The sequence below is a fragment of the Lithobates pipiens genome, unplaced genomic scaffold (genome assembly GCF_037356315.1).
Source record: "Lithobates pipiens isolate NorthernLeopardFrog02 unplaced genomic scaffold, aLitPip1_a1.2 Scaffold_13, whole genome shotgun sequence".
Classification (NCBI taxonomy): domain Eukaryota; kingdom Metazoa; phylum Chordata; class Amphibia; order Anura; family Ranidae; genus Lithobates; species Lithobates pipiens.
Genome location: NW_027507718.1, coordinates 551,211,963 through 551,356,141, shown reverse-complemented (window position 1 = coordinate 551,356,141; position 144,179 = coordinate 551,211,963).

Genomic DNA, 144,179 nt, shown 5'->3' with positions numbered 1-144,179 from the left:
AAGAGGGCTTGGTCATCCACTCTACCAAGTCTTCGTCATGTTGAGTCTCAACATGTCCAGCTGCCGAAAAGAAGGACAAGCGTATCCCATGGCCACGTGCTGATGATGATGATGCACCGTGTCCACGACCAGCACTGTTGTCTCTAGACACAGAGCCTGCTTGCCCTCTTTTATCGGCTCGCGCCTGTCTGCCTCTCCTTGCTGGCCTTCCAGACATGGTAATGGCCTGAAGGGAGATGGGAAAACCAGCAATTGGGTAGTGTATATTGTGCTGGAGGCACACACAACATCCACTAACTCCTGCAGATGGCAGATGGCTCAATTAGAGAAGAGCTATGTAGGTGGATATAACGGTGTATACTGTGATCAGGGCACGCAGACAGCACACACAATCTCCTACAACTGACTGCAAGCTCTATTTAAAAAGAGCAAGATAGTTAGCTACATAGGTGGATATAGCAGTGTATACTGGGTTCAGGGCACGCAGACAGCACGCACAATCTCCTACAACTGACTGCAAGCTCTATTTAAAAAAAGCAAGACAGTTAGCTATATAGGTGGATATAGCGGTGTATACTGGGTTCAGGGAACGCAGACAGCACGCACAATCTCCTACAACTGACTGCAAGCTCTATTTAAAAAGAGCAAGATAGTTAGCTATATTGGTGGATATAGCGGTGTATACTGGGTTCAGGGCACGCAGACAGCACGCACAATCTCCTACAACTGACTGCAAGCTCTATTTAAAAAGAGCAAGATAGTTAGCTATATAGGTGGATATAGTGGTATATACTGGGTTCAGGGAACGCAGACAGCACGCACAATCTCCTACAACTGACTGCAAGCTCTATTTAAAAAGAGCAAGATAGTTAGCTATATAGGTGGATATAGCGGTGTATACTGGGTTCAGGGCACGCAGACAGCACGCACAATCTCCTACCACTGACTGCAAGCTCTATTTAAAAAGAGCAAGATAGTTAGCTATATAGGTGAATATAGCAGTGTATACTGTGATCAGGGTACGCAGACAACAACCACTACAGAAGAGCAAGAACGTAAAATCGGCCGATAACGATCGGTGTATACTGTGTTGAAGGTACACAGAACACCCACTAACTCCTACAGACGCCAACACACTACACAAGGCCACCGCGCTGGCGGCCTTATATAGTGTGGGGCATGTACTACACAGCCTGAGCTATGATTGGCCATAGGCATCCTGCCTGTGGCCAATCATGGCTCTCTTCGCTGCCGGCACTGTGATTGGCCAAGCATGCGGGGTCACAGTGCATGCTTGGCCAATCATGAGCCAGCAATGCACTGCGATGGCGCAGTACATTGTGGGCCGTGAGCGCCACACGAATTTGGCGCGAACGGCCCATAACGTTCGGAATTCGCCGAACGGGCGAACAGCCGATATTCGAGGCGAATGTATGTTCGACTCGAACACGAAGCTCATCCCTATTTGTAACATAACATTACTTCGCAAATAATAATAATGATTATTATTACTATTGATTTTTTTGAACAGTACATTTAATCTTTAATTATAATATAATTTTTTTCTTAATATTTGACATGCTAATACCAATTAAATGATTTTGTAATCTTGCATCTATTTTTTATATGTAATATATACTGAATATCCAGCAAAATAAACTATTAAACTTTATACATTTTATTCCTCGGCATTGCTGATGCTGGAAAGCAGTTCTTTAGTAAAGTATTATTAGACATCTTCTTCAGGGAACAGCCGGAGTTTGTTCTATTGGATGAAAGTTTGGAGTCACATTTAGAATGGTGTGACAATATCTCACACATGGCAGCAGATTGTAGAGAATAGTAAAGCCGGTGACATCATTCTTCATTATTAGAGCGATTGTAAACCTTCTGTGTGCCGTTCTCCCAGGACTACTGACACCAGAGCTGAGCGCCCCCTAGAGACACCACATGACCGGCACATGATTACAGTGGTGGGACCGCTCCATTCACAATAGAACAAAAGTCACCAAAGAATAACAAACCTGAGATTTTATTGGATGAAAGTTTCTGCCGGATTCCCCCAGGAAACAGACGCTGAATTTACTGATCGCCATCTGCTTTCCAATACAGACTGTCATCATACAAGTCTTACTATGTCTCTTCACTTTAACTATTCATTCACCTACCTAGTTTAGGTGAATAGTAATAAAACGCAAAGAAAAAATGTAAATAGTAATAAGATAAATTAATTAAATTATAATGAAATTACAGTAAATACATTAAAGTATAATTAAATTAGTATTAATTAAATAGAAAATAAAATTTTAGTAATAACAACATTATTTTATTTGTATTTTTTAATAACTAGCACTATACAAATAATTCATACATTGTACAGTGCTGTTTAGTATTGCAGCTCTCGTTTGTTATTATTTAGAAATTCCAATTATTGATGCTTTTGGACATGATGCCCCTGTAAAATGCAATATATAATACAGGTCAACATTTTTATTTTACGGTTAATTCATCAACAACATGAGCGGCTTTCTGTGTAATAAATTGTGCATGGACTAAGCTAAATGACATGTCAGTAAAAATCCTGTACACTATGCTGTCAGAAAAAAAATAAGAAACACAAGCAAAAAAAATTATGAGTGCTTATGAACATTATGTGGTGTTCGCAGGCAAAATCGAAAGCCGCTGAACACCCTTAAAGTCTATCGGACACTAACGTGAAAAATCAAAAGTGTATATTTTAAAGTCTTATATGCAAGTTATCGTCATAAAAAGGGCTTGGGGACCTGGGTCTTGCCCCAGGGGACATGTATCAATGCAAAAGAAAGTTTTCAAAATGGAAATTTTTCGGGAGCAGTGATTTTAATAACGCTTAAGGCCCCTTTCACACTGACGATCCGTTCAGGCCCGCCTGTCAGTTTTTCAGGCGGACCTGAACGGATGCTCCATAGAGCTCTATGGAGTGTCGGATTTCAGCGGTGACATGTCCGCTGACATCCGACCCGCTCCGATCCGAAAAAGTGTGACGGGGGAAAAAGCTATTTTTCCATCCGTCTGTGGATCTGATCGGGTGACGACGGGCACTGCGGTCCGTCGTCATCCGATCTTCCATAGGGGAGAGCGGCGCTGTGACAGGTCTGTCCCTGCGCAGTGTGCAGAGACGGACCTGTCATCTCCCTGCTCAGCGGGGATTGACGGAGTGATCCCCGCTGAGCAAACGGATATCCACGGGGCGGATCAGCACTGATCCGCCCCGTGTGAAAGGACCCTAAAGTGAAACAATAAAAGTGAAATATTCCTTTAAATTTCATACCTGGGGGGTGTCTATAGTATGCCTGTAAAGTGTTGCATTTTTCCCGTGTTTAGAGCATGCCCGCCATGTGTAGCCGGAGCTGATATGCGTGCCCGGTGAGTACCCAAGATTGCTCGTGACAGAGCGAGAACCGGGATCTGTGTGTGTAAACTCTCAGGGGAGAGAAGACAGATTATGTGTTCCTACTAAGTATGAACACCAATCTCTCTCCTCTCCTAGTCAGTCCCATCCCCCCTACAGTTAGAACGCATCTAAGGAACATGGTTAACCCCTTGATCGCCTCCTAGTGTTAACCACTTTTCTGCCAGTGACATTTACACAGTAATCAGTGGCTATTTTTAGCTCGCTGTATAAATGCCAATGGTCCCAAAATAGTGTCAAAAGTGTCCGAGAAGGTTAGGTTGAACAGTTGAGAAGTGGTTGCAGTATTAACATTGATTGGAATGTTAAAGTCACCTAGGATGATGGCAGGTACTTCAGAGGAGAGAAAGTAGGGTAGCCATGAAGAGAAGTCATCTAGAAAGCGTGACACTGGTCCAGGAGGCCGATAAATGACTGCGACCTTCAGACAAGCTGGAGAGAAAAGACAAATGCATTGCACTTCAAAAGAGCATGTGAATCTGTCCACCGCAATGTTGCAGTCCTGATAAAAATCACAGATCGCCACCATTACTAGTAAAAAAAAGAATTTGTAAAAAATTACATAAATCTATCCTCTATTTCATAAACGCTATAACTTTTGCGCAAACCAATCAATATATGCTTATTGCAATGTTTTTTTTTTTTTTTGATGCAGTGCCATATTGCAAAAAATGGCGTGGTCAGGAAGGGGACAAAACCTTCTGGGGCTGAGGTGGCTAATAAACCTGGAGAGTGTGAAATCTGGTGCCACTCTGCATAGAAACCAATCAGCTTCCAGTTTTTTTGTTAAAACTTAATTGAACAAGCTGAAGTTGGAATCTGATTGGCTGCCATGCACAGCTGCACCAGATTTTGCACTAAATCTCCCCCCATGTTGAGGGTCCTGTTCAAACTGGAGCCTAGTACAAATAATGGAATACTACACATGTAGATACAATGGGGTGTATTCTAGGAATAAATGACACCCCAATAGTGAGCACACATGGAGAATAATCTCGTGGGGACTTTTTTTGCAAGTAAATGGCACTTTAATGTTAATTTATACGTTTTAAAAGGAATGTTGGGGAACCTGTTTATATTGGGGGGTCTAGAGAATATTATTTAATACTGAACACACAGGAACTACATTGTTTGGAGGAATTGTATTTATTTTTTGTAGATTCTACAATGGATGTTGGGGGTCCTGTGTGAATTGGGACCTCGTTCAAATATTTTATTAATGCATATGTACATGCATTTTTTTCTTTCAAAGTGTTCCTTTCTAATGTTGATTTCTAGACATTCATAGTTTCATAGTTTCATAGTTAGTAAGGTTGAATAAAGACACCAGTCCATCCAGTTCAACCCAAGTGAGTATCTACAATAGACCCTATCCCTGTACATTGCACACTCACATTGGTCCCTACCCTCAAGGTGCCCACAATCCCAGGTCCCCATTCATATACTAGGGCCAATTTTTGGATAGAAGCCAATTAACCTACCTGCATGTCTTTGGATTGTAGGAGGAAACCAGAGTACCCGGAGGAAACCCACGCAGGCACAGGGAGAACATGCAAACTCCAGGCAGGTAGTGTCCTGGTTGGGATTTGAACCAGCGACCCTTCTTACTGCTAGGTGAGAGTGCTAACCACTACACCACTGTGCCACCCCCACATTAGAAGTAGCTCTCGTGTAAATAATTGAATATTGAGCACTGAGGTACTACAGTTCTTTGGATGATTTTTATATAAATAACTGATGCTGTAATGTTGATTTCTAGATTTTAGAATACATGTTGGGGGTCTTGTTAAAACTTTGGTCCTACTGCAGTTAATTTAATATTGTACACATAAACACAAGCATTTCATATAAATTCAATTTTAACGTTTCTAGATTTTGGTTCAATAGTTTTTATTCAAGAAATTTTCATAGTTTAACAACAACATAGGGTTACAGATTGATTGTTACATACTACAGAAAAAAAAGATAAAAAAAGAAAACAAAAGCGCAATTGACAATCTTGATGACAAAAGAGGACAATGCCAATTGTAGAGGCAAAAGTATATGCATATCCAGACCATATACAGTGTTAGTTCCTACCGTTGCTGAGTGAATGACCTTATTTGCTAACATTCTTAGCTCTCCCGCCCCATGGGCGCCCCAACTGGGAACTAGTTGCACCCAAGAGGCAAGAAGGCCTGATCTCCGGTCAGCCATAAGTCAGAAGGCCAAAGTGGGCAACATCTAGATATAGACTGCCTAGTAGTACCAGAAACGAGAGACATGCACTAATGCAGTAACCCAAAATAAAAACAAATATAAGTAATGGGGGAGGGGGAAGGAATAGGGATTCGGAGCAGTAAAAGGGCTCGGGGAGAAGGGGAGTCTGTCCTATGAGAGAGACCTTTTAGAAAATGCATGCATAGACTGCTCTTACAACAATTTGTGAGATTCGTAATCTACCCAAGGTTGCCAATCTTTCGAGAATGCTGCCCTTTTCCCTGAGTTAGATGCCAATGCTAGTTCATATGTGTAGTGAATAGACAGGGTTCGCAGAGCCTCCCTCAGATCCGGTGGCTCTGGCGATTTCCAAACTCTAAGAATAGTTAGTTTGGCTGTTAAAAACAAATGGGTTGTGAATTGCCTAAACGGTGGTGGAATGTCCTCAATGCCTACATTCAATAACACAAGGGAGGGAGCGTGTGGTAATGTCATGCCAGTTACCTGATGGAATATCTTAAGAGCCTCTGTCCAAAACCCAGCCAACTTACTACATTCCCATAAAACATGGATCAAAGTACCACTTTGGGAGCACTTTCTCCAACAGAGGGGGGAAACAGAGGGGCTAAACTTAGCAATACGATGTGGGGTTAGGTACCATCTACGTATGATTTTGTGCGAAAGTTCCCATAGGGAGGTACATTTTGTAGCTGAGTGTGTATATTGGATAGCTTTGCTCCATTGTGTAATGGAAATGGGGATACTTAAATCTCTTTCCCATGCTAGCATAGATTTGGTTTTTTGGAATACTGTTTTATCCTGTAAGCTATTGTAAAATAAAGAGATGCCGCCTCTACCCCTTTCATTAGTAGTTAGATATTTCTTAACTTTCCAATGTAGTTCATAAGGTGATATGGTGGTACTATTGAGGAGTGATTTGACTCGTGCATATGAGAGGAATTTCATGTGTGGTAATCCGTACTCCTCTTGCATAGCTACAAAAGACTTAATCGTACTGCTGCTGTATAAGTCACGTATCCACAGAATTCCTGAAATGAACCATCTATCCAAGGACAAATCTGGAATCAAAAGTGTTAGAACCCGGAGAGGGACAACTGAGGTTGGACTTCTATTGGTTTGTGCAACATTAAATATTTCCAAGCCTGTAGGGAGGCAACCACAGGGAGTGGGACATCCCTTGGGGCCTGTGACATATATGGGTAAGCCATAACGTAGTTAGAAAGATTTCCACCCGGTACAATTGTCTGCTCTACTTCACCCCACAGCGAGGAGGGATGGGCAACCATCCACTCCTTGATCTGTGCTAGGACAACCGACCTGTAGTAGTCTGCTATCACTGGTAGGCTCATACCTCCCGCTTTCCTAGACCTAGTCAAGTTACCGAATGCGCACCTTGCCCTTCTACCTTCCCAAATAAATTTCAATAATAGTGATTGTAGTCTCGCAAAGAAGGATTTGTTGACTGGGATTGGGACAGTGCGAAATATGTAAAGCAATTGCGGTAGGATTTGCATTTTAAATGCCGCCAAGCGACCCGACCATGAGAGAAAGTGCTTTTTTAAGGTTTGAGATCCTAACAGCAGTTTATTTTCTAGTGGTAGATAATTGGCTTTGAAGAGATGGTCAGGACAGGAAGTAAGTGTAATCCCTAGATAAGAGATCCCAGAGTCCTGCCATATAAAAGGATAAGTATTTTGTATATGGTGTTTCTCTTGTAGAGATGTGCCTAAGTCTAGGATATAGGATTTAGTGTCATTGACTTTGTAGTATGAGATCTTGCTATATTGAGTCAGAAGAGCTGTTGCATGGAGTAGGGAGTTCTTTGGGTGTATAAGCATAAGTATCACGTCATCAGCAAACAAACTGATAATGTGTTTACGGCCTTTTACATTAAATCCCTGTATATTGGGGTCTTGCCTGAATTTCACGGCCAGGGGTTCCATAAGCATATTAAAAATTAAAGGGGACATTGGGCATCCTTGTCGAGTGCCATTCGTAATGTTAAAGGGCTTTGATAATATTCCTGAGGTATATACTCTAGCTGAGGGCGAAGTGTAGAGTGCAAGTATAGATGTGAGGATGTGGCCCCCAAAGCCAAACTTCTCCAATACCTTGGCCAAGTAGACCCAGTGGACCCTATCGAACGCCCTCTCTGCATCCAGCGCCAGGAGCAGAGAAGGCGTTCGCTGTCTTTTTGCTAGACTGATGATGTCAATGACTCACCTGGTGGCATCTGAGTTCTGTCTGCCTTTTGTAAACCCTGATTGATCTGGATCTATTAATGTAAGCAAAATTGACATCAGTCGTAAAGCTAACATTTTGACATACAATTTCAAATCATTATTCAATAACGATATAGGCCTAAAGTTCTGAGGCACGTCAGGAGCTTTACCAGGCTTAGACAGAGTTACTATAATTGCCTCCAGAATTTCTGAAGGGAAGAGAGACGAGGCAGCGGAACCTTGGAAGACCTCAAGCAAATGGGGTCCCAGGATAGGCATAAATGCTTTGTAATATTCCCCGGTTAGCCCGTCGGGACCAGGGGATTTGTTATTCGGAAAAGATGTGATAGCTTTAAATATTTCGTCCACTGTAAAGGGCAGGTTTAGCTCATCCAACTGAGAAGGACTTAGTTTAGGTATGTTCACTGTCGCCAAAAAATTATCAATATCAACCCCAGAAGGCTGCGGGGTAGACACGTCATCGGCCAGGTTATATAAGGACGCATAATAATCGCTAAAGGAGTCTGCAATTTTCTGGGGATCCTGCTCTTTAGCGTTAGACGTTGGATCAATCAAATAGGGAATTTTGGATTTGAAGCGCTGTCCCCGTAGTCTACGGGCCAAGGCTTTACCCGCCCTGTTACCAGTAGAGTAGAAGGACAACTTCAGTCTTTTTTCCTTTTGTTCAAATTTTTGTAATAAGAAAAGTCTAAGATCATGACATAAGTTAGTAAGTTTAAAATGAAGGTCAGGGGACGGATGTGTTTTGTGTAAGCCCTCTAGGGCTTCGATATTTTTCAAAAGCTCGTCTAATCGCCGCTGCCTCTGCCTCTTCGCTCTAGCCCCTAATTGAATAAAAATGCCACGAATATATGCCTTGTGAGTGTTCTACACCATAGACCGTGTGACGTCAGGAGTGGCGTTGAGGCGAAAAAATTCGGAGAGGTGGCTTTCCAGTACGGACTTAGTGTGAGGATCTTGAATTATGTGGGCATTCGCTCTCCATAAATAAGTGGTGGATGCGAGGTTGTTATCTGCGACCTGGACCAGAACTGAAGCGTGATCTGACCATGATATCGCATTAATTTTGGTCTTGGAGATTTTTTGCAGAAGCCACCTGTCCGACAAAAACAAGTCAATTCTACTGTAGGAGCGATGCCTGTGAGAGTAGAAGGAGTAGTCCCTCTCACAGGCATGTCTACAACGCCAAACATCATACAATTCATTAGATCTCAAGAAATTAGCTAAAGATAACATTCTTTTGGAGGAAGTGGCAGTAGAATCCACATTTGGAATCGGGGTAATATTAAAGTCCCCACATAACAGCAATGCTCCTTCCTTCACTTTACGTACTTTCTTCATAAGATTATTTAGAAAATGTATCTGGCGAGCATTGGGAACATATACATTAACCAATGTGTAGCGATGATTATTGATGTCACAAATCAATATGAGAAACCGACCATTAGGATCTATGATTTGCTGATACAACTGGAAGGAAATTGAGTCCCTGATTGCAATCATGACCCCTCTCTTCTTCTCCTGTGCATTTGCATAATAATAGTGTTGAAATCCTTTGGATGTACATTTGGGAGGTGCGTCTTTGGGAAAGTGCATCTCTTATACATATAGAATGTCGCAATGCGACGACTGGGCTTCAGACCAAAGAGAGAACCTCTTAGCTGGATGATTGAGCCTGTGGGCATTAACTGATAAAATGGTGACTGGCATGATCTTCAGAAATGTTAAAGCTCAGAAGTAAGACTCGTGTGTACTCACTTATACCGGCGGCCGGAAGCCTTCTCAATGATGGGTAGAGACATGGAATATCCCAGTAGCAACGTTCTTCCGTTGATTCCTTAGCCAGGGAGAGGACAGGGTATAGAACAATGAGGTCTCTTGAAGGTAATAAGTGCATTGACAGCTCCTGAAACAAGAAAGGGAAGGGAAGGGAAAACAAAACCAACAGTGTTGAACAAATAGTTAAAAGGAGGGTCGTCATAACCCGTGTGCAGAGTGTATCCGCTCAAGATAATGGGGTAATTGGACCAGCAAGAGGCTCCTGTGTGTGGGGCCCACTAGGTAGGCTGCGCCTTGCAGCGTCCAGGCCGCTGGAAAAGAAATAGGTAGCTGCTGCCAGGTGTGCATTATTCATGAGGTAAATTCTTTGGAATGTCAGGCATAGGTGAGTTTAACGAATCCTCCAGAAGTATCTTCCATGACTTGAGGAGTTGAAGGCCTTTGGTAGGCGAGGAAATTATATAATTAGCCCCCTCCTTGTCCACAATCAGTTTAGTGGGGAACCCCCATTTGTAGCTAATGCGGTGGTTTCGCAATACTTTAGTGATGTTGTTTAAATTTTTGCGAAGTTGCAGGGTATGCTGCGAAAGATCCGCATAAAATTGGAGACCTGAAAAGTCTGTATTATGGTGTTCCCCCTTTCTCGTCATCTGCATTAAACGATCCTTTGTTTGATAAAAATGCATGCGAAGCAAAACGTCTCTGGGCACATGAGCTGGTATAAAGGTAGGCTTTGGGATGCGATGTATCCGATCAATAGATATCTCAATGGGTGTGAGATCTGGCATGAGAGTGGATAGCAGTTTTGTGACATAGGAACGCAGATCAGCTACAGCTATTGACTCAGGGATACCCCTCAGTTTAACATTGTTCCTTCTGGCCCTGTCTTCTAAGTCTGCTAATTTTGCTTTTACCCAGCCTTGCTCTTCTTCCACTGTATCATGTGCATCGATCAAATCATTGATCGTGGAGGCATATTCCCCCATTTTAGTCTCTATATGGTCCACCCTTTGTCCCATATCTTTTAGATCAGTGCCAAAACTTCTCATGCAGGCCATCATATCAGTATGTAAAGAGCTGCGCAAAGAAATGAGCATGTCTTTGAGGGTTGTATCAAGGACAGGTTGATTAGTGGTTGGAAAAGTCATAATGGAGTCAGGGAGTTCCCTGGTATCTTCCTGTGAATCAATGGGAGAGCTCACCTCCGCATGTTGCGCTGTTTCCACGTCTTCCCTTCTGCTCCTCGCCTTGGCCGGGCTTCCACTCGATGGGGTGGATGCCTGAGAGTCTGGGTGCCACCGTTCGGGGCTTAGTATCAGCCCTCCGCTGCACTCCGGAGATGCGGAGGGATGGCGCAGAGTGGAGGACGCGCCGGCGCCATCTTGGGCCTGCCGGCCTGGCGGCTGTGAAAAGTAAGCCGTCAGTTTTCTGGGCTTTTTGTCCGCTCGTTTCTGCCTGGACATGGTTGGTGGGTTTCCCCGACCTAGAACGCCACTCAGGGGATAGTTAATACCGCCTCTGAGCTCCACAAGCCACTCCGTTGTCCCGCTGTGTGCCAGAGCTCCCGAGCTACACGTCCATCTTGGCTGAGATCAAGCCACGCCCCCAAGTTTCTAGATTTTTAATGGATGTTGGGGGATGGTGTTTAAATTGAGGCCTGGAGCAAATAATAAAATATTGCAGATGAAGGAATAGACTTTTTTAAGGTTTTTTTTTCTGCGTAAATGACCCTCTAATGTTGATTTATAGATTTTACAAGGGCTGTTGGGGGTCCTGTTAAAATTTGCACTAGTGAACATAATTTAATTACTGCACATGGAGGGGCTAAAAAAGAATTGCAGCATTTTTTGTGCCTAATTTAAACACTAATTTTGATTTTTAGATTTTCAAATGAGTGTTAGAAGTCCTGTCCATATTAGGAACAATGTATATAGAAGCTGTCACCACAGGGCGGCACTGTGGACAGCGTGAACAGGCAATGCCACATCCTTTAATTTGATAACATATACTAGGGCTTTGAAAGAATGAGGAAAATGTTATACTTACCTAATGGTAATTTTCCTTTCCTGATGCAAACATGACAGCATATACAGGGCAGCACAGTGGTGTAGGGGTTAGCACTCTCACCTAGCAGTAAAAAGGGTCACTGGTGCAAATCCAACCATGTCTTTACCTGCCTGTAGTTTGTATGTTCTCCCTGTGCCTGCATGGGTTTCCTCTGGGTACTCTGGTTTCCTCCCACACTCCAATGACATGCTGGTAGGTTAATTGGCTTCTGTACAAAAAAAATGTTTTGTGGGGCTGGGATAAAGACTGCTGAAAGATGGGCTTAATGTTGTTGTGCCCACTCCATTATTGGTGTTACCTCGGTGAGTAGTGACCGACTTCACGTCCCACCCTGTCTTTTCACATAAGTGACTGCTGTCCTGTTGTCCATCTGGACGACCACGCTTGTCCCCTGAACCTGTGTGTGAAATTTTTTTCAGGGGGCACAGAGGGCTCCCTTCAATTCTATCACATTGGAGACCTCTCTCTGTCTGTGTTTCCACCTGCCTTGGGCTAAGAGCCCATTTTAGTATTCACCCATCCCAATGCTGAAGCATCTGTTGTTATCATATTTGTGGTGATTTGCCGGATCTCTCCACCATTCTAGGGATTTTCTCATCTCTGAAGTTAGTTAAATCCTCTGTTGGACTGATTGTTTTCACCATTGATTGAGGAAACCTTTCTGGAATATCCTCAACCTCCAATGAGCCCACCTGACCATTGGGATTGTCACAGATAATGTTCCTAGGAGTCTGAGGCAACGTAATGCCGATAGATAGGCCATCTTCGATATCTCTTCCAACTTTGCTAGGAGTGCTGCCATCTTCTCCCTGGGCAGCTCTATCATATTTCTGTGGGTGTCTAGGACTGCACCCAAAAACAATAGCCTTTGTGATGGCTCCAATTGGCTCTTCCGCCAATTGATAATCCACCCAAATTCCTATAATGTGTCTTTTAGTATTTGGCGTTCAACAGTATCTGTGGGCTTTCCACCATCAGCAGTATATCGTCTAAGTAGCAAAAGGCTTGTAGGCCTTGTTTGCATAGAATAACTATTATTGGTAGCAGAACTTTAGAGAAAGTTCTGGGCGAAGTAGACAGACCAAACGGTAGGCACACAAATTGGAAATGCTAGTTTGACACTGCGAACCACAGTTATTTGTGAAATTGCGCATGCACCGGGACGTGCAAATATGCATCTTTTAGGTCAAGGGGACAACATCCAGTTGCCCTTTGAGAGGGCTTGCGTTACTGAGTGCAATGACTCCATCTTGTAACTCTAGACCGAGACTAATTTGTTCAGGTCTCTTAGCTACAGGATGGGCCTTAAGTCGCCTGTCTTTTTCTGAACCAAGAAAAGTGGTGAATAGAAACCTTGCATTTACATCTGTATTGGTACTGGTTCTATTGCGCCCTTCTGTAGTAGCATTTGGATATATTCAAATATTATCTGAGCTCTCTGTTGACTCCATGGTAATCGCGTGGGAGAGAAGTGGGGGGTTTTGGGAAGGGATAGGAATTTCCAACGGTGTCCTGCTTGGACCACATCTATAACCCAGGGTTCTTTGACTCGCTCCATCAAAACATGAGCGTATCTGTGCAACCTGACACCTACTGCCCCTGTCTGGACTGGGAGACCGTGCTCCGAAGTCGATCCTGTCTTTGGCATTTGTGCCACTGTATTTTGAGGTGTTCTCCCACTTTTTTGTATACTCTTTAAGTATTCTAAAAGGTCTAAATTCTCTCACTTTATTTCGATACTGCTTCCTTCCCTGGAAGCATCTTTGATTTGGTTTCACATCTTGCGGAAGAATACCCAACTTGCTTCCAGTGACTTTTGAAATCACTGACTCCATTTTATTGCCAAACAAGGCAGCTCCATCAAATGGAATTTGGCACCAGTTTACCTTTGATGATATATTGACTTGAGCCACAGTGCTCTCTTCACCATTACCTGAGGACTGCATGGCCCTGGCTGAGCAGCGCATGGCATCAATTGCTGCTTCACCGTCAAAATCACCTGAAAGCTCGATGTTGGTTAATAATTTGATGAAAAGAAATTTGAACTGCGCTAACCTATAGTGAATTAATTCATTAATTAAACATAGGAAATTACCTTTTTATTAGGGTCAGACCACACTGAACGCAAGAGTGATTCGAAGAGTGACTATAGTGAATAAATTGATTAATTAAATGTGGGAAGTGGCCTTATTACTAGGGTCAGACCACGCTGACCACAAGAGTGACTCGAAGGCCCCACCACTCTAAAACACCCTTGATAGTGATCAAAAAATTAATAAATATACTGGTGTCTAATAAAAAAAAAAAATCCTGTGAAAAATCAAATCTCAGGTAACTGGAATCTACATCAGTTCCATGATAAACACAAATCAAATATTCAATGATTAACATGTACACCAAATAAATCCTGAGCAAAACAAATATACAAGTGATAAATATATAAGGATACCATACAAAGTATCCAGCAATTAAAAGTGTGCACCCATACGTGAATAGATGTAAAAAAAAAAGTCCATCCACAAATAGCTTCAAAAAAGTGGGCCATGTTTGATCAAGCACAACCTATGTGAAGATTTGCTCCTTACCAGAAATTTCACGTGACGTCACATGGTTGACGTCATCACGTGGGCGCCGTGTATTTATCTGGCACCTTGCTGGGAGAGAGCTAGCGATTGGCGCCGCTCGCTGGGGGGTTGACTCCCCCGGGGGACGACGCTGTGTCCCCCCCTACTTGAATTGCCAGCGTGACGTTGGCGGCATCGTGCGGCCGCGGTGAGGCACAAATAATTTCTGGCACAAGACTATTGGACACTATTAGTATGGCTACTGTTGCCTTTGATAGCCCTAGGCACCCAGATGGAATGAGCAGTATGTTCAACACATCCAGGTATTATTTCACAGCACACTCACCTAGTGGTTTTTGTTTTCAACACTCACTGTCGTGTTTCTGTTTCTGTTGTCGATTTAGTTCACATCTAATTTTTATTTATCCTTACACGATGGTGTTTACCACTGTTGGAGCATTCCCATTGCCCTCAACATGATTTCACTATCTTACATTCCTTAAACTGTGCAACACCTGTTCTAATCCAATTCACATTATATTTCAGTCATTTAGATATCTCAATTAATTAATTTACACTCATACATTCAATCATTCATCTTAGGGTGATGATCACTTTTGGTTCACATCAATGGCACATTGCCTCATCGCGACACCGCACGCTCTGTCTGCCTCAGCTCCCGTGTCAGCTGACACTCCTGGCTACTTCCGTTGCCCGTGATTGCGCCTCTCGCCATTCCCTGACCCGTAAGTATGGGTACTCGATTTGGATACACTGTCCCTTTTCCCCCATTTTTTCCTATTCATTATACAAACCTGACTAATTGTTGGCACACCATTTTTTGTCCCACAGATATTCATCATATATCAGCTCCTGATGAGTGGCAATGTATCCACGAAACGCGTAGAGCTTTAAATACTATAAATTATATCCAAACATGCAGTTTTACTAGACTCTGGAATGTTTTTACTTAATACTATTGATTTTTACTATGTGCAAAATGCCTATACATGAAGTCAATGCTTTTGATGTATGAACTGTGGGATTGATGTTTTTGATGTGTAATACTTTAATATATTTACTACTTATGATGGATTATGGATTATACATTGTGTATCCTTGTGCCCTATGCTATACATTTAATCTATAGTTAATAAATTTACACTATTTGATTTTTGTTGCTCTTCTGCTTGTTGCTTCAAAATCGCATGCTTCGTCAAAGTCCCAACCCTTTCTTTTTACCATACAAAGTATCCAGCAATTAAAAGTGTGCACCCATACGTGAATAGATGTAAAAAAAAAAAGTCCATCCACAAATAGCTTCAAAAAAGTGGGCCATGTTTGATCAAGCACAACCTATGTGAAGATTTGCTCCTTACCAGAAATTTCTGCCCCCCAATCCAGAGGGTCACAGAAAGCGTAAAATTAATATAGCAGCTTCTCCACAGCATGAAACATGGACTGGTGGCCTCCGAATTAACCCCAATCAATCGGAAACTCATAGGTAAGTATCGATGTATATAAAAGATAAGAAGGCTCCAGATGCAGTGCAAAACCTTAATTTTTAATTGTATTAAAATATATAAAAAACACACAGAGTAAGTCAGGCCTTAAGTTTGCTGCACCGGCTGGACGCACACAAAAACAAACCCGTCCTCCCTGGATCATACACAGACACAAGGTGACGTCAGTGCGTTGCTCCGCCGCTCCTCCCTACGCATTTCGTAATAGGTTACGTTGTCCAGGGCACGGGCAGCGCGCCACGTCACCTCCTTTTATACTATCACCATCTAGCCAAGCTTAGCTCTGGATCAGCAATCATCTCGGGAGTTGTCTCCCGGAATCTAATACTCGCGAGATTCACCGGGAATTGCTTGTCAAAAAAAACATCTAGGCGGCTAGTAGGGATGAGCCGAACACCCCCCTGTTCGGTTTGCACCAGAACCTGCGAACAGACCTAAACTTCGTGTGAACTTTAGAACCCTATTAAAGTCTATGGGACTCGAACGTTCACAATCTAAAGTGCTCATTTTAAAGGGTAATATGCAGGTTACTGTCCTAAAAAGTGTTTGGGGACCTGGGTCCTGCCCCAGGGGACATGGATCAATGCAAAAAGAAGTTTTAAAAACGGCCGTTTTTTCGGGAGCAGTGATTTTAATAATGATTAAAGGGAAACAATAAAAGTGTAATATTCCGGGGGCGTGGCTTGGCGCGCAGCGGAGATGGCAGCCTAGAGGGAGAGCTCCGTCGGAAAGCGGCCCCAGCCCGTCTGATTACAGCAGCAAACGGCGCAATAATGAGCAAGCAGAATAAGCACCAGCACCAGACCCGTCCCCGCCGCTCAGTGGCAGTCAATCCCGGCCGGGATATCTCTGACATTTTCAAGAACCAGGCCTCAGCTCTGCAGGCCTCGGAGGAGGGCAAGATGGCGCCGGTCCATGCGGACGAGGAATACAGCGAGGACTCACAATCGGCCACCGAGGACAACGGTAGGCACAGCTCCCGTTCCACGCATCCACTTACCTACGAGGATATGTCTGGTTTCGCAGCCGACATCAAGGCCTCATTCTCCGCAGCGATCACGGACTTAAAGACCAGCTTCCTGGTCATGCAGGAAAAAATGGCGGCTGCGGAGACGGCGGGGAAGATGAGAGACAGGTCAATACACAGACTTGACGAGGTTGTCACAGCTCACTCCCTACATTTTATAGAAATGAACAGACATTTAGAGGACCTGGACAACAGGGGGAGACGTAATAATATCAGGGTGCGCGGCATACCGGAGTCCGTTGCGCCGGACCAAATCACCTCAGTCTTACAGAGGGTATTCAATACTCTACTCGAGCGTCCGGAGGATTCTGCCATTGACTTTGTTAGAGCGCACAGGGCACTCAGAGCGAGAGGCCCTGATACCCTACCCCCACGCGACATCATCTGTTGCTTGCAGAGCTTCACACTTAAAGAGGATGTAATGGCCAAGGCTCGCAGGAACGACCAAATAGTGTTCAACGGGGAGAATATAAAACTTTTCCAAGACCTGTCCCAAATAACTTTGAAAAACCGAAGGGCTCTACGCCCTCTGCTTCATAAGCTAAGGGAGAAAGATCTACGATACTCTTGGCGCTTCCCCTTCGCCTTGCTGGTCACACATGGAGGTAAGCAACATATCCTACGAACGCCTGCAGAACTCCCGGAATTTTGCGCAGCTCTCCAGCTTGAACCGATCATTCTGCCCGACTGGTATCAGGAGTTCTCCATGCCATCTAAGGACAGAAGCCCACCTTTCTCACCACTCACCTCGCCGGAAAAACACCTCACCAAACGACAGAGGCAGGGACAAGGAGATTTCTCGCCAAGGGGAACTCCCCGAAGTCGCCCACACTCCTCCAGGAACCTGATGGAAGCATAAGATTTGTGATGCACTCATACCTACCTACTTCCTGGGAACATCAACTTTGCTCTTTTCCCACCTGACCACCATCTAGCCTTTGGGGATTCCATGTTCCGCCATCACCAAACACAGAGCATCTTTACATAACTGCTTACATATTGCAGAAGCGACTCCCTATGGGACCATGATCCGTTCGATTTGACCCTGATTCTTAGGTGTTTCTTAGGAAATACCGCACCAGTACTAAACAACTGCAACTTTGGGGTTGATAGGCGGTGGGACAACGGCTGGCTTTCTGAGTAATGCAGCCCTAGAGGGGCAATGGTGTCTGATGGGCCGTGAACAATGGGCAGGGATGCTTGCCTAGGGCAGAAACAGTTCCCTCAGCTCGTTCTCAAGCGGGTGGCGGGCGGGTATGGTACACTGGAAGGTTGAAAGTGCCTTAATTTATCGTTTATTGCCATTTGCTAGGCTTGCTTGTTCTATTTCTGTTTTTATTTCTGTTTTGGTTTTTGTTTACTGTTTTTTCTTTTTTATTAATCAGATACCAGTTTGCATTATATGTTTGCTGCTGTGACAGACCATTTAGCACCTACCATATGCCTTGTGGAGCCGCCCACGACGGCTCCTAACACCTACAGTTGAGTTACCGCTGTATTAGACGACGGTACGGTACCTTTAGATACATATCTTCTCAGTGCAGACACCGGGTTTATTGACCTGTGGTGACCTGCACGGTGAGGGTTGCTGTCTCCGGGGTGGGCCTTCCCGAACCCCACAATAGTGCTCCAGGCGGGTTACTTAGGGACCAGTCTCATGCACTAATCTTGACCCCCTTGGGACGGTTATTTAATCTTAAGGGGGTGTAACCTACAACTCCGTCTTCATCTCATTTCATCTTTTCTATTTTCTTCACTGCTTTCTTTCTCTCTACTTTGCCTTGCCACGATACACACGATAGTGCAAATATACTGTGTGCTACTGATTATTGTTTGCATTATAACTTTCTGCTATCTTGTCGAGATTGTTCCTGCAGGTGTCGGATCCCGCGCCTCCCTGGACCTGAACCATGGCATATTCTGATTTGGGACGTAACCCAACGGTAATCTCCCACAATGTCAAAGGGCTTAACATCCCCGAAAAAAGAACCACTTTACTAAGAGAACTTAAAAAAGGTAGGCCCAATTTTGTATTTTTACAGGAGACTCACTTTAAGACAGGACACACGCCAAGACTGACCGACTCCTACTTCGTGGACGCATACCATGCCACCAGTCCTGGGACCAAATCAAAAGGGGTCTCGATACTGGTGAGTAGGGATGCTGACTTTGAGGTCACGGATACGCTGGACGACCCAGAAGGGAGGTTCCTCTTCCTCAAGGGGACCTGCAGAGGGACTCCCCTGACTTTGGCAAACGTGTACTTCCCCAATTCGGCTCAACTCACTTTCTGCCGGAAACTGATTGATGAACTGAAGTGCTTCGGTTCGGGTAGACTGATTCTGGGTGGAGATTTTAACGTACCCCTCATACCGACTGAAGATACCTCCAATGGCAAAACCGCCATCCCTTACAGGGCTCTTAAGAGCATTAAGAAGCTCCTGCATTCCCTGAATCTGGTAGACTCATGGCGTCACCTGAATCCTGAAGGCAGGGACTATTCCTTTTTTTCCATTCCACATAACCGCCACTCACGAATAGACTATATCTTCGTTTCTCAGAGAGACTTGTCGCGGCTGAGCGCTGCCCACATTGGGATACAATCCATCTCTGACCACGCTCCAATATCTATGTCACTAGACTGGACAAATGCCCCAGCCAGACACAATACGTGGAGACTGAACTCGTCACTACTAACAGACCCCGCGCTACTACCGGACTTGGTTTCCTCTCTGACTGAGTTCTTCAAGCTAAATGACACACCTGGGATGAACCCCTTAGTGATCTGGGAAACTCACAAATGTCATATTAGGGGCGAGCTGATACGCATGGGATCTCGTAAAAAACGGGAGAGAGACAAAATGATTAATGACTTGACCGCAAAAATAAGATCCCTAGAATCGTTACATAAACGCTCCCTTACAGTAAACTCAGCAGAATCATTACTTGAGACACGGAAAGCTCTTAAACAGCTTCTAGACAACACCACCAGAAGGTTCTTATTCTTCAGAAGGAAAGTCTATTATGAACATGGGGACAAAACGGGTAAAGTTCTGGCGAGGGCCCTGAACACTCGAGTAACACACAATCACATCAGAGGTATCACTGGTAGGGATGGGAAGACAGATATCGAAACTGAGAAGATTGCCCAACACTTTAAAAAATACTATACAAACCTATACAACCTTCCGAACCTGCAGAGACCGCCAGATTTGGGGGAAGACAGGGCCCAAGCGATTCGGAATTACTTAGACGCAGCAAATCTCCCCAGACTTGACGAGGAAGACAGTAACCAGTTGGACAGACCCTTTGACGACTCCGAAATTAAGACAGCCATAAGAGAGTTAAAGACGGGCAAGAGTCCGGGGCCTGATGGGTTCAGCGCTATTTATTATAAGACATTCACAGAGATTTTACTCAACCCTTTTAGAAATGCAATGAACTCTTTGACAACCCAGAGACCGAACTCAAACGACTTCTTGTCCGCCTTTATTACTGTTCTTCCCAAGGAGGGGAAGGATCCACTTAACTGTTCCAGTTACAGGCCCATATCCCTCCTAAATACGGACGTGAAACTGGTAGCAAAGATCTTGGCTAACAGACTGAAACCCCTACTCCACGAACTGATTGGATCCGAACAGGCCGGATTCATGCCAGGCAGGGAGGCAAAAGACAATGTGACGAAGTCCCTAAACCTGATACATATGGCGCACCAGCGAAAGATCGAGGGCTTTCTCCTGTCAACCGACGCGGAGAAGGCCTTCGATCGAGTAGCTTGGGATTATATGTTCGAGGCGTGTAGGCGTGCTGGCTTGGACCCCGGCATGATGGCCTGGATCTCGGCACTGTATTGGAACCCTTCGGCTAGGCTTAAAGTGAATGGTTCACTCTCAGAGACAGTGCTTATCAAGAATGGCACAAGGCAGGGGTGTCCTTTGTCGCCCCAGCTTTTCATTATCGCTCTGGAGCCATTCATAAGACACACCATCATGAACCCATCGATCAGGGGATTTCAACTCAAAGAGAGAATTTTCAAAATCGCGGCTTACGCCGATGACTTATTGTTCTTTTTAACAGAACCCCACACTTCTATTCCCTCTCTTTTGAACGATTTTGCAAGATTTGGATATATCTCCAACTTCAAAATAAACTACTCTAAATCGATGGCCATGAATGTGTCTCTCCCCGAGGCCTGACTGTCGGTGGCCAGAGCCGGTACCCCCTTTAAATGGACAGCCTCAGCTATTAAATACTTGGGAATTTGGCTGACCCCCAGACTTACACTGACGTATGCGCAGAATTTCCCCCCCCCCTACTTAAAAGCGTTACACAGGACCTTCAGAGGTGGGGATCGGGCTACTTCTCATGGTTTGGCAGGGCAGCCATTTGTAAGATGGCTATACTGCCAAAGGTACTTTACTTGATCCGAACATTGCCCATCAAGATACCCATGAGCTTTTTGAAATCGTTACACTCCCTTCAAACAAGTTTTATCTGGTCGCGCAAACCCCCCAGATTGAAAAAGTCTCTTCTGACCAAGCCCAAAGAAAGGGGTGGCCTAGGTCTACCTGATTACAAACTTTATTATTATGCTGCGCATATTGCACGTATCATAGATTGGCATTGTCACTCCCAGGTTAAAGATTGGGTTTTGTTGGAAGAGGAAGCAAGTACGATCACTCTCCAGTTCTCTCCCTGGATCCCACGGCTTAGATATCCCAGATCTATGCTATCCCACCCCACTATAGGCACTACTCTTAATATTTTTCATGTACTTGCCAAACAACCCGAATTCTCCACCCCTCTGAGCCCTTTAACCCCTATCCGAGATAATCCGGACTTTACGCCGGGTTTACAGAACCCGTTACTCAGACTACAGAGACCGAAAAGACCGCTCTTAGCGTTAGACTGTTTCAATGGTAACCTGATGAAAGACTTCTCAGACCTCAAAGTAGACAATGATTTGCCATGACTACCACTCTGGACATACTTTCAACTTAGGAGCTACTGCAATGATGCCACACGTAGACCACACTTAACGAGAGCAGTGACAGACCTAGAATCAGTCTGCCTGAAAGGTGAACCCACCCAAAAAACCACTACGCTTGCATATGCATGGATGAGATCACTGGGTCCACGAGAGGATCACAGGCTCAGGGAGAAGTGGGCTCGGGCTCTAGGCACGCCGATTTCGGACGACCAATGGGACAGGGCCTGTATTTTATCACACAAATGCTCACTGAGCACGAAAATGCAAGAAACGTCCTACAAACTGTTGACCCATTGGTATGCCACTCCGGAGAGAATTCACAAATGGTTCCCGCACTCATCAGATAGATGTTGGTGGTGTGAACAAGAGGAGGGTACTCTAATCCACATTTGGTGGCAATGCGACCGGCTACAACAGTATTGGTCAGGGGTGAGGGAGCTGATTGGACGGATCACGGAGACCAGTCTAGGGTTGGATGCGGCATGTTGTTTGCTCCACATCACCAATACCTCCTTTAAGAAATACAAGAAGTCGCTCACCAGACATATGATAAATGCAGCCAATTCTCTAATCCCACTATATTGGAAATCCAAAACTACCCCTACCATAAGAGAATGGTTGCTTAAAATTGCGTTTATCTGTGAGATGGAAGATACGGCAGCCCAATCTGATGAGCGAGTGGATGGTTATCATAAGACCTGGTCTCCGTGGTTTGCCTTTAAATACTCCCAGTCCTTCGGGGACTACATGGGCCGAGACCTGACGGCCTGATGTGAGGTGGGGTCCTGACAATTAGTTCACTACTACCCTAATACCACACTAACATTGCTCCTGTTCGCTTACCGGAGCCTCGGGAACAAGGCGATTTTCTTCTTCCTTTCTTTCCTTTTCTCTTTACTCTCTATTTCTATCCTTGTATATCTCTATACTTGGTTTCTTCGATAAACTACTAGTTTCTCTCGATATGTCTTATAGCTGTACATTGAGAATGAAGGGTTCCTAAGGGAATCCGGGGTTGGATAATGAATTGCCCTTCTAGGTCCGGTTGGGCCCGCAATGGAGGGACTTGATGTTTTAGATGATACCCCAATAGCCGACTAAGAAATGTTGTTGACACAGTTTATATCTTGTTAAGCATTGTTGGTTTATGCAGTGTCTTTTGCATACCCTTGTAATATGTGTCTTTATTTGCCAATAAACCTTTCTTGAATGCAAAAAAAAAAAAAAAAAAAAAAAGTGTAATATTCCTTTAAATTTCGTAGCTGGGGGGTATCTATAGTATGCCTGTGAAGGGGCGCATGTTTCTGGTGCTTAGAACTGTCCCTGCACAAAGTGTCATTTGTGCAGGAAAAAAAGTCTTTTAAAATCACTTGCGGCTAAATTGTCGGGTCTCCGTAATACAGAGAACACTCAATGAGTGTTCTCTGTATTAGCCGACAATTCATTCATTCATTGATAAAAAAAAAAAAAAAAAGCGTGGGGGTTCCCCTAAATTCAATTACCAGGCCCTTCAGGTCTGACATGGATATTCAGGGGAACCCCGTGTCAAATAAAAAAAAAAAAATTGACGTGGGGTCCCCCTAAATATCCATACCAGACCCTTCAGGTCTGATATGGATATTAAGGGGAACCCCGCATCAAATTTAAAAAAAAAATTGACGTGGGGGTCCCCCTAAAAATCCATATCAGACCCTTTATCCGAGCACGCAACCTGGCAGGCCGCAGGAAAAGAGGGGGGGACGAGAGAGCGGCCCCCCCTCCCTCCTGAACTGTACCAGGCCACATACCCTCAACATTGGGAGGATGCTTTGGGGGTCTGTGACCCCTCAAAGCACCTTGTCCCCATGTTGATGAGGACAAGGGCCTCATCCTCACAACCCTGGCCGTTGGTTGTAAGGGTCTGCGGGCGGGGGGCTTATCAGAATCTGGAAGCCCCCTTTAACAAGGGGACCCCCAGATCCCGCCCCCCCTGTTTGAAATGGTAAGGGGGTACAAAAGTACCCCTACCATTTCACAAAGAAAGTGTCAAAATGGTTAAATAAGACAAACACACTTTTGAAAAATTCCTTTATTAAAAATGAAAAAAATTAAAAAAAGATTCCAGCGGTGCTAATCCACTCTTGCTATCCAGCGACGGATCTCCGGGGTCCAGCGATGGATGATCATATCCAGCGACGGGGGATCTCTCAGTCCAGCGCTGTCCATACATCCTTCTTCTGTCTCCACTCCGGAGACACTGCAGAGATCCCAGCGCTGACGTTTCTTATATTAGGAGGGCGGGGCCACCCGTCACCTGACCCCGCCCCTCTGACGCTAGAGAGGGAAGCCAGGGGTTCCCCAGTGACGTGTGGGTGACCCCGCCCCCTCTGATGTAACGCAGGTTTCCGTTACATCAGAGGGGGCGGGGTCACCCATACGTCACTGGGGAACCCCTGGCTCCCTTCACCAGCGTCAGAGGGGCGGGGTCAGGTGACGGGTGGCCCCGCCCTCCTAATATAAGAAACGTCAGCGCTGGGATCTCTGGACTCAGTGTCTCCGCAATGGAGACAGAAGAAGGATGTATGGACAGCGCTGGACTGAGAGATCCCCCGTCGCTGGATATGATCATCCATCGCTGGACCCCGGAGATCCGTCGCTGGATAGCAAGAGTGGATTAGCACCGCTGGAATCTTTTTTTAATTTTTTTTATTTTTAATAAAGGAATTTTTCAAAAGTGTGTTTGTCTTATTTAACCATTTTTACACGTTCTTTGTGAAATGGTAGGGGTACTTTTGTACCCCCTTACCATTTTAAACAGGGGGGGGCGGGATCTGGGGGTCCCCTTGTTAAAGGGGGCTTCTAGATTCTGATAAGCCCCCCGCCCGCAGACCCTTACAACCAACGGCCAGGGTTGTGAGGATGAGGCCCTTGTCCTCATCAACATGGGAACAAGGTGCTTTGAGGGGTCACAGACCCCCAAAGCATCCTCCCAATGTTGACGGTATGTGGCCTGGTACGGTTCAGGAGGGAGGGGGGGGCGCTCTCTCGTCCCCCCCATCTTTTCCTGCGGCCTGCCAGGTTTCGTGCTCGGATAAAGGGTCTGATATGGATTTTTAGGGGGACCCCCACGTCAATTTTTTTTTAAAATTTGATGCGGGGTTCCCCTTAATATCCATATCAGACCTGAAGTCCGCCGGACTGTCCGAACAAGCGGACCTGCCCACACACTGGACTTTTCCGGCAGACTAGGTCCGCCGGACTATCCGCCGTACTTTTGAAATGAACAGACTTGCCCACACACGGAGGAAAGTCCATTCATTTTGAATGCGGGTCCAGGTAGCCGGGACTAGCGAAGGAAGTCAATGTCACCTCCTTCGGCGGCGAGATTGACACATCGCTGGCCCCTTCACCTGGTATGGACTTAAAGGGTATGGACTTAAAGGGGAAGTCCTTTGCTGAAAAAACGGTGTGGGGGTCCCCCTAGGTCAATATCAGACCCTTATCCGAGCACGCGACCCGGCTGGTCAGGAAAGGGGTGGGGACGAGCGAGCACCCCCCCCTCCCGAGCCGTACCAGGCCGCATGCCCTCAACAAGGGGGGGAGCTTTGGGGAAGGGGGGCTGCGCACCCCCCCCAGCCCAAAGCACCTTGTCCCCATGTTGATGAGGACAAGGGCCTCTTCCCGACTACCCTGGCCGTTGGTTGTCGGGTCTGCAGGCAGGGGGCTTATCAGAATCCGGGAGCCCCCTTTAATAAGGGGGCCCCCGAATACTGGCCCCCAGCCTATGTGAATGAGTATGGGGTACAATGTACCCGAAACCAATTAACCTGTGAAAAAAATGTAAATAAAACACAACACACAAGGGTTAAAAATTATTTATTGCACAGCTCCGGGGGTCTTCTTCCGTCTTGGGGTGTCTTCTTGCCGGACTCCTCCTCCATCTTCTTCTCTTTTGCTAGCTCTTTTTTACTAGCGGAGGAGCCCAGCTTTCTTCTTCGTCCCGCCCGGGGGTCTTCTTACGACTTCGGAACATTGTACCTCATGCTCATTCACATAGGGTGAGGGGCCGGGATCCTGGGCCCCCTTATTAAAGGGGGCTCCCAGATTCCGATAAGCCCCCCTCCCACAGACCCCGACAACCAACAGCCAGGGTTGTCGGGAAGAGGCCCTTGTCCTCATCAACATGGGGACAAGGTGCTTTGGGCTGGGGAGGGCGCGAAACACCCCCCCATGTTGAGGGCATGCAGCCTGGCACGGCTCAGGAGGGGGGGGGGGCGCTCACTTGTCCCCACCCCTTTCCTGACCAGCCAGGTTGCGTGCTCGGATAAGGGTCTGATATGGACCTGGGGGGGACCCCATGCCGTTCTTTCGGCGTAGGGCTTCCCCTTTAAGTCCATACCAGGTGACGGCGCCAGCGACGTGTCAATCTTGCCACCGAAGGCGGCGACATTGGCTTCCTTCGTTAGTCCCGGCTACCTGGAGCCGTCCTCAAAATGAATGGACTTTTTTCCGTGCGGGAAAAGTCAGTTCATTTCAAAAGTACGGTGGACTAGCACACATACGGCCGTATTGTCCGCCGGACTGCGAGTCCGGCGGACAATTTTTGAGTCAAAATTACTTTTACTTTTGGGAAAAAAAGTCCACCGGAGCCCACACACGGGCGGGTTGTCCAGTGGACTCAAGTCCACTGAACTTTTCCGCCGGATAATTTGATTGTGTGTACGTGGCATAGCAGTTCCATAATAAAATCTATCTGAAGTAAAACTAAACCTGATCCCCTCTCCAAATATGTTCTCACCACCGCTAAGCCCAAATGGTGGGGAATAATAGTGTACAACGAAGTAACATTCGCAGTCACAAGCCAAAGGCCCCTCCTAGGAATGATGCCAGACAATAAGTTAATAATCTGGAAAGACGTGGGGCCCCCAGGCCCTATATACTCAGAACAGCAGTATACAGGTGGTGCAAACAAGACAGGGACTGTGTAGATTTGTTGTGTTAAGTAGAATCTGTTTGTAATTTTGAACTGGTACATTTTTAAAGAGTAGCTCCAGTCAAAAAATCTATTTTTAAGTTTTTTGGAAAACATAGGGAAGGGTTATCACCCCTGTATAATTTGTTTTGCCGTCCTTCTTTTTTCATCTCACTTCCTGTTGTCTCCTTACATTTGTAAGTAGGAGATGTTTGTAAGTTGGATGTTTGAAAGTAGGGGCCTGTCCTATATGCTCTGCAGAAATGGCAGAACAAGGTGTTTGTGTTGCCACAACATTGTAAGCCCTCAAAGTGACTCTTGGTGGGCGCTGGAGTGCCCTGCTGTGAACAATTATATCAAGAATTGTAATTACATGCCATTGTTGAACAGTGGTAGAAAAATTTACCTTTGGTGGTTATGGTGCTGGTGCCACAACACTATAAGTCCTCACCGTTACTCTGGGTGGGCACAGGAATGGGCCCTGCTGTGAAATATTATATCAAGAAATGTAATTACATGCCCCTGTTAAACAGGAGCTGAAAAATTGGGCCTTAGGCACTGGTGCTGGTGCCACGACACTGCAACCTCTCCCATATACTCTAGTTGTAGTGCAGGAATGAGCCCTGTTGCAAAGCATTGCATCAAAAATTTTAATTAAATGCCCCTGTTAAACAGGGGCTAAAAAATTTGGCTGGTGGCACTGGCGCTGGTGCCACGACACTACAACCTCTTCCATATACTCTAGTTGTTGTGCAGGAATGAGCCCTGCTGCAAAGCATTGCATCAAAAATTGTAATTAATCGCTCCTGTTAAACAGGGGCTGAAAAATTAGGCCTTGGGCACTGGTGCTGGTGCCATGACACTGCAACCTCTCCCATATACTCTAGTTGTAGTGCAAGTATGAGCCCGGCTGCAAAACATTGCATCAAAAATTGTAATTAAACGCCCCTGTTAAACAGGGGCTGAAAAATTGGGCTGCTGACACTGGTGCCACGACACTGCAACCTCTCCCATATACTCTAGTTGTAGTGCAGGAATGAGCCCGGCTGCAAAGCATCGGATCAAAAATTGTAATTAAACGCCCCTGTTAAACAGGGGCTGAAAAATTGGGCCTTGGGCACTGGTGCTGGTGCCAGGACACTTCAACCTCTCCCATATACTCTAGTTGTATAGCAGGAATGAGCCCTGCTGCAAAGCATTGCATCAAAAATTTTAATTAAATGCCCCTGTTAAACAGGAGCTGAAAAATTGGGCTGGTGGCACTGGTGCTGGTGCCACGACACTGCAACCTCTCCCATATACTCTAGTTGTAGTGCAGGAATGAGTCCTGCTGCAAAGCATTGCATCAAAAATTGTAAATAAACGCCCCTGTTAAACAGGGGCTGAAAAATTGGGCTGGTGGCATCACCCAGAACCAAAAATGTCCTTCCAACATATCAGCGGAGGAGGAAGAGGATAGACAATCAACATAACAGGACACTCACTCAGCATCAGCATAGGTAGTCTTGAATGAGTGATATTTAAAAAAAAAATATTCGGTTACATCAGCTTCAGGTGCTTGGTAGCTGTGGGTGATCCAAGACTGATTCATCTTTATGAAGGTCGGTCGATCAACTGAGTCGATGGACAGGCGCACCCTGTGATCAGTAACAAAGCCACCAGCAGCACTGTAGGTGCGTTCCGAAAGAATGCTGGATGCAGGACAGGCCAGTAGCTCAATTGCATACTGTGCAAGCTCTGGCCAGTGATCCATCCTCAAGACCCAGTAAGCCAGAGGATTTTCGGTGGGAAAGGTGTCCAAGTCTGACCTTGACTCTAGGTATTCCTGCACCATGTAAATCAGACGCTGGCGATGGTTGCTAGAACCGATCATACCTTGGGGCTGCGGACTAAAAAATTGTCTGAACGCATCGGTCAGACAGCCACCTTCTCCATCGCTCCTTCTGACCGATGCCTCAGCAACACGTTGTCCAGGACCAGGAGTTTGTAACCTCCCAGTCTCTGGGAATGCGTTGCACAGACCTTTCTGCAAGGCCTCCCGGAGATATCTCATCCTCTGCTCCCTCTGCGACGGCAAGATAAGGTCGGCAACCTTACCCTTGTACCGTGGATCAAGGAGAGTGGCCAGCTAGTAATGGTCCCTCTCCTTGATCCGAAGAATACGAGGATCTTTCTACAGGCTTTGCAGGAAAAGGGAGGCCATGCAGCATAGGTTAGCTGAGGCATTCGGTCCGGAGTCCTCTGGGTCACTAAGGACATCATGATCCGCAGCTACCTCCTCCCAGCCACGTACAAGTCCACGGGTTTCTTGGAACTGTAAATCATCCCTACAAGAATGCTGCTGCTGATGCTGAGTGCCAGCCTCCACCTCCATGCTGACACAATCATTCTCCTTCTCCTCCTCCTCCTCGTACTCTTCCTGTGTGATGGGTGGGACAGCAGGAACACTGTCTGGATAAAGGGGGCCTTGAGAGGCAAGGAAGTCCTCCTCTTCCTGCCTCTGTTCTTCCTCAAGTGCCCTGTCCATTGTTCCACGCAGCTTATGCTCCAACAGGTGGACAAGAGCTACAGTGTCACTGATGCATGCACTGTCACTGCTCACCCTACTTGTGGCCTCCTCAAACGGTGACAGGACAGTGCATGCATCCCTGATCATGCCCCACTGGCGTGGTGAGAAAAAACCAAGCTCCCCTGACCCTGTCCTGGTGCCGTAGTCGCACAGGTACTCATTGATGACCCTCTGCTGTGTGTGCAGCCGCTGCAGCATGGCCAACGTTGAGTTCCACCTGGTGGGCATGTCACATATAAGGCGGTTCTTGGACAGGTTCAACTCCTTTTAGAGCTCAGCCAGCCGAGCACAGGCATTAAATGATCAGCGGACATGCACACAGACTTTTCTGGACTGCTTCAGGACATCCTGTAAGCCCGGGTACCTGCCCAAGAACTGCTGCACCACCAGGTTAAGGACGTGAGCCACACAGGGCACATGGGTCAGTTGTCCCTGTCGGAGGGCGGAGAGGAGGTTGGTGCCATTGTCGCAAACCACCATTTCTGGCTTAAGCTGGCGTCGCGTCAACCACCTCTCGGCCTGCCCCTGCAGAGCTTACAAAATATCTACCCCAGTGTGGCTCCTGTCCCCCAAACAAACCAGCGCAAGCACGGCATGGCATAGTATTGCCTGCATACTTGTGTAGCCCCTTGAACGCCTACGGAGCACCGCTGGTTCTGAGGACAGAGCACTGGAAGAGTCCATGGAGGAAGAAGAAGAGGAGGGGTGGAGGAGAGAGGTGTGTCACAACCAGTAGTAGCATTTTGGAGGTGTGGTGGCGGAACAACCTCCAACACTACTGCACCTTGCCCTGCATCCTTCCCAGCTGCCAGAAGAGTGAACCAATGGGCCGTGAAAGATAGGTAACATCCCTGTTCATGCCTGATGGACCATGAGTCAGCGGTAATATGAACCTTACCGCTGACCACATTGTCCAGCGAGGCAAGGACATTGCCTTCCACATGCCGGTAGAGAGCCGGAATCGCCTTCCATGAGAAAAAGTGGCGTTTGGGGACCTGCCACTGAGGAACCGCACATTGTACAAACTCACGGAAGGGGGCCAAGTCTACTAACTGAAAAGGCAGCAGTTGAAGTGCTAGCAATTTAGCCAAGCTAGCATTCAACCGCTGGGCATGTGGATGGCTGGGAGTGAACTTCTTTCGAAGGTCCAGCAGCTGGGGCAGGGAAATTTGCCTGCTATAATCGGATGTGGGTGTACTGCTAGCAGAGTGCCCGGAAGCACTTGGCTGTGACACACCTAATTCTACACCTTCATTCCTCTCAGAGCAGGTTTCAGAGAGGACTGAAGGTCTAGTGGGGTTGGAGATCCCAGCTGATGAGGAGCAAGGAGACGTCCGCTTTGTTCTTTGGTGTGGGTCTTTGAGGTACGCTTGCCAACGAGCTGCATGGCAGGTCAACATATGTCTGGTCAAGCATGTGGTGCCCAAGCGGCTGATGTTTTGGCCCCACGTGAGATATGCTTGAGACATATGTTGCAAATAGCAGCGGTGCAATCTGATGCACTTGTCTCAAAAAAGGCCCACACCAAAGAACTTTTAGAATAACGTGCAGAGGCAGCGCCCTGCACAGGCGGAGCTCTGCGGTCTGATTCAGTCGGTGTGCTGCCCCTAAGCTGGCCCCCGGAGGGCATCCTGCCTCGTTGGACATGTGCCTCCCCCTCCTCCTCCCTCCTACCAGGCACCCACGTGGAGTCAGTGCCCTCATCATCCCCTCCCTCTTCATCGCTGGAGCAAACCTGGCAGTCTGCTGCAGCTTCTGGAACATGACTGCCAGATTGCTGTCCTTCTTGAGCATCCCCTCTCTCTGTGCTCATGCTACTGCCTTCCTCTAGCTGAGTATCATCATAAGAGCCTATAAAACACTGGGCATCCTCCTGGAGCATGTACCCAACACTTTGCTCAAAGAGTTCAGGGGACTCCTCAGGAGGACGTGGTGGGTCTAGGGAAGGAGTCACTGCTGATGACATTGAGACGAGGGAAGACGATGCATTGGCAGCTGCTTTGCTAGTACCCTGAGCCTGGGTGAGAGAGGATGAGGAGGATGAAGAGGGCTTGGTCATCCACTCTACCAAGTCTTCGGCATGATGCGGCTCAACACGTCCAGCTGCCAAAAAGAAGGACACGTGTGTCCCATGGCCACGTGCTGATGATGATGATTCACTGTGTCCACGTCCAGCATTGTTGTCTCTAGACACAGAGCCTGCTTGCTCTCTTTTATCGGCTCGCGCCTGTCTGCCTCTCCTTGTTGGCCTTCCAGACATGGTAATGGCCTGAAGGGAGATGGGAAAACCAGCAATTGGGTAGTGTATATTGTGCTGGAGGCACACAACACCCACTAACTCCTGCAGATGGCAGATGGCTCAATTATAGAAGAGCTATATAGGTGGATATAATGGTGTTTAGTGCGGTCAGGGCACGCAGACAACTCGCACAATCTCCTACAACTGACTGCAAGCTCTATTACAGAAGAGCAATATAGCTAGCTATATAGGTGGATATAATGGTGTACAGTGCGCTCAGGGCACGCAGACAACGCGCACAATCTCCTACAACTGACTGCAAGCTCTATTACAGAAGAGCAGTATAGCTAGCTATATAGGTGGATATAATGGTGTATAGTGCGCTCAGGGCACGCAGACAACACGCACAATCTCCTACAACTGACTGCAAGCTCTATTACAGAAGATTAATATAGCTAGCTATATAGGTGGATATAATGGTGTATAGTGCGCTCAGGGCACGCAGACAACACGCACAATCTCCTACAACTGACTGCAAGCTCTATTACAGAAGAGCAATATAGCTAGCTATATAGGTGGATATAATGGTGTATACTGCGGTCAGGGCACGCAGACAACACCCACAAACTCCTGCAGATTGCTAACAGCTCAATTACAGAAAAGCAAGAACGCAAAATCGACTGATAATGAACGGTGTATACTGTGTTGAAGGTCATCCCTAAGCATGCACAAGCAAAGTACTGTGACTGTATTGTCCATTGGACAGTGCTGATCACAATAAAATGGTGTGACCAATCAAACTATCACACAATGTAACCAACACCTGAAGTTAGCAGCTTGCCCCCACTTTGCCCTCACACACTGATTGGAGTGTGATAGAAAAGAAAGATTCAAGATCACCAGCCGGTACAAGTGCAATCTAGTACCAGCAGTACCAGAAACATCTTCAGTCTTCCTTCTATTATCATTCATCCCTCTACAGCACAGATATCAAACAAAAGTACCACGGGCTGAATACGGCTCTCCGGGCCTTGACATGTGATCCTCAAATGCAGTTCTGCAGCCTGAATGTGGAACTCCATTCTAGATCTCACCCTCCTCTCCTCACTGTCATTTGTATACACAGAAGCCTTCTATGATTACAAGGGACAGTGGAGACAGTTATAGGCACAGAGGTGGGGGCAGGTCAGGTGACTACACATATTTGGCCATTAACCACTTGCCAATTGGCGTGCGACGATGTACGTCGGCAGAATGGCACGGACAGGCATAAGGGCATACAGGTAAATCCTTTAAGAATGCCGCCGTGCCTCCGGTCGGGACCCCCGTGAGTCCAGACGCGGGTCCTGTGGATCGTCTCACGAGGAGGCTGAATAGGGAGATGCAGAAGTAAACAGCATCTCCCAGTTCTGCCTAGCAACAAGTGACACTGATCTCTGCTCCCTGTGATTGGAGCAGAGATCAGTGTTCACTAACACACAGTTAGTAACACGCCCCTAAGACACAATTAACCCCTACTCTGCCACCCCCTGGTTATCCCCTTCACTGCCAGTGTCATTTACACAAGAATCAGTGCATTTGTATAGCACTGATTGCTGTATAAATAACAATGGTCCCAAAAATGTGTCAAAAATGTCCGATGTGTCTGCCATAATGTCGCAGTCCCAATAAAAATTGTTGATCGCTGCCATTACTAGTAAAAAAAAATAATAAAAATGCCATAAAATTATCCCCTATTTTGTAAACGCTATAAATTTTGTGCAAACCAATCAATAATCGCTTATTGCGATTTTTTTTTTACCAAAAATATGTAGAAGAATACGTATCGGCCTAAAACGAGGAAAACATTTTTTTATATATTTTTGGGGGCTATTTATTATAGCAAAAAGTGAAAAAAGAATGCATTTTTTTCAAAATTGTTGCTATTTTTTGGTTTATAGCCCAAAAAAATTGCAGGGGTGATCAAATACCACCAAAAGAAAGCTCTATTTGTGGGAAAAAAAGGACGTCAATTTTGTTTGGTCTGCTAAGGTGTTTTCGGGCCCTGGGAGATAGGCTGCCATCAGGGAAACAAGATTACTCTCTTCCCACTGGAATATCTGGCATGTGACTTGAAGTAGGACCCAGCTCCTGGCGACCCCCTGACGGGACACGTACGTGACAGCGGTCTTGTTGTCGGACAATATTTTGACAGCTTGATCTTTCAAGAGTGGTCGGAAGGCTAGAAGAGCGTGCCGGACAGCCTCCAATTCTAGGAAGTTTGATGTTTGCAAGACGTGGGGGCCACCGACCATGAGCCTGCTGGCCCAGGCAGTGGATTCCCCAACCCAGGAGACTGGCATTAGTAGTCAGTACCACCGGCTCTGGAGGCCGAAGGGATACAACCCGGGCAAGGTTGCGTGAGACTGTCCACCAAAGCAGGGATTGAATTATCAATATCGGAATGTGTATCCTCTGCATCAGGGAGTGATGATCCCATTGGAGAAGTAAATTGCACTGAAAAGTTTTTCTTCTCCACCTGGCCCATGGGACTACTGGGATCATGGCTGATAATACTCATGCGCATGCATTCTGTCGCTGCAAGGAATGAACTGGTCATTACTCTCCTGGTTTGTATCTGAATGTCCCGAATTTTCCTCTGAGGAAGAGAGACTTGACCCTGATTTGTGTCAAACTTCACCATCAGGTATTCTAAAACCTGGGTTGGCTGCATTTGGCTTTTCCAATAGTTGACTAGACAGCCAAACTGAGCCAGTGTTTCACAGGTGAGGGCCACATATTGAAGGAGAAGATGTTCTGAAGAGGCTAGCAGTAACAGATTGTTCAAATAATGAAAAATGTGAACGTCTCGGACTCTGAGGATCGCAATGACGGCTGAGAGCACTTTCGAAAAGGTTCTGGGTGCTGTGCAAAGGCTAAACGGGAGGCACCGAAACTAGTAGTAAGAGCCTTCCACCGCAAACCTATATATATATATATATATATATATATATATATATATATATATATATATATATATAAGAAAAGCATAGTTAAAAACCTTTCCATGGGTTCTTCAGTGCAAACAGACAGAGAACACAGGCAGTCAGCTGAACCTGGAAGACGAGGGTGAGGATCAATGCACAGTGCACAGTGGTATTAGCCCTTGTACACATGGTCGGACATTCCGACAACCAAATCCATCGGATTTTGTCCGAAACTGTTGCATACACACAGTCGGACAAAGTTGTCAGAAAATCAGATCGTACTTAACGTGATGACGTTATTTTGTGAGGACGGGACTACGTTCAGTCTATTAGCCAATAGCTTTGGTCTAGGAATTTGATCTGAGCATGCGTGGCACTTTGTCCGATCGGAATTCTCTGCACATGATCGGACAAAGTCCGATCGGATCATGCTGTCGGAAAATTTTATAGCCCAGCTGGAAAACTTGGTCCGTCGGATACTCCGACGAAAACAGTCCGATGGAGCCCACACACTGTCGGATTATCCGACAACACAGTCCTATCGGACATTGTCCATCGGAATGTCCGACCGTGTGTACAAGGGCTTAGGCAACAGCAGCAAGCATGCAACATCAGTAGGGAGACAGCCTACCTTTATGCAGAGCAATAGCTTGCCGAGCTGGAGCACTGAGAGGAACTGCAGGGAAGCCCAGAGAGTGGGAGAACCGCCCCTTAAGAATAGGCAGCTGCGTGAATCAGCACGGAGAATCCCGGTGGTTGCTAGGCAACCAAACGAGCAGGGAAAATGCCGTGACATCACCCACCCGGCTCAGAGCTGCTCTGAGTCACACGAGGGGCACACTGTAGAGCCCAGCAGACCGCTAGACACCAGGGAAAGCAAGGTAACAAGCTGCATACGTGTGTGCAAACAGTGCTTCTACACGACTACTGCTTCTTAGCTGCCACAAACAACACAGTTCTTTAAGCTATTTAGCATATGTCCCTGCACCATGGGAACCCACCTCCTTGGGAGATTTATAGCCCCTAATTCAACCCATTTTCTTCACTCACATTGTAATATATATATATATATATATATATATATATATATATATATATATATATTTTTTTTTTTTTTTTTTTAAGGCATCTCGAGTGAGGACGAAAAAAGAACATTGAGCTGGTACGACAGCCGCCCTTTATGGGATAGAAAAAAGGTGGTCCTGGAGGGGGCAAAGCTGACCCATAGTAGGCTAGCATGGGGAGGTCCAGGATAGATAGATAGATAGATAGATAGATTCATAGATAGATAGATTCATAGATAGATAGATAGATAGATATTTGCAAAAAAAAGAGATATAAAATAAAATAAAAACATAGTGGACACTATGGAGTGGACTCAAGCAGATCTGCCTGCTCAACGTGAGATCTGTCCACCGATCCTCGCTAAGCAGGCAGATGACAGGTCCGCTTCCACTCTGCTGATGCAGCAGGACACAGCCCACTTTGCTCTATGGGGCGGTCGGATGGAAACAAACCGCCTGCCTATTTCAAACTGATCTGATCTTCTAGATGGATAGGGAATGGGATCCCTGTCCATCTGATTTTAGCGGATTGGGTCAGATTCAGGCAGGTGTAAATGAACACGTGTTCTTTTACATTAGCCTCAGTTTAAAGAACAATGAATGGTCCGATCTGGCCCGTCTATTTATTACCTCAATACAAGATAGCTTTTATATTTAGTAAACATTTTGTAAAACATGCTGTGTTTTTACCTGCTAATAAGGATTTTTGTGTATTTTTTGTGAAAAATAATGTTTTGATAAACATTACTGCAAATATCATTGTGCTGTAAAAATCAGTAGTATTTGTACTCTACTGGTTATGTGCTTTCATAAAATGTATGGTTGGGGGGTCTTTTACAAACTCTGAAAGCTGTAAGAGAAAAATAAAAAAGCAATGGAAACATTTCAAAAATGGTCTGGCCAGCTGAGTTTAAGGGCCTGACAGCAAAAAGGTTAATTATATTTATTTATCTTTTGCCCATATACCTGTATTTCTGCAGGGTTTCCTAACATTACAGGTTAATAGGTATAAAGTTTGGCTACCTCGCTACAATGAATTAGCAGTCCCCCGGGATTTACAACATTTTAGACAGTTTGATAAATTTGCAGGTTCACCAACAGAAATAAGGGGCAACCTATAATGCAGTGCAAACATATTTCTCCCAGTCAGCTGAGTCACAAGAGCAAATAATGTAAATGAATGGATAACTCAGACCTCTTCTTATATAAGGGCAGCCATCTTGTCAGTGTGTGTTGGAATTTGTAGGGGCTTCTGACAGTTCTGTGTATGGATAGTTTTTTTTATTTTGTCATTAATATATTTTTCTGCCTCTGCATCAGAAATTTTCAGCTTGTGGACCTTTCCTTATCCCACTACACATCAAATAAAAAAAATAAAAATAAAAAAACAGGTCTACAATACCATCTGCTGGATCATATATTTATTGTCAAAGTAGAAGTCACAAACAGTCAGACATCAATATGGCAACATTGGCTTGTCTCACATGGAAAGGTTTCTATACTGATATCAAATTGTCAAATTCTCATTAGGAATTATGAAACGGCACAGCAAACAACAATGTAAAATTGTGCAGAAATTGGATAGTTTTAATCAGGGATAATAGGCCTAACTGGTGTATGCCAACTTTTGGTGAATGATGGGGTTTGGTGAATGATGGGGTTTGGTGAATGATGGGTGGTGGTTTATGTGAACACTGTTTTTGCACTTAGTCTTTCAAATGATCCAGTTGCATACTTCAAACAAAAGGCGGCTAAAATGGCAGATTAGCAGTAACGCGCTAATGTTCTGGTTTATGCACTGCCATGGGGACATGTACCAATGAAAAATAAAATAAAATATTAATCTCTTTCTACACAGAACTGTCAGCTGTCTCTAAAAACAACGATAAGGTTGTTGTGACCCCCACCTTTTCATCAATAGGCCACAAATTCCTTCATCCATTCCTTGTGCGCCACAATAGAGGTTGTTCTCTATTTTTGTGGTGAACCTGAAAATTCTTGATGATTCCCAAATGTTTTGAATCCCAGAGATTCACCCCAAAGATCTGGTAACTGCTGAACCTCACCCCTACACCTAATTATATTAAATTATTGTTATGAATATTAACCACCTCGCGCCCGTCCTATAGCCGAATGACGGCCGTAGAGCAGGCACTTTCGTCCGGGTGGCCGTCCCTGGACGTCCTGTTGTTTAATTCCGCAATGCACGCCGCCGCGGGCGCGCATCGCAGAAGTTCTGTGTTCGCCGTGTCCCCTGGGGACAGGCAAACACAGATCGCTGTAAACGGCCAATCACAGCGGCCGTTTACAGCGCGATCGGCGTGTCCAATGGGAGATGATCTCATATGTAAACATATGAGATCATCTCTCAGCACCGCTCTCCCTCCTCACACAGACAGAGTGTGAGAGGGGAGAGATGAATGGCTGCAGTGGCAGCCGTTCTGCTTTGCTTCGATTTAAAAAAAAAAAAAAGTAAAAGAAAAGTGCCATCCTCCCCCAGCAGTGCCATCCTGCCCCAGCAGTGCCATCCTCCCCCAGCAGTGCCATCCTGCCCCAGCAGTGCCATCCTGCCCCAGTGCCATCCACCCCAGTGCTACCTGCCCCCAGTGCCATCCACCCCAGTGCTACCTGCCCCCAGTGCCATCCACCCCAGTGCTACCTGCCCCCAGTGCCATCCACCCCAGTGCTACCTGCCCCCAGTGCTACCTGCCCCCAGTGCCACCTGCCCCCAGTGCCATTTGTCCCCAGTGCCATCTGTCATCAGTGCCACGTATAAGTGCCATCTGTCATCAGTGCCATCTGTCATCAGTGCCACGTATTAGTGCCATCTGTCATCAGTGCCACGTATCAGTGCCATTTGTCATCAGTGCCACCTGTCAGTGTCACGTGCCATCTGTTGTCAGTGTCACGTGTCATCAATGCCACTTATCAGTGCCATCTGTCATCAGTGTCACGCGTCATCGGTGCCATGTATTAGTGCCATCTGTCATCGGTGGCACGTATTAGTGCCACGTATTAGTGCCATCTGTCATCAGTGCCACGTATTAGTGCCACGTGTCTTCAGTGCCACGTTATTAGTGCCATGTGTCATCAGTGCCACGTATAAGTGCCACGTGTCATCAGTGCCACATATTAGTGCCATCTGTCATCAGTGCCACATATTAGTGCCATCTGTCATCAGTGCCACGTGTCATCAGTGCCACGTATAAGTGTCATCATTGCCACGTATCAGTGCCATCTGTCATCAGTGTCACGTGTCATTGTCCTGGTGCTTCAAAAGTGTAATAAATAGTCAACAAGTTAGATGTGTAATTTATGTTCCTAGAACACATGATGGCGCTACCTGCATGTTGAGCCTCTCTATGTGGCCAGGCTGTGAAAAAGTCCCACACATGTGGTATTGTAATACTCAGGAGGAGTAGTAGAATTTTTTGGGGGGTGTCATTTGTGGTATACACATGCCATGTGAGAGAAATAACCTATTACAATGACAATTTTGTGGAGAAAAAAAAAAAAAAGAAAAATCTTAATTTTGCAAAGAATTGTGGGAAAAAAATGACAACATCAAAAAGCTCAATATGCCTCTTACTAAATACCTTGGAATGTCTACTTTCCAAAAAGGGGTCATTTGGGGGGTATTTGTACTTTCCTGACTTGTTCGGGTCACAAGAAGCGAGATAGGCCACCAGTACATCAGATGTGATCAATTTTGTGCGATTCGCACCACAGCTTGTAGACTCTCTAACTTTCACAAAGACCAAATAATATCCACTAATTTGGGTTATTTTTACCAAAGATATGTAGCAGTATAAATAGTGGCCAAAATTCATGAAGAAAAAATAATAATTTGCATAATTCTGTCACAGAAACAAAGAAATATGCGTTTTTTTTCAAAATGTTCTGTCTTTTTTCATTTATGGCGCAAAAAATAAAAACCCCAGAGGTGATCAAATACCACCAAAAGAAAGCTCTATTTGTGGGGAAAAAAGGACAAAAAATTCATTTGGGTACAGTGTTGCATGACTGAGTAATTGTCATTCAAAGTGTGAGAGCACCGAAAGCTGAAAATTGGTCTGGGCAGAAGGGTGTTTAAGTGCCCAGTAAGCAAGTGGTTAATAATAATAATAATAATAATAATAATAATAATAATAATACACATGACATTCTTGGCCATCAAACTTTTCATTTTTACTGCTTCATGTACAATACTTCATAATGTTTTTTGTTTTGTTTTTTAACCTTCACTTTCTATGGTGCTGACAAAGATGGATTCTGTGTATTTTATGTTTGACCTTTTTTTTTCCTACTCTATAAGCAGATTCATATTCCAGTCTCTCAGTAATAAATAACAGAATTATTCTTTATAAACCCGACACTCTCACAGCCTTCAGCTGAGCCATGAACTCAGTGTCAGGATCCTGGGCTGCTGTCAGTGATGATGAGGTCGGGAGAAGAGGAAGAAGTCATTGGAGTCTATCAGAGACTCGGCCATGTTGTCTTCAGATATCCACTTAGAATATTGTGGTTGTTGTATTTGTGTGTGACCCCCTGCACATCTGACACCCAGAACTCTGATCACCGCTGTGATATGACTATGAGGAATTATACATTTGAGTACAAGTATTCTCAGGATGGAGACATCATTATAGGAGGGATATTCTCTGTACATTATACAGTGTCAGAGTGGAGGGAGAAAGGAAGTATTATTACAAATCTCATGTGTTCAGCGTAAGTGAAATATGAAGTGTAAACCTTCCAATCTGATCTACAGAGCTGTGTCTTTAGGAGAAATGTGTGATAATGTGCAGGACTCACCCAGTCTGTTACACTGCATTTATATATAAATATGTTCATGAAAACCACATATGACCCATTCATATTTAGGTTTTCCATTGCCGGGTATTAATGGTCACATTCATTCATATTGAATAGCTCCCAATGCACCACAATAGTGGAAAAAAACACGCCATTCCTTTTCTTAATAAGGATGCACACCACAGTGCATGGTATGTGTATTATGGAGCCTAGAGGTGTGTTGTGTGTTGGGATCTACTGTACAATGCATTGGGGGCAATTCACAATGAATGACACCACATTGTACTGCCCATAGAGAAGGTGCTTTGCCATGCATTGTTATGTGTTAACACAATACACAAGCATGAAGGGGACCTTAAATTACTTTAGCCCTTATTGACTCGATATCTTTTTTTCACTTCCAAATAGAGTGGAGAAGGAAAAAGAATCCCTGTCAGGTTTTTACTGCTATCTGGGGCTCCATTAGAGAGATTTCCCCTCACTTCCTGTCCTGCAGATAATGTTTTACTATAGAAAGTGAGGGAATCTCTCCAATAGCAGCACAGAAATAAACACAATTGTTAGTAAAGTACTGGAAGGCTGGAATCCCGGTCAGTCTTGTATTTCTGTCCGTGTCCCTATTGCAGATTTGTCCTCCCTTCCTGTCTGGTAAAACTGTTATCTGCAGGACAGGAAGTGAGGGGAAATCTCTCTAATGGAGCCCTGGACAGTGACTGTCCAAAAGAAAAAAGGTTTTGGTTGGACATGAATTTTCAGGCACCACAATAACATTATATAGTATTTCTGTTTCTGATGACCAGCATTGCGTTTACCTTTTTACCGACATGCACAATGTTAAGGCTTTACATGTTGGGTTTCTATTTACTTGGAAAAACCTCATATTTTATATTTTAACAAAAAGTTAACTACCGCATTTTGTTTGTGTGCAGTAACATTACTTTTAGTGTATTTTTTTTTTACTGAAAATATGTGGTTGATAAACAGCTCCACTAATATCACAGGATATTTGCTCTCAGAAAATATATAATGTTTGGGGGGTTTAAATAATCATCGGGCATTTTAGTATTTCACACAAGTGTGGCTCTGGCAGTGAAAAGAGTAAAGACAACGCAGTCACAGAAAAATTCCCATCGATCTGTTCTTGTTGTGGACTGACAATGCTTTTCTATTTGTTAAATGAAATAACAAGGAATGGTGTCAGCCTCGCCACATTTCTTTTGCTAAACTCTACAACATGGGTGGATTGTTTTGTTGTCAAACATAAAAAAAAAAAAACTGTGAGTGTGGGTGTGTGTTTGGGGGATAATTAGACTCTTTGAGGTAACATAGGCAGAGTTAAAAAAGAGGGAAAATGTAACTGACACACCTTGGGGATGCCCTGACCCTGTTGGTGAAGTGGCGCATCAGCATAATGTATACGACCTACTACAGCAACATTAACATTTACAAATGGAAAAAATTCTGTTTAAATTGCTGGCAAATTACAGTTTCAGCCACCAACCAATCAGCTGAGGGGTCACCTAATCTATAGCAGACTCTTATCCCAGGTGAGGGGATCTGGTATAGGTGTTAATGGTGGACCCCACACAAAACACAAAAGTGTATAATACCCCCTAAGGATGCATAAATGACCCTTTACCCTGATGAGGTTCTGATAACGATGTCAAGGGGTACCCAAAAAAATGACATATTGCCTCCCCCCCATAAATATTCATATCAGACCGGTAAGGTCTGGTATTGCTGTTAAAGGGAAATATCAGGCAAAAAAAAGAGTGTGGTTCCACTCAAAATCCCCATGTGGCGTTTACTATATATGATCATGGCCCCTGTCAGGCCAGGAAAAGTGAGAATTGAGCCTCCCCATCTGAACCATAACAGGTCACATACCCTCAGCATGGGGGGTACCTTTCCAGGAGGCCACTGGCAAAGCACCAGAATGATGAGGACAAGAGCCTCTTTCCAACAACCCTGGTCTGGTGGTTGTGGGGGTCTGCATGCTGGGGGGGCTTATTGGAAACTGGAAACCTGAGATGCAGGCCCTCCCGCCTATGTAAATGAGTAAGAGGTACACAGTAGCCATATTCATTCATAGAATAAGTGAAAAAATAAACACACCACAGTTTTTGACAAGTCCTTTTTTTAGCACAGACTAAAAACACAGCATAAATTCATCATCAATCAGTTTGTCCAACATTTCTGATCCAACACGAATAAATGACGGAGCAGATTATGTTGGTGGTTGCCAATTCCATAAGATCCAGTCAGAAGGGAAGCAGTCATATTGATCAGCGGTAGTAATACTGATGCCAAATGTATCGCTTTCAGTTGGTGCCGGAGGTTTAGAAATGGAAAGAACTAAAAAACAAGATTCTCCCCATAGACTTCAGGGGGTTTGCTGACAGTTCACAAACTTCACAATTTAAGCAAGATTTAGGAAACTTTTCACAAACTGAACCGGGGAAGATTGTCTTATCTCTGGCCCTGACTGTCTCCTATGACATGTCTGTAGGCTCCAACCAGTCCTGTAGCAAGTTTGGAGTCTCTGACCCTTTCCTCTAGTAAGTCTGCGTTCTCTGACCTTCTTCTGTAGCATTACATATACTGAATATTATGTGCGGCTACTTGGTGATATCAGGGGCTTCAGCTGAGGTCCTCTATGCCTCCTAAATTGCCAACCACGGCTATAACTCATATAAGTGCAGGAATGATTGAATTTAATTATATGTTTCATGGAGCAATATACACGGCCACCAATCCCACCATAGATCTTTAGTTAAAATGTGCCATAAAGAATTTTGGCTTGAATCCTTGTACTGTAGACCAATGCTAAATTATCCATTTTCTGCAGGGTTTACAAGAGAGAATACAGACAACTCCTGGCTTTTATATTTGCTATTGATGAAATAAACCGCAGTCCAGATATTCTTCCCAACATTACTCTGGGATACCATGTGTATGATTCTTGTGGATATGTGAATAAAGCTATAAAAGACGTTCTACAGATATTGTCTGGACATACAAAGGAAGCTCCAAATTATTCCTGTATGGAGCGGGGTGCCCTGGCTGGTTTCATTGGAGATCTCAATTCTGACACCTCTCTCCAAATGGCCCAGCTGCTGAATCTATATGGTTACACCCAGGTAAGAAAAGCTGAATTTTCTATATTACATAAGGTTAGGAAAGCTATTCATCTTATGATGAGGTGGGTCAAAAGGGTACAAATAATCCTCTGTGCAAATCGCTGTAAAGTATAACATTCTTCTAAAGAAAGAAGACTCTTGTAGGGATGGACAGATGTTCAGTCCAGACTGTTATGGCATTTGGACAAATGCCTGATCTTTTGCCTATTCAGTTGATGATCATATATCCAGTATCTCACAAATATGAGTACACCCCTCACATTTTTTTGTAAATATTTTATTATTTCTTTTCATGTGGCAACACTGAAGAAATTACACTTTCCTACATTATTAGTGAGTATATAGCTTACATGTATAACATATAAAACCCGTGGATTGTTTTCCGATGGATGTTGGCTCAACTTTATCTTGCATACACACGGTCGCACAAATGTTGTCGGAAATTCTGAAGATCGAGAGCGCAGTGACGTAGAACGCATATGATGAGCCAAGAAAAATGAAGTTCAATAGCCAGTGTGGCTCTTCTGCTTGATTCTGAGCATGCGTGGAATTTTGTGTGTCAGAATTATCTACACATGCTTAGAATTTCCCACAATGGATTTTGTTGTCGGAAAATTTGAGATCCAGCTCTCAAACATCTGTTGTCTGAAATTCCGACAGCAAATGTCTGATGGACCCTTTACACAATCGAAATTTCTGACAACAAACTCACATCGAACATTTGTTGTCGGAAATTCCAATTGTGTGTAAGCGGCTTTACAGTAAAGAACCCTCTACGTAGTTTAAGGTTAAACTGCTTTTCTTCTAATTTTAGTGAATAGCCGCATGTCTTATTAAATTCCCTTTTGCAGAAAAGTTTTATCCCTATTGTGGGGTCACCAGTATGGTATTTGTACATTGAAATCATATCCCCTCTCAAGTATCTCTTTTCCAGAGAAAATAAGTTTGGTGCTCCTAACCTTTCCTCATAACTAAGGTCCTCCAGTCCCTTAATTTGTTTTATTGCCCTTCTCTGGGCTCGCTCCATTTCCAGCACATCGTTCCTGAGGACTGGAGCCCAGAACTGGACGGCATACTCCAGGTGTGGCCAGACTAGGGTCTTATAGAGTGGGGAAATTATCATTTTATCTCTGGAGTTAATCCCCTTTTTAATGTATGACAATATTCTGTTTGCTTTGCTTGCAGTAGCCTGCCGAGTCTATCATCTACTAGGACCCCCAGGTCCTTTTCCATCCTATATTCCCCCAGAGGTTCTACCCCCAGGGAGTAGATTACATTCATATTTTTGCCACCCAAATGCATTATTTTAAATTTTTCTACATTAAACCTCATTTTGCATGTACCGTATTTATCGGCATATAACACGTGCTGGCGTATAACACGCACCCCAAGTTTAGGAGGTAATTTAAAAGAAAAAACTTTTAGGAGGGAAGTTTAAGGAAAAAAACTCACATTTAAATGACCATCAATGCAGCCTTGTCAGTGTCATTTGCAGCCTTGCATTGCAGCCTTGTCAGTGATTTGCAGCCTTGTCAGTCGTTTGCAGCCTTGCATTGCAGCCTTGTCAGTCGTTTGCAGCCTTGCATTTGCAGCCTTCTCAGTCGTTTGCAGCCTTGCATTTGCAGCCTTGTCAGTCGTTTGCAGCCTTGCATTTGCAGCCTTGTCAGTCATTTGGCAGTTAAAAATTGCGCCGGTAGTTCTCAGACGCTCTCGGCGGCTTTTGGGTATTTTAGGCCGCACTCGGCCGTTCTCGGCTATTTTCAGCCATTCTCGGCTATTTTCGGCCACACTCGGCTTTCCAAAAGCCACCGAGAATGGCCGAGTGTGGCCAAAGATAGCTGAGTGCGGCCGAAGATAGCCGAGAACGGCCGAAGATAGCCGAGAACGGCAGAGTGCGCCCAAAAATACACGGAAGCCACAGAGAATGGCAGAAAGCATTAGCAACAGCGGGGGATCAGCATATAACACACACCCCAAATTTCACCCTGATTTTAGGGGAAAAAAAGTGTGTGTTATACGCCGATAAATACGATAGTTGCCCACCCCAATAATTTGTTCAGATCTTACTGCAAGGTTTTTCCGCATCCTGAGGAGACGTTATTGCCCTGCTTAGCTTAGTATCGTCCGCATATACAGAGATTGAGCCGTTTATGAATAAATTAAATAGGGTTGGTCCCAGGACAGAACCCTGGGGGACCCCACTTTCTTCTTTGTTTGACCATAGTGATGCCTGTTCTGAGTGGAACCTTTTCTGTTAAACCACTGTATGGTCTTGGCCACTGTGCTGCAGCTCATTTTCAGGGTCTTGGCAATTTTCTTATAGCCTAGGCCATTTTTAGGTAGAGCAGCAATTTTTTTTTCAGATCCTCAGAGAGTTCTTTGCCATGAGGTGCCATGTTGAACTTCCAGTAACCAGTATGAAAGAGTGAGAGCAATAACACCAAACTGAACACACCTGCTCCCCATTCACACCTGAGACCTTGTAACACTAATTAGTCACATGACATTGGGTAGGAAAAATGGCTAATTGGTTTCAATTTGGACATTTTCACTTAGGATCGTACTCACTTTTGTTGCCAGCGGTTTAGACATTATTGGCTGTGTGTTGAGTTATTTTGAGGGGACAGCAAATTTACACTGTTATACAAGCTGTACACTCACTACTTTACATTGTAGACAAAGTGTCATTTCTTCAGTGTTGTCACGTGAAAAGATATAATAAAATATTTGCAAAAATATGGGGGGTGTACTCACTTTTGTGAGATACTGTAGAAGTAGTATTTCAGGATTCACCAAAGTCACCAATGCCATTGGCTTACATGGCCTTTAATCCCCAGCCATGGCCATATTTGGTCAATGATGTCATTATTATCCCTGCCCCTTCCCTGTCATGTGCATTGGGTCTGTTGGGTTTTTAGTGTTGGAAGGTTGGCAAGTGGCATACATCATAAATAATTATGCATTTACAATGTGGGGAATTTCTTTTGTTCTCTTTTTAATAAAGGACATGTCAAAAATGTGGGTGTCTTTATCTATAGATTACTTTTTTTATGATTTTGTGAGTAGGAGTACTATGTCCCTCTAATGCCGCGTACACATGACCGGACTTTTCGTCAGAATAAACTCTGACGGCCTTTCCAATGGAGTTCCGAACTTGCCTACACACGATCACACCAAAGTCTGTTCATTTAGAATGCGATGGCATACGACGGGACTAGAAAAGGGAGTTCAATAGCCAGTAGCCAATAGCTGCCCTTGCGTCATTTTAGGTCTGTCGGAATAGCATACAGATGAACGGTTTTCCCAATAGGAATTGATTCCTTTGGAAAGATTTAAAACATAATCTATTTCTAGGTCCCTCAGAATTTTTGAAAAAAAAAGTCAGATGAAGCCCACACATGATTGGAATATCCGATGAAATTATTCCGTCTGAACTTTTCTGATGGAAAGTCCGGTCATGTGTATGCGGCATTACTCATTAACAAAAGGGATGGCCAGTTTCTGGAGGCCTCCATATTTTTAAAAAGGCTTCCAGCTTCCAATAAGCCTACCGCCTGCAGACCCCCACAACCACCGGGCCATGGTTGTGGGGGGAAGGACTATCTATCGGTGGATCCCACATATAATTGAAAGAGGACTTTTAAGCCCTTGTACACACGATCGGACATTCCGACAACCAAATCCGTCGGATTTTGTCCGACGGATTATGTCCGAAACTGTTGCATACACACCGTCAAAGTTGTCGGAAAATCCGACGTGATGACATTATTTCGTTACGACCAGACTACGTTCACGCTAGTAGCCAATAGCTTTGGTGTAGGAATTTGATCTGAGCATGCGTGACACTTTGTCCGATCGGAATTCTCTACACATGATCGGAGTATGTCCGATCGGAGCATTTTGTTGGAAAATTTTACCAACAAGTTGGAAAACTTGGTCCGTCGGATACTCCGATGGAAACAGTCCGATGTAGACCACACACAGTCGGAATATCCGACAAAACGCTCTGATAGGAAACATTCCATCGGAATCTCCGACCGTGTGTACAAGGGCTAACACAAGTTTGTTTTGTTATTGAATTATTGCATTATTTCCTATTCCATTGAGCATGTATACTGTATACAGTATATAGAGTAGCAAGCCTTGTAGGTCTGAATCTTATATGTACTGTAGATGCTGTCAAAGTTACTCATGATCAGGAGACCCCTAGTTGGGATTACAGGAGGATGATCTCTTAGAGGGGGATTTATCAAAATTGGAGCTGCCAGAATCTGGGGCAGTTATGCATGGCAACCAATCATCTTCTATCTTAAATCTTCAAGTTTAACTAAACAAGCTGAAGATAGAGGCTGATTGGTTGCTCCAGATTCTGGCTGCTCTGGCTTTGATAAATCCCCCATTAATGTCATATTATCAGCTTTCATTGATTGCTGTAATAATTTATGAAGTAATACATTTACTCGTGTAGCTTTATCTAATTGGTCCGGTGAAATAAAAGCACCACTAAAATCTCCTTATAGATCTCTTGTAGACAGCTCAGATGACATGCTTTTGCTCTCTCTAAAAAAATAAAACATTTTCTAAGGTTCTCTTCTGTCCATTTGGATATTAAAAGTTCCAGATTAATTATACAGACTGTTGTATTTCTTTCTAGATTAGTTATGGAGCCAGAGATACTTTACTGAGTGATAGAAAGAAGTATCCAAACTTTTTCCGGACAGTTCCGGATGATGAGATGCAATATGTGGCCATAGCAAAGTTACTGGAAAGGTTGAAGTGGAACTGGGTCGGGATCCTCACATCTGATGATGAATACGGAGAGAGGGAGATCCAACAACTCAGCAAACATTTATCTAATCATGGAATTTGTATTGAATTCAAGATTCTGGTGTCTGTAAAGAATCATGACAAAATTCCTCCAGAGCTGCGGACCTCAACTACGGAAGTTCTTATTATTTGTGGCTCAGTTAGTAGGACTTATTACAAGTTTTTGTATAATAATGTCCCTTATTACACAGAGAAAACATTTATTCTACCAGATTCTTGGTCAATGAGTGAAATGTTTTTTGATCTCAGTAACTGCAGCTTGGTGTTTACGTTCCCCATTCTCTCCATAAAGGGATTACTGGAATATTTGTCTAGTATTTATCCATCCAGCCGCCCAAATGATTCACTGATGGAGGATATTCTTATAACTCAATGTGGATGTTTTTCAAAAAACCAAATAAAAAATTTCCTTATTCCACTCACATTTAGATATCCTCTTAGGGACTGCAGTTTGGAGACACTTCCACTTAGTTTATATTTTCCTGATGAGAAAACATCCTATAAAGTGTATATTGCCGTCTACATTTTGGCTCAAGCATTACATGACATGGATTTCTCTTTTAAAATAAATAACAAAAAATCTGAAATAAATCCACACACACTAAAGTATAAGGTGAGAGCGTCCAATGAAAGTTTCCTCGTATCTTTTTATACTCGGTCAGTTCAGTACTGGAACACAATGTGCCCAGACAAAAATCACACCCAGTTTAGGTTCATGTTTAGTTTAGAGGTCTACCCTTTCACTTCTGGAGCTGTTTTTAATTTATTTTTTGCACCCATGTTAAAAAAAAAAATCATTTTAGGCCTGAAGATTATATAAAACCCCTAAGCCAGGGGTCTCATACTGGCGGCCCTCCAGCTGTTGCAAAATTACAAGTCCCATGAGGCATTGCAAGGCTGAAAGTTACAAGCCTCACTTCAACAGGCAGAGTTTCACAACAGCTGGAGGGCCACCAGTTTGAGACCCCCTGCCCTAAACAACATACGGTATATTTTCTGAGAGCAGAGACCCTGGAGAAAAAATGCTTGTTGTATCTTTTTTTTTCTTTCTGTCACATGAAGCTAGTGCAATGGTTTATCAAAATCGTAGAGCATACACATTTAATATATAACCCACTTATTTGGTAAAATATAAAAGAAGAGATTGCACTGAATAAATAGATAGCCAATATGTCCACCCTTAAAATGTCCCTCATCTCTGAAATGGTGATAAACTTTAGTACCTTCACTTTTCCATAGGTAATGATTTTAAGGCTAAGTTCACCTTTTGGAACATGTTACATGCCACATCAGTATTTAGGGTGACAAATGTTCCAGCACAAGTTCCCTCACCCCCAAACCCCCCCCGATGCCAGTGGGTAGGGGGTTCCTCTCCCCAAAAACCACACCCACATTTAAAACCAGTATGGCTTCCAAGGCTCCGCCCACACAGCCATATCATTTATTCACAGGAATCTATCAATGAATAAACGACAAGTCCTGTTTTCCATCGTGGTAGACAGAATTGTAGTATTTATGGTCTGCAGTTGTGCGGAACAGTGCACTCATATAGTTACATAGTTACATAGTTACATAGCAGGTAAGGTTGAATAAAGACAATAGTCAATCCAGTTCAACCTGTGTAGGTGCACGTGTATCAGTGTCTTCAATTATTTCCCATATCCCTGTATGTTGCGTTCTTTAGCCACCTCAATACCAGGCACTTACACCCCCTTCCTGCCCAAGCCAATTTTCAGCTTTCAGCGCTGTCGCTGTTTAAATGGCAATTGTGCGCTCATGCTACACTGTACCCAAACCCAAACATAATTTTTATAATTTTGTTCCCACAAATAAAGCTTTCTTTTGGTGGTATTTTATCTCGTTTGCATTTTTTATTTGTGGGGACAAAATTCAAAAAATTCTGTTTGGGGGTGTAAGTGCCTGGTATTGAGGTGGTTAAATAACACTACATACAGGGATATGGAAAATAATTATAGATACTGATACACGTGTACCCACACAGGTTGAACTGAATTGTCTATTGTCTTTATTCAACCTTACCTGCTATGTAACTATGTGTAGCACTGACCCCCGAAGGAGCTGCTGGTTTGAATTGGGCCTGCGCTCTACCGAGAAACCCCACTAACTTGACTCTATCCCCTTGGCACAGCTGTGGTGCAATGTAATACAGTACAATATAAAACAATGCAAAGTACCTGTGTTATACCCTTAGGATCCACTGGCTCCACCTGGTGGGGAAAAACAGTACTCCAAACAACTGGATACTTAACCAGAAATATCTCTACTGCAAAATATTTAAACAGGTGATTACAGAAATTGTGCTGTCATCCCAACATTGGACGACAGCACAATATATTTCAATATAAAACAATATAAAATGTATATTTATATAAAAATAAACCTGGGAGCTCCCCCTGCTTTAAAGGCTATATGTGAGGCTTCACTTAAAGTACTTTATCTGGGGTCTTCTTTCTTTGCTAGCTAAAGTCACTCCTTTGTATTTGTAATCCAAAGCTGAAGTGCTCCTGGTGAAACTCCGGTAACTTATTTACAACGCTTGAGGCACCAGGGTAGATAGGCCTCAAGCCTGCTCAGTGTCAGTTGCTCTGCTACTCCTCCGTGGAACCACAGATTCCAGTGAGGCCTGTATGTGAGTCTAACAAAAGTTAACAAACGGTGGGCTGTAAACCGCTCACCAACTGGATCGGAGTTCCACGTGATCACTTTGATCCGGTGACTGTAGCTTGCCTCTCCTGGGTAACAAGGTCAACGGTCACTTCCTGTACAAGTCTTTAGGTTGTTCTGAGGTAATAATATACAGGTGGGTTACCCATATTTGGTCACTATATGGCTCTGGTAGAGAACCACAGTATTGTCCATAAACCTTACATTAAAGTATATATAACCACATCAATAGGCAAGGATGTCAGTGCTACAAACTCCCCCTGCTTTAACTCTTTGGTCCACAAAGAGGCTCAAATTGCTGGCTCTATCCTGTATCTTAGCGTCTATATGGTCATATAATATGGACAAAGGAGCTTCCCACCAGTTGTCATATGGTGAGGAGCTATCCTGTGCACTCACAGCTGATACTACCATATCTGATACAGATGTGCCAAGGGGTGAGATGGGGCTGTCCCCTACTGAATCAGTAGTTGAGGGACCAGACAGTTCAGGGGTTATTTTGCTGACAAACTGGGATGCTTCAGAGCATTCGCTCAATGTATCGTAGGTCAGTCTGCGGGGTGGACGAATGTCTCTCTTTGCTCTTTGAACTTTCGGGGTATCCATTTCTCTCTGACAAGTATCTTCCACCCCTCTTTCAGTGTCTGCAGGTGGGGAGTAACTAAAAGTAATGAGTTCTTCTGTAGGATAAGTTACCGGTACAAATTCTGGGGCCTCTGCTCTGAGATTATCATTATTATCTTCCTCCACCTCCGAAAAGTTATCAGCATCTGCTTCTGAAGTTCCTGTAGGCCACAGCCAACTCATCTCTATTTGGGAGTTCCTCCTCTGTATTTATCCTAACTGCCTCAGTGAGAGGCAAGAGGTGATTCTGGTGCCAGGTCTTCACTGGTCCAGTGTTTCCTTCTGGCTTCATTTCGTACACTGGGAGCCCTGGAAGTTTCCTACACACAACATAAGGCTGCGAACTCCAGCGATCAGCCAGCTTATGTTTGCCTGGGATGCCTATATTCCTTAGCAAAACCCGTTCATCTGGCTGAAGATCTTGGACTCTCACTTTCAGGTAAACATTCCTTTTGTTCCTGTTTCCCCTGGAGCTCAATGTGGCTTGGGCCTGCCCATAAGCATTTTCCAAGTTCCTCCTCAGCCTATCCACATATCCTCTATGGGAGGTCTCTGATGTGTGATCCAAAGAGGTTCCAAAAGCCAGATCCACTGGTAATCGTGCTTCACGGCCAAACATTAATCGGTAGGGTGAATACCCAGTGGCGTCACTCTTGGTTCTATTGTAGGCATGGACCAGTGCTGTGATGTGTCTACTAGTGATGGACGAACTTCCGACGGGACGTTTCGCGAACGCGAAACGCGAACGGACACAAACGTTCGCGAAAACGACCGTTCGCCGCGGGCTCCATTGACTTCAATGGGAGGCGAATTTCGCAAACCTTTAGGTCGAATTTGCGGCCACGGGGTAATTATTAGGGGGTAGCACGTAGTCCCACCACCTGGACAATAGCATAATACATGTATGAGGTGAATTTGGGATCGATAACTACAAGCATTTTTTTTTTATTTGGGAAATTGTTCTGACAATTCAGGACTATGGAGCTAATGAAGGCAATGGAGGAGAGGGAAGGTCAGGGACCAGGGTAGGCAAACAAGAGGGTGCAGGAGATACAGAGCACTGACAGCAGCACCGTAATACAGAGCACTGACATCAGCACCGTGACATACAGCGCTGACAGCAGCTCCGTGACATACAGCGCTGACAGCAGCTCCGTGACATACAGCGCTGACAGCAGCTCCGTGACATACAGCGCTGACAGCAGCTCCGTGACATACAGCGCTGACAGCAGCTCCGTGACATACAGCGCTGACAGCAGCACCGTGACATACAGCGCTGACAGCAGCTCCGTGACATACAGCGCTGACAGCAGCTCCGTGACATACAGCGCTGACAGCAGCTCCGTGACATACAGCACTGACAGCAGCTCCGTGACATACAGCGCTGACAGCAGCTCCGTGACATACAGCGCTGACAGCAGCACCGTGACATACAGCGCTGACAGCAGCTCCGTGACATACAGCGCTGACAGCAGCTCCGTGACATACAGCGCTGACAGCAGCTCCGTGACATACAGCGCTGACAGCAGCTCCGTGACATACAGCGCTGACAGCAGCTCCGTGACATACAGCGCTGACAGCAGCTCCGTGACATACAGCGCTGACAGCAGCTCCGTGACATACAGCGCTGACAGCAGCTCCGTGACATACAGCGCTGACAGCAGCTCCGTGACATACAGCGCTGACAGCAGCACCGTAAGCAGCCCCAGGAGGAAGTCAGCACAGCACAGGGATGGTGTGATCCCCTCATAATAAGAACCCCCAGGAGGAAGTCAGCACAGCACAGGGATGGTGGGAGCCCCTCATAATAAGAACACCCAGGAGGAAGTCAGCACAGCACAGGGATGGTGGGAACCCCTCATAATAAGCAGCCCCAGTAGAAATATGACACCGCTCAACCTCTTCAAAGAGGAGGGTAGGGGCATATAGTACGGTGTGCTTTTTTGGGTCAGGGAAGTGAGCCAAATGAATTAAGAAGGTCTGTGTGCTTGATTCCAAAAATTGTTTATAGACATATACATGGTCTACTGATCACATGTGTTGAATTCCTCCGAGATCCATGCCTCATTCATTTTTAGAAATGTGAGGTAGTTAACACTGTGGTGAGCTAGGCGAGTACGCTTATCGGTCACAATCCCCCCTGCTGCGCTGAACGTCCTTTCGGACAGGACACTGGATGAGGGGCAAGCCAACAGTTCGATTGCAAATTGGGCAAGCTCTGGCCAGAGGTCAAGCCTGCCCACCCAGTAGTCTAGGGGTTCATCACTCCTCAGAGCGTCCACATCGGCCGTTAACCCAATGTAGTCGGACACCTGACGGTCTAGGCGTTCCCTGATGCTGGATCCGGATGACACCTGTCGATGGGTCGGCTGAAAGAATGACCTCATATCCGAAGTCACCAACACATCTTCAAACCGGCCTCTTCTTGCAGGCGCTGTTGGATTGGTACCCGCAAATCCTTCTCTGGGAGTGGGAATTGCTCCTCTGCCAGCGCACGCAAAAGCAGAATGCAGCATTTCTCGAAGCAAGGCCTGGAAGTGCTGCATTCTGACAGCCCTCTGCGACGGCGGTAACATTTCCGCCATTTTGTGTTTGTACCGGGGGTCTAAGTACGTTGCCACCCAGTACTGGTCCTTGACCCTCATGCTTTTTATACGGGGGTCCCTATTAAAACACTGGAGCATGAAGGCCCCCATTTGCACTAAAGTGGAAGCGGTGTGGTGGCCTGGCTCCTGCTCATCATCCAGGATAATGTCGTCCTCTTCATTCTCCTCTCCCCATCCTCGCACAACAGGGATCCCAGAAAGGTTTAAAGCATGCTCTTCTTGCTCCTGCTCATCCGCCCCGGCACCATCCTCCTCTGACTCCTCATCAGACTCCTGTTGTTGACTTGTCTCAGATAGAGTAGCCCCCCCTGGGAATTCATCCAGCATTGCGACTTCCTCATCTTCCCGCTCCTGCTCCTCCACAGCCTGATCAATGACACGACGCAATGCACGCTCCAGAAAGAAGGCATAAGGTACCATGTCACTGATGGCGCCATGGCTGCGACTGACCAGTTTGGTGATCTCCTCAAATGGCCGCAGAAGTCTGCATGTGTCGCGCATGAGCAGCCACTGGCGCGGTGAAAAAAAACCCAGCTCCCCAGAACCGTTTCTTTCGCAGAGTTCATACAGGTAGACGTTAACTGCACGTTTCTGCTGGAGCAGCCTATCAAGCATATAGAAGGTTGAGTTCCATCGCGTCGGGCAATCGCAAATAAGACGTCTGACCGGCAGATGGTGTCGCCGCTGAATGTCAGCAAGGCGAGCCATGGCCGTGTAAGATCTTCTGAAATGGGCCGAGATTTTCCTTGCCTGCCGCAAGATGTCCTGGACCCCAGGGTATTTGACAAGGAATCGCTGCACGACCAAGTTTAAGACGTGTGCCATGCACGGCACGTGCGTGATTTTGCCCTGTTTCAATGCGCTAAGCAGATTGGCACCGTTGTCACACACCACTTTACCAACTGTCAAATTGAGCGGTGTTAGCCACTCATCTGCCTGTGAACGCAAAGCTGAAAGGAGTGCCGGGCCAGTGTGGCTCTTTGCTTCCAGGCACAACAGACGCAGCACGGCATGGCAACGTCTCACCTGGCATGTGGAATAGGTTCTGGGGAGCTTGGGCGGTGCAGTGGAAGAGACGCTAGCAGCGGAAAAGGAGGAGGCAGCTGAGGAGGAGAGGGAGGAGGATGGAGTAGGAGGAGGAGAAGAAGAGTCAGGCCTGCATGCAATCCGTGGCGGTAAAACCAAATCTACACGGGTGCCACGGGTTACATGCTTGACGGCCGTCAGAAGGTTCACCCAGTGGGCAGTAAAACTGATATACCTTCCCTGCCCGTGTTTGCTAGACCACGTGTCTGTGGTCAGATGTATCTTGGCACCGACACTGTGTGCCAGAGATACATTCACTTGCCGCTGAACATGGCCATATAGCTCTGGGATGCCCTTCTCTGAGAAATACTTCCTTCCTGGGACCTTCCATTGTGGTGTTCCAATGGCCACAAATTTGCGAAAGGCCTCCGAGTCCACCAGTTTATATGGCAGTAGTTGGCGGGCTATGAGTTCTGACAAGCCAGCCGCCAACCGTTGGGCAAGAGGGTTATCCGGCGTCATCATTTTTTTACGCTCAAACATTAGGCCCACGGAAGCCTGCCTTTTTGCAGAAAAATGTGAGCTTGGCGTGATGGAAGGTGGAGTGGAGGACAATTGTGAGGAGAGAGGAGAAGGAGAAGTAGAAGACGAGGCTGGACGGTGAGAGCCTGCAGTGTGGCTTTGTGTGTTCCGTTGCTCCCACTGGGCTCGGTGATGGCTGCTCATGTGCCTTCTTAAGGCGGTCGTCCCTAGGTGAGTATTGGGCTTACCGCGACTAACGCGTTGACTGCAAAGATTGCAGATGGCAACGCTATTGTCAGCAGCGGACACGTTAAAAAAAGCCCACACTGCGGAGCCATGTGCCGGTGTCCTGGGAGCGCCAGATGTGACCGTACATGGTCGATGACTCGCTCCTGATACATTTGCAGTCTGCTTTGTCCCTGCTGTGCAATGTAAGTCATTGCTGCTTCTCCTCCCTATCTGCTGGTCCATATCTCCCTCTGAACTCCCCTCCTCTTCCTCTCTTGTGGGCACCCACGTGACATCACTAGACACGTCATCATCAACGTCACCTTCCCCACCGCTATAAGTAGAGTAGGCAGCAACACCGGGGACCAACCTCCTCCTTGGGCTGATCTGGGTACTGGCGTCAGACTGCTGAGTAGCGCTTGTTGCTACCTCCTCTTCCTGATCCAATACCAAGAGTGGCTGCGCATCAGAAATGTCCTCTTGATATGGATCGGAAAATAATTCCAGTGACTCAAGCGGAAGGTATGTGGTGGTGGTGGTGGTGGTCGTGTTGTTGGTGGTAGTGTCTTTGGGGGTGCACATAGCAGAGAGTGAAGAAGAGGGTGCAGATCGAGAGGATGAGGAGGGTGCAGAAGAGTAAGGCTGAGCGAGCCACTCAACCAAGTCTGGTGCATCCTTTAAAGTAATTGAACGCACCTTCTGCAACTTCCCACTTTGGCTCAAGCCTGTTGCTCCTGCCCTACCCCTACCACCCCTGCGGAAGGGCCTGCCTCTTCCTCTGCATGTCATTTTTTAAATGACCCTGTGACAAAACTCTTAGTCCCTATACCGCTGAAGGACTGCTGCAGTATAGGTGAGCGGTCAGCAGTGGTGCACGTCAACCCTATCTATTGTGGACCGATAGCGGTCCTTACAGAACAGCAGACTGTACCGCACTCAAGCCTATGTACCGTAGCACCCTATACCAAGTTACCAGTCCTTATAAGAACTTTTGTGGACCAAGCAGGTTGTGTATTAGTGTTTAGCAGACTGTACGTCAGTCCCTATACCGCTGAAGGACTGCTGCAGTATAGGGCAGCGGTCAGCAGTGGTGCACGTCAACCCTATCTATTGTGGACCGATAGCGGTCCTTACAGAACAGCAGACTGTACCGCACTCAAGCCTATGTACCGTAGCACCCTATACCAAGTTACCAGTCCTTATAAGAACTTTTGTGGACCAAGCAGGTTGTGTATTAGTGTTTAGCAGACTGTACGTCAGTCCCTATACCGCTGAAGGACTGCTGCAGTATAGGGCAGCGGTCAGCAGTGGTGCACGTCAACCCTATCTATTGTGGACCGATAGCGGTCCTTACAGAACAGCAGACTGTACCGCACTCAAGCCTATGTACCGTAGCACCCTATACCAAGTTACCAGTCCTTATAAGAACTTTTGTGGAACAAGCAGGTTGTGTGTTAGTGATTAGCAGACTGTACGTCAGTCCCTATACCGCTGAAGGACTGCTGCAGTATAGGTGAGCGGTCAGCAGTGGTGCACGTCAACCCTATCTATTGTGGACCGATAGCGGTCCTTACAGAACAGCAGACTGTACCGCACTCAAGCCTATGTACCGTAGCACCCTATACCAAGTTACCAGTCCTTATAAGAACTTTTGTGGACCAAGCAGGTTGTGTATTAGTGTTTAGCAGACTGTACGTCAGTCCCTATACCGCTGAAGGACTGCTGCAGTATAGGGCAGCGGTCAGCAGTGGTGCACGTCAACCCTATCTATTGTGGACCGATAGCGGTCCTTACAGAACAGCAGACTGTACCGCACTCAAGCCTATGTACCGTAGCACCCTATACCAAGTTACCAGTCCTTATAAGAACTTTTGTGGACCAAGCAGGTTGTGTATTAGTGTTTAGCAGACTGTACGTCAGTCCCTATACCGCTGAAGGACTGCTGCAGTATAGGGCAGCGGTCAGCAGTGGTGCACGTCAACCCTATCTATTGTGGACCGATAGCGGTCCTTACAGAACAGCAGACTGTACCGCACTCAAGCCTATGTACCGTAGCACCCTATACCAAGTTACCAGTCCTTATAAGAACTTTTGTGGAACAAGCAGGTTGTGTGTTAGTGATTAGCAGACTGTACGTCAGTCCCTATACCAATGAAGGACTGCTGCAGTATAGGGCAGCGGTCAGCAGTAGTGCACGGCAACCCTATGTATTGTGGACCGATAGCGGTCCTTACAGAACAGCAGACTGTAACGCACTCAGGCCTATGTACCGTAGCACCCTATACCAAGTTACCAGTCCTTATAAGAACTTTTGTGGACCAAGCAGGTTGTGTGTTAGTGATTAGCAGACTGTACGTCAGTCCCTATACCAATGAAGGACTGCTGCAGTATAGGGCAGCGGTCAGCAGTAGTGCACGGCAACCCTATGTATTGTGGACCGATAGCGGTCCTTACAGAACAGCAGACTGTACTGCACTCAGGCCTATGTACCGTAGCACCCTATACCAAGTTACCAGTCCTTATAAGAACTTTTGTGGACCAAGCAGGTTGTGTGTTAGTGATTAGCAGACTGTACGTCAGTCCCTATACCAATGAAGGACTGCTGCAGTATAGGGCAGCGGTCAGCAGTAGTGCACGGCAACCCTATGTATTGTGGACCGATAGCGGTCCTTACAGAACAGCAGACTGTACTGCACTCAGGCCTATGTACCGTAGCACCCTATACCAAGTTACCAGTCCTTATAAGAACTTTTGTGGACCAAGCAGGTTGTGTATTAGTGTTTAGCAGACTGTGCGTCAGTCCCTATACCGCTGAAGGACTGCTGCAGTATAGGGCAGCGGTCAGCAGTAGTGCACGGCAACCCTATGTATTGTGGACCGATAGCGGTCCTTACAGAACAGCAGACTGTACCGCACCCAAGCCTATGTACCGTAGCACCCTAGACAGACCAAGTTACCAGTCCTGATAAAGAGCTTTGTGGAACAAGTGAGTTGTGAATGATTAGCAGACTGCAGCAGAAGGGCAGCAGTCAAGTATAATATTCTTTCTATATTTGGAAGAAAGAATATTATACGTGTACAAGCCTATTACCGTACCACTGATACCAGTCCTGAAAAGAACCTTTGTGGAACTAATAGTAACAGCAAGTCTTTAAAATTATCCTCACTGCCTGACACACTGCTTCCTGCCTGTCCCTATACAAATTGGCAAAAAAGAGTAGGCTGGAACGATTAGCTGGAACAGCTCTTTTGTGGACCTGATAGTAACAGCTAATGATGATGATGATGATGATGATGAAGAAAGACTAATCTGGCTGAGCTGTCCCTAAAATAGCAGCATACAGCGCTCTGTCCCTTTATCTAAACTGACAAAAGAAACTCAGGCTGCTGACCTAACACCTATACCAGTCCTGAAAAGAACTTTTGTGTACCAAATAGCTAGCGTTTTCTCTGTCCCTACTCCACACAGGATCCTTTCCCTACAGTGACAGAAGAAAGAATGTAAAATGGCCACCGGATCGGGTGTATTTATAGGTTAGGGGGAATGTCCAAGTGTCCATGAGCTGTCATGTCTCAATTGGTTGTCCTGTAACACATGATAAACGTGTCACGAAAGGTTAAAGTTCTTGTATACATTAAACACGTAAGTCCGCCGGGGCGAACGACGGAAAAAGGCGTTCGAACCCGCGGACGGCGAAAGTCGGAAATTCGCCGCGAAACGACCGCCGGGCGAACCGTTCGGCCATCACTAGTGTCTACTCCAGTGAGGTTTTTTTCTCCAACATATTCAGGAGGGTCCTGTTGAACCTTTCTGGCTGAGGGTCCCCTTGTGGGTGATAAGGAGTAGTCCTGGACTTCTGTATGCCTATTAAATCCAGCAGTCTTTTAATCAATCTGCTCTCAAAGTCTCTCCCTTGTTCCGAATGTATCCTTTGAGGTAAGCCATAATGGACGAAGAACTTTTCAACGAGAGTCTTTGCCACTGTGATTGCTTGCTGGTCTCTAATGGGAAATGCCTGGGCATAACGGGTGAAGTGATCTGTTACCACTAAGATGTCCCCTTGCCCACTTAGGTCAGATTCTAAAAAGAGAAAGTCTATGCAAACCAGGTCCATTGGGCCCTGGCTCTCCAGATGGCCCATTGGGGCAGCCCTCTGAGGCAATATCTTCCGTTGTATGCACCTGAGTCAGGAATGCCTCAGGTGCATACTTTCCTCATGTAGGGCCAGTAGAATCTTCTTTCCTCATGTAGGGCCAGTAGAATCTGTTCTTCGCTAATTGAAGAGTCCTTTTGGTTCCCAAATGGCCATGGTGGTTGTGTCGCTGCACTTCTCTTCTGGATCATCGGAGGGGCCCCTTCGGTAGACCACCCCCTGTTACAATTGCAACTGATCCCATTCCTTCAATAACAGCCGGGCTTCCTTACTGGGGCTCTTCTGCAATACCGCAGACTGTTGGTGTTCCAATGCCTGCAGCACCATTCTGCACAATGGGTCTTCCTCTTGATCTCTCCTGAGATCCTTCCTGGATAGCTTGGGAAGACCTTCTTGCATATCTTGGGAGACATTGCAATAGCACCTGGGGACTCCCACTGAGGACACTCCTATTTCTTCGGCTCTGGCCCCACTTTTTCCATATTGACTCGTCCCTTCACACGGGGCTCTTACCCCTTCTGGGGTAAGCTGAGTCCAGTCTTCTGAGGGATCCTGAGGGTCGTGGGGTCTTCTGGAGAGAGCATCCACATCTCGGTTACCAACTTCTGGTCTATACTTCAGGCTGAAGGTAAATGCCGAAAGAGTGGCTAGCCACCTGTGACCAGTGGCATCCAGCTTTGCAGTGGTGAGCAAGTAAGTGAGGGGGTTGTTGTTTTTCTTCACTACGAATTCAGTCCCGTGCAGGTAGTCCTTCCGCTTGTCTACCCCTGCCCACTTCAGAGCCAGAAATTCAAGCTTGTGAGTAGGATAGTTTTTTTCAGCAGGAATCAAACTTCTGCTCCTATAGGTAATGGGTCACAGGTGCCCTTCATGCTCTTGGTAGAGCACTCCTCCCAGCCTGTCTCGACTGGCATCCACATGCAACTCGTAAGGCTTGGTAGGGTCGGCATAGGCCAAAACCAGAGCAGTGGTAAGGCTCCATTTCAGCTGTCTGAAGGCTTCCTCACATTCTGGAGTCCACTGATCCTGGATGGATTCTTTTTTTCTTCTGGGCCCTTCTTTTGGCTTTCCCGACTGATCTGGGTTTTCACTAGTCTCTTCTTGATTCTTTAGAAGCTCAGTGAGTGGGGGGGCTATTTTTGCGAACCCTTCCACGAACCTTCTATAGTATGAACAAAACTCCAAAAATGACCTGAGTTCAGTTACGTTGGTGGGCCTGGGCCAAGAAGTGAAAGCTTCCAACTTCTTGGGATCAGTCGCTACTACCTCTTCAGACACAATGTGTCCCAGGTAATTCACTGAGGGCTGGTAGAACTGGCATTTCTCCATAGAGAGCTTCAAGCCTTCCTCATGAAGTCTCTTCAGGGCCTTTTCGAGGCGTTCTTCATGTTCTTCCAATATTCTTCCAAACACTATTATGTCATCCAGGTAGACCAGTACTTCTATTAGGTTCATGTCACCCACAGTTTTTTCCATCAATCTCTGGAAAGTTGCTGGGGCCCCAGACAGTCCTTGTGGAATCCGGTTGAACTAAAAAAAAACCACCGGGGTGATGAAAGCAGTCTTCTCTCGATCTTTGGGGCACATGGGAATCTGATAATATCCACTCTTCAAATCCAGCACACTGAACCACTTTGCTCCCGATAGGCTCTGTAGAGCATCCTCTATCCAAGCTGTGGTGTACTGGTCAGGAATCAATGCATAGGCGTAGAGACCCGTTCTTCTTTCTCACCACCACTATTGGGGAGGCATAAGGACTCCTGGACTCCTGGATAATGCCAGTTCTCTTGAGTTCAGCCAATTGCTCTCTCAGATCTTCCAGATCTCCCAATTGGATTCGCCTGACCCTTTCTATTAAAGGCTTGTTCTCCTCTAGCTGAATTTGATGCTAATCCCACATAAAACTCACTTTTTGAGAATGCATCCCTCCATCTTAGAAGTTGGGCCTTAGCTCTTTCCCTCCAGGCAGGGGTAAGTGGCGTGTCCTTGGGACAGAACTCTTCTTGGGGATCTCTGCTGCTGATCCTTCCTTCAAGCTACATGCTGAGACTGGGGTTGCTGGACTAACATGCCCTAACAGTAATCTGGATGGCACCCTTAGTGGCATAGAATCTACGTTATGGACAGTGACTGAGACCCTGCCGTGAGCCCTATTCAATGTCCTGGTGGGCAATACCTCTGGGATAAGTTCTAGCCCCTTCTTGACTCTCTGACTTGCATTCTCAAGGACAACAAAAGGACCTGGCTTCTTCCAACTCAATCTTACAAGGGCCCTCAGGCAGACTACTTCCCCGGGCTGGACCCATTTCTTTCTCCTCTCCAAGAGCCCAATTTTCCCCACTCCCTCTTCAGGAGCCGCTTCTTCCTGCTTTAGATCTTGGTATGTCTGGGCCAACATCGGATGTATTTTAGTGGGGGGGGGGGGCCCTTCTGGAGTACCAGCGGTGTAAGAAGCCTTCTTACCAAGTCGGTATTCGTACCAATAATAAGGGAAATTTTGTCAGCCTCCGGGGGGACGAGGGGACACTACGGCCAAGGTGTCAAACGTCTCAGCCTCTCCTGCTGTACTTGGGTCGAACGTGAGTCTGACTGCAGGTAGCCATCATATGGAAAGTTCTGAGTGCTTAACCCCCATATTTCCAGTTCCTCCAATTTCTGTAGCGGCAGGTGCTTAAGATGTCGGTCGTAGAAGTCCCTGTACAATAAAGTCACTTCAGTTGCTCCAGTATCCAGCAGAGCCTTTGTATAGATCCCCTCAACTTGAATGGGGACAATCGGGGAGGGTGCCACCAGCTTTGGGGGTATCCCACTGAATGTGGTACCTTTGGCCTGCTTGGTGGCCTGTATTTTCACCCTAGGTTTTAGGGGTCTCTCTCTCTTCCATCATTGCTTCTCTGCACCACCTGAGGTTTGATGTGTGGGAGACGGTGTGGATTTAATTACAGCACCCGGGCACCCAGTTGACTCCTTTACTGGGGCCCTCTGACGTTTTCTGCTGGCTGCTTGAACTTCGCCTCAGCTATTGGACTTGGGCACACTCGCTTGAGATGTCCTACTCCTCCACATTTCAAACAGATTCTTTGTACTGGTTTTGTGGGGCAGTTAGAGGTCTCCAGAGCCTTTTGTGACGAGACTTCTTCTGTCTGGGGGTTTGCTAGACGATTCATCAACATTCTCATCATCTCTAGTATTTCTTTCTGTGCCTGGATCAACTTCTGCAGCCCAGTCTGACTTGCGGAAAGGTGGTGAGTAGGCGAAAGCCATGATCCTTGTTCTGTGCCTGCTGCCAGTACACTGAGTTCCCAGGTGTCTGAGGGGACATCTACCAGCTGCACTTTAGCACTTGAGGTACTAGGGGATTGAAGTTTCCTCTGTTTTTGGTCCCTCTCAATCACCATCTTATACGCTTCATTCACCTTCTCGATGAGTACCTCATTTCTAGTGGAGGAGTCTTCCAAATACTGCCTCAGAGACTTCTTGATATTATCACTCCTCAATCCTGTAGTCACAGACTTCTGAAATTTCCTCTGAATTAGATCAGCGCCAAAGTGTTCTCCAATTCCTTCTTCCTGACTTGCAGAAAGCAAGCGGTCCTTGAGCTCAATAGCCCGGAATAGGACGTTTTGAGGAGTCTCTTTACTATCCTGAGTCATATTCATCAGTCTATGATACAGTTCAGCGGTGGCTTCCTCCTCATAGTAACTTTTCAGTATCCTCATTAACTGGTTCAGGGCCATTCCAGTCTTTCTCTCCAACATGTCACTGACACTCGAACCAGGGCTGATAGCATGGATTACAGCCTCTCTAATTTCGGATTCCGGATATCCTTTCTGTAACCCCAACTCTACTTGGTGTAGGAGGCTGGTGTAAGACAGTTTGTCCTTCTGTCCTTTTTTTTCTCCTATCTGGCCGTCAATGTGGAAATCTTTCCGGGTAGTTACTTCCTGCAAGCGACCCAGAGTGCATCTTTTCTGCGCCTTCACAGGGTTCAGCATCACCTGGTCATCTGTCTGATCCTCCAGAGAGGCACGTATCCCACTGATGCGTTCAGTGATCAATCTGGAGGTCTCCTGAAACTTCTCTTGTATATCACGATACTGTCTCTTTAGATCGGCCAACTGTTGTTCCGCCTGTGATTTCATAGAAGCTCCGACTTTCCTATCTAAAGGTTCAAACTGCTTCTGACTGGGAGAGTCCCCTTTTTGTTTAATTGGGTGTGTCTGTAGGAGTTCTGTCCTTTCAGACAATTTTATACTGGCACCATGGAAGCTTTCAGGGATATCCTGTCCCCACGCTATCAGTGTGTAGGTACAACCGGTGCCATGGTCTGTTTTCACTGCGACCACATATGCCTTTTTGTCTGGGGACAATGCTTGTTCACCTCTTTGACCTGTTTCTCTCCCCAGTCGCTTCCTGGAAGTTCGATGGCCATGCTCGCTTCTGAGCTTGTCCCTTCTGCTTCGCACCATTGGACCGCTTTGACTAGATCCATGGTAATACCAAGGGACGGGCTTGCTAGTAGAGTGGCAGATCTCAGACAAGCCCCCACGTGTAGCACTGACCCCCGAAGGAGCTGCTGGTTTGAATTGGGCCTGCACTCTACCGAGAAACCCCACTAACTTGACTCTATTCCCTTGGCACAGCTGTGGTGCAATGTAATACAGTACAATATAGGACAATGCAAAGTACCTATGTTATACCCTCAGGATCCACTGGCTCCACCTGGTGGGGAAAAACAGTACTCCACACAACTGGATATTTAACCAGAAATATCTTTACTGCAAAATATTTAAACAGGTGATTACAGAAATTGTGCTGTCATCCCAACATAGGATGATAGCACAATATATTTCAATATAAAACAATATAACATGTATATTTATATAAATAAACCTGGGAGCTCCCCCTGCTTTAAAGGCTATATGTGAGGCCTCACTTAAAGTACTTAATCCAGGGTCTTCTTTCTTTGCTAGCTAAAGTCACTCCTTTGTATTTATAATCCAAATTCTATGGAGGGTTAAGCTGAAGTTCTCCTGGTGTAACTTCGGTAACTTATTTACAACGCTTGAGGCGCCAGGATAGATAGGCCTCAAGCCTGCTCAGTGTCAGTTGCTCTGCTACTCCTCCGTGGAACCAAGATTCCAGTGAGGCCTGTATGTGAGTCTAACTGCGTGCAAAAGTTAACAAATGGTGGGCCGTAAACCCGCTCACAACCTGGATTCAGTTCCACGTGATCACTTTGATCCGGTGACTGTAGCTTGCCTCTCCGTCAGCTGGGCCAGACGCTCTGTATCGCTCCACTGATTCAATCTGGTTCTCTGATCCTCCGCTGAGTATCTCTGGACCTTCTCAATCTGATCACCGTCTTTCAGGCTCCGTCAGGTCACTTTACAAACAAACAGGCTGACGTTTCGTGATGGCTGCAGGCCGCTGTCTCCGGGAAGTCTCCTGACAGATCTGCACAGGCAGTTAATGCAATCCCAAGAGACCTAAAATGGCTGCTCAGGTCCCTTTTATCCCCTACCCAGCATGCACTGTGTAAGAGAGTGTTTATGGGTAGGTCACACAGACTCCTGAGTAACAAGGTCAACCTTCTGAATCCAAACAACGGTCACTTCCTGTACAAGTTTTTAGGTTGTTCTGAGGTAACAATATACAGGTGCGTTACCCATATTTGGTCACTTGATGGCTCTGGTACAGAACCATAGTAATTTCCATATACCTTGAATTAAAGTATACATAACCACATCAATAGGCAAGGATGTCAGCGCTACACATGTAACTATATGAGTGCACTGATTGGTGCAACTGCAATCCATCAATACAACAATTCTGTCTGCCACAATGTGTAAATAAGAAGGTTTTCTCCTTTACTGATGGGCACTGATAAGGCGGCACTGATGATGTGGCACCAATGAGGTGGCACTGATGGGCACTGATGGCACTGATGATGGGCACTGGTAGGCAGCACTAATGGGCACTGGTAGGAGGCACTGATGGGTGGCACTAATATGCAGTACTGATGGGCATTAATAGGTGGCACTGATGGGCACTGATAGATGACACTGATGGGCACTGAAAGGCTGCACTCATGGGTACTTATGGGTGGCACTGATAGGCAGCACTGATGGGCACTGTTAGGTGGCACTGCTGGGCACTGATACATGACACTGATGGGCACTGATATGCTGCACTGATAGATGGCATTGATAGGCATCACTGATGGCACTGTCACTGACAGGCATTGGGGACAGACACTGATTGGCAGCTGCCTGGGCACTGATTTGCAGCTGCCTGGGAACTGATTGGCAATTCCCTGGTGGTCTAGGGTGTCATACCTGGTGGTCCAGGGTGGTGCCAATCCCTGGCGGTCCTGGCAGGATCCTGGTGGTCCTGGATGGGCATCCAAGGGGAACTGTGCTGATAAACAATCAGTACACACCCACCCTGTCAGGAGACCAGCTGATTGTCTCTCCTCTACTCACATGTGTCAGACGTGAGTGAGGAAAAGCCGATCAATGGCTCTTCCTGTATACATCGTGATCAGCTGTTATTGGACTTGGATGATAATGTGGTAAAGAGCCTCCATCAGAGGCTTTTTACCAAGATCAGTGTAACAGTGTGTCTGACTGACATACCACACCACCAATTGCCGTGATGCGTGCCCCCAAAGGCACGCAAGAGCATTTGTTCTGGGTGGACGTCATATGACAGCCTCCCAGAATGAGAGCCGCACTGCCTAGCCATCATTTGACGGCCGGTGCGCGTGAGGTGGTTAAGATGCACATCCAAGAGTCTTTTAAAAATATCAAAAAACCCCTGTGCAGTTTAAGGTTAAACCGCTTCTCTTCCAATCTCATTGTGTGGCCCATGTCCTCTTATACTCCATGAGTCTGAACAATTTTTTCCTATGCTGGGATCACCATTGATGTATTTGTGAATCACTATCTGTCACACGGGGCTTGCAGCAAGGGTCGAAGATCTCGTCTGTGTTGCAGCATAATGGCTGATAGATCTTGGAACAACTGTATGCGCGCCCATTCGTATTCCAGGCGGTCATGGTTATGTGAGAGCCTCTTCTTTTTGAGTGAAACTCACTAAGCAGCACACCACATCTCTGAGCGGGTCCGTGTCCCTACCCCTTGGCCTCAGCGCTCTGTGACATCACTCCATCTCCACCGGTGCATCTGGAGGCCTGCCCAATAGGGTGTTAAAGATAGCCCAAATGGCAGCTTGTAACTGGGGTCCCTCCACCGTTTCAGGGATGCCTCTCACATGTAGGTTATGCCTGCGCCCCCTGTTATCCAGATCTTCCATGTGCCTATGCATGTCCATGAGGTGCTGGACATGTACACTTGAGACCTGCTGCACTTGTTGTATGGCTGCTCCATGTGTCATTGTTGCGGCCTCCACCCGTTCCACTCTAGAAGCCACTGCTCTGATGTCTGATATGAGATCAGATATGGCCGCAAAAAGAGTGTTTTTAATGTCTGTGGCCACCAGGTGTAGGTCTGCTAAGTTTAGAGGTTTGTGAGCTGTGCATACCTGCCACCGCGGAGGCTCCCTAGAAGTCCGCTGGGGTAGCTGGAGTACTGCGTTTCGTGGTCTGGGATGCGGCCTGCATGTCCGCCCGAGAGCGGAACATCGCTGGGATATTGATGCTGAGCTGTGTGGACCAGTCCTGTGCCAGCCGGGAGGTTTACGAGCTTCTCCCGGTCATTTTCTCAGGCTGAGAGGAAGGTTCTTCCCGCTGATGGTAGCTTCTTAGGAGGCCTGGGCGGCAGAGCTCTCAGACTATGCTGCCATCTTTCTCCAGTGCCAGGCCACGCCCCCCGTGAATCACTATCATATCTCCTCTCAAGTGTAATTTCTCCAGCAAGAATACATGTTGTGCTTGCAGGTGTTCCTTATAATTGAGGGTGTCCAGTCGCCAGAGTTTTATAAAGTGGTAGGTTTATAGTTTTATCTCTGGAGTATATCCCTTTTTTATTCATGCTAATATTCTACCAGCTTTGATAGCTGCAGCTTGACATTGCATGCTATTGCTCAATCTACCATCTACTAGGACCCCCGTATCTTTTTCCATTCTTGATTCCCCAACGGTTCTCCCCCTAGTGAGTAGTTTTTTTTGCCCCCAAGTGTATTACTGACATTGCACCCATGATCCACTCAAACCAGATAACTGATAACAGGCCTAAAATTATTGTTCACACTCCAATATGCGTGTTGATAATGTGTAGAAAAATGTAAACTTCAGTGTGCAGGCGCCCTTACAATTTCTGTTTATTTTTATATATGCGTGCATGTGGGGGTGGGGGAGGCTCATATATATGTATTTTGAGGGGTTAAAGTACATGAATTTAACTTTATTTTCTTACACTTTATGTTTTATCACATAAGGACACAAATCCCCTATGTAATACTTTTTTGGGACACCCTGAGACCCCTGATGTCTTCCCTGCCCTCCATTAAATGAATGGAGTGCAGATCATGCTCCATTAGCTTCTTCCCAGTGGCACCCGGGCCCCAAAGTGCCTTTTTACCGATCACTTTTGGATTACAAATAAACAAGGGAGATCGACAAACAGACATTCACTGGTCTCCCTAATGGAGGCTGCCATTGCTGAACTCTCCTTGTAGAATGCTATATCTTTGGATGTTCAGATTATTTTATATTAGAGTTGTCTGACTCCAGTTATACAGGAAATATTTCTTCCACTGATTTACTGAAGTCACACACAGCAAGGTATCTATAAGTTTTGGGGTTAAATGTGTAATAGCGGTCATGCACTCTTCACTTCAAAAAGTGCTTAACCACTTAAGCCCCGGACCATTTTGCAGGCCAAAGACCAGAGCACTTTTTGTGATTTGGCACTGCGTCACTTTAACTGCCTTTTCTCCGGAGTGAATACCTGTAATCTATCAGTCCTCATAGCTGAGATCCTCTGTCCTCCTTGCTCATTTAGTTGCCATTTTCTGAACTCTTTCTAATTCATTGACTTCTTTCATGAGGATTGGTGACCAAAACTGAACTGTATATTCAAGATGAGGCTGAGCCAGTGTATTGTAAAGGGGGGAGAATTATTGATTTATCTCTGGAATGATTAAATCCGCAAAGCAAATTGCTTATAAATAGCCCCATGAAAATGTATCTGATTACAAGTGCTCAGCAAATAGGTCATCTGATCCCAATGACATTCTCTGATTGAGATATAACTAGATAAACAATCTATAGTCAAAAAAAGTACAAAACATTCCATATACTTGTTACCTATAATAAATGTCATTTTTTAAGCTGTCTCGCTATGTAAAAGAAGTCCAGTACAAGGATCCGAATGGCAAGGTCATGATTTTTAATGATAAAGGAGAACTGCCCAGCCCACTGAAAATTGTAAATTGGATTACAAGAATTGAAGGTAGAAATATCACTGATTGGATGCTTGTTGGTCACTTTAATGAGTCCCTTTCAGAGGGTCAGCAACTTATACTAGAACCAGAGCAAATATCATGGAAAGGAGACAAGGTGAGTTACACTGGGGAAGCTGATCCACAACTTATAAACTATATAACTTAGAAACATACTAGTTTTGACCCTAAAGCCCATCTCCGGGCAAAACCTAACCCCTCCCCCATCCTGTTCATAGACAGCCAACATTCCCTGACTCGTTCCATGGTGATTAGATGAAGGTGCCAGTGCTGGTTGTGTGGATATAAATGCCGGGATATGTTCCCATCACTCATTATAACTGAAGAAGTGGATAAACTACAAAACATCTTCTACATTATAGAACAAGTCCAGCTGAACGTGACTGACTACTATTACCTCCCCCTCATCACACAGACTGGGACATAGACACTAATTGAAGGACCCCGACTCCTGTGCACGCAAGAAGATAAAAGACTTTGGAGTGGAATGACCGTCAGTATTATCCATGGGCAGATTCTATCCAGACCTTTCGAATTCATCTGACTGTAAAGAAAAAAAAAAAAGTTTTGAGTAGTACCGTAATTACTAAAAAAAAAATAAAAACATGGCACTTCTGGATTTATGTATGAGTGACACTAAAATGTGGTCAAATGCGGTTGATTTGCTCTTTGGACTTCTAAAGCAGCACTTATACTTGTACTGATAGTTTTGTTGCTGTAATCCTGAAAGGATTCTGCTAGTACTCCTAGATGTCTATTTCTGACTTCTGGTTCAGAGAATGTGCTGTGCTATCCAATCTAATGAAGGGCCACCTTCTGGAATGTCCATGTGTTTCCACCAAGGTATACGGTACATGCTGTATCATTTTATACATCAGAAGCTTGGCTTACCTACACTATTATATCTGTACTTTTGCTCTTGAATAGTTCATATTGTTCTATATTATCTCAGGTCCCAAGAGGTCGATGCTCCGAGGAATGTCTTCCAGGGTTCCGAAAATCTGTAAGAGAAGGATATCACCCATGTTGTTATAATTGTGCTCCATGTTCAGAAGGAGAAATATCAATCCATTCTGGTAAGCTTTATGTTTCTTTAAGTATAAACTCTGTTACTGAATTAGAAAATGAAAGCATTTAAAGTCCTTTAATTTGATTCTGTACACACTTTACACGTTGCAGGCTGAATATCTCTTTAAATTGTAAGAAATGTATGATTACTGATGGTTCCTTTCTGCACTTTTCTTCTACCTCTGACCCTTCTGAGAGTGTTGGAGGCTTTCTCAAGCAAACAACTGGAAGCTCCTTCCTCCTCCTGTCTGTCTGACAAAGCCTCCAACATGTTTGCACTTATCTAAAAGAAATTATCTGAAAAATTATTACTCTGAAGAGACCAAAAGTGGTAAAATACGGGAATGTCATTGTTACATATATGTTAAAGTTACTGATAGACTGTGTCATGGCCATCACTGGGGCTGAAGGTTCTTTGGTTTTTAGTAAGACATCATCACACTTTATTTATTAAAGTTTAAATTTTTATCAAGACAAATGACAGAAATTATGACTAAATAACAGATCAGTTAGAGTATTTAGATACATAGATAATAGTATCCAAAAATAATAAAAAATATAATAGAAAGAAAACCATATTAATTATCTCAATTATAATCGGGATAATAAAGATAAGGATCGGGAGGTTATTAATACATCCATTGTGGGGGGGCGTGGCTTGCGTGCAGCCGAAAATGGCAGCTTGAGCTGAGAGCTCCGCACACCATCCGGACGGTAAAGCGACTTACCGGGCTCCCACATCGACATCCGCGGCACCGATCGACCTCTCGCTGCCGCCCGCCACACCAGCGATCGAGATGTCCCGAAAATGGGGCCAGGAACCGGGCCCGCGGCGTCTCCAATCCTTCACCTATCAGCCCCACACAACCAGGCAAGATGGCGCCGCCGGAGGCACAGCGCGCCATTCACTGTCCTTCTTAGAGCCTGCTACAAACCATCCGCAAGAAATTAGGCACAGGATGGCTTCTGGAGAACCGCCAGACTGCTCTCCAGCGACCCCAGCTACCCAGAGTCTGGCGAAAACAAGGATGAGGATGGATACAGCAGGATAGGCCGCAGAAACTGTGAGTACAGGCCTACACAATGACACTGCAATCTCTTCCTTACAATCATCCATTGCTCAATTTCCTACCCTGGGGCAACCGGTGCTAGACACCACTATGAAGGATATGTTAGTATCCCTCCAATCATCCCTCATGTCAAATCTTTCCTCTTTAATCAAGAAATTTTCACTTGAAATGAAACACATGGATAATAGGGTGATTTTCATAGAGACCAGAATGGAGGAGTGCACGGAAACGATCAATGACCTGGTTGATGCCTATTATGATCAAAAAGACGATTCCCTATGGATGAAATCTAAACTCGCGGACCTTGAGGACCGCTCAAGGCGCAACAATGTTAAGATACGCGGCATTCCGGAATCAGTACAACCTACAGAACTGCATAATTTTGCTAGCACCCTCTTCTCCAGCATACTACCGGAACTGTCCCCCATAGAACTAACGATTGATCGCATACACAGATTGCCTAAACCATGCCATCTTGAGGCGGATGTCCCTAGAGATGTCCTGCTCAGAGTGCACTTTTTCCAAGCCAAGGAACAAATCCTCCTGAAAGCGAGAGAATTGTCCCCTCTGCCTGCCCCCTACTCGGATATTCAGCTCTACGCTGACTTGTCACAATACACGCTACAGATGCGCAGACAACTCCGCTCTATTACTAAGGCCATGAATAACCACAAAATCCAGTACAAATGGCGTCACCCGGCCACCATACTGGCCACCTACAATGGCATACCCCACACCATCTCCACCCTGGAAGGAGGTTTAAAACTACTACGGGATTGGGGAATCCTTCTTGATCCACCACCGGACACGCGTGATGACATGGGAACCCCGAATCCCTTCTCCTTTGGCACAGGCCGCGGATCCCGCAAAAATAACCGTCGCTGATAAAAGAACCCGGGACACTTTCAACGACTGCCCGTCCGGAATGGTCTGCGACACGTATCACACTTGCTGAACTATACCCTCCACCCTGACCAGTTGCCCCTCAGCACTGGATGCTGAACAGGCTACTGGCTAGTCCTTTGTGCATACCGCACAACTTGGATCTCCCCCTTTTCTCTGTCCCCTTTGGACTCCCCTGTTCTACCCTGTGTTGTCCTCTCTACCCTGTTCTTCAGTTGCTGATACCATTACCCACTGCCCATTACTTGTACCGCCACTATCAGGAAAAGCATCTAGCAATATTGGCAGGTGACCTCTGAGGTATTAACCCAAGTTTTACCCACAGCTAACGCCAAATTCAAAATTCCTGAAGTGGTCACGTATAGAACTAACGTTGCCTCTGCCACATCCGACAGACATCAGCTGAATCACCAGCATCTGGATCCTCAAGGAACTCAGGGACCTTCTCCCTTTCTTTTTGTTTTATCTACTTTTTTTTCTCATCTTTTTTGTGTTGGGAATCTTCTTTCCTAAATACGAGAATGGGAATCAATATCATCTCAATTAATGCAAGAGGTCTGAACCACCCTGCTAAGAGGTCATCTTTATGGTCAACTGCTATTTCCCATAATAGCGACATTCTTTGCGTACAAGAGACTAATTTCTCTGTGAAAGCTCCCCCTAAATGCCAACATCGACTTTATCCCCAGGTGTTCACTTCCTCCTACCACAAGAAAAAACGAGGAGTGATGATAGCGATCAAAGACTCAGTAAACTTCCAACTTGTGACCCGCGAATCTGACCCGGATGGGAGGTTTATAATACTGATCGGTTCAATTAATAATGTTATGTACACTATTGTTTCTGTTTATGCTCCCAACAATGGCCAATTGGCGTTTCTCAAAAAAATTGTCCGTAAGGTTAAGAAAATCCAACAAGGTCATGTCATCCTGTGTGGAGACTTTAATATGGTGCCGGACGTTGAACTGGATTCAACGTCTGGCACCAAGAGACGCCCCTCCCTATTAGGGAGCTATTTATCCTCAACGGATCTGTATGATGTGTGGAGGTGTTGTCACGCGAGTGAGAGGGATTTTACCTTCCTCTCGCCGCGTCACAACACTTACTCGAGAATTGATTTACTTTTGGTCGATAAGCTACTGTTACAGAGAATATCTAAATCTGATATACACACCGCCACCTGGTCGGACCACGCCCCAGTGAGCATTAGCATTTCAGATGGTCCCTCCCACCATCGCCCTTTCATATGGAGAGTAAACGACTATCTACTTCGTAATCCCAACACATGCTCCCATATCAGGGAACGACTAGTAGAATATTTTTCACTCAATCAGGAAGCTGTGTCTGACCCGGTGGTGGTGTGGAACGCTCATAAAGCGGTAATCAGGGGGGTCTTCTTGCAACTAGGTGCCAAGGAAAAGCAAGCTAGATCACGGATATTAGATGAATTGACTAGTGCATTAGCAAATGCTGAATCACGGAACAAACTTGCACCCTCCCCTGCCCTCCAAGCACAAATTTTCACCCTACGCCACGACCTACGAGCCCACCTCCTTGAGAAACAAGAAAAACTATACAGGATACTCAAAGCCAGATCATACACCACAGGCAATAAAGCAGGTAAAGCAATGTCCCTTAAAATCAAAGGATATAGAAACAAGGCTAAAATCCCTTTTATATTCCACCCTCACTCCCACAAAAAACTTCTTAAACCTCATGATATTGCCAATGCCTTTCGTACGTACTACGGAGATCTATATAACCTTGATAAGGACCCCTCCACCACACAACCCTCCCCGGAGAGTATCTCATCCTTCCTTGACCAACTACAACTCCCACAGGTATCGCCAAGCCAACTCACTTCACTCAACAGCCCATTCACGGTAAATGAAATCAAACGAGTCATCCATAAACTCCCAGCAGCGAAATCTCCTGGCCCAGACGGTTTCACTGGGGAATATTATAAAATGTTCCAAGAAATTTTAGCACCCTTCTTGTGCAGTGCCTTTAACACAGCTGCCAGATCCTCACAATTTCCCCCTGAAATGCTCAGTGCTAGAGTAGTGGCCCTTCCCAAACCGGGGAAGGAACCCAACACCCCTAAAAATTTTCGTCCCATATCGCTACTCAATATCGATATAAAAATATACGCTAAGCTTCTTGCTAATAGGCTAGACAACATCCTACCCTCCTTGATCCACCCAGACCAATCCGGATTTACAAAAGGTCGCCAGGCATCAGATGCAACTAGACGCATGATAGACCTTCTCCACCATGTCGAAAACACCAGAACCCCATCCCTACTCCTATCTCTCGACGCTGAAAAGGCATTTGATAGGGTGCACTGGGGCTATATCTCTTCGGTGCTACATAAATTCGGGCTATCGGGCCCAATCCACGACTATATAATGGCTCTCTATTCAAACCCTTCTGCCAGAGTACTAGCCTCAGACACCCTATCGGATCCCTTCAATATCACTAATGGGACAAGACAGGGGTGCCCGCTCTCCCCCTTAATATTTAATCTAGTTATGGAACCACTAGCAGAAAGCATCAGAACCAATAGCAGCATACAAGGCATCCGCATAGCAGACACTGAACATAAGATTAACCTTTTTGCGGACGATGTAATCCTCCTAATCACAGATCCAGAACGAACACTACCAGAAGTCCAAAAGATGCTAGCCTGGTTTGGTGAGATATCATATTATAAAGTTAACGACACTAAATCGTATATACTAGATCTAGGAGTAAGCAAGGATACCAGTGACCGACTTAAACTACTTTTCCCTTACAGTTGGGCGAAGCTCAGCATAACGTACCTCGGCATCCAGCTTACTCCTAGAACGAAGCTTCTATTCGAAGCGAACTATCATTCCCTTCGTACTAAACTTCAGGAAGACTTGACCAGGCTGGCATCGGTTGAATTCTCGTGGCTAGGTCGGCTAGCGGCATTCAAAATGCTCCATCTCCCCCAAATATTGTATTTGTTCAGGACTGTCCCGATCCCCATACCCGCAAAATATTTCCAATCTCTGCAATCTCTCCTTTTAAAATTTGTGTGGCAAGGCAAAAGACCCCGATGCGCAGGATCCCAACTTACTAAACATCGTATGTCGGGAGGGCTAAGCTATATCAATTTCCAAGACTGTTACTGGGCTTCCATTCTGACCCAAGCTAAAGAATGGTTCTCCAACATATCAACCCCAACACTATGGAAAACCATTGAACGCTCATCAGTCCCAGGTAAAGACCTGGTACCCTGGCTACTGGCCCTCTCTTTAGGAGGCAAACATACACGACTCCTATCTCCCCCAATTCTTGCTACATGCCAAACTTGGTCCAAACTTACAAAACTCTCCTCCAACGACCCCGACTACTCCGACGTACCCATCCCCATTGAAACATTGCAATATCTGATTGAATCATCCGACTTCAAGCGTTGGAAAATGCTGGGTATCAACCACCTAGCTGACCTGATTACTGCGAACGAAATTAAACCCTTTCCCATACTACGTGAACAATTCCAACTCCCTTGCTCTGATATATTTCTATACCTTCGCACTAAACATTGTATTAATTCCCTCAAAAAAAGAACCATCTCGATCCCTCGTCCGGCATGGCAGTTCATTTCCTCCTCCTCTAAACTTAGTAAGGGCATATCTCTGCTATATAAACGATTCAACCACAAAATGACATTTATCAAATCAACCCCTCTAATCCGCTGGGAAAAAGAACTAGGCCATTCTTTCACTGAAGAAGAATGGGAAAAAGCAGGTAGATCCGTCTACAAAACCACTAGTTGCTCCACCCTCTGGGAACTGGCATATAAAATAACGTACCGTTGGTACTTGACCCCAGTCAGGATATCCAAATTTGATTCAGTAATATCTGACCTGTGCTGGAGGAACTGCGGAATGAAAGGCAGCTTGCTCCATATACTCTGGCACTGCCCAAAAATCTTAGCATTTTGGAAATCAGTATACCAACTTATAACTGAGGTGACGCTATCTGATGTGCCAAAAAAACCCTCTCTTGCCATTCTATCTCTGTCATTGAATAGTTTCCCCAACCCAACCAGACACATTCTATCTCACATTTTTCTGGCAACGAGGCTTAACCTTGCCAGGAAATGGAAAGATCCACTTCCTCCCACCCTAAAAGACGTAATTCACACAATACAGACACATTTTACACATTAATCTACTCTAGCACTAACCCATAAAAGCACATCACAAACTCTCCTCATGTGGAAACCGTGGATACAATGGACTGAATCCCCACGGATGTTACAGATCTTTGAATGAAGTTAATAACGTATGGATCTCTCAATACCATTTAATAAAATATGACAACGGAATAGGGGAGGGGGGGGACCACCCTACAGGGACACAGTAGTGATCCCCATGCGGGGTGTCCAGGTGGGGTGCTCCTCCCAGCTCACCTCCCAAAGAGCAACTTCCAACACATAGCTGGATGTTTGCACTGCACTTCAGTGACGAGCTTGTACCACAGCACGTAAACACTAGGCTTCATGACATCTAGCGATTGACAAACATGCGGTAGCTCACTGATGTCCCTCATAGGTCATCACCCTTATGTCCAGGTAAATGGCATTATAGCATACGAGTAATGGTATCTGTTTATATGTTTCCTTGCTTATTTGTTTTCCTTTTTCTTTTTTCTATTTGTTCAACTGAACTATATGTGTTTCACGAGCAATAAGACAAGCATCTATGTTCACATTCTGTTTATAATGAAAATCTTTAATAAAAATTTATTGAGAAAAAAAAAATACATCCATTGTGGAGACAATACACAAAAGTAATATAAATATTATCTTCATATATTTATATACTGCCAATTTAAGTAATTCAAAGATGATGAACCTAAATATATTCCCAAACACCCCTATAGGTGCTAAACTGTGTTCGGGACAGTAATAGTAACCTGTCATTTAATAGATACAAAACAAAGATTAAAATATTAGAGCGGGGTAAGTAATTTTTTAATTCAAGTTATCTAGGAACAAAGAACTCGTGCAATGTTTTGGGGACTAGCCCATTTTAACCATGGCTGCCATATTTTATGAACATGTTCTTTTTTGTGAGGCCGAAGAGCTAGAATTGATTCATAAATGTAATGAGTTTGAGTCGATTCTATCACTTCTTTTATGGAAGGAGGATCAGGATTTTTCCAGTTCCTCATTATACTGATCCTGGCTGACAGAAAAATATGTGTAAACACATTTCTAAACTGGATAGGATATCAATCAAGATCAATGGATAATAGAGCCAGTGAGGGATTTGGAGGAATGACTGTTTTGGTAATTTCAGACATAACTTGAAAGATTTGTTCCCAATACTTCCCAAGTTTAGGGCATGTCCAAAATGTATGCAACATATCACCTTTTTTGCCGCACAATCTCCAACATTTGTCGTCAAATGTGCTGTTGAATTTAGATATTTTCTCAGGAGTAAGATACCAGCGTTGAGTCAATTTAATGGATACTTCCCATAATGTAGAGCAGCATGTGGCTTTATATGTGGTGTTACAAGCTTTTTCCCATTGGTCAACTGTATAGGTGTATCCTAAGTCTTCTTCCCATCTAATTAAAGGGATAGTCTTTGTAAACACACTTTTTTGTTGAAGAAGAATATAGAAAAGAGAGATCCCTTTTTGTAGATGTATGGGGATCTTAAGGAAGGACCAAGCCGATTGGGGAACATTATAGGTCCATGATGGGAGGTTGGAAATGCAATTCTTAGTTCGGATGTAGAGGAATAAATCTGAATTTGGCAATTGAAATTTCTTTTGAAGTGTAGGAAATGGTTTGATATAATATATATTTTTAATTCCCTTCTCTATCCATGGTGTAAATGAGGTTGTCTTCATGAAATTATGTAGAGTATTTAGCAGAATTTGGACTTTGGTAGGAAGAGGGTGTGAGGAGGTTAGATGCAGAAATCGAACCCAGGATTTAAGTGTCGCTAATATTGTTGGGGAGATGCGAGAAGGTATCTTGGCTCCAAGTGCCATGGAAGGAATCCATATTGATAGATTATTTCCTGGGATCTTAGCAGTTTCCATCTTCCCCCAAATTGTAGATGGAGGAGATAGAAACCATTCCTTAGACTGTGTAATAACCGAGGCTAAATAATAATCTTGGAAATCCACATACCCTGTTCCCCCAGCTTGACGTTTCTTCACGAAGTTTGAATGAGCACATCTAGATTTTTTACCCTGCCAGATGAATCTAGAAAACAGAGTCTGAAGGGATTGGAAATATTTTAACGGAATTGGAATCGGGAGAGTTCTAAAAAAGTATAAAATTTGTGGAAGGTGAAGCATTTTAAATGCTGCCAAACGTCCCATCCATGAAAATTCATGGGATGCTAGTTTAGTGAGATTTTCTTGTAATGCATTACGAAGTGGAATATAATTATATTGGAACAGTGTTTTACATGAATTTGATAATTGAATACCCAAATATTTAATTAAAATATTTAAACTGGGTTTGAGGGGGTTTGAGGGGGGAGGGTGAACCAGAATTACATTGGGCAGACAGGTCAGTTAGGGGTCAGACATTAATGGAGGGTGGAATGGGGATAGATGGGGGGTGGGATATGGCAGGTGACAAGAAATTTCCCATGTTGCAAATAGCCATTGAAAACTATAGGGCAATTTGTACTACTAAAAATAATATGAAAAACACCAGAGCAAAATGTAATAATGCATTAAAGTGTTTGTACACCAATGCCAGAAGTCTGCCAAGCAAAATAGGTGAGTCGGAAGCTGTGGTGCATGAGGAGAGCTATGATGTAATCGGTATTGCAGAAACTTGGCTTCAATCCTCACATGACTGGGCTATTAATATTCCTGGCTATGCACTCTTTCGGAGAGACAGGGTAAAAAGGAAAGGTGGCGGGGTCTGTCTCTATGTGAGAAGAGATCTCAAAGCAAGTGTGAAAGAGGACCTGGTGGATGGAGAGTGTGATGAGTCTGAAGCATTAAGGGTGGAACTGCATTTAGATGGGTGTAGTTCAAAGTTAATCGTTGGAGTTTGTTATAGACCACCCAATGTTAATGAGGAGGTGGAGACTCAGCTCCTTGCACAGATGAAAAGGGCTGCAAGGGCTGGGACAGTGATAATAATGGGGGATTTTAACTACCCAGAAATTGACTGGAGTAATGGCACTGCTGGGACAGTTAAAGGGCAAAAAATGATAAACCTATTACAGGACAATTTTATGGTCCAGTTTATTGAGGCCCCAACTAGGAATGAAGCTCTGTTGGACCTGGTAATCTCAAACCATGCAGAGCTTATTACTAATGTCCAGATAAAGGAACACCTGGGTAGCAGTGATCATAACATGATTTCCTTTGATGTTAGCGCTAAAGAAGAAATACATACGGGTAAGATAAAAACACTTAACTTCAAGAGAGCTAATTTTCCAAGGATGAGGACTGCTCTCCAGGACTTAGACTGGGAGAGAATATTTGCTTCAATGGGCACAGAACAGAAATGGGAATTCTTCAAAAAGACTGTTTGGGACCTCACTGCAAAGTATATTCCCATGGGCAATAAGTTTAAAAGGCTAAAAACAAAACCTATGTGGCTCACAGCCAAAGTTAAAAAAAACTATAACCTATAAGAGAAGAGCTTTTAAAAAATATAAAAATGAAGGATCACTAGTGTCATTTAAATGTTACAAAGAATTTAACAGAATATGTAAAAAGGAAATCAAGGATGCAAAAATTCAAAACGAACGACAGATTGCAAAAGATAGTAGGACAAACCCCAAAAAATTCTTCAAGTATATTCATAGTAAAAAGGTCAAGTCTGAGCATGTAGGCCCTTTACAAAATAATCTAGAGTGGGTGACTGGGGACAAAGAGAAGGCTAATTTATTAAATACTTTCTTCAGCTCTGTGTATACAAAAGAGCATGGGGGAGCGCATGTCCATAATGGGGGTGATAGTGACACAGCCCCAAATGATCCACAATGGTTCAAAAGTGATATGGTCCAGAAATATTTAGACAGAATAAAGGTGGATAAAGCACCTGGCCCTGATGGCATTCACCCACGGATCCTAAAATAATTGAGCTCTGTAATTTCAGAGCCATTGTATCTAATTTTTAGGGACTCATTAATGACGGGAATAGTCCCACTGGATTGGCGCAGGGCGAACGTGGTGCCTATATTTAAAAAGGGATCAAAGTCTTTACCAAGTAACTATAGACCTGTTAGCTTAACTTCTATAGCTGGGAAGATACTGGAGCGTTTAATAAAAGACCACATCGACGAGTTCTTGCTGAACAAAAACACTTTAAGCAACAGACAGCATGGATTCATGAAAGACAGAAGTTGTCAGACAAATCTGATTTCTTTTTATGAGGAGGTAAGTAAAACCTTGGACAGAGGGGTGGCGGTGGACGTAATATATTTGGATTTTGCAAAAGCATTCGATACAGTTCCCCACACACGGCTCATGTGTAAGGTAAAGTCTACAGGTTTGGAAATATCAGTTTGTAAATGGATAGAAAATTGGCTAAAAGACAGAATTCAGAGAGTAGTGATTAATGATTCTTACTCTGAATGGTCTAAGGTTATCAGTGGTGTACCCCAAGGTTCAGTGCTGGGACCCTTACTTTTTAACATCTTTATAAATTATATTGGGTCTGGGATCAAAAGTAACATTTCTGTCTTTGCAGATGACACCAAGATATGCAGTGGAGTAACGTCCTTACAGGATGTCTCCAATTTACAAGCCAACCTCAATACACTGTCTAATTGGGCGACTATGTGGCAGATGAGGTTTAATGTTGATAAATGTAAAGTTCTGCACTTGAGGGCTAAGAATATGCATCATACATGCTAGGGGGAGTACAACTGGGGGGATCCATAGTGGAGAAGGATCTGGGGGTTTTGGTAGATCATAAGCTCAATAATAGCATGCAGTGCCAACCTGCTGTTTCCAAAGCGAGCAAAGTCCTTTCTTGTATTAAGAGAGGTATGGACTCCAGAGAGAGATATATCATTTTGCCCCTGTTCAAATCATTAGTAAGACCTCACCTGGAATATGCAGTTCAGTTTTGGGCACCAGTTCTCAAAAAGGACATCGGAGAACTGGAGAAAGTGCAAAGCAGGGCAACCAAACTGATAAGAGGCATGGATGAACTCAGCTATGAGGAAAGATTAGAGGAACTGAATTTATTCACTCTTGAGAAGAGGAGAATAAGGGGGGATATAATCAACATGTTCAAATATATTAGGGGTCCATATAGTGAACTTGGTGTTGAGTTGTTCTCTGTACGGTCAACCCAGAGGACAAGGGGGCACTCTTTACGTCTAGAGGAAAAGAGATTTCATCTTCAAGTACGGAAAGGTTTCTTCACAGTTAGAGCTGTGAAAATGTGGAATAGACTCCCGCCAGAGGTGGTTCTGGCCAGCTCAGTAGATTGCTTTAAGAAAGGCCTGGATACTTTCCTGAATGTACATAATGTAACTGGGTACTAACATAGGTAAAGTTGATCCAGGGAAAATCCGATCGCCTCTTGGGGGATCAGGAAGGAATTTTTTCCCCTGCTGTAGCAAATTGGAGCATGCTCTGTTGGGTTTTTTTTTTCGCCTTCCTCTGGATCAAGTGTGGGCATAAAATTGGGTATTTGGATTGTACGATTATTTTTTATTTTATTTATTTGTTTTTAAGGTTGAACTGGATGGACTTGTGTCTTTTTTCAACCTGACTAACTATGTAACTATGTAACTATGTAACTATGTAATTGTACTTTCAGTCCATGTATAAGGGAATTTTAATTTAAGATGTTTAGTAGTATTTTCATCTATCCCAGTTTCATCTTGACCCACATGGAATCATCTTTTTGTTCTGTACATGCATCCACTAGCTCATTCACTGTTTCAGTGCATTCCTCCATTTTGTTTTCAACGTATTGCAGTCTACCATCCATATGTTTCATATCAAGAGAGAATTTATGAATCATGGAGGATAGATTAGATATAATAGATGATTGTAATGACACAAGCATTTCTTTCATTGTGGTATCTAGTACTGGCTGACCTGATGTTGGGAAAGCAGCTATAGATGTCTGTAATGAGGACATAGCATTATCACTATGCAGAGCTGTGTTCACAGTATCAGCTGCCTGGCAAGATGAATCCAGCTTCATCCGCGATTTTGCAGGTCCCTGAGATGTTGGGGATAGTTGAGAGGAGCCATTAGAATATGAGGATGATAATTCCTCATTCATTTCAGGTGGATGGCTATCAGAAAGGTTTGTGTGAGTTTTATTATTTTTCCTCACAGCTCCGGCGGCGCCATCTTGGATTTTAGTCAGCTCACTGCTCTGTTTAAATGTAAATGATGACAGCTTTTTTGGTCCCCTTTCTTGTGCTCTTTTGCGAGACATTATTGCCCCTACTGTCCCAGGAGTACTGCAGAGTATTTAGGTATGTTTTTAGAGGAAAATACCTGCCTGTTTTTTGCTGTTAAACGGCTGGCTGTGGAGAGCTCTAGGCTTAAGCAGCCATCTTCTTCAGCGCACAAGCCACGCCCCCCAAAGCTTTCTTGAGATATTCAACATATTCTGTATATTGTTCCCAAATTTTTTTTAAATGTATGACTTTTAATTCATATATAACATTACCATCTTAACTACAAAAACCATTCTGCCCTTTAACAGATTTACTGCTACAGAGCAGCCCCCCTGTGCCGGATCACATATATACATGATTCTGCACTTCCACCTGCAGGGGGTGCACATGCCCAACCAGCGGGCTTCTTCTGCTGTGATTAAGCACAGCAGAAGCCAATCTGCCGGTGCTGGGTACTGGATGTCTGCTGGCACCCATTGATCATCAGTAAAACACACAGAACTGAGTTCTGCCTATGTAAGCAAGGCAGATCTCTGTTCTGACAAGGGGGGGGGGTGGATTCTGCATCCCTGCAAAGTGCAGAATAAATCCATCTCTTCCCCTAGTAAAAGCAGCACACACAGTACACAAAAACAATGGCTAGGCACACAGCTAACCCTTTTATCACCCCTTCCCAGCCAGTGTCATTAGTGCATTGACATTGCCTATTTTTAGCACAGATTACTTTATAAAGTAAAAACGTGATAATTACTGCGCTAAAATTGTGGTGGAAAGTTGCGTACAGCAGCTACATACAAATGTGACAAAAATTCATAAAAACCAAAAAGGACAAATGTAGAGCTAAAATAAAAGTAAAATATAAATAGTGAAATATAAAAAAGAGTCCACTAGAGTTTATCTGAATGAACAATGGTTTCTTGGAGCTGTAAGATCAATCCTGCATGGAGAAAAGCAGCAGACAGCTGTGTATAGATGAATGGTATGGTCCGGATAAACTGGTATGATGATATACTCTTACCGGAAACGATGGACCTGCGTGTCAGCGACACCAGATCGTACGAGCGTATAGCGATAATCGCTTGGAGCGGCCGACTCTGTGAGGTCCTTCACTATCCACGGGCGTCTAAGGGGATCGATATCAAGGAGGATCAGCAGACCGAGAGGTTGACAGCCAAGGCATCCAAAAAAGTGTTTCTCCGAACGGTCAATGAGCATAAGGAGCAAGTAGCATGTAGGAACATAAAAGAAAAAAGGCTCCCAATGGTGTGGGATCAAAGGTATTGATGGGTATTTTTATTTCAAAAAATGCCAAATACATAAAAAATATAAAAAATGTGATCACATGGTTAAAAAGCAATATAGAAGGCGTGAGAAGCAGCCCTACGCATTTCGTCTGAAAATAGGACTTCAACTGGGGCATCAAACAACTCTCCCATATTGATAGACTATATATATATACTTATACTCACTTAGTGCACCAATGACAACGCCCAAAAAAGGTCAGTGAGCAAATTAGCCAATGAGAGAGGTCATAACCAACCACACACCAATATCGGTAATAGACATAGGACACCAGAATATATCTATGTTATTAGATCAATCAATCCCCACAGAGACCATATAAATTCCCCCAATCATAATGAAACTAAAAGTAAAACCAGGTGTGTCATATTAAGACTAGTCAATCAAGAGCCTGTTTAGGGTAGTTAGATCAAACCACCCACTAGAATTGTCCAATAGTGAGTGGCCTTTTACGTACCCCATCCGAATCTGTATCCTCCAGAAGGGACGCCATTAAACCATGTGGCGATGGTTATATAAGCGCTCCACCCGCCTGTATGGCATGGAACGCAAAAAGAGTTTTTCAAAAACACCGCCTGTCAGTGTCTCCCCGCCTGCGCTTCACACGCCTACCCGGCGTGGAACGCAAGCGGCAGAAAATGGAAGAGGAATAACGCGCCACTTCCGTTTGTGCCAGGTAACAAGTAACACAGGGCGCGGATGACGGGAAATGGCATCACTCGAGCCTGCGTGCCACCGTGTGTGGAGCGCATGCGCAAATTACGACGTCCCAGAAGAGAGTGAAACCACACGAGACACAACAGTCTCAAAATAGGATGCAATAGACTCAGTCTGCCCTCCAACTCCACCCAATGGGAAACCACACTAAAATGGATAAATATTGAAAAAAAGAAACAAACAAATAAAACTAAAAAATTAAAGCGGAGGTCCACCCTAAAGTGGACCTTCCACTCATTGGATTCCTCCCCCCCTCCGGCGCCACAATTGGCACCTTTCAGGGGGGAGGGGGGTGCAGGTACCTGTACAGTACAGGTATCTGCACCCACTTCCGGCATAGCTATCTGCGGAAAGGGGCGTAGATTCTGCAGAATCTACGCCCCTTTCCGAAAGTCCCCCGCTGCCTGCTGGGAAACACACGGATCCCAGAGACAGCGGGACCATCCTTATTGTGCAGCGCGACTCCCGCATGCGTAGTAGGGAACCGGGAAATGAAGCTGAAAGGCTCCACTTCCTGATTCCCATACCCAAGATGGCGGCGGCAGCACCCGAGAGACGATCGAGAGATCGGCTTTGGGTGCCGACATCGCGGGCCCAGTGCGGAACAAATCTGTCAATTATGACAAACTGTGTTCCACTCGGGTCTTGGCCATGATGTTCTGAATAGTGACGGGGAACGGTGTGGTTGGTCTTACCCCCCTAATATTAGCCAAATGCTCACCGACCCTAATGGAGAACGTGCGAATGGTGCGGCCTATATATTGTTTGTTACAGGGACACGTCAACATGTACACAATATATTTAGTTGCTCAGGTGGTAAAATGTTACATGTGATAAGTACATTGAGTAACCATAGATGTGAATGTCTCGCTTTTACATCTACCACACACATTGTTTAGACAAACATTGCATTTCTGACACGGATAATAACCCTTACAATGTTGGAAAAAGGGAGTATGTTTAGGTGGATCGATGGTGTTAGGGGCAATTTGTCCCTGGATGGAACAAGCCCCCCTAAAAAAAACTCCCGCATTACTCGGAATGCTAGAACTCAGAATCCTATCACTCAGAAGTACATTCCAGTGTTTCTGAATGATGTTTTTAATTTGTCTGGATTGGACTGAGTATGACGTCAAAAACGACCACTTAAATGTATTTCCATTGTCAGTTCACTGATTGGGTACAAGGAGAAAATCTCATTCTAATTTAGATATTCTATCAATTTCAGCCTTTAGATATAGGGACTGATAACCTTTTTCTATGAATCGATTCTTTAAAATTATCGCTTGTGCATGAAAATCGTCTACCCTTGTGCAGTTTCGCCTCAGCCTAAGAAACTGGCTCCGAGGGACAGACTTAAGCCATGAAGCTATCGACTGGAATGTAACAATTCCTTTTGGTAGGTTTAAAGAAGGTCTTAAATTCAAGGTGGTGGTCAACCGCTCGAATCTCAAGATCTAAAAAGTGAATGGAGGTAGTACTAGCCTCATAACTCAGGCTAATACCTCTATCATTCTCATTGAGAGAGATCATGAAAGTATCAAGAGAGGTATGATCAGATGAGGATGTCGTCTATGTACCTAGCCCACAGGACCAATTTGGGTGGCTGTAGGGCATAGACGACATCCTCCTCCCATTTGGCCATAAAGAGATTGGCCAAACTGAGGGCAAATTTAGCCCCCATAGCCTCACCCTTGGTTTGTAAAAATAATTTGTCGTTAAACCAAAAGTAATTATGCTGAGTAGCAAATTTAAAAAGATCGAGAATGAAATTGCGTTGAAGAAGGGGTAAAGCTGTATTCTGGTGAAGATAGTATTCTGTGGCTTTAAACACCAAATGGTGGGGAATACAGGTATAAAGAGAGGCCACATCAGCCATTGCCAAAATCATACCTTGTTTGAAATCAATGGATTGTAATTTCTTCATGGTGTCACCAGTATCCTTCAAATATGAAGGCATACAGCAAACCAATGGTTGGAGATGGAAGTCTACATATTTCCCAATCCTGGACATCACAGAGTCAATGCCACTGACTATGGGACTTCCAGGAGGGTCAACTGGTACTTTATGTACCTTAGGGAGGTAGTAAATGGTTGGAATATGGTGCACTGAAGGAACCATGTAACTGCGTTCTTTTTTGTCTAGAATGCCCAAGCAATAACCCTCTCCAACCAGTCCCAATAAGGAGTTTTTAAACTTGGTGGTAGGGTCACAATTAAGGCAACTGTATGTCTTGCAATCACCTAGGATTGCGTCCATCTTAGCCACACATTTCTCTTTGTCTAATATGACTATAGCACCCCCTTTATCGGCCGGGCGTATAGTCAGATTTTTTTGTTTGCAAAGAGATTTGAGACCCTTTTTAAGATTGGGGTCAACATAATCCTTTTTCTTTGGCAATCCGTCGAAATCTTTCAGTACAAGACTCCAGAATACACTGATAGCCAGAGCCATAGTACCAGGGGGATTGAATAAAGACAGATAGGCAAGACCTGAATGTACATACCCGCCTGCACGCCTTATCCTGGGTTGGGAAGGGCAAGACAAAACATGACGTTGGATATTTAACTTTCTGATAAATTTCTGGTCATCAATAAAAGTGGAGAACTTATCCAACGTCTTAGGGGGAACATATTTAAGGCCCCTGTCTAACACGGACTTCTCCACGTCTGTAAAGGTAACCGAACTTAGATTGAAAATGCCTTGGCCTGCTAGGTTCTTTTTCTTTTTGACTTGGACCCTCCTACCCCCTCGGGTGCCTCTTTTCATGGAGGACTTCCCAAATACTCTTGGGTTGACCCTGGAAAACCTGATTGGTAAGAAGGCCCAGGTTGGGATTGATTATATCTGTAAGGTGAACATGAACAGAGGTCTTCATCTCTGTTGTCATGACCATATGTATCTTGATATGTAGTATGGGGTGGTTTACCCTGTAACGAGAAAAACCTATTCTGAGTATGAATCGGGGTACATGTTGAATAATAATATTCGTACCTCTCTCGACTATACTCCCCTCGTTGGTCATGCCAATCCGGTGTAGATCTCCTATTGGTTTCATTATGGTTAGCATTTCTTCCCCTACCTCTAGGTTTTCCTCTACCGGTATTTTCCCCACCTCCTCCCCTATTGATGGGACAATAGGAGGGATAAGGGATTATCCCTGGATGGGGACCATTATTGGGTTCATAGAAGTTGTAGGCTCTATTCCTTGGGGCCTGTGGGGGATAGTACGCCCTGCCAGGTCCATCTTGGACTGAAGGTTCGGGAAGTAACTTCCTGGTGACTGCAGGGGTATGAGGCTGGGTAACCTCCATTAGAGGGACCTCCTCCTGAGTTGGTATTTCAGAGGCAAGCTTTTTTTGCCAACCGCAGACCAAATTCGTCTTATAGTCAGTAAGATCACGGTTATATTTCTTTTGTTTTTTATTTCGTTGATCTTTTTCCTCTTTCTCCAAATGATTTCTCAATGTGGTGCAAAGGGAAATATATTCAGATGTAGTGCTAAAAAGGGATCATTTATCCTTAAGTTCCTTGATTTCTTTGTCAATTACAGACAATTTTATTTGTTTCCTTTCATTCAAGAAACCTAGGAGTGTAATCCCCACTTCATTAGAATAACGGAACCAGGAGTCTATATATGAATCTCCTTGTTGGGGAAATACATCCCAACGGAGTCCCCTTGGAACCATTTTCTCCTTAATGTATTGTTCCAGGAAAGCTTGATCCCATTGGAGATGAATTTCAGTAGTCATCAGATTTTTTAATCTAGTGAACATCCCACCTATTTCTGAATCAGAACTGGTGGTTACAAACACTCCATCTGTGTTAAGTGCTCTAGTGGTCCTATATTCAAATACATCCATAGTGCACCAAAAAATTAACAAAAAAATAGCAATAGCAGCAATAAACAAGGTCAAAATGTAACAAAGAAAAACGCGATAATTACTTAGCTAAAATTGTGGTGGAAAGTTGCTTACAGCAGCTACATACAAATGTGACAAAAATTCATAAAAAACAAAAAGGACAAATGTAGCGCTAAAATAAAAGTAAAATATAAATAGTGCAATATAAAAAAGAGTCCACTAGAGTTCATCTGAATGAACAATGGATTCTCGGAGCTGGAAGCTCAATCCTGCATGGAAAAAAGCATTTCTATTTTTTATTTCATGTCCTTAATTTTTTATTTTTTATTTGATTGTATATTTTTTTCAATATTTATCCATTTTAGTGTGGTTTTCCATTGGGTGGAGTTGGAGGGCGGACTGAGTCTATTGCATCCTATTTTGAGACTGTTGTGTCTCACGTGGCTGTGCTCTCTTCCGGGATGATATAATTTCCGCATGCGATCCACACACGGTGGCACGCAGGCTCAAGTGACGCCATTTCCCGCTGTCCGCATCCTGTGTTACTTGTTACCTGGCGCAAATGGAAGTGACGCGTCCTTCCTCTTCCGTTTTCCGCCACTTGCGTTCCACACCGGGTAGGCGTGTGAAGCGCAGGCGGGGAGACACTGACAGGCGGCATTTTTGAAAAACTCTTTTTGCGTTCTACGCCATGCAGGCAGATGGAACGCTTATAAAACCATCGTCACATGGTTTAATGGCGTCCCCTCTGGAGAATACAGATTCGGATGGGGTACATATAAGTCCCCTCACTATTGGACAATTCTAGTGGGTGGTTTGATCTAACTACCCTAAACAGGCTCTTGATTGGCTTGTCTTAATATGACACATGTGGTTTTACTTTTAGTTTCATTATGATTGGGGGAATTTATATGGTCTCTGTGGGGATTGATTGATCTATTAACATAGATATATTCTGGTGTCCTATGTCTATTACCGATATTGGTGCGTGGTTGGTTATGACCTCTCTCATTGGCTAATTTGCTCACTGACCTTTCTGGGCATTGTCATTGGTGCACAAAGTGAGTATAAGTATATATATATAGTCTAGCAATATGGGAGACCTGTTTGATGCCCCAGTTGAAGTCCTATTTCCGGGACGAAGCGCGTAGGGATGCTTCTCACGCCTTATATATTGCTTTTTAACCATGTGATCACATTTTTTATACTTATTTTATGTATTTGGCATTTTTTTAAATAAAAACGCCCATCGATACCTTTGATTCTACACCATTGTTAGCCTTTTTTTCTCTTTATGTTCCTACATGCTACTTGCTCCTCATGCTTATTGACCGTTCGGAGAAACACTTTTTTGGATGCCTTGGCTGTCAACCTCTCGGTTTGCTGATCCTCCTTGATGTCGTTCCCTTTGGACGCTCGTGGATAGTGAAGGACCTCACAGAGGCGTCTGCTCCAAGCGATTATCGCTATACGCTCGTACAATCTGGTGTCGCTGACACGCAGGTCCATCGTTTCCGGTAAGAGTATTTCATCATACCAGTATATCCGGACCTTACCATTCATCTATACACAGCTGTCTTCTGCTTTTCTCCATGCAGGATTGATCTTCCAGCTCCGAGAATCCATTGTTCATTCAGATAAACTCTAGTGGACTCTTTTTTATATTTCACTATTTATATTTTACTTTTATTTTAGCGCTACATTTGTCCTTTTTGGTTTTTACTGTATAGTATAGTAAGTGTCAAAAGTGTCAGTTAGTGTCAGATTATATGCCACAATATCTCAGTCCCTCTATAAGTCGCTGTTCACTAATAGAAAAAAACATAAAATAAAATAAAAATGTCATAAATATATACCACAGTTTGTACACCACAGTTCACATAAACCAAACTCAATATATGCTTATTGGGATATATATATATTTTTAAATTTTTTTTTTTTTTTTTTTTACTAAAAACATGTAGCAGAATACATATTGGCTTAAATTTAGGAAGAAATTCGATTTTTTTGAAAAATATTTATTGAATTTTTTAAAGCGGAAAGTATTTTTTTCAAGATTGTTGGTCTTTTTTTGTTTATAGTGCAAAAAACTAAAAACGCAGAGATGATCAAATAATGACCTGCTCATGAAGGGGGGTAAATCTTCTGGAGGTCAAGTGGTTAAGGAAAAATACAAAATGCTATTTTCACTTATTTTTTACTCTACAGACAGTGAACTCTGCAAGAAGTGTCCTGAAAATAAATGGCCCAACAAAGCTAAAAATATTTGTATTGACAAGGTCTATGAATATTTATCATATGAGGGGGATATTCTAGTTTTATTCTTTTCTATAACTTCAGTCATATTTGCTACAACATCTCTCCTTATACTTGGACTATTTGTTTGGTTTCGGAGCACTCCCATAGTCAGAGCCAATAACCGGAACCTCAGCTTCATTCTGCTCCTCTCCCTCATACTGAGCTTCCTTTCTGTATTCCTGTTCCTTGGCCGTCCTGTGGATATTACCTGTATGCTGCAACAAGTCACTTTTGGAATTCCCTTCACCATCTCAGCATCTTGTATCCTAGCCAAAACCATCATGGTCTTCATTGCTTTCAAAGCCACCAGACCTGGAAGCTCTTGTAGAAAATGGGTGGGAGTCAAACTTCCCAATACAGTCATGTTATTCTGCTCATCCATTCAGGTTATGAATTGCATTCTCTGGTTGTCCATCTCTCCACCATTTCAGGAGTATGACATGGACTCCTATCCTGGGAAGATCATCATTCAGTGTAATGAAGGGTCAGTTATCGGGTTCTACTCTATGTTGGGTTATATGGGGTTTCTGGCAGCTGTGAGTTTTGTTCTGGCTTTCATGGTGAGGACATTACCGGACAGTTTTAATGAGGCCAAGTACATCACCTTCAGCATGCTGGTGTTCTGCAGTGTCTGGATTGCCATGATCCCGGCCTATCTGAGCACCAGAGGGAAATACATGGTGGCTATGGAGATATTCGCCATACTGACCTCCAGTGCTGGAATATTATTGTGTATGTTTTCTCCAAAACTCTACCTTTTACTTTTAAAACCTGAACTGAATACAAGAGGTTTAATGCTCGGGAAAAGAATGTTGTAAACGCAACACATCGATTCAATGTATAATGCTGTAGACCAGATTAACTGGTTGCTGACCGCCGGCCATCAAATTACGGCCAGGCGGCGAGGCTCTTGCGGCGGTAGGGTGTCATATGATGTCCTCCCATTTAAACAGGGAATGTGCGCGATCGTGCGTGTGCATCCCTGTTCCTTCGGTGGCGGCGCGTCATGGAGACACCACTCGCCACCAAGGGGGGTGAACAGCTATTGGGTATGACTGTTTACCACGTGATCGGCCGTGATGAGAAATAACCTGATAATATGACAATTTTGTAAAAAAATAATAAAAAAAAAATCTTAATTTTGCAAAGAATTGTGGGAATAAATGACAACTTAAAAAAACTCAGCATGCTACTTAATTAATACCTTGGAAAGTCTACTTTCTAAAAAGGGGTAATTTGGGGGGTATTTGTACTGTCAATTTTCAGTGATTGGCACCATAGTTTTTTAGACTCTATACATTTCACAAAGACCAAACAATATACACTAATGTGGGTTATTTTTTACCAAAGATATGTAGCAGTATACCTTTTGGCCACAATGAATGAAGAAAAATTACTAATTAGCAAAATTTTATGACAGAAACAAAGAAAAGGGCATTTTTTCACAAAATTTTAGTTTTTTTTATTTTATTTATAGCACACAAAAAAAAAAAACACTAGTGATTAAATACCACTAAAAGAAAACTCTATTTGTGTGGAAAAAAGCACACAAGTTCCATATGGGTACAGTTTTGCATGACTGAGTAATTGTCATTCAAACTGTGAGAGTGCTGAAGCTGAAAATTGGTCTGGACAGGAAGGGGGTGTAATTGAGGTGCTTAAACAAGCTCAGTCAGATTGCTACCATCATCATTGTCATCATTATGAATGACATTATTATCAGCATTATGATTTTTGGGTACATTGACGGCCTTCTGTCTGCCTATTGTACATAAGTGGATGGAAGGTGGATGTTACAGGATTGGATGTTACAGGATTGGATGATATATTAGAGCTTCAATCTTTTCTTTCTCTTACATACCCCCTAGCATGCACAAGCAAAGTACTGTGACTGTACTGTCCATTGGACGGTGCTGATCATAAACAAATGTTGTGACCAATCAAAGCATCACACAATGTAACCAACACCTGAAGTTAGCAGCTTGCCCCCACTTTGCCCTCACACACTGATTGGAGTGTGATAGAAAAGAAAGATTCAAGATCACCAGCCGGTACAAGTGCAATCCAGTACCAGCAATACCAGAAACAGCTTCAGTCTTCCTTCTATTATCATTCATCCCTCTACAGCACAGATATCAAACACAAGGCCCACGGGCTGAATACGGCTCTCCAGGCCTTGACATGTGATCCTCAAATGCAGTTTTGCAGCCTGAATGTGGAACTCCATTCTAGATCTCACCCTCCGCTCCTCACTGTCACTTGTATACACAGAAGCCTTCTATGATTACAAGGGACAGTGGAGACAGTTATAGGCACAGAGGTGGGGGCAGGTCAGGTGACTACACATATTTGCCCATTAACCACTTCCCGACCGGTGCACGACAATGTACGTCGGCAGAATGGCGCGGACAGGCATAAGGGCATACAGGTTAATCCGTTAAGAATGCCGCCGTGCCTCCGGTCGGGACCGCCGTGAGTCCAGACGCGGGTCCCGTGGATCGTCTCACGAGGAGGCTGAATAGGGAGATGCAGAAGTAAACAGCATATCCCAGTTCTGCCTAGCAACAAGTGACTCTGATCTCTGCTCCCTGTGATTGGAGCAGAGATCAGTGTTCACTAACACACAGCCACGCCTCCCACAGTCAGTAACACCCCCCTAGGACACACTTAACCCCTACACTGCCACCCCTGTTAACCCCTTCACTGCCAGTGCCATTTACACAAGAATCAGTGCATTTGTATAGCACCGATTGCTGTATAGATGACAATGGTCCCAAAAATGTGTCAAAAACAGCCGATGCGTCCGCCATAATGCCGCAGTCCCAATAAAAATTGCTGATCGCCGCCATTACTAGTAAAAAAAGAAAATAATAAAAATGCCATAAAATTATCCCCTATTTTGTAAACGCTATAAATTTTGTGCAAACCAATCAATAATCGTTTATTGTGATTTTTTTTTTTACCAAAAATATGTAGAAGAATACGTATCGGCCTAAAATGAAGAAAAAAATGTTTTTTTTATATATTTTTGGGGGTTATTTATTATAGCAAAAAGTAAAAAAATAATGCATTTTTTTTTAAATTGTTTATAGCGCAAAAAAAATTGCAGGGGTGATCAAATAACACCAAAAGAAAGCTCTATTTGTGGGAAAAAAAAGAACGTTTGGGAGCCACGTCGCACGACCGCGCACTTGTCAGTTAAAGTTAAAGTGACGCAGTGCCGAATCGCAAAAAGTGGTCTGGTCTTAAGCCAGCAAAATGGTCCGGGCTGAAAGTGGTTAACCCCTTCAGCTCCGGGAAGTTCACCCCCTTCCTTACCAGGCCATTTTTTGCGATACTGCACTGTATTGCTTTAACTGAAAATTGCACGGTTGTGCGACTCTGTACCCAAATAAAATAGTTTTCCTTATTTTTCCACAAATAGAGCTTTCTTTTGGTGATATTTGGTCACTTCTTTGTTTTTTGTTTTTTTGCGCTATAAACAAAAAAAGACAATAATTTTGAAAATAACATTGTGCTATAAAACACTTCCAATAAATCTGTCCTCCACCCCTCTCTACCAATCCCTGCATTGGCTTCCACTCACCCAAATAAAAATAAAATTCAAAGTACTAACAATAATTTACAAAGCCAAGTCTGCTCCCAGCTACATCACTAACCTAGTCCCAAAATACCAACCAAGCCGCTCTCTTCAGCCCTTCCAAGACCTCCTGCTCTCATCTCCTCCCATACTCACCACCAGGATTTCTCCAGAGCTTCTCACATCCTTTGGAACTCCCTAATCCAATCTGTCCGACTATCCCCTAATCTATCCATCTTTAGGCGATCCCTGAAAACCCTTCTATTTAAAGAAGTCTATCCTGCTTCTAACTAATACACCGTTTTACTTTCTCCATCAGCTCATCCCCCACAGCTATTACCTTTTGTATCAATTGACCATTCCTTTTTAGATTGTAAGCTCTAATGAGCAGGGCCCTCTGATTCCACTTGTACCAAATTGTAATAAAACTGTAATGTCTGCCTTCATTTTCTTAAGTGCTGTGCAAACTGTTGGCACTATTTAAAACCTGTATTATAATAATAATAATAATAATAATAATAATAATAAAAATATGTAAAAAAAAATCTAATTTCTTCATCAATTTAGACCACAATGTATTCTGTTACATATTTTTGGTAAAAAATCCCAATAAACGTATAATGATTGGTTTGCGCAAAAGTTATAGCATCTACAAACTATGGGATAGATTTATGCAATTTTGTTTTACAAGTAATGGGGGAGATCAGTGATTTTTAGCGGGGCTGTGACATTGCAGTGGAGAAATCTGACACTAATTAACACTTTTTGAGGACACGTGACACCAATACAGTGATCAGGGCTAAAAAAATGCACTGTCACTGTACTAATGACACTGGCAGGGAAGGAGTTAACATCAGGAACGATCAAAGAGTTAAATGTGTTCCCTGGGAGTGTTTTTGTACTGTGTGGGGGATGGTTTAACTGTACAAAGACAGAGATATGTGTGTCATGTCACATATATGTGTCTTGTCCCCCTCTTTGGTTCTTCTTGCCGGCAGTGGCCCGTTCTTCTGCCGCCGCTGCCGCTGTCACTGGTAAAGGGTGATCAAGGGGTTAAATGTGTGTTTACTAGATGTGATCTAACTGTATGGGACTGACTGGGGGAGGAGACATATCATTGTTCCTACATAGTAGGGATAACAATATGTCTCATCTCCCCTGACAGAACAAGGATATATGTGTTTACACACATAAATCCCTGTGCTGGCTCTCCTGCACATGATCGCGTGTGGCCTGTGGAGATCACGTCCACCAGCCACGTGCATCAGGCCCCCGCCATGCAGCAGGTGTGCGCGGGCCTCCAACTGTGCACGGGCACACCTCTGGCAGCTCTTAAAGGGGACCCTGTTACAGGGTTTCGCCCAGCAATGTCATTGTGCCGGGGTATATCTGTGTGAGCTGGTCAGAACCAGTTAATCACATCTCACAAATAAGTGACACAAAGCAGATTAAATAGTGTAGACTAAATCGCATAAACATCTGCAAGTGTCACATGTCCCAACAAATAGGGGTGGAGACAGATGTCAAAACATACATGAAATACAAAATAAGGCACTATAAGCATACAATTTTACATAAATGTACTGTATATAATAACATGTATTACATAGATAAAAAAGGCATCAAATATACTGAAAGAGTATATACCTCCAGATACTTCAACAAGAAAGCTGAAATCATTAAATCTGAGAAACATCTAAAGCAGGGGTCTCAAACTTGCGGCCCTCCAGCTTTTGGGAAACTACAAGTCCCATGAGGCATTGCAAGGCTGACAGTTACAAGCCTGACCCCAACAGGCAGAGGTACAATGGGACTTGTAGTTTTGCAACAGCTGGAGGGCCGCCATTTTGAGACCCCCTGAACTAAAGCTTCACAAATAGAATATAGAGAGAGTGGGGAAAATGAATCAGAAATAGACATGTGCACACTGAGATATTTTGTTTCGGAATTTCGTTTTCGTCTGAATTTTTTTATTTATTTAGTTACTTCTGAAATTCGTTTTTATTTATTTTGTTTCATTAAAAAATGCAATTGTGCAAAAATCCGAAATAATTAAGGCTGAATCTGTCATTGAAGGCTTATGGTGTCTGTTGAATGTTCTAAGAAGATTTGACAGAGCAGCTAAACTGTATGATGCATCATTCGTACATTTCCAGTCGAATGTTTCGCCTACAAGCTATAGTAGAATTCTAATGTTGTATGACACTAGAGATAATTATATTTATTGATTACCGTATTTTTCGGACTATAAGGCGCACTTAAAAGCCCTAAATTTTCTCACAAAATCGACCGTGCACCTTATAATGCGGTGCGCCTTATATATGACCTGTTCTTTGGTTAATGCACCCGGAATGATGGCAAGCACCGAATTAGTTTTCTTCACTTAGGTTTTCACAGTATCTGTCAGATGGGCGCGCATGGAGTCACAGATCAATAGGGATGGAGATTTGTGGAAAAAGCCACCCGGTCTCTTACCGTAAACCGACGTACCGTAAACCTCTCTCAGGTTGTTCTACTGCGTGACTGATAGCGATGAGTTTGAAATCCGCTTCGTAAGCATGTCTCTTAACAGGAGCCATTTTTGGGGCAGCGGGTATACCGTAGAAAATGAACGAATGAATGCGCACACCTCCTGACTAAGATGGCCGTAATGCCCAATCCAAGCAGTGCAGCTTTGTGGGATTACCAAAGCTAGGAAGCTGCACTGCTTGGATTGGGCATTACGGCCATCTTAGTCAGGAGGTGTGCGCATTCATTCGTTCATTTTCTACGGTATACCCGCTGCCCCAAAAATGGCTCCTGTTAAGAGACATGCTTATGATGCGGATTTCAAACTGAAGGCTATCAGTCATGCAGTAGAGCATGGAAATAGAGTAGCTGCGAGAGAATTCAACATTAATGAATCAATGGTACGGAAGTGGAGGAAGCAAGAAGATGCCCTGCACCAGGTAAAGAAGACCAAACTGAGTTTCCGAGGAAACAAAGCAAGATGGCCACAGTTGGAGGACAAAATTGAACAGTGGGTTTGAACAGAGAACCGCAGTTAGAAGTGTCTCTACTGTCTCTATTCGACTCAAAGCAACAGCGATCGCACGCGACATGGAGATCAATGACTTTCGAGGAGGTCCTTCTTGGTGCTTCCGTTTCATGAAAAGGCGGAATCTCTCTATCCGCACAAGAACCACTATGTCACAGCAACTGCCAAAGGATTACGAAGAAAAGTTGGCCATTTTCCGTACCTACTGCAAGAACAAGATCAATGAACAGAAGATCTGGCCAGAGCACATCACCAACATGGACGAGGTCCCCCTTACCTTTGATATCCCTGTAAACCGTACTGTCGAGAGAACAGGGACCAGTACGGTATCTATATGCACTACAGGAAACGAGAAGTCATCCTTCACTGTAGTTCTCGGTTGCCAGGCTAATGGCCAGAAACTACCACCCATGGTAATTTTCAAGAGGAAGACACTGCCAAAAGAAAAGTTCCCGGTTGGCATCATCATCAAGGCTAACCCGAAGGGCTGGATGGACGAGGAGAAGGTGAGTGAGTGGCTGAGAGAGGTTTACGTCAAGAGACCGGGTGGCTTTTTCCACAAATCTCCATCCCTATTGGTCTGTGACTCCATGCGCGCCCATCTGACAGATACTGTCAAAGCCCAAGTGAAGAAAACGAATTCGGTGCTTGCCATCATTCCGGGTGGATTAACCAAAGAACTGCAGCCACTAGATATAGGTGTCAACAGGTCATTTAAAGTTAAATTGCGAGCTGCGTGGGAGCATTGGATGACAGAAGGCGAACACACATTCACCAACACAGGGAGGCAACGCCGGGCGAGTTACGCCACTATCTGCCAGTGGATCGTGGATGCCTGGGCGAAGGTATCAGTCACCAGTGTAATCCGAGCTTTCAAGAAGTCCGGAATTATCACTGAACAGCTAAGTACCGGTACCGATGACAGCAACGAGTCTGACTCGGATACTGATGAGAATGATGAGAGGGATACAGGCGTGCTTGATGCCGAAATCGCCCAATTGTTAAACTCAGACACTGAAGATGAAGAATTTGATGGATTTGCGGGAGAAGAATAAAGTGAAAAAGTGAGTGTCTGGTTTTGTATTTAACTGAACAGTGTTAAGAGTTATTGTTATAGACCATTTTATGGTTATTGCTAAAGAGTTGAATAAAATTTGACTTACGGTACTGCATCAGAGTTTTGTTTCATTAAATGCGCCTTATAATCCAGTGCGCCTTATAGTCCGGTGCGCCTTATATATGGAAATATCCCATTAGCAGCCGATCATTGCTAGTGCACCTTATAATCCGGTGCGCCTTATAGTCCGGAAAATACGGTATTATAACTATTCAACCAACATTAGAATTTTTCTATAGCCTATTGGTGGAGCATTTGACCATAAATGTCTACTCGCGGCAACTGCTTCGTCGGATCTTCATGTCAAATCTTTTCTCTCTATGTCGAATAATCTTGGACTAATAGAGTTAGGTTAGGCACATTCGACCTTTTTTGTTATTGTCTCTCTAATGTCAAATCTTTTCTCTCTATGTCGAATCTTTTCTCTAAGCCCTTGTACACACGGTCGTAGATTCAGACGAAATGTTTCCTATCGGACTGTTTTGTCGGATATTCTGACTGTGTGTGGTCTGCATCGGACTGTTAATGTCAGAATATCCGACGGACCAAGTTTTCCAACTTGCCGGCAAAATTTTCAGACAAAATGCTCGAATCGGACATACTTCAATCATGTGTAGCCTACTCCGACAGACAAAGAGCCATGCATGCTCAGATAAAATTCCTAGACCAAAGCTATTGGCTACTAGCCTGACCGTAGTCCGGTCGTAACGAAATAACGCCATCACGTTACGTACAATCGGATTTTCCGACAACTTAGTCCGACCGTGTGTATGCAACATCACCTCCAGACCTCTTCGGAATTAATCCGTCGGAATTACTCCGACGGATTTGGTTGTCGGAATCTCCGACCGTGTGTACAAGGGATCATAGAGCTAAGGTTAGGCACATTCGACCACACAGATCGCTATTGTCAGCATCATGTCGAATCTCCTATCTATATCGAACTGTTGCAACAAAAACGAAAATAAAGCATTTGTTTATGTCGGATCTTTCCATTTTTGGATTCTGCATGTTCGTTATCGTTTGTTAAAACAATAACGAAAGTACCCGAAATTCTGACGAAAGTGCATTTGGACGAAAACAAATGCACGTGTCTAATCATAAACACATTATCCCACCATTGATAATACCACTTTATTGGCCAGTAGCTGTCATCCCGCCCATATTATAAAACCATCCTTGTAGGCAAGTTCACTAGAGCAAGATGAAACTGCTCTATCGAGGTTTCTTTAAAGCGGAGGTCCACCCTAAAGTGGACCTTCCGCTCATCGGAACCCCCCCCTCTGGCGCCACAATTGGCACCTTTCAGGGGGGAGGGGGGTGCAGATACCTGTACAGTACAGGTATCTGCACCCACTTCCGGGATAGCTCTCTGCGGAAAGGGGCGTAGATCACGCCCCTTTCCGCAAGTGCCCCGCTGCCTGCTGGGAAACACACAGATCGTCCTTATTGCGCAGCGCGACTCGCGCATGCGCAGTAGGGAACCGGGAAATGAAGCTGAAAGGCTCCATTTCCTGATTCCCATACCCAAGATGGCGGCGGAAGTACCCGAGAGACGATCTAGAGATCGGCTTTGGGTGCCGACATCGCGGGCGCGCTGGACAGGTAAGTGTCACTATTTTAAAAGTCAGCAGCTGCAGTATTTGTAGCTGCTGGCTTTAAAAAAAAAAAAACGCGGAGTCCCGGAGGACTCCTGCTTTAAAAAAAATAATGTTGAGTAATTAGGAACAGGCTTGAGTCCAGAGGTTTTCTTCGGTGGTCCTTTTATAGGAGTTTGAAGGTTGCAGCTGTCAAATAACTACCGTATATACTCGAGTATAGGCCGACCCGAATATAAGCCGAGGCCCCCAATTTACCCCCAAAAAACTGGAAAACTTATTGACTCGTGTATAAGCCGAGGGTGAGACATGGCTGTCCATCCCTGTGTGTCCGTCCATCCCTGTGTGTGTGTCCGTCCATCCATCCCTGTGTGTGTATCCATCCATCCCTGTGTGTGTGTGTGTGTGTGTGTGTGTATTCATCCATCCATCCATCCCTGTGTGTGTGTGTGTGTGTGTGTGTGTGTGTATCCATCCATCCATCCCTGTGTGTGTGTGTGTGTATCCATCCATCCATCCATCCATCCCTGTGTGTGTGTGTGTGTGTGTGTGTGTGTGTGTGTGTGTGTGTATCCATCCATCCATCCATCCATCCCTGTGTGTGTGTGTGTGTGTGTGTGTGTGTGTGTGTGTGTGTGTGTGTGTGTGTGTGTGTGTGTGTGTGTGTGTGTGTGTGTGTGTGTGTCCGTGCAGCCTTGTGTGTGTGTCCAGCCTACCTGTGTCCCAAGCCTCCGTCCCGAGCCGCCGTCGTCCCGAGCCTCCTCTGTCCCGTGCCTCCTCTGTCCCGTGCCTCCTCTGTCCCGTGCCTGCTCCGTCCCGTGGCTCCTCCGTCCCGTGCCTCCTCCGTCCCGTGTCGTGCCGATGGATCGCCGCTCCAGGATCGCCGCTCTTCTCGGCGGCCATTCTACAATTCAAAAGCCGCGCCTCCTTCTCCGCCTGTGATAGGCGGAACACTCAATTTCCCAGCAGCCTGTGTTCCGCCTATCACGGACATCCTCTCATACTCGTCCGTAGTATGAGAATGAACGGATGTCCGTGATAGGCGGAACACTGACTGCTGGGAAATTCAGTGTTCCGCCTATCACAGGCGGAGGCGGAGAAGGAGGCGCGGCTTTTGAATTTTAATGTCCGCCGTCTGTCTGCTCGATACGCTGATCGAGCAGTCAGACAGCGGTGACTCGAGTATAAGCCGAGGGGGCACTTTCAGCCTCAAAAAAGAGGCTGAAAATCTCGGCTTATACTCGAGTATATACGGTATTAGATTTTTTATCCGACACTCACAATGCTAGATCCAAACCCAGGAATTTGTGGAAACATAAAAATTCCAAACAGCCCCATGCACAGGTTCACAGCCCAGGTAGCTTATCTCTTTGTTACCGTGGGCTGTGTCTATTTGCAAGGTTGAGCCTACATCTCTGTGCCATGGACTCCAACCTAGGTAAGCCCTCACAGTTTAGTTATTTAAAGTGAATTTTACAGCAAACGGGAAGGCCCAGTTGTATTTGTTGTCCCATTGTGATAGGACCGTCAAAAGTGGTTTCAGTGACCTCCGCTTCTGAATCGTTGAAGGGGAGAGGTCAGCGAAAAATTGTACTTGGTGGCCCTGGCAGGTTACCTTAGGCAGAGAGCCTAAGGTAACCTCCTTCTTCACTGCAAAAAAGTGAGGCTTCACAACAATGTCTCTGGGGGATCCATCCTTCCGTGGGGGTCCCAGGGCTCTGTGGGCTCTGTCTAATTCTAGGCGATGATGTGGAATATCAGGGATTAGGGCCCTGATGAGGTCCTGGACTGCGGCATTCACTTCCGTGAAATTTTCGGGCCGGCCACGTAGTCTGAAGTTATATCTTCTGGACCTATTCCCCAGGTCATCGATTCTAGATAGGGCCCTGTTAAGCTGTTCTTGTAGGACCTGTATGTGGTCCGAGTTTTGGTTGGTTCTGGATACTGTGAAGCCTAGTTTGCTCTCTATGGCCTCCATTCTGGATCCCAGGTTTTGAAAGTCCGATTTAATGTCCTTGGTTATTTGGGCAGCTGTGCTGGTCAGATCCCTCTCCAGAAGCTCTGAGAGCCTGAGGAACAAGTCTGGAGGTGGTGTGGAAGGATCATGGTCTAGGTATCCTGGGGATGGGGAGGCCCTCAGATGTGTGTGAGTAGCCCCGGGTGGGGAGAGAGCAAAATCCTCCATAGTGCAGCCTAGCAGGGATTCTGTGGAGGCCGGTGAGGGGGCCAGGGGAGGCTGGTGAGTTCCCTGTGTTACCTGAGAGTGAGGGTGGCTGGGGCTATGACTTGCCTCTGTTTAGGATTGTCCTCTGTTTGAGCCTTGTGTGGCTGTGTGCTTAAGGGGACGGCGTCCATCTTGGTACCCCCTCCCCACACCACTGAGTCCAATTGCAGCCCGAAGTCTCGCCTGGCAAGTGGGGCAGACATCCAAGGGTGTGCGCGGGGGTCTCCGGTGCTCCGTGGCACCCGTTGTACCGTTCGTGGGTGGCTGTGGGGGCTGTTAAAGGTGCCGGTGGTCCGGGGTGGTGTGGAGCTCCTGGATTACACGGCCATCTTGGAGCTTCGGAGCATGCGCCTTCCTCCCTAGGATCTCTTATTAGGGGAGTATCCATGGAACCAAACTGGAAAAACCCTTGTGCTCAATCCAACCCTTGAAGACCACTTCAGATGAGTCTCCTGCAAAAAAGACAATGTTTAATGACCAGCTCTTCAGTTCCTGCGTTATTTGATACCTTTTGTTGGGACTATTTAAACCTCTCACATTATATATAATTATCTTTAAGGGCATAATCTCTCAGATTTACAAATCAAGAGCATCAAGAAACATTTAACCATAAGGGAGAGAGATAAATCTTCCCCTATTTTAGGATAATCCATTCAACTAATAACAAAGAACTAAACAAAACCCACCAATGCAACCCCCTATCTATTTTATCCCAAACAAACTTCCTTGTACCATCCCCCCTCCCCTCTCCCAACCCGTACACTGAATACCTATGAAATAATCCTTCAGACTGTCGCCTAGATTATAGGCGGCCAGCCTGATAGGGCCTTCCTTGAGGGGTTTTATATGCCTGCATGGGCCCCCAGTCCTCATTCCCCAACTGGAAATGGTTCTGAGGGAACAAGCAGGCATTGCCAAACCGTAGTACACCCCTGAGCAGAGCTCCCTTCCTTAGCAGCCCATCACCTCCTACCCACATGCTACCCTACTTATCTATTGTCTCCCATTTTGTTTCTACCATTAGGGCTCTATAATTTATTTCATGACTGATTTTTTAGTTTCCCCCATTCTGGTGTTTTTATTTTTTCCCCAGTTTTCCAAGTTGACCAATGGCAAATCTAGTTTGCTGCAGAATTGCTTCAAATCTTCTGGGAATCACAGTGTAGCTGCAATCCCTTGATTTTTCACTATTAAACAAGCAGGGAAACCCCATCTATAAGAGATATTTTTTTCCTGTAGTTGAATTATCAAGGGTTTCAGTGCCCTCCTACGAGCTAAAGTCTCTTGTGATAGATCTGTAAAGATCAGAATTTCAACTCCGTTAAATTCAATTGGTGCAGCAATTTCCATATGAAACATGTTGCTTTATTTCATAGTGAGACAATCTTCCTATTACGTCTCTTGCCATGTTTGTTGATGACATAGTTATTTTTTGTATTCCATGTACTCTTTCAAAGCGTATAGGGGATGATGTTTATTTTTTCAATATCTTATTAAACACTAAGGTTGAGCCGAACACCCCCCTGTTCGGTTCGCACCAGAACCTGCGAACAGACCTAAACTTTGTGTGAACTTAAAACCCTATTAAAGTCTATGGAACTCAAACGTTCACAATCTAAAGTGCTAATTTTAAAGGCTAATATGCAAGTTACTGTGCTAAAAAGTGTTTGGGGACCCATGTCCTGCCCCAGGGGACATGGATCAATTTAAAAAAAAGTTTTAAAAACGGCCGTTTTTTCAGGAGCAGTGATTTTAATAATGATTAAAGTGAAACAATAAAAGTGTAATATTCCTTTAAATTTCGTACCTGGGGGGTATAGTATGCCTGTGAAGGGGCGTATGTTTCCCGTGCTTAGAAATGTCCCTGCACAGGGTGTTCTGGCTTTTCGAATTTGCCGTGAACAGCCCAAATTTTCACTGTTCGCTGAACAAGCGAACAGGCAATGTTCGAGTCGAACATGAGTTTGACTCGAACTCAAGCTCATCCCTATTAAATACCTCGCAGACAGTTTTTTTCGAGATCACTCTTTTTCACAGACCCAGGCAGGCCCCGATTTCTTAAGTTGTTTCATCTATTCCTATTTTTATGTCTTCGAGCTTGTATCGAATATTCCTCATTTCCAACCAATCTAATTCCACTCTCCCACGCAGCTCCATTATTGCCTTTTTATGATCATCTAAATGGGCTTTAGATTCTTCTACCCTTTATAGCACGTTCTGTATATCCTTTCTTATGGCATTCAGTTATCCTTAAGACTGCATTCACACCTGAGTGTAGCGTTTTCAAGCAGAAAATCATGTGAATTTACCGCGATTTTGTGGTGTTTTTTTGCAGTGTTTTTTTACCGTGATTTGCCGCGATTTTGTGCAGGGCGAAAGGTCACCAATGTTAAAAGAAGAAAAACGCCCAAATCTGCTCAATTCGAGCGACAAAAAAGGGTCCGGAACTTGTTTGCGCTTCAGGCGTTCGGCTTCAGGCGACTTGGAGTGGAGATGTGAACCATCTCCATTGAGCATAATAGATTTTTTCCCCTCTAGCGTTTTGTAGCTTCAGGCTTCAAGCTACAAAACGCTCAGGTGTGAATGGGGTCCTAATCATGCATTCTAAATGTGACATCATCTCTACCATATCTTGCTTTGTAGGAAGCGCTTGCGAGATGTTTCTTTTTCCATTCTCTGTTGTTTTGGTTTTGTTGTTTCCATTCTCTGTCCTTCTGTGGGTCTCCCTCTTCTCTTAGATCAGTTTTATGTATCTGTCCCTCTGACACGGGGGGTTATTTCCGCAACACTCTCAATTGTCTGTTCCGTTCTTTGGTCTGTATTATCCTGTACCATTTATGTCTTTATAGAATTAGAATTCCCGCTTTCTGCTTGATTAGTTTTGACTCCTTTCGTTCCCATTATTCCCTCTCGTCAGATTGTTTTTGCTCTATTTTACTCAATTTATTCACCACCTAAAATGTAATCCCTTACCAACCCAACTGACACCTGTGTAGGAAAAGACTATAACGAGGGGTTTTCGTTTAAGCATACTGATAATAATGAAAATATACAGTCACTTCATACACAGATGTATTCTGGCCTATCCACACATTTAATACCGTAGCAGACAAATGTCCACTCAAAATGCAGATTGATAGGTCCTCATATAAGTATTTCAGTTGAGTTCCCACAAAAGTAGTCAGTTCCAAATGAATTACAAGCACGGATATAAATAAGTGTTCATGTAGCTATACAAATCTATGTGCTGTCTATTTGCCATCTGTATATACAAAAACATTCAGAAGGACCTAAAGATTTGGATTCAAATAGAACCCCAAGAAGACAGAAATGCTAGAGGGGCAGATAGATGAGTAATTATGATTATTTTTCAAACTTTCAGAAATATTCAAGTCCCCTCGTCAGCTTTACAAGTTATTTGTCTGTCTGTCTGGCCGGCTGATTTATAGTTGTATAGGTATCCAACAAACACCTTAGGGAATATGAGAATAGGCCAACATAAGCAGTATACGCATTAAAAGCATATATATAAAAATGTTTTGTAGACGGCATATACTTGTCATATACCTATCTTATCAAACAAGCAAGCTGAAGCGGGCTGAATCAGTCCTCTTATGAACTTTCAGTAGTCCTTCCCTTAAATAAAGCCTCCCTATCCAGCTTCCTAATTGAAACTTTGCATTCGTTTTCCTTTTTCCCTCTTCCAGAGGGAATTAAATTGCGGGCACCTCACAAAACAATCTCTACAGACAAGTATAGAACAGTCCCAATGAATTAATAATTATTCTTCCTCATTTGCTTCCTCATTGGGTCAAGCAAGTAGATCAACCAGGTAGTACAAATGCATTTACAAACAGCAGGTGAATGCACGAGTAGGAATACAGGCAGATGTTCAGATATTTTGTAAATGTTATAGTTATTATCCCAGGACACAGATTTAATGCTTGTATTCCTTCAAATGGGTCAAAATGTGTAAAAGTAAATATTGCAAATGGATAATAAGCAACTTTATGACTGTGTAGCTGTACTGGTGTAGGCAAAAGGATATATAGGGACAAATTCAATCTTGCAGGAAAAAAAGTTAAAGCTCTAAAAATGATGCATCGGGATTCCATAGAAGGAAAGCAGACGATCCAGAGATGCTAAAGCAATCCAAAGCAAGCTTTTTCCTAGTTTAAAACAGTCCTTCTCTTTGGATATACACGATTCACTCACTTATTCACTCCAGTCACCCATCATTTGGATGTCATTATATACACTATTCCAACTACATGTCATTTCACGCCTTTTCTTTTTTACTTGAGTTACGTCTGTCTGTTTGTTTTGGCTTTTATAGTTTTCAGTGTGTGGTGGTTTTTGAGTTTTGTCCCCCCCCCCCTTTTTTTTTTTTTTTTTTTTTTTCCTGATGTAGATGCAGATATCTGGGGACATTTCCTTTATATACATATAAATCATGTGTATGATATCTTCATACCACATATGTGGGCCTATATATGAAACATATATGTCTAATTTTGTTTATGTTGGGATTTTTGTCACAGGCGTGGCTTACCATACGGGCAGGCTGCCTACATTTGCACCTACTTCCTACAATTTCTGTGGGGCATAGGGCTTTTCGTGTGACCGCTCTTGAGCCGCGCTTCTGGGCCTCTGACCCCAGCCCCTCTGCTGGATTCTGTGGCGAGATGTATGGACCATGTACCTTCTTTAATTTGTGAGGGACGCTGAAGCATGAACCTGGGTAAACTCCACCATTAAGCATTATAATTTACGTGAACCTTTCGGCAATACTATATTGGGTAAACCATACTAATAAACCTAGAATATTTTTAACATAAATATTACTCGATAGATTTATTAAGTTTTATCTTGTCTCTCTATCAACAGACTATCTCTGAAGAAGACCCTAGTGGTTGAAACGCGTTAGAACTATTTTTTGCTGTTACTAATTTTATACAGTATATCTATAGTTAGGTCTGCTTAGTGTATGCCCATTGATGTCATTGTATTTCTTGTATATAAGAGCCTGGCTCTATTTTTTGTTTTAAATACCTAGGTGAAGCTCATATTTTTACCATACAATAAAATAATCTTTTTATATTATGCTACGCTCATTGTTTATTGCTGCCTAAAAACCCCGTTGGTGGGGGAATTTGTTTTATTTTTTCGATTTATAGGGGTGAGCAGCACCCTCCCCGCTCTTGCCAGCAGTGTGTTCTTTCCAATATCCTTCCCTTTGGATATAGCCTCTCCAGCTAGCTGCCTGTACTTTGCACTTCCTTTTTCTCCACTTTTGATCCTTGCCGCTGTATATTTCCTACCCGTTCCCTCCTGATCTTCTAGCTTTTGGTCTTGCAGGATAGCTGATCCAACTATTTTGAAGAGCTCAAACTAAACAAATCTCTCTCACCTCTGTGGTCCTTCACTTCATCTTTAAGAGTCACCGCTCTCGATGCTCCTTATGAGCCATGATTAACGGAGGCACCTTCAGGGTATGGAACCTAGAACTGGACGGCGTACTCCAGATGCGGCCAGACCAGAGTCTTGTAGAGTGAGAAAATGATCATTTTATCTCTGGAGTGAATCCCCTTTTTAATGTATGACAATATTATGTTGGTTTTGCTTGCAGCAGTTTGGCATTGCATGCTATTGCTGAGCCTGTCCTCTACTAGGTCCCCCAGGTCCTTTTCCATCCTGGATTCCACCAGAGGTTCTGCCCCTAGCGAATAACTTGTGCTCATATTTTTTAGTACCTACAATAAATGTATTACTTTACATTTTTCAACATTAAACTTCATTTGCCTTGTAGTTGCCCACCCAATTATTTTGTTTAGGTTTTCTTGTAAGATTTCCACATCCTGCGCAAAAGTTCTAGAAGAAGAACAAGAACAAGAACAAGAACCCTTACTTATTCAGGTGGTGGGGCAGGATTTGGGGGCCCCCTTGTTAATGGGGGCTTACAGATTCTGATAAGCCCCCTGCCCGCAGATCCCCACAACCACCACCCAGGGTTGTGGGGAAGAGGCCCTTTTCACCATCAACATGGGGACAGCGTGCTTTGGGCTGGGGAGGCAGGTCTAACGATGACCTGGCTACGTTTTTTGAGGATTCTTGGGTACAAGCCATCTGATTATGGTGATTTGTTCATATTAAGGTTTTCTAGTCTTTTTCAAACACTACCAGCTGTTAACCACAAGGGCACGTTCCTTGCTGTGTTGCTATCCCTAACATTGTGTCTATCATTCACCTCCTTTTCCATAGTAAAAACCAAGGAGAAGAATGTATTTAATACAGTCACCATGTTCATCTTTTATGGGGCCAATATACCCTGACTAGGGATGAGCTGAACCCCCCCCCCCCCCGCCCCTGGTTCGGTTCGCACCAGAATTTTCGAACAAACCGAAAATTCATACGAACTTTAGAACCCCATTGAAGTCTATGGGACTCGAACGTTTGAAATAAAATGTGCTAATTTTAATGGCTAATTTGCAAGATACTGTCCTAAAAAGGGTTTGGGGACCTGGCTCCTGACCCAGGGGACATGGGTCAATGCCTAAAATGTTTTTAAAAATGACTGTTTTGGTGGGAGCACTGATTTTAATGATGATTAAAGTGAAAAAAAAGTGAACTATTCCTTTAAATATCATGCCTGGGGGTGTCTATAGTATGCCTGTGAAGTGCCACGTTTTTCCCGTGTTTAGAACAGTCCCTGCACAAAATGACATTTAACGGAAATAATGTCATTTAAAACTGCTTGCGGTTTTAATATAATGTCTGGTTCCGGCAATATGGATGAAAATCATTGAGAAAAATGGCATGGGTAGCCCCCCCCCCCCCTGCCCATTACCAGCCCCTTTGGGTCTTGTACGGATATTAAGGGGAACCCCACATACCCATATTAAAAAAAGGAAATATGTGTGGCCCCCAGGCCCTATATACTCAGAACAGCAGTATACAGGCGGTGCAAACAAGACAGGGACTGTGTAGGTTTGTTGTGTTAAGTAGAATCTGTTTGTAATTTTCAACTGGTACATTTTTAAAGTGTAGCTCCCGTCAAAAAATCTATTTTTAAGCTTTTTGGAAAACATAGGGAAGGGTTATCACCCCTGTATAATTTGTTTAGGCGTCCGTCTTTTTTCATCTCACTTCCTGTTGTCTCCTTCCGTTTACAAGTAAGAGACGTTTGTAAGTTAGATGTTTGAAAGTAGGGGCCTGCCCTATATGCTCTGCAGAAATTGGGGAACAAGGTGTTGGTGTTGCCACAACATTGTACGCCCTCAAAGTGACTCTTGGTGGGCGCTGGAGCGCCCTGCTGTGAACGATTATATCAAGAATTGTAATTACATGCCATTGTTGAACAGTGGCAGAAAAATTGACCTTTGGTGGTTGTGGTGCTGGTGCCACAACACTATAAGTCCTCACAGTTACTCTGGGTGGGCACAGGAATGGGCCCTCCTGTGAACTATTATATCAAGAATTGTAATTACATGCCCCTGTTAAACAGGGGCTGAAAAATGGGGCCTTAGGCACTGGTGCTGGTGCCACGACAGTGAAAACCTCTCCCATATACTCTAGTTGTAGTGCAGGAATGAGCCCTGCTCCAAAGCATTGCATCAAAAATTGTAATTAAACGCCCCTGTTAAACTGGCTGAAAAATTGGGTTGCTGGCACTGGTGCTGGTGCCACGACACTGCGACCTCTCACATATACTCTAGTTGTGGTGCAGGAATGAGCCCTGCTGCAAAGCATTGCATCAAAAATTGTAATTAAACGCCCCTGTTAAACAGGGGCAGAAAAATTGGGCCTTAGGCACTGGTGCTGGTGCCACAACACTGCAACCTCTCCCATATACTCTAGTTGTGGTGCAGAAATGAGCCCTGCTGCAAAGCATTGCATCAAAAACTGTAATTAAACGCCCCTGATAAACAGGGGCTGAAAAATTGGGCTGGTGGCATCACCCAGAACCAAAAATGTTCTTCCAATATATCAGCGGAGGAGGAAGAGGATAGACAATCAACATAACAGGACAGTCACTCAGCATCAGCATAGGCAGTCTTGAAGGGATGTGATATTTAAAAAAAAAATATTCGGTTACATCAGCTTCAGGTGCTTGGTAGCTGTGGGTGATCCAAGACTGATTCATCTCGATGAAGGTCAGTCGATCAACTGATTCGGTGGACAGGCGCACCCTGTGATCGGTAACAAAGCCACCAGTAGCACTGAAGGTGCGTTCCGAAAGAACGCTGGATGCAGGACAAGCCAGTAGCTCAACTGCATACTGTGCAAGCTCTGGCCAGTGATCCATCCTCAAGACCCAGTAAGCCAGAGGATTTTCGGTGGGAAAGGTGTCCAAGTCTGACCTTGCCCTTAGGTATTCCTGCACCATGTAAATCAGACGCTGGCGATGGTTGCTGGAAACCGATCATATCTTGGGCTGCGGACTAAAAAATTGTCTGAACGTATCGGTCAGACGGCCACCTTCTCCACCGCTCCTTCTGACCGATGCCTCAACAACACATTGTCCAGGACCAGGAGTTTGTAACCTCCCAGTCTCTGGGAACGCGTTGCACAGACCTTTCTGCAAGGCATCCCGGAGATGTCTAATCCTCTGCTCCCTCTGCGATGGCAAGATAAGATCGGTAACCTTACCCTTGTACCGTGGATCAAGGAGAGTGGCCAGCCAGTAATGGTCCCTCTCCTTGATCCGAAGAATACAAGGATCCTTCTGCAGGCTTTGCAGGATCAGGGAGGCCATGCAGCGTAGGTTAGCTGATGCATTCCGTCCGGAGTCCTCTGGGTCACTAAGGACAACATGATCCACAGCTACCTCCTCCCAGCCACGTACAAGTCCACAGGTTTCTTGGGACTGTAATTCATCCCTACAAGACTGCTGCTGCTGCTGTTGCTGAGTGCCAGCCTCCACCTCCATGCTTACACAATCCTCCTCCTCCTCCTCCTCATCCTCTTCCTATGTGATGGGTGGCACAGCAGGAACACTGTCTGGATAAAGGGGGCCTTGAGAGGCAAGGAAGTCCTCTTCTTCCTGCCTCTGTTCTGCCTCAAGTGCCCTGTCCATTATTCCATGCAGTGTATGCTCCAACAGGTGGACAAGAGGTACAGTGTCACTGATGCATGCACTGTCACTGCTCATCATCCTTGTGGCCTCCTCAAACGGTGACAGGACAGTGCATGCATCCCTGATCATGCCCCACTGGGGTGGTGAGAAAAAACCGAGCTCCCCTGACCCTGTCCTGGTGCCGTAGTCGCACAGGTACTCATTGATGGCCCTCTGTTGCGTGTGCAGCCGCTGCAGCATGGCCAACATTGAGTTCCACCTGGTGGGCATGTCACATATAAGGCGGTTCTTGGGCAGGTTCAACTCCTTTTGGAGCTCAGCCAGCCGAGCACAGGCATTAAATGATCGGCGGAAATGCACACAGACTTTCCTGGCCTGCTTCAGGACATCCTGTAAGCCGGGGTACCTGCCCAAGAACCGCTGCACCACCAGGTTAAGGACGTGAGCCACACAGGGCACATGGGTCAGTTGTCCCTGTCGGAGGGCGGAGAGGAGGTTGGTGCCATTGTCGCAAACCACCATTCCTGGCTTAAGCTGGCGTGGCGTCAACCACCTCTCGGTCTGCCTCTGCAGAGCCGACAAAACATCTGCCCCAGTGTGGCTCCTGTCCCCCAAACAAACCAGCGCAAGCACGGCATGGCATCGTTTTGCCTGCATACTTGCATAGCCCCTGGAACGCCTACGGAGCACCGCTGGTTCTGAGGACAGAGCACTGGAAGAGGCCATGGAGGAAGAAGAAGAGGAGGGGGTGGAGGAGAAAGGTGTGTCACAACCAATAGTAGCATTTTGGAGGCGTGGTGGCGGAACAACCTCCAACACTACTGCACCTTGTCCTGCATCCTTCCCAGCTGCCAGAAGAGTGACCCAATGGACAGGGCCGTGAAAGACAGGTAACATCCCTGTCCATGCCTGCTGGACCATGAGTCAGCGGTAATATGCACCTTACTGCTGACCGCCCGGTCCAGCGAGGCAAGGACATTGCCTTGCACATGCCGGTAGAGAGCTGGAATCGCCTTCCGTGAGAAAAAGTGGCATTTGGGGACCTGCCACTGAGGAACCGCACATTGTACAAACTCACGGAAGGGGGCCGAGTCTACCAAATGAAAAGGCAGCAGTTGAAGTGCTAGCAATTTAGCCAAGCTAGCATTCAACTGCTGGGCATGTGGATGGCTGGGAGTGAACTTCTTTCGGTGGTCCAGCAGCTGGGGCAGGGACATTTGCCTGCTATAATCGGACGTGGGTGTACTGCTAGCAGAGTGCCCGGAAGCACTTGGCTGTGACACACCTAATTCTACACCTTCATTCCTCTCAGAGCAGGTTTCAGAGAGGACTGAAGGTCTAGTAGGGTTGGAGATCCCAGCTGATGAGGAGCAAGGAGAGGTCCGCTTTGTTCTTTGGTGTGGATCTTTGAGGTACGCTTGCCAACAAACTGCATGGCAGGTCAACATATGTCTGGTCAAGCATGTGGTGCCCAAGTGGCTGATGTTTTGCCCACCCGAGATATGCTTGAGACATATGTTGCAAATAGCAGCGGTGCGATCTGATGCACTCGTCTCAAAAAAGGCCCACACCCAAGAACTTTTAGAATAACGCGCAGAGGCAGCGCCCTGCACAGGCGGAGCTCTGCGGTGTGACTCAGTCGGCGTGCTGCCCCTAAGCTGGCCCCCAGAGAGTATCTTGCCTCGTTGGACATGTGCCTCCTCCTCCTCCTCATCTCTCCTACCAGGCACCCACGTGGAGTCAGTGCCCTCATCATCCCCTCCCTCTTCATCGCTGGAGCAAACCTGGCAGTATGCTGCAGCTTGTGGAACATGACTGCCAGATTGCTGTCCTTCTTGAGCATCCCCTCTCTCTGCGCTCACGCTACTGCCTTCCTCTAGCTGAGTATCATCATCAGAGCCTACAAAACACTGGGCATCTTCCTGGAGCATGTACCCAACACTGTGCTCAAAGAGTTCAGGAGACTCCTCAGGAGGACGTGGTGGGTCTAGGGAAGGAGTCACTGATGATGACATTGAGAGGAGGGAAGACGATGCGTTGGCAACTGCTTTGCTAGTACCCTGAGCCTGGGTGAGAGAGGATGAGGAGGATGAAGAGGGCTTGGTCATCCACTCTACCAAGTCTTCGGCATGTTGTGGCTCAACATGTCCAGCTGCCGAAAAGAAGGACAAGCGTGTCCTGTGGCCACGTGCTGATGATGACGATGCATCACATCCACGACCAGCACAGTTGTCTCTAGACACAGAGCCTGCTTGCCCTCTTTTATCGGCTTGCACCTGTCTGCTTCTCCTTGCTGGCCTGATGGGAAAACCAGCAATTGGGTAGTGTATATTGTGCTGGAGGCACACACAACACCCACTAACTCCTGCAGATGGCAGATGGCTCAATTAGAGAAGAGCTATGTAGGCGGATATAACGGTGTATACTGTGGTCAGGGCACGCAGACAGCACGCACAATCTCCTACAACTGACAACGCAGACAACAACCACTACAGAAGAGCAAGAACACAAAATCGGCCGATAACGAACAGTGTATACTGTGTTGAAGGTACACAGAACACCCACTAACTCCTACAGACGCCAACACACTACACAAGGCCGCCGCACTGGCGGCCTTATATAGTGTGGGGCGTGTACTACACAGCCTGAGCTATGATTGGCCACAGGCATCCTGCCTGTGGCCAATCATGGCTCTCCTCGCTGCCGGCACTGTGATTGGCCAAGCATGCGGGGTCACAGTGCATGCTTGGCCAATAATGAGCCAGCAATGCACTGCAATGGCGCAGTGCATTGTGGGCCGTCACACGAATTTGGCACGAACGATCCATAACATTCGGTATTCACTGAACAGGCGAACAGCCGATGTTCGAGTAGAACGTATGTTCGACTCGAACACGAAGCTCATCCCTAACCCTGACTTAGCTTTTTTACTATTGATATATTTTAAAAAAACATTGGATTCTTTTTTGACTCTCCTCTGGTATGTATCGCTCATGGTCTATTTTTGCTGCCCTGCTGCTCTTACATTTCTTATTGGATTCGTAGTGCTGGAATGTTAATAGTATCCCCTAAGTCTTATATTTTGTAAAGAACTGTTTTTTTTTTCATTTACTGTGCCTTTTTAGACTTGAATTTAGCCATGCAGGTTTGGCCATAGTTCTTTTATATTTGTTGCCCTTTGGAATAATGATATTACCTAAAATGTTCTTAAAGTCCTCTCACTTTAATCAGTGTTTTTTGGTTTCTAGAACATCTTAGCATTTAGTGTCATGATTTATGGAGTCCAGTTTGGTAAAGTTGACTCTTTTGAAATGTACTTGTCCCACCCTCTTTTCTGCTTTCCTGTGCCTTACAGTGAACGTAATTGTCCTGTGATCAATGTTTCCCAAATGATCCCTTTCTTCTACATCCACTATAGGCTCTGGGTTATTGCTAATTAGTAGGTCAAGCAGAGCCTCGTTTCCAGTCAGGGTGACCACCAACTGAAACATAAAAGTATCCCACAAGAAATATTGAGTCTTAGCCCTTGTACACACGGTCGGAGATTCCGACAACCAAATCCGTCAGATTTTGTCCGAAACTGTTGTATACACACGTATACACACGGTCGGACGAAGTTGTCGGAAAATCCGACCTGATGTCGTTATTTCGTTACGACGGGACTATGTTCAGGCTAGTAGCCAATAGCTTTGATGTAGTAATTTGATCTGAGCATGCGTGGCACTTTGTCCAATCGGAATTCTCTACACATGATCGGAGTTTGTCCGATTGGAGCATTTTGACGGAAAATTTTACCAACAAGTTGGAAAACTTGGTCCGTCGGATACTCCAACGGAACCAGTCCAATGGAGACCACACACAGTCGGAATATCCGACAAAACAGTCCGATCGGACACATTCCGTCGGAATCTCCGACCGTGTGTACAGGGGCTTAGAGGAGTGGGCCATTGTCATATACATTGGCTATCAGATTGCTTATGGACCCACTATTGTAGAGTTAGTCAGGTTGAAAAAAGTCACAAGTCCATCAACTTCAACCCCCAAAAAAATACAATCCCATATACACAATTCTTCACACACAGTTGATCCACAGGAAGACAAAAAACTCCAGCAAAGCATGCTCTATTTTTCTCCAGCCGGTGAAAACAATTCCTTCCTGATCCCCTGAGAGGCAATCAGATTTTCCCTGGATCAACTTTACCTATAAATGTTAGTACCCACTTATATTATGTACATTTAGGAAAGAATCCAGGCCTTTTTTAAAGCAATCTAATGAGCTTGCCAAAATCACCTCATTCTGTCTATTCCACATTTTCACAGCTCTTACTGTGAAGAAACCACTCTGTACTTGAAGATGACATTTTTTTTCTCCGAACGTATAGACCGCCCTCCTGTCCTCTGCGATGGCCCTAAAGTGAATAACTCAACATGAATTTCAGTATATGAACCACTTATGTATTTGGACATGTTAATCATATCCCACCTTAAAGCGGAGTTCCGTCCAAAATTGCAACTTCCACATTTGGCATGTTACTTTTTTGGGGGGAGCAGATAGCCTCTTTTTAGAGGCATATAGCTCCCACTTTCTCCTGGGGCTCCGTGGCTCTCCAAGGAAGTTCACCTCTCCCCCTCCCTCCCTGCAATCTTCTGGGACACGTCACAGGTCCCAATAGATTGCTCTACCATTCACAGTGCGCAGCATGGCTTGCGTATGCACATTGCGTGCCTAGCTGTGAAGCCACAGCCCAGTGCCCACAGTAAGAATGCGGTGCCATGGAGAGGAGGGGAGAGGAGCGAGGCTTTGTATGCCTGCATCGCTGGACTGTGGGACAGGTGAGTGTCTGATCACTATTTGCTGACTTTTCTTTTTTTTTTTCGGTGGAACTCCACTTTAATATCCTCTTTTCAAGAGGGAATAGATTCAATTCTTCTAATATTTCCTCATAGCTGACCTCTTCCAAGCTTCTTATAAGTTTGGATGCCCTTGTTTGCACTTTCTCCAGTTCCCCGATATACTTTTTGAGAACCGGTGCCCAAAACTGAACTGCATATTCCAGATGGGGTCTTACTAATGATTTAAAAAGATGATGTCTCTCTCTCTCTGGAGTCCATACCTTTCTTAATACAAGAAAGGACTTTGCTCCCTTTGGAAACCGCAGCTTGGCATTGCATATTATGATTGAACTTATGATCTACCAAAACTCCCAGATCCTTCTCCACCATTGATTCCTCCAGTTGTACTCCCCCTAGTATGTATGATGCATACATATTCTTATCCCCCAAGTGCATAACTTTATCAACATTAAACCTCATTTTCCACTTAGTCGCCCAATTAGACAGTGCATTGAAGTCGGCTAGTAAATTGGAGACATCCTGTAAGGACGACGATATTCCACTGCATAGTTTGGTGTCATCTGCAAAGACAGAAATGTTACTTTTAATCCCAGAAGCTTTATCATTTCTAAAGATATTAAAAAGTAAGGGTCCCAACACTGAACCTTGGGGTACACCACTGATGACCTTAGACCATTCAGAGTAAGAATTATTAACCACGACTCTCTGAATTCTGTCTTTTATCCAGTTTTCTATCCATTTACAAACTGATATTTCCAAACCTGTAGACTTTACCTTACACATGAGCCGTGAGTGGGGAACTGTGTCAAACCTTTTTTGCAAAATCCATGTATACCAGCCCCAGCCCCTAACCCCTATGTCCAAGGTTTTACTTCCGTCTTTCATGAATCCATTAATCTCTTTTATATAAAACTATACATATCCTTGTTTATGTCTTTGAAATATTGAGGTAGTCCAAGCCTTTTTCCCTTTTGCCAGTGGCATTTCTGAGGTGACTCTAGGCACCTGTTTCTATGAATCCATGCTGTATGTTGCTTACATTTTTTTTTCCTGCAAGAACTCATCTATGTGGTCATTTATTAAACTCTCCAGTGTCTTCCCAACTACTAAAGTTAAACTAACAGGTCTGTAGTTACTTGGTAAATACTTTGACCCCCTTTTAAATATGGGCAACACATTGGCCCTGTGGTAATCCAGTGGTACCATTCCAGCCATTAATGTATCCCTAAATATTAGAAACAATGGCCTCGAAATGAAGGAGCTCAATTTCTTTAGGATCCATGGGTGAATGCCATCTGGTCCACGTGCTTTATCCACCTTTATTCTGTCTACATATTTTTGGACCCTATCACTTTTGAGCCATTGTTCATCATTTGAGGCTGTGTCACTACCAACCCAATTATGGACATGAGCTCCTCCATGCTCCTTTGTATACACAGAGCTGAAGAACATATTTAATAAATTAGCCTTCTCTTTTTCCTCAGTCCCAGGACTGGGCTCAGCCCTTCCTTCTCTGAGCTGGTCATTCAGCTGTCGGCTAATTGCCAGCTCCCATCTCTCTCCACAGTTACTCCGTTGTTGTTGATATCCTGCTCATCAGTCCTGCCTACTTAAGTCGTCCAGTCCAGAGGAGCTCTGCCTTCACCTTGGTCAACATCACAAGAAACATCGCCTGCGTTCCTGTTTAAAGACTGGCTTTGCTGACATCCCTTATGGCTCTGGATCCTTCTTGCTGTTCCACTACTTTGATCCCTGACTTCTGGCTTGGCTGACTATCCATTCTGGTTACTGAACATTTCCTATGTTTTGACTATGTTTGTTCTTCATTTTTATATTTTTTAAAAACTCTTTTTTAATTATTTATAGCAATTATAACTTTGGCAGTGAGTAGGGATGGCCGAATGGTTCGCCCCGCGGTCGTTTTCGGCAGTTCGCGGTCCGCCTGATCGGCGGACTATTGCCGCCTTTCGCCCGGCGGACTTCCGTGTTTACTGTGTAAAAGAACTTTGACCTATGATGACACATCCATCATGGGGTACAGGACAGCCAATTGAGACATTACAGCACATGGACACTTGGACATTCCCCCTAACTTATAAATAGACCCGATCCGGCGGCCATTTTACATTCTTTAATATATCACTATAGGGAGAGGTTGCTGTGTGGAGATGAGACTGCAGTGAACCAAATTGCTAGCTATTAGGTCCACAAAAGTTCTGTTCAGGACTGGTATGGTGTAGGTGTTAGGCCGCGTACACACGCGCGGACTGTTCGCCCAACCTTGTTCGGCAAACAGTTTGTCAAACAGTCCGCTCAAAATTTGCATGAGCGGACTTGCCCACACACGAGCGGACTGTTTGACGAACAAGGTTGGGCAAACAGTTCGCTCAACTTTTGAAATGAACGGACTCGCCCACGTAAGGAGGAGGCAAATCCGCCCATTTCGAGCGCGTGTACAGGTAGGCGGGGCCCGCGAAGGAGACGTCGCGGGCTCCGCCGCCTGGAATGGGCTTAAAGGGGAACCCCAACGCCGAAAAAAATCGGCGTGGGGGTTCCCCCCAAGTCCACACCAGACCCTTGTCCGAGCACGCTACCCGGCCGGCCAGGAAAGGGGGGCGAGCGAGCGCGCCCCCCCTCCTGAGCCGTACCAGGCCGCGTGCCCTCAACATGGGGGGTGCCTTGGGGAAGGGGGGGCCGCGCGGCCCCCCCACCCCAAAGCACCTTGTCCCCATGTTGATGAGGACAAGGGCCTCTTCCCGACAACCCTGGCCGTTGGTTGTCGGGGTCTGCGGGCGGGGGGCTTATCGGAATCCGGGAGCCCCCTTTAAGAAGGGGGCCCCCGGATACCGGCCCCCCACCCTATGTGAATGAGTATGGGGTACAATGTACCCCTACCCATTCACCTGTGAAATAAAGTACAAATAAAAACACAACACAGGGGGAAAAAATATTTTATTGCACAGCCGGGGGTCTTCCGTCTTCGGGGGTCTTCTCGCCGGACTCCTCCGCTATGTGTGTGTAGCTCTTTTGCCAGCGGAGGAGTCCGGCTTTCTTCCTCCCCGCCGCCGGCCTCTTCTCCCGACTTCGGGGGTCTTGTCCCCCTCTTCGGTTCTTCTGCCGGGCCACCGCGCCTGGTCCGGTGGCCCGGTCTTCTGTCGCCGTCTTCCGTTCTTCTGTCGCCGCCTTCGGTTCTTCTGCCGGGCCACCGCGCCTTCTTGTAGCTCTTTTACAGGCGGTGGCCCGGTCTTCTGTCGCCGTCGCCGCCTTCCGTTCGTGTTCTTCTTCTTGTTCTTCTTGTTCTTCTCCTGGAGATGTTGACTCGACGAGCTCTCCGGCCGGAATGCCGGGGACGCGCTGTGCGGTCACTTATATAGTGACAATGGGGCGGGGTCACATGGTATATGTCACATGGGTTGGTCACATGGGTTGATGTCACATGGGGACTATGACATCGTAAGGGGGCGGGGTCACCATGTGACATCAACCCATGTGACATATACCATGTGACCCTGCCCCATTGTCACTATATAAGTCACAGCGCAGGGCGGCTCTGGCATTCCGGCCGGAGGGAGCGACGTGTCAACATCGCCTGGAGAAGAACAAGAAGAACAAGAAGAAGAACACGAACGGAAGGCGGCGACGGCGACAGAAGACCGGGCCACCGCCTGTAAAAGAGCTACAAGAAGGCGCGGTGGCCCGGCAGAAGAACCGAAGGCGGCGACAGAAGAACGGAAGACGGCGACAGAAGACCGGGCCACCGGACCAGGCGCGGTGGCCCGGCAGAAGAACCGAAGAGGGGGACAAGACCCCCGAAGTCGGGAGAAGAGGCCGGCGGCGGGGAGGAAGAAAGCCGGACTCCTCCGCTGGCAAAAGAGCTACACACACATAGCGGAGGAGTCCGGCGAGAAGACCCCCGAAGACGGAAGACCCCCGGCTGTGCAATAAAATATTTTTTCCCCCTGTGTTGTGTTTTTATTTGTACTTTATTTCACAGGTGAATGGGTAGGGGTACATTGTACCCCATACTCATTCACATAGGGTGGGGGGCCGGTATCCGGGGGCCCCCTTCTTAAAGGGGGCTCCCGGATTCCGATAAGCCCCCCGCCCGCAGACCCCGACAACCAACGGCCAGGGTTGTCGGGAAGAGGCCCTTGTCCTCATCAACATGGGGACAAGGTGCTTTGGGGTGGGGGGGCCGCGCGGCCCCCCCTTCCCCAAGGCACCCCCCATGTTGAGGGCACGCGGCCTGGTACGGCTCAGGAGGGGGGGCGCGCTCGCTCGCCCCCCTTTCCTGGCCGGCCGGGTAGCGTGCTCGGACAAGGGTCTGGTGTGGACTTGGGGGAACCCCCACGCCGATTTTTTTCGGCGTTGGGGTTCCCCTTTAAGCCCATTCCAGGCGGCGGAGCCCGCGACGTCTCCTTCGCGGGCCCCGCCTACCTGTACACGCGCTCGAAATGGGCGGACTTTCCGAGCGGGAACAGTCCGCTCATTTCGAAAGTACAGCGGACAAGCCCACACACGGGCGGACTGTTCGCTCAAACACAGTTTCAGCGGACAGTTTTTCGGAATTTCCGAAAGACTTTGTCCGTCCAACTGTCCGCTCAAACTGTCCGCTGAAAGCCCACACACGAGCGGACTGTCCGCCCAAACACTGTTCAGCGGACAAGGTTGGGCGAACAGTCCGCCCGTGTGTACGCGGCCTTAGGTGTAGTTCAGGATATAGGTTTGAGGCACTGCTGTGCTAGTGATTGTTGCAGCAGCCTGTCTTTTGTCAGTGTAGAGAGAGGGACAGGACACTGTGTGCAGCAGGGACAGTCAGTTTAATCATTAGCTGTTACTATTAGGTCCACAAAAGTCCTTTTCAGGACTGGTATGGTAAAGTAGTACAGGATATAGTTTTGAGTGCTATTCAAGTTATTGTTCCAGGAGCCTGTGTTTTGTCAGTTAAAATAGGGACAGGCAGGAAGCTGTGTGTGGCAGTGAGGGACAGTCAGTTTAATCAGTAGCTGTTACTATTAGGTCCACAAAGGTTCTTTTCAGGACTGGTATGGTAATAGGCTTGTACGCGTATAATATTCTTTCTTCCAAATATAGAAAGAATACTATACTTGACTGCTGCCCTTCTGCTGCAGTAGTCCTTTATGAGTATAGGGACTGAGGTACAGTCTGCTAATCATTCACAACCTACTAGTTCCACAAAGGTCCTTATAAGGACTGGTAAGGTATAGGGTACTACAGTACATAGGGTTGAGTGAGGTACAGTCTGCTATTCCTTAAGGACTGGTATAGGTCCACAACATATAGGGTTGAGGTGCACTACTGCTGACTGCTGCCCTATACTGCAGCAGTCCTTTATCAGTATAGGGACTGAGGTACAGTCTGCTAATCATTCACAACCTACTAGTTTCACAAAGGTCCTTATAAGGACTGGTAAGGTATAGGGTACTACAGTACATAGGGTTGAGTGAGGTACAGTCTGCTATTCCTTAAGGACTGGTATAGGTCCACAATATATAGGGTTGAGGTGCACTACTGCTGACTGCTGCCCCATACTGCAGCAGTCCTTTATCAGTATAGGGACTGAGGTACAGTCTACTAATCATTCACAACCTACTAGTTCCACAAAGGTCCTTATAAGGAATGGTAAGGTATAGGGTACTACAGTACATAGGGTTGAGTGAGGTACAGTCTGCTATTCCTTAAGGACTGGTATAGGTACACAATATATAGGGTTGATACTGCAGCAGTCCTTTATCAGTATAGGGACTGAGAGTTTTGTCACAGGGTAATTTAAAAAAATGACAGGCAGAGGAAGAGGCAGGCCCTTCCACAGGGGTGGTAGGGGTAGGGCAGGAGCAACAGGCTTGAGCCAAAGTGGGAAGTTGCAGAAGGTGCATTCAATTACTTTAAAGGATGCACCAGACTTGGTTGAGTGGCTCACTCAGCCTTACTCTTCTGCACCCTCCTCATCCTCTCGATCTGCACCCTCTTCTTCACTCTCTGCTATGTGCACCCCCAAAGACACTACCACCAACAACACCACCACCACCACCACCACATACCTTCCGCTTGAGTCACAGGAATTATTTTCCGATCCATATCAAGACATTTCTGATGTGCAGCCATGCTTGGCATTGGATCAGGAAGAGGAGGTGGCAAGAACCGCCACTCAGCAGTCTGACGACAGTACCCAGATCAGCCCAAGGAGGAGGTTGGTCCCCGGTTTTGCAGCCTACTCCGAGATCTCTACTTATAGCGGTGGGGAAGATGACGTTGATGATGACGTGTCTAGTGATGTCACGTGGGTGCCCACAAGAGAGGAAGAGGAGGGGAGTTCAGAGGGAGATATGGACCAGCAGATAGGGAGGAGAAGCAGGAATAACTTACATTGCACAGGAGGGACAAAGCAGACTGCTAATGTATCAGGAGTGAGGCATCGACCATGTACGGTCACATCTGGCGCTCCCAGGACGCCGGCACATGGCTCCGCAGTGTGGGCTTTTTTTAACGTGTCCGCTGCTGACAATAGTGTTGCCATCTGCAAACTTTGCAGTCAACACATTAGTCGCGGTAAGCCCAACACTCACCTAGGGACGACCGCCTTAAGAAGGCACATGAGCAGCCATCACCGAGCCCAGTGGGAGCAACGGAACACACAAAGCCACACTCCAGGCTCTCACCGTCCAGCCTCGTCTTATACTTCTCCTTCTCCTCTCTCCTCACAATTGTCCTCCACTCCACCTTCCATCACGCCAAGATCACGTTTTTCTGCAAAAAGGCAGGCTTCCGTGGGCCTAATGTTCAAGCGTAAAAAAATGATGACGCCGGATAACCCTCTTGCCCAACGGTTGACTGCTGGCTTGTCAGAACTCATAGCCCGCCAACTACTGCCATATAAACTGGTGAAATCGGAGGCCTTTCGCAAATTTGTGGCTATTGGAACACCACAATGGAAGGTCCCAGGAAGGAAGTATTTCTCAGAGAAGGGCATCCCAGAGCTATATGGCCATGTTCAGTGGCAAGAGAATGTATCTCTGGCACACAGTGTCAGTGCCAAGATACATATGACCACAGACACATGGTCTAGCAAACACGGGCAGGGAAGGTATATCACTTTTACTGCCCACTGGGTGAACCTCCTGACGGCTGTCAAGCATGTAACCTGTAGCACCCGTGTAGATTTGGTTTTACCGCCACGGATTGCATGCAGGCCTGGCTCATCTTCTCCTCCTCCTCCTCCTACTCCATCCTCCTCCCTCCTCGGCTGACTCCTCCTTTTCCGCTGCTAGCGTCTCTTCTGCTGCACTGCCCAAGCTCCCCAGAACCTATTCGACATGCCAGGTGAGACGTTGCCATTCCGTGCTGCGTCTGTTGTGCCTGGAAGCCAAGAGCCACACTGGCCCGGCACTCCTTTCAGCTTTGCGTTCACAGGCAGATCAGTGGCTAATACCGCTCAATTTGACAGTTGGTAAAGTGGTGTGTGACAACGGTGCCAATCTGCTTAGTGCATTGAAACAGGGCAAAATCACGCACGTGCCATGCATGGCACACGTCTTAAACTTGGTCGTGCAGCGATTCGTTGTCAAATACCCTGGGGTCCAGGACATCTTGCGGCAGGCAAGGAAAATCTCGGCCCATTTCAGAAGATCTTACACGGCCATGGCTCGCCTTGCTGACATTCAGCAGTGACACAATCTGCCGGTCAGACGTCTTATTTGCGATTGCCCGACGCGATGGAACTCAACCTTCTATATGCTTGATAGGCTGCTCCAGCAGAAACGTGCAGTTAACGTCTACCTGTATGAACTCTGCAGCAGAACAGGTTCTGGGAAGCTGTGTTTTTTTCACTGCGCCAGTGGCTGCTCATGTGCGACGCATGCATACTTCTACGGCCATTTGAGGAGATCACCAAACTGGTCAGTCGCAGCCATGGTGCCTTCAGTGACATGGTACCTTATGCCTTCTTTATGGAGCGTGCATTGCGTCGTGTCATTGATCAAGCTGTGGAGGAGCAGGAGCGGAAAGATGAGGAAGTCGCAATGCTGGATGAATTCCCAGGGGAGGCTACTCTATCTGAGACAAGTGAACAACAGGAGTCTGAAGAGGAGTCAGAGGAGGATGGTGCCGGGGCAGAAGAGGAGGAGCAAGAAAAGCATGCTTTAAACCTTTCTGGGATCCCTGTTGTTGTGTGTGAACGGGGAGAGGAGAATGAAGAGGACAACATTATCCTGGGTGATGAGCAGGAGCCAGGCCACCACACCGCTTCCAGTTTAGTGCAAATGGGGGCCTTCATGCTCCAGTGCTTTAATAGGGACCCCCGTATAAAAAGCAAAAGGGTCAAGGACCAGTACTGGGTGGCAATGTACTTAGACCCCCAGTACAAACACAAAATGGCGGAAATGTTACCGCTGTCACAGAGAGCTATCAGAATGGAGCACTTCCAGGCCTTGCTTCGAGAAATGCTGCATTCTGCTTTTGCGTGCGCTGGCAGAGGAGTAATTCCCACTCCCAGAGAAGGAGTTGCGGGTACCAATCCAACAGCGCCTGCAAGAAGAGGCCGGTTTTAAGATGTGTTGGTGACTTCTGATATGAGGTCATTCTTTCAGCCGACCCATCGACAGGTATCATCCGGATCCAGCATCAGGGAACGCCTAGACCGCCAGGTGTCTGACTACATCGGGTTAACGGCCCATGTGGACGCTCTGAGGAGTGATGAACCCCTGGACTACTGGGTGGGCAGGCTTGACCTCTGGCCAGAGCTTGCCCAATTTGCAATCGAACTGTTGGCTTGCCCTTCGTCCAGTGTCCTGTCCGAAAGGACGTTCAGTGCAGCAGGGGGGATCGTGACCGATAAGCGTACTTGCCTAGCTCACGACAGTGTTAACTACCTCACATTTCTAAAAATGAATGAGGCATGGATCTCTGAGGAATTCAACACATGTGACCAGTAGACCATGTATATGTCTATAAACGATTTTTTTAATCGAGCACACAGACCTTCTTTCTTCATTTGGCTCACTTCCTTGTCCAAAAAAAGCACACCGTACTATATGCCCGTACCCTCCTGTTTGAAGAGGTTGAGTGGTGTCATATTTCTACTGGGGATGCTTATTATGAGGGGCTCCCACCATCCCTGTGCTGTGCTGACTTTCTCCTGGGGCTGTACCTCTGCTGTGCATATTATGAGGGGCTCCCACCATCCCTGTGCTATGCTCATTATGAGGGGCTCCCACCACCCCTGTGCTATGCTCATTATGAGGGGCTCCCACTATCCCTGTGCTGTGCTGACTTCCTCCTGGGGCTGCTTATTGTGAGGGGCTCCCACCATCCCTGTGCTATGCTGACATCCTCCTGGGGCTGCTTATTATGAGGGGCTCCCACCATCCCTGTGCTGTGCTGACTTCCTCCTGGGGCTGCTTATTATGAGGGGCTCCCACCATCCCTGTGCTATGCTGACATCCTCCTGGGGCTGCTTATTATGAGGGGCTTCCACCATCCCTGTGCAGTGCTGACTTCCTCCTGGGGCTGTACCTCTGCTGTGCATATTATGAGGGGCTCCCACCATACCTGTGCTATGCTCATTATGAGGGGCTCCCACCATCCCTGTGCTATGCTGACTTCCTCCTGGGGCTGCTTACGGTGCAGGTGTCAGTGCTGTATATCACGGTGCTAGTGTCAATGCTGTATATCATGGTGCTGGTGTCAGTGCTTTATGTCACGCTGCTGATGTCAGTGCTCTATATCACGGTGCTGGCGTCAGATCATTCTATCACGGTGCAGGTGTCATTGCTGTATGTCACGCTGCTGATGTCAGTGCTCTCTATCACGGTGCTGGTGTCAGATCACTCTATTACGGTGCAGGTGTTATTGCTGTATGTCACGCTGCTGATGTCAGTGCTCTCTATCACGGTGCTGGTGTCAGATCACTCTATCACGGTGCAGGTGTCATTGCTGTATGTCACGCTGCTGATGTCAGTGCTCTCTATCACGATGCTGGTGTCAGTGCTTTATGTCACGCTGCTGATGTCAGTACTCTTTTCACGGTGCTGGTGTCAGATCACTCTATCACGGTGCAGGTGTCATTGCTGTATGTCACGCTGCTGGTGATCATCTCCTGCACCCTCTTCTTTCCCTACCCTGACCTTCCCTCTCCTCCATTGCCTTCATGCGCTCCACAGTCCTGAATTGTCACAATTTCACATATAAAAAAAGAATGCTTGTAGTTGTCGACCCCAGATTCACCTCATACATGTGTTATGTCATTGGCCATGTGGTGGGGCTATGTTTGCACAGCTAGTAATTATTTTGTGGCTGAAAATTTGACCTGTAGGTTTGCAAAGTTCGCCTCCCATTGAAGTCAATGGTGCCCGCCGCGAACGTTCCGGTTCGCGAACTATCGGCCGCGTTCGCGGTCCGCGTTCGCGAAACGTCCTGTCGGAAGTTCGTCCATCACTAGCAGCCAGCCACATAGGTTTTATTATTAGCTTTTTAAATGAATTGCTCATGGAAATATACTTTGTAGTGAGTTTTTATAAGTCACTTTGAAGAATTCCCATTTCTGTTCTGTGTCCATTGATGCCAATATTCCCTCCCAGTCTAAATCCTGGAGAGCAGCCCTCATCCTTGGAAGATTTTGCTCTCATTCCTAGTCAATAAACTGGACCATAAAATTGAATTGTAATAGGTTTATAAATGTTTGCCCTTTAACTGTCCCAGCAATGCCATCACGCCAGTCATTTTCCGGGTAGTTAAAATCCTCCATTATTATCACTGTCCCAGCCCTTGCAGTCCTTTCCACCTGTACAAGGAGCTGAGTCTCCACCTCCTCACTAACACTGGGAAGTCTATAAAAAAACTCCAATGACAACCTTTGTAGTATGCACACCCATGTACTGTTCCACCCATAATGCTCTCACCCATAATACTCATTAACTTGGTCCTCTTTCACACTTGCTTTGAGATCACTGCTAACATAGAGACAGACACCATCATATTTCCGTTTTACTCTGTCTTTACAAAGAGAACATAGCCAGGAATATTAATAGCCTAGTCATGAGAAGAATGAAGCCAAGATTCAGCAATACCAATTAGATCATAATTCTCCTAGTAGATTTGTAGTTTTATCTAACATTTTGGTGTCTTTGTACTATAAAATGTGCCCATATGTAAGTCAAGGTTCATCCATTATTGTTATGTTACGTCTGAGGAAAGATTACATTAATTATATGTATTTCTCTTTTGACCATATAGCTGTATTTCTGCAGTGTTTCATGAAATCACAAGTTAATAAGGGTGAAGTTTGGCTTCACCACTACAATAAGCAATCCTCTGGCATTCACAAAGTTTGAAAATAAGTTTGCAGGTTCACCATAAATTAAGGACAACCTATGATGCGGTGAATACGTATTGCCCCCAGTCAGCTGAGTCACAAGACCCGATAATATAAAGGAATAGATAATCCAGACCTCTTCTTATATAAAGGTGGCCTTATGACAGTCATATTTTCAGTGAGGCCGCGTACACACGCGCGGACTGTTGGCCCAACTTTGTCCGTCCAACAGTTTGAGCGAACAGTCCGCTCAAACTTAGCATGGACGGACATGGCCACACACGACGGACGAACAGTTTGCTGAAACCGTGCGCGATGACGTGAACGGCACGTACGACGGGACGAAAAATACGACGTCCTATACACTGCAATGCAACCTTCCGACATGGAAATCCTTTCTGAGCATGCGCGAGACTTAGTTGGCCGAACAAGCCTACACACGAGCGAACAGTCCGCTGAAACCTTGTTTCAGCGGACAGTTTTTCGGAATTTCCGTAAGACCTTGTTCGGCCAACTGTCCGCTGAAACTGTCCGCTGAAGCCCCACACACGAGCGGACTGTCCGCCCAAACACTGTTCAGCGGACAAGGTTGGGCGAACAGTCCGCGCGTGTGTACGCGGCCTGAGTGATGGAATTATTAGGGAAAATCTGTGTAAGGAGAGATTTTTTATTTTGTCATTGGTACATCCATTTGCCTCTGCAACAGAAAACTTCAACTTGTAGACCTTTCCTTGTCCAACTACACAATGTGATAACAAACAATAACAGGTCTACAATCCCTTCTGCTATTTCACAGAATTATTGTCTATGGTAGGTGCCAAACCTCATCTCTACACCTGTATTTATAGAACAATAATAATAATAATAATAATAATGATAATAATAATAATAATAATTATAATACTACTACTACTACTACTAATAATAATACACATGGCGTTCTTGGCCACCAAACTTGTAATTTTTACTGTTTCATGTACAATATGTGATAATAGTATTTTATAACATTCGCTTTCTACAGTGCTGACAAAGATGGATTCTGTGTATTTTATGTTTGGCCTTTTTTTCCTACTCTATAAGCAGATTCATATTCCAGTCTATCAGTAATAAATAACAGAATTATTCTTTATAAACCTGACACTCTCACAGCCTTCAGCTGAGCCATGAACTCAGTGTCAGGATCCTGGGCTGCTGTCAGTGATGATGAGGTGGGAGAAGAGGAAGAAGTCATTGGAGTCTATCAGAGACTCGGCCATGTTGTCTTCAGATATCTACTTAGAATATTGTGGTTGTTGTCTTTGTGTGTGACCCCCTGCACATCTGACACCCAGAACTCTGATCACCGCTGTGATATGACTATGAGGAATTATACATTTGAGTACAAGTATTCTCAGGATGGAGACATCATTATAGGAGGGATATTCTCTGTACATTCTGCAGTGTCAGGGTGGTATGAGAAAGGAAGTATTATTACAAATCTCATGTGTTCAGCGTAAGTGAAATATGAAGTTTAAAGCTTCCAATCTGATCTACAGAGCTGTGTCTTTAGGAGATATGTGTGATAATGTGCAGGACTCATTCAGTCTGTTACACGGCATTTATATAAAAATATGTTCATGAAAATGACGTATGGCCCATTCACATTTAGGTGTTCCATTGCCGGGTATTAATGGTCACATTTATTCATTATGAATAGCTGTCAATGCACCACAATGGTGGAAAAAACACACAATACATTTTTCTTTAAGGTCGCACACCGCAGAGCATGGTATGTGTATTATGGTGCCAAGAGGTGTGTTGTGTGTTGGGATCTACTGTACAATGCATTGGGGGGCAATTCACAATGAATGACACCACATTGCACTGCCCATAGAGAAGGTGCTTTGCCATGCATTGTTATGTGTTACCACAATACACAAGTGTGAATGAGACCTAGAATGACTTTGGCCCTTAATGACTCTATATACTTTCAAATAGAATGGGAAGGATAAAGAATCCCTGTCAGGTTTTTACTGCTATCTGGGTCTCCATAGAAGAGAATCTGCAGGACAGGAAGTGAGGAAAAATCTCTCTAATAGAGCCCTGGACAGTGACTGACCAAAAGAAAACAAGTTTTTGGTTGAACGTGCATTTTAAGGCACCACAATAACATTATATAGTATTTTGGTTTTTGATGGCCGACATTACATTTACCTTTTCACCAGCATGAACAATTTTAAGGCTTTACATGTTGGCTTTCTATTTACTCAAAACAAACTCATATTTTATATTTAACCAAAAAGTTGACTACCACATTTTATTTGTGTGCAGTAACATTAGTTTTAGTGTATTTTTCACTGAAAATATGTGTAAAATAAACAGCTCTGCTAGTATCATAAAAAATTGTAACCACCACCATTGTTTTCAGGGTCTTTGCTTTCAGAAAATATATAATATTTAAGGGGTTTTAACCACTTGCCTACAGAACACTTCCACCCCCTTCTTGCCCAGACCAAATTTCAGCTTTCAGCGCTCTCACACTTTGAATGACAATTACTCAGTCATGCAACACTGTACCCAAATTACATTTTCATCCTTTTTTTCACACAAATAGATATTTCTTTTGATGGTATTTAATCACTATTGGGTTTTTTACATGTTGTGCTATAAATATAAAAAGACTGAACATTTTGTGAAAAAATGCCCTTTTCTTAGTCTTGTCATAAAATTTATTCTCTGTCCAAAATGTATATGGCTACATATCTTCGGTAAAAATAACCCTAATTAGTGTATATTATTTGGTCTGTGTTAAGGTTATAGAGTTCACAAGCTATGGTGCCAATCATTGAAAATTGATCACTCTCAATTATTAAGACACTAACAAGCCAGGAAAGTAAATACCTCCCAAATTACCTCTTTTTGGAAAGTAAACATCCCAAGGTATTTAGTAGGCCACATGGTGAGTTGTACATAGCAAAAATGACACCCCAATAAACATTCTGCTATTCCTACTGAGTATGACAGTGCCACATGTGTGAGACTTTTGCACAGCCTGGCCACATACAGAGGCCCAACAATGAAATAGAACCTTCAGGCGTTATACAAGCATAAGTTACACATCTCATTTCTCAACCACCTATTATAATTTTTAAAGGCTATGGAGCACCAGGCCAATGGAAACACCCACAAAATGACCCCATTTTGGAAAGCTAACACCTCAACATATAATCTTTGAGGCATAATGAGTCTTTTGAACAGTTCATTTTTTTCCAGAAGTTTTTGAAAAATGTGGAAAAAAAGGAAAAAAAAATGTACCCAAAGTTGTCCATTTATAAGATTTCTAACACATAGCATGTACATAGAAAAAAATAACACCCCAAAATACATTTGGCTACTCCTGAGTATGGCTACCACATGTGTGAGACTTTTACACAGCCTGGTCACTTACAGAGGACCAACATTTAAATAGCACCTTCAGACATTCTAGGAGCATACATTAAACATCTAATTTCCTGATAACCTATCATTTTTGAAGGTCCTTCATATTTCTAAATTCTAAATTCTGTTGAGGAAAATGTAAAAAAAAGTATGACCTGTGGTTTTAGGCAGTGGCATGGTTATTTGAGGAAGCATTGAAAATGGTCAGCACAGATGATGAAAGTGGGGAAATGGTTAAAAATATGGGCTAATATTTTAGGTATGTGTGAAAAATTCGGAAGAATTCACTGATGCAAAGGCTGGGTTGGGAGGGACACTGGGGATAATGGTAGATGGCATCTCTTTGAAATCTTCTTTTGCTACATACGTGAAATCTTTTTTGGCATCTTCAGCCTGCTTTAGGTGGTGGAATGTTGTCTGGGAAGTGGCACTCTTGAAGTTGGCTAACAGCATCAGAGCAAAGTTTTTCTGGGGGGTCTTTGTTGGTAGATGAGGGACGTTACAACTTATTCAATGAATTTGAGGAAGTGGGCAGGGGTTTTCATGTATTTGGTGTAAATTATGTATGCATTATAAATGGCCAAATTTATTAGATAAAGTGCTACTTTCTTGTACCAGAAATAGGACCTCCTTATTGACAAATAGGCTGAAACATTTGGTCATTAAAATCTACCCTCCCATGTAGAGATTGTATTCTTGAACACACTTTGGCTTTCAATGGGACCTCATCTTCTTTGAACCTCAACTGTAGTTTCATCGTGGATGGTAGATATCATGTACACATACCTGTTATCCTTCCACCTCAAAGTCAGCACTTCATTACATCTCAAAGTTACACTTTCCCCTTTCACAACTTTTTATTCACTATAGATTGTGGGAAGCCCTTCCTATTCTTTCTGGAGGTTCCGCAGGCCAGGGTTTCTGCGAAGTATAGGTGTTTGAAAAGGGCCGGGCTAGTGTAGAAGTTATCCACGTACATGTGGTAACCTTTGTTCAATAGTGGGTATGCCAGGTCCCATACAATTTTTCCAGTTGTGCCCATGTAGGCCGGGCACTCAGGGGGCTGGAGCTGGGAATCTCTTCCTTTGTATATGCGGAACGCATACCGATATCCCGTGACTTTCTCACACAGCTTGTAAAATTTGACTCCGTTTCTGGCCCTTTTGCTAGGAATGTATTGTTTTATTCCTAGCCAGTCTGAAAATGGTACCAGGGAATCATCTACACATATATGTTCATCAAGAACATAGAGTTCTGCAAATCTTTGGGAAAAAAATTCACGAGTTGGCAAATTTTATATAATTTGTCATAATTTGGATGATTTTGGGGAGGGCACTGGGTGTTGTCGCTGAAATTAACCCCCCTGACGGTATTCCCGAGTCTGGCTCGGGGTGGAATTTTCATACCAAAAGCGGTATCCCCGAGCCAGACTCGGGACTGCATCGCTGGATCCAGGAGGAGGTTTACTCACCTTCTCCCTCGGATCCAGCGTTGTCTCCCCGCTGTACGAGCGAGCCGTGCCTCACTCGATGCATCACATCGCCGATCTCCGTGCCCTGCGAGTGTTGCGACGCACGGGGACGGAGATCCGGGCCAAATTCAAAAAGTGAAACAAACAGTAAACATACAGTATAATGTAATCTTACAGATTACATTGCTGTATGTAAATATTTCACATCCCCTTTGTCCCTAGTGGTCTGCCCAGTGTCCTGCATGCAGTTTTATGTAATAAAAACTGTTCTTTATGCCTGGAAACTGGAGATTGTCCATAGCAACCAAAACTGTCCTTTTACATCAAAAATGGTTTTAGACCAGCTAGAAAACAGCGATAATAAATTGTAATCACTCGCAGAATTGAGCGATAGTGATTTGTGGGGAGATCCGTCATCAAATACTGAAAAGTAATGACAGTGACAATTCTGCAACTGAGCAAATTTCTGTGTTTTTGATTTGATTACATTATTGAATAATTTTTATTATTGTTATATTATTATTTGGTACAATTATTTATAATTATTTATTATATTATAATTTATGATTTCATTTTTCAAACTTTATTATACCCGGGATGTTTGCTAGACTCTGGTTTGGACAGATTTAAGAGAGTTATTCCTAAGAATTGCAGGACTACAATATAAAACGCCAAATTTTCATGCAAAATAATGGTACCGCTTTTAGCACCTAAAATCCGAAATAATCGTACCGCCAGGGAGGTTAAGGAAGCACATAATAATTTGGACATTACGACAGAATAAATGGGCATGTGGTGGATGGGGTTTGTGGACCAGTAGACATGTCCTTAATTTTTTTGTAAGCCTCGTGTATATGGTGACCTTACTCAGGAGGAGTTTAAACAATTTGAACTCCTCCAGAGTCAAATTTCTCCACTTAACCACTTGCCGACCGCCGCACGCCGATGTACGTCATCAGAATGGCACGGGCAGGCATAAGCACATACATGTACGTCCTTTGCCTCCCGCGGGTCGGGGGCCCGATCGGGCCCCCGCCCGGTGCCTGCGGCGGTCGGTTTTCGTTCGGGAGCGATCCCGGACGAGGGGACGGCCATTCATTCATGGCCACCCCCTCGCGATCGCTCCCGACGAATGGAAATCCCCGGTGACATCACTTCCTCTCCTGTAATGTAAACACAGGAGAGGAAGTGATGTATTCTCTCCTCCGTGTCGGTATTTTTCGTTCCGACACGGAGGAGAGCGGATCAGTGAGTTGCACCAACACATCCCACACACAGTAGAACATGCCAGGCACACTCACACCCCCCCTTTACCCCCCGATCACCCCCCCAATTACCCCTGCCCCCCAGTCACAGTGACACCAATGTAATTTTTTTTTTTTTTTGCATTGGTGTCATTTGTGACTGTAATAACTGTTAGGGCAGTTAGGGTTAGCCCCCTTTAGTTCTAATGTACCCCCCTAACCCCCCCAATAAAGGTTTAACCCCGTGATCACCCCCCGTCGCCAGTGTCACTAAGGCTGGGTTCACATTGCAGCGGTTTATGAGAACGAATGTGATTCGCACCGCACTGCAGTGCAAATCACATCCGATCTCTGTGCGATTCGAGTTCAGCCATTCGCCGCACCCGCCGCACCCGCCACACCCGCCGCACCCGCCGCAAATTCGCACGGGACCCTTTTTTTGGCCCGCAGCAGAATCGGATCGCATGGGTGTTCACACCATGCGATCCGAGTTTGCAGATCGCACTGCGATATGCGAACTGATCTGGGGGTGTCAGTAACATTTCACTGACACTCCCAGCAGTTCGCATAGGGCAGTGTGAACTGCCGCCGGGAGGCATGCGATGCGGGAACCCGCCGCGGATTCGCGGCGTTTCCGCATCGCTCCAGTGTGAACCCAGCCTAATAAGCGATCATTTTTCTGATCGCCGTATTAGTGTCACAGGTGACGCTAGTTAGGCAGGTAGGTATTTAGGTTCGCCGCAGCTTTTTATAGCGCTAGGGACCCCCATATACTACCGCATAAAGCCCCCTGATTGCCCCCTAGTTAACCCTTTCACCAGTGATCACCATATAACTGTTACAGGTGACGCTGGTTGGTTAGTTATTTTTTTATAGTTTCAGGGCACCCGCCATTTATTACCTAATAAAGGTTTAACCCCCTGATCACCCGGCAGGTGTCATTTGTGACTAATAACTGTTAGGGCAGTTAGGGTTAGCCCCCTTTAGTTCTAAGGTACCCCCCTAACCCCCCCAATAAAGGTTTAACCCCGTGATCACCCCCCGTCGCCAGTGTCACTAAGGCTGGGTTCACATTGCAGCGGTTTATGAGAACGGATGTGATTCGCACCGCACTGCAGTGCAAATCACATCCGATCTCTGTGCGATTCGAGTTCAGCTATACAGATAGTATGGCTGAATTCGTGTCGCACCCGCCGCAAACTCGCACGGGACCCTTTTTTTGGTCCGCAGCAGAATCGGATCGCATGGGTGTTCACACCATGCGATCCAAGTTTGCAGATCGCACTGCGATATGCGAACTGATCTGGGGGTGTCATTAACATTTCACTGACACTCCCAGCAGTTCGCATAGGGCAGTGTGAACTGCCGCCGGGAGGCATGCGATGCGGGAACCCGCCGCGCATTCGTGGCGTTCCCGCATCGCTCCAGTGTGAACCCAGCCTAATAAGCGATCGTTTTTCTGATCGCTGTATTAGTGTCACAGGTGACGCTAGTTAGGCAGGTAGGTATTTAGGTTCGCCGCAGCTTTTTATAGCGCCAGGGACCCCCATATACTACCGCATAAAGCCCCCTGATTGCCCCCTAGTTAACCCTTTCACCAGTGATCACCATATAACTGTTACAGGTGACGCTGGTTGGTTAGTTATTTTTTTATAGTTTCAGGGCACCCGCCATTTATTACCTAGTCTCACTAGTGTACCCCTAAATTTAGGGGTGTCTACTTTCTAAAATGGGGTCATTTGGGGGGGGGGGGTTTGTGCCATCTTGGCATTTTATGGCCTTCAAAACTGTAACGCCCTTAGAAAGCCTGAAGGCGGTGCTTGGTTTTTGGGGCCCCGTACGCGGCTAGGCTCCCAAAAAGTCCCACATATGTGGTATCCCCGTACTCAGGAGAAGCAGCAGAATTTATTTTGGGGTGTCATTTCACATATGCCCATGGCATGCGTGAGCAATATATCATTTAGTGACAACTTTGTGAAAAAAAAAAAAAGTTTGTAATTTTCCCGCAACTTGTGGCAAAATATAAAATATTCCATGGACTCAACATGCCTCTCAGCAAATAGCTTGGGGTGTCTACTTTCTAAAATGGGGTCATTTGTGGGGGTTTTGTGCCATCTTGGCATTTTATGGCCTTCAAAACTGTAATAGGTAGTGAGAAGTGAACTCAAAAAATTACGCCCTTAGAAAGCCTGAAGGCGGTGCTTGGTTTTCGGGGCCCCGTACGCGGCTAGGCTCCCAAAAAGTCCCACATATGTGGTATCCCCGTACTCAGGAGAAGCAGCAGAATTTATTTTGGGGTGTCATTTCACATATGCCCATGGCATGCATGAGCAATATATCATTTAGTGACAACTTTGTGAAAAAAAAAAAAAAAAAAAAAAAGTTTGTAATTTTCCCGCAACTTGTGGCAAAATATAAAATATTCCATGGACTCAACATGCCTCTCAGCAAATAGCTTGGGGTGTCTACTTTCTAAAATGGGGTCATTTGTGGGGGTTTTGTGCCATCTTGGCATTTTATGGCCTTCAAAACTGTAATAGGTAGTGAGGCGTGAAATCAAAAATTGACGCCCTTAGAAAGCCTGAAGGCGGTGCTTGGTTTTCGGGGCCCTGTACGCGGCTAGGCTCCCAAAAAGTCCCACATATGTGGTATCCCCGTACTCAGGAGAAGCAGCAGAATTTATTTTGGGGTGTCATTTCACATACGCCCATAGCATGTGTGAGCAATATATCATTTAGTGACAACTTTGTGTAAAAAAAAAAAAAAAATTTTTTTTTTGTCATTATTCAATCGCTTGAGGCAAAAAAATAAAATATTCAATGGGCTCAACATGCCTCTTATCAATTTCCTTAGGGGGTCTACTTTCCAAAATGGGGTCATTTGGGGGGGTTTTGTACTGCCCTGTCATTTTAGCACCTCAAGAAATGAGATAGGCAGTCGTAAACTAAAAGCTGCGTAAATTCCAGAAAACGTACCTTAGTTTGTAGATGTGACAACTTTTGCGCAAACCAATAAATATACAATTATTGACTTTTTTTTTACCAAAGACATGTGGCTGAATACATTTTGGCCTAAATGTATGACTAAAATTGAGTTTATTGGATTTTTCTAATAACAAAAAGTAGAAAATATCATTTTTTTTCAAAATTTGCGGTCTTTTTACGTTTATATCGCAAAAAATAAAAATCGCAGAGGCAATCAAATACCATCAAAAGAAAGCTCTATTTGTGGGAAGAAAAGGACGCAAATTTTGTTTGGGTACAACATTGCATGACCGCGCAATTACCAGTTAAAGCAGCGCAGTGCCAAAGTGTAAAAAGACCTCTGGTCATTTACCAGCAAAATGGTCCGGTCTGAAAGTGGTTAAACGGACGGATGTATGATGATTGGGGGTTGTTGACAATATGCTGCTGTGCATATAAAATGGTCTGGTCCATGATAAATTGCAGCAAATTTTTTGGGCAAAAACATATAAAAGCAATCAATTTCTGTGAAATTGGGTATTGGCCTACACACCTGGCTGTGCAGTGAAAGAGGAAATTCTTGCTGATCCCGAGTCAGAAGGCAGCCATGCTGGGTTGGCAAGATCATCTGGGAAATATGTAGCGGCCCCTAGCTCTTGGAGGATGTGACATTGCAGTGCTGGTAGTTGGGGGATTTGAAGTTCCTGTGCTAGTACTTCATTGTGATGTGACAGCCCTGGTACTGGGCCTGGGCATTTCTTGGGGTCTATCACTGGCGGCAGCACTAGTATTGGGTTTGGGAATATTGCTTGTGGCTACCTGGTTAACAGAGTGCCGTGCCCTTTTGGGAGGCACTCATTCTTCCTCTGATTAATTTTATGGGCACTGATGGTTGCAGGTGCACTTTTAGAAGCACTGATGGGCACTGATGTGGTCACTGTTGGGTGATAGGTGCAATTGGGGGATGGGACAGGTTCTCTTTACTTGTGTGGTGTTTGTGCAGTACACACACATCGGTAACTCACTACTCCTGGCTCTTCTCTCCTCACACTGGGAATGGTGTGTGAGGAGGGAAGAGCTGGTAATGGCTAGTTACTGGTCTGTATTTACATTTTGTGATCAGCTGTGAATGGATCACAGCCGATCATGTGGTTAACAGCCGCCAGTCATTGGCTGTTTGCCATGCTCAGTGATGAGCAGTGTTTCTGGGAACATGCCTTCACTGACATGCCCACAAAGCACACACCCGATTGCGCAAATGCGCTGTCTTCAAGCAGGCAGTTCCAATGACTGTTCACCCCTGTCGGTGACTCGCTGTGTCTTGGGGACACGCTACCACGACAGTTCAGGGCTACGTGCACCCGATCGCGCATGCCCTGTTTGAGTGGGCCAACGTGATATGACATCTGCCTAGAACTAGAGCCACACCGCCCCTCCATCATTTATTATCAATTTGATTTTTATTGGAAATATTTTCAAAACAGAACACAAAAATACATTTCCATACATAGTTGACACAAAGATTATTATAAGTGTACAAAATTGCAAAATACAGTGATAGTACCGACAATCAGCATTGAGCCTTGAGACATCATGCGCATATTACATATGTAACAGTTGAACTAATAGTCAACAGCATTAATTCAAAAACATATAATCTGACCTCCAGGTGATTAGCATAATACTCAACTATTACAGTCTTTCCTTCACATTAAAGGGCATGTATAAGTCTCCAAGTCAGAAATGCAAATATATGGAAAAGAAGAATAAAAGAAAAAAAAAAGGAAAAAACCAAGAACAAACAAGAACAGGATTTAAATGGCCTGGCAGTAAGGCCTCTGACAAGGTGTAAGTATAGATTTAAGGGTAGTATATTTCAGAATTAAACCTCCAGTATGGACCTATTGTTACATATTCTCTATTGTACAGCATACATTAACCACTTAACAACCGGCCCATAGCCGAATGACGGCTACAGGGCGGTTTTTTAACTCTGGGAGGCCGTCATATGACTTCCTCCCAGAATTCCGCTCTTGCGCGCCCCCTGGGGCGCGCACTCGAGAGCATCCGTGACCGCCGGGTCCACAGGATCCAGCGCATCACGGATCACGGTAAATGGCCGCTCATCAAATGACAGAGTGATCACTTGTAAACAAACCGGCGTCATGTTATGACGCCGGTTCCTCCCTCCCCTCTCTGTACTGATCGGTACAGCGGAGGGGGAAGAGATCGGTGTCAGCAGCGCTGTGGGCTGCATCTGCAGTGCCCACATCGCTGCTTACCGAAATTTAACCCCTCAATCCCCTGCCATTACTCTGCAATATTCTGCAGTACCCTGCAATACCCCCCCAATACTCTTCAACACTCTGCAATACCCACAAATACTCTGCAATACCCTGCAACACTCTGCAATACCCACAAATACTCTGCAATACCCTGCAACACTCTGCAATACCCACAAATACTCTGCAATACCCTGCAACACTCTGCAATACCCTGCAACACCCGCTAAAATGAACAATAAAAAAATAAAAATAAATTTAAAGCGCCCCTGTCCCCATGTGCTCGCATGCAGAAGCGAACGCATATGTAAGTCCCTCCCACATATGAAAACGGTGTTCAAACCACACATGTGAGGTATCGCTGCGAAAGTTAGAGCGAGAGCAATAATTCTAGCCCTAGACCTCCTCTGTAACTCAAAACATATAACCAGTAAAAAAAAATTAAATCGTCGCCTATGGGGATTTTTAAGTAGCGACGTTTGGCGCCATTCCACGAGCGTGTGCAATTTTGAAGAGTGACATGTTAGGTATCTATTTACTCAGCGTAACTTCATCTTTCACATTATGCAAAAATTGGGCTAACTTTACTGTGTTTTTTTTTTTTTTTTTTAAGCACAAAACTGTTTTTTTCCCCAAAAAAGCATTGGAAAAATTGCTGCGCAAATACCGTGCGAGATAAAAAGTTGCAACACCCTAATGTACTTGCGGATTTCGCTACTTTCAACACCCTATCTAATCTTCAAATTAATTTATCCAAATCAGAAGCCCTAAATGTATCTTTAGACCCTGAGACGCTCACATTATGCAAAGCCAACTCCCCCTTTAGATGGGTTAAAGACACCATCACTTATTTAGGAATCAAGCTCCCAACCCACCTATCTAACCTATACGCGTTTAATTATATCCCTCTCATTCGCAACATTCAAAACGATCTTAAAGACTGGTCGTCCGGTATGTTTTCGTGGTTTGGAAGGGCTGCTGTCCTTAAAATGAATATCCTCCCACGCCTGCTATATATTTTTCAAACTATCCCCATCAAGGTACCCCAGACTTTTTTTTCCTCATATAGAACGGCCATACGTCGATTCATATGGGGCTCTCAACGTCCCAGACTTAGTCTTGATAGGCTGGCCCTACCCAAAATAGCAGGCGGTATAGGCTTACCAGACGTGAATAAGTACCACTGGGCGTGCCAGTTGACTCGTATTATTGATTGGAATGTCCATACTCACTCGAAAGCTTGGATTAATATAGAACAAAAATTTACTAGAATGCCGAAAAGTTCATTGCCGTGGTTGGCCTCGAAACACATACCTAGTTCGTGTATACAACATCCACTAATCGGTTGCACCCTTCAAATGTTCCAGAAGGCCTGTAAGGGGCACTATATTTCCTCGTTAAATGGTCCCCTAACCCCAATTAGACAGAATCCAGAATTCCCTGCGGGCATGTCAACCTCCTTTTTGTCGGAATTTTGGCCCCATGACGAGATGCAGGCAAGACACTTCTTTTCTGCGGGGTCGTTTTTGGACCGGGCTGATATCCCCTCACGGAATGTTGATCGCGCTTGCCCAATGTGGACTTATTTCCAATTACGACACTTCTTAACTGATCCCCATAAGCGCAGTGACTTCTCTAGACAACCCACCTTGTTTGAAAATTTGTGCTTGCAAACGGAACAACAAAGACACTTAATTTCCAATATTTACCCGATGCTGTTTTCGACCCATGATCCTAAATCTAATGTGGCTGTTCGAAGCTGGGAAAGAGATCTTGCCCTTAATCTTTCCCCAGATGAGTGGGAAAATATCTACACGCTGATTCATAAAGGTTCTATTAATGTGTCAGCCCAAGAGAATGGCTTTAAGATCTTTTCAAAATGGTATAAAACTCCGACCAAATTGAACAAGATCTCCCCGACTATCTCCCCCAAATGCTGGCGTTGCTCGCAGGATACAGGCTCCATGCTACACATATGGTGGTCCTGCCCTAAACTCCAACCCTTTTGGCAAACTGTACACCGACTGACTTCCAAGATCACGACTTACCATTTAGATTACACTCCAGGGCAAATGTTATTACATCACTCCTCGATCCCCTTTAATCATTATCATCGTTCATTAGCTCTCCACCTAATCAATGCGGCCAAGATGTGTATTCCCACATTTTGGAACTCCACGAAAGTGCCATCAATTGCGGATTGGTTCAATCGCATTTCTAGAATTGCGGAAATGGAAGATCTCATCCACCAAGCTAAAGACACAGCGTCTAAATTCATGAAGATATGGTCCTGCTGGAACCACTTTAAGTTATCTGATGAATATAAACTTTTACTTTCACAATGAGAGAATGCATCCCCAGCGTTCGAAAGCTTAGGGTAAATGCGGCTTAACCCCCCCTACCACCCTCAGGCTGGCTCTGAGGGCAGCTGTCATCCTTTAGAAGTGGAAACATACCTGGCGTGTACGTGTGTAAGTAGGGCAATTACTTTCTAGTCGGGGTACCCCCTTGCATGCGTCACTCTTGGATCTCTCCATGTCCCTTCTCTTCCCGTTCCCCTCCATCTTCCCTGTTTTGTTGTTTGTTTTTTATTCTCCTTGTTTTTCTGGTGTTTAGATATATGTGTAATCTCGGGTAGCATTCACAGGGGGGTCGCTAGGGGTCCGTGACCGCACCCCCACACCTCTCTCGGCATGGTAATACGGCACAATTGCTACCAATTAAATCCCCAAGATCCTGGGCATTAAAGTTTACAGTCACCTTAAAGCTTGACACATGAAAACCCATTGTTGAGTTTGTTTACGCATGCCTTAGCACGTATTTTTCCTGTTTTGTTCTATCAACACGCATTGCTCACATTTTCCTTGTGTCAGTTCTTGACCTAGAGGAGCTTTTAGGTATACGGGGCAGTTTGTTCATGACCCTCGTCTCCTCTAAAGGTATTTGCCTTAACTTGTAGACATGTGTTTTGTTTCATTCATTGTTCCTTGGTTATTAATCGACTTTGACATCACTGTGCTGTACTGCTCTGATGTGCTGAATTGTAAGTTTTCTGCAACTTTTACAATAAAACTTTTCTTGGGGTAAAAAAAAAAAAAAAGTTGCAACAACCACCATTGTATTCTCCAGGGTGTTTGCTAAAAAAACATATATAATGTTTTGGGATTCTATGTAATTTTCTAGCAAATAAATTATGATTTTCACATGTAGGAGAGAAATTTCAGAATTGGCCTGGGTGCTCTAGAACGCCTGATGGCGCTCCCTGCATGTTGAGCCTCTGTATGTGGCCACGCTGTGTAAAAATCTCACACATGTGGTATCGCCGTACTCGGGAGTAATAGCCGAATGTGTTTTGGGGTGTAATTTGGGGTATGCATATGCTGTGTGTGAGAAATAAACTGATATGACAATTTTGTGAAAAAAAAAAAAAAGTAAAAAAAAATCTTGATTTTGCAAAGAATTGTGGGAAAAAAATGACAACGTCAAAAAACTCATCATGCCTCTTACTAAATACATTGGAATGGCTTCTTTCCAAAAAGGGGTCATTTGGGGGGTATTTGTACTTTTCTGGCATGTTAGGGTTTTAAGAATTGAAATAGGCCGTCAGTACTTCAGGTGTGATCAATTTTCAGATGTTGGCACCTTAGCTTGTGGACTCTATAACTTTCACAAAGACCAAATAATATCCACCAATTTGTACTTATTTTTACCAAAGATATGTAGTAGTATACATTTTGGGCAAAATGTATGAAGAAAAAATTACTATTCTGCTAAATTTTATAACAAACAAAGAAAAATTCATTTTTTTACAGAATTTTCTGTAATTTTTCTTTTATAGCACAAAAAATAAAAAAAACGAGCAGTGATTAAATACCACCAAAAGAAAGCTCCATTTGTGTGAAAAAAAGGACAAAAATGTCATATAGATCCAGTGTTGCATGACTGAGTAATTGTCATTCAAAATGTGAGAGCACCGAAAGCTGAAAATTGGTCCGGTTATTAAGGGTGTTTAAGTGCCCAGTGGTCAAGTGGTTAATTCTTGACTCATCTCTCGGGATCAGTGGACCAACTCTAGTGGGCAAACTCCAGTATTTACTAGTATATTCCAATGACTATTGCAGGAATTTTCCTATCCAGCTCTCCCACCTTTTGTCGACCTTCCCCTTGGAACCCATCTTTACAGCCCATAAGGTCTCACATCTGTAATGTGTTTGTATCATAGGATATATATCTGAAATGTTTGGGGGGACATCGCTCTTCCACTTCCTAGTAATAAGCAACTTAGCCGCAATCAGTATGTGTGTAACCACCGTGCGTAGATCTAGTGGAAACACCTCAATTCCCAGATTCAAAAGAGCCAGGCTATTCTTCGGATATGTGATCATCCCAGTAATAGAGGAAATTAATCGAAACACGGCATGCCAAAAACTAGTTATATGTTTACAGGTCCACGTGATGTGCATAATGTTACCCACCTCTCCACACCCTCTTCAGCACAAGGAGGAATGGCCTGGAAAGAACTTATGGAGACGGTATGGTGTCAAGTACCATCTTAATGTGATTTTCTGAGTCAATTCCCAGTGATTCACACACTTTGATGATTTATATACTGTGTTAGGGGCTGTTTTCCATTGCTGAGATGTGAATGTGGTCTCCAATTCC